The 144,179-nt window shown below is 42.4% G+C and overlaps 4 protein-coding genes and 1 long non-coding RNA gene across 6 annotated transcripts; 3 read left to right on the top strand and 2 right to left on the bottom strand.

The window, feature by feature from the left end:
• Positions 1–23,551: 23,551 nt before the first annotated feature.
• LOC124256572 (pre-mRNA-processing factor 19-like) lies at positions 23,552–46,036 on the bottom strand. The gene is made up of 17 exons (XM_046690555.1): positions 45,985–46,036; positions 43,787–43,936; positions 42,427–42,503; positions 35,245–35,302; positions 34,411–34,494; positions 34,080–34,153; positions 32,996–33,082; positions 32,582–32,623; positions 31,855–31,929; positions 31,439–31,514; positions 30,071–30,180; positions 29,418–29,573; positions 29,235–29,304; positions 27,817–27,978; positions 26,768–26,868; positions 25,846–25,907; positions 23,552–25,371 (listed from the first exon to the last, which is right to left on the bottom strand). The coding sequence occupies exons 1-17, from the start codon at positions 46,001–46,003 to the stop codon at positions 25,227–25,229; spliced, it is 1,548 nt and encodes a 515-aa protein (XP_046546511.1). The 5' UTR covers positions 46,004–46,036; the 3' UTR covers positions 23,552–25,226.
• A 13,746-nt stretch (positions 46,037–59,782) lies between these two features.
• LOC124256549 lies at positions 59,783–84,438 on the bottom strand. Of its 2 annotated transcripts, XM_046690537.1 has the most exons (14): positions 84,259–84,438; positions 79,713–79,781; positions 79,077–79,176; positions 75,970–76,116; positions 74,525–74,632; positions 74,252–74,383; positions 73,390–73,484; positions 72,310–72,379; positions 69,931–69,955; positions 67,611–69,145; positions 62,557–62,634; positions 61,184–61,241; positions 60,530–60,638; positions 59,783–60,104 (listed from the first exon to the last, which is right to left on the bottom strand). In XM_046690537.1, exons 1-14 carry the CDS (start codon positions 84,273–84,275, stop codon positions 59,930–59,932), a joined length of 2,718 nt encoding a protein of 905 aa, XP_046546493.1. In that variant the 5' UTR covers positions 84,276–84,438; the 3' UTR covers positions 59,783–59,929. The 2 variants fall into 2 exon arrangements, with proteins under 2 accessions (XP_046546493.1, XP_046546499.1); XM_046690543.1 differs by lacking the exon at positions 79,713–79,781.
• On the top strand, positions 72,237–76,142 carry LOC124256565. Its single transcript, XR_006892961.1, has 3 exons — positions 72,237–72,320; positions 72,456–72,458; positions 76,131–76,142. It is a non-coding gene; the product is annotated as an uncharacterized LOC124256565 (long non-coding RNA).
• A 245-nt stretch (positions 84,439–84,683) lies between the features above and the next one.
• On the top strand, positions 84,684–114,342 carry LOC124256540 (GPN-loop GTPase 1-like). The gene is given in 13 exon segments (XM_046690529.1): positions 84,684–84,863; positions 88,530–88,623; positions 89,233–89,272; positions 90,678–90,744; positions 91,316–91,353; positions 91,848–91,926; positions 110,151–110,291; positions 110,847–110,970; positions 110,973–110,992; positions 111,570–111,652; positions 111,921–112,030; positions 113,025–113,132; positions 113,721–114,342. Coding segments are annotated over 13 exon segments (1,191 nt in total). The 5' UTR covers positions 84,684–84,689; the 3' UTR covers positions 113,834–114,342.
• A 7,745-nt stretch (positions 114,343–122,087) lies between these two features.
• LOC124256593 (sulfotransferase 1C4-like) lies at positions 122,088–140,697 on the top strand. The gene is made up of 6 exons (XM_046690575.1): positions 122,088–122,187; positions 124,120–124,319; positions 132,198–132,521; positions 137,110–137,213; positions 137,435–137,618; positions 140,377–140,697. Exons 3-6 carry the CDS (start codon positions 132,227–132,229, stop codon positions 140,490–140,492), a joined length of 699 nt encoding a protein of 232 aa, XP_046546531.1. The 5' UTR covers positions 122,088–122,187; positions 124,120–124,319; positions 132,198–132,226; the 3' UTR covers positions 140,493–140,697.
• Positions 140,698–144,179: the final 3,482 nt, after the last annotated feature.

Genomic DNA, 144,179 nt, shown 5'->3' with positions numbered 1-144,179 from the left:
TCAGCCTACCTCTTTACAATGAACAAGTAGTTATTACCAACCAATATTGTTCACCAATAACAAACCAGTTTGTAGAATATGGTTGATGTCTGTTTGTGTAACGTAATGGCCTGTGTGACCTCGGTTGAAGTGACCCCTTAGCAATGAGTAACTCGGACAGGACTGATTAAATTGTTGTACTGTGAATATCCCGGTTAGGCTTTGGGCCCGTTCTACAAAGCGATCTTAGCGGTTAGGTAATCATAACTCCCGTAACTTAACATGGACTTACGATCGTCTTAGCGCTAAGGTCGGTTTTTTTAACGGGGTTTAACAACACATACCTGTCATTACAGATCATTAACGTGATGAAGTGGTCATACTTTCGCTGTCTTGGTTGACGCATGTCAGCGGATCCCTATTGTGTAGATCGATGCCTATGTTTAAAATTCCAGATTCATTACATACTCGATTATCTACAGACAACTGGAGTATTTGTGAGTGCGGCGTTTACCAACAACCTAACCATTTAATTGGCATCATGTATAAAAGCCTGACACCTTGATACAAACATATTTAAAATGTTAACCAAATATTCTTTGCACTAATCAAAATGACACCAATGCTATTCGACATTTACAATGTATAAATTATTTGTAACTTCACTGCCCGTGCGCAAAAGGTTAAGTTACAACCAGTTGAATTAAATTTGTAAATTACTTTGCTAAATTGTCTGAAATCAAGGGCTTCCATAAAATTGTGTTAAGGCTAAAGTTAATGTTTCTTAATGTGAAACATTCTTGAAGACTTAACATGTTATATTTTGGATAACACTTAAATACATTTCGTTTCATAAAGGTGTTACCGCAGTTATAAGCCCTGATTGGTCAGCATCAGACACGTGACCTTAGATTCCGGGTATGGGTTCAACATCTTTGGACTTTATCACAACAGAATAGGCTGACAGGCCGATGTGTGACTGAAGTGCTGTTCACTGAAGCGTTAACCCAAACATAAATCACGCCATTGTAAAGGTAACACAGAATGTCAATACATCTGAGCAGCGGGGTCGAGGTGATCCGGTCATAAAAACGATGACAATAAACACACTGAATTGTGCATATACCCGCGTATATCCTCTTTATAGCAAGGGCGATCTCTCACTCCCTCCATCTCACTGTCAAAGGGGCCATGCAAGACGATAATCCTCTTAATCTCAGGAAGACGATAATAAACAACCACCCTGTCTCACTCCCTCCATCTCACTGTCAAAAGGGGCCATGAATCCTCTTAATAGCAAGGCGATAATAAACAACCACCCTGTCTCACTCCCTCCATCTCACTGTCAAAGGGGGCATGAATCCTCTTAATAGCAAGACGATAATAAACAACCACCCTGTCTCACTCCCTCCATCTCACTGTCAAAAGGGGCCATGAATCCTCTTAATAGCAAGGCGATAATAAACAACCACCCTGTCTCACTCCCTCCATCTCACTGTCAAAAGGGCCATGAATCCTCTTAATAGCAAGGCGATAATAAACAACCACCCTGTCTCACTCCCTCCATCTCACTGTCAAAAGATGCCATGAATCCTCTTAATAGCAAGGCGATAATAAACAACCACCCTGTCTCACTCCCTCCATCTCACTGTCAAAAGGGGCCATGAATCCTCTTAATAGCAAGGCGATAATAAACAACCACGTGCACCCTGTCTCCTCTTACTCCTCCATCTCACTGTCAAAAGGGGCCATGAATCCTCTTAATAGCAAGGCGATAATAAACAACCACCCTGTCTCACTCCCTCCATCTCACTGTCAAAAGGGGCCATGAATCCTCTTAATAGCAAGGCGATAATAAACAACCACGTGCACCCTGTCTCTCTCGCTCCATCTCACTGTCAAAGGGCCATGAATCCTCTTAATAGCAAGGCGATAATAAACAACCACCCTGTCTCACTCCCTCCATCTCACTGTCAAAAGATGCCATGAATCCTCTTAATAGCAAGACGATAATAAACAACCACCCTGTCTCACTCCCTCCATCTCACTGTCAAAAGATGCCATGAATCCTCTTAATAGCAAGACGATAATAAACAACCACCCTGTCTCACTCCCTCCATCTCACTGTCAAAAGATATCATGAATCCTCTTAATAGCAAGACGATAATAAACAACCACCCTGTCTCACTCCCTCCATCTCACTGTCAAAAGATGTCATGAATCCTCTTAATAGCAAGACGATAATAAACAACCACCCTGTCTCACTCCCTCCATCTCACTGTCAAAAGATGTCATGAATCCTCTTAATAGCAAGACGATAATAAACAACCACCCTGTCTCACTCCTCCATCTCACTGTCAAAAGATGCCATGAATCCTCTTAATAGCAAGACGATAATATAACAACCACCCTGTCTCACTCCCTCCATCTCACTGTCAAAAGGGGCCATGAATCCTCTTAATAGCAAGACGATAATAAACACAGCTCTCTGTCTCACTATCTGCATTTGCCATGAATTCTCTTTGTATCAAAACGATTAGATTCTCCTATTTACCTAACGTCTCTACCTCACTGTCAACAGTTGTCATTAATTTTCTATATTACATGATGATGATAAACAAACCTCTCCATATTCATCTAACCTATGACAGTCATCTCTATCTATGATAAGACAGTATTCTACCTTTTTCTTACCTGATTGTTAAAAAGACGCTTTGATCTTCTGTGAGTCAATATACAAAATATGTCTGACAACATTCAGATATATATCCCAACTGCACAAAGTCTCTGTTGCCATTGGCCATGTTCTGCCCCGTTATTTTCTGATTGGATCGTGATAACGTGATCGTCATGAAATCAAAGCTAACTGTCGCCATAAACAGCCTTGTTCAACATGGTCACACATGGGTCTGAGTGGCCACTGATCACGTGGTACGAGGCTCGCCGTTTGATTGGTGGACCGAATTTGTATCCAAGCGAGAAAACATGCATAATAATACTCTCATCAAAGTGGTTCTTGTTTGGGACAATAAACTACCATTTTTGTCACGACCTATGTTGTCTTGAAAACACACGACTTGTTTACCCCTTAGAGTATTTCCTATACACGTCATATCTTGTTGTACCCACACAAGTTTATTTCAGTGGCACCCCTTTCCTAAACAACGAGTCCTACACCAAAACACAAAGGTCATTGTGTGAGGAAACATGTTTACAAATAGACATTTATACATGTATATAAACTTATGCACGAAAATATTATTTCAGGTGTATAACTACACATGCCATCGTATATACTCTTCAAACAAAGTAAAACTTTGTTTTTAATTTACGATTGAAAAATTGCGAGATATATCGGATTAATCAATTTTGATATGATAATAATGAATGTTTTGAGAGTACATCAACACTTGCACTTCTTTATGATCAGATTTGTTTGTACAGTAATCGCTCTTGAAAAAGATGATTGCGTGAAATTTGCATGTGTACGATTTTCATTTCCAAACTAAAAAAAGTGCTAGACACCAACACTAACAACTGTGTGATGCATGATGATTGTTAAAATTAATGACCCACAGTGATTTATTGACCTTCTTGAAAACCGTCAAAATCAGGTATGGCACCCCATGCACGTGTATGGGGCTACTGCGATGAGCACGTGCATCCCATGTGTTTAGGGGTGCTGAAAAAGAGAAATGGTGGTGCGTTCATAAGATGTCTGTCTTTGAAAGGTTTGTTAACGCTCATACTTCCTCTCCAAATTGAAAGTTCAGGGACCCCTACTTTTGTTACAGTGTATTTTCTGAACCATCTTTAGAGGGAATATAACGATGTTAGGGTATATGTATTTCAATGAGTTTCTCGTTTCCAACCTCAGCCAGCGGACGAAAAAGGCTCGCGAGACAATTAAAGAAAACAGAAAATTAATACATAAAGAGGTTTCCACAAACTGTGTAACGGATTTTGTGAGATAATAAACTGTAGATCACTCGGTAATATCTGAAAAATTAATGCGGGATGCAGATAATCAAATCGCTTTGGTCCTGGAACATTCCTCTAAAACAATGAACATGAAGAAAGATTAGGAGTATGCAATATGATTTTTAGGAGTATGCAATATGATTTTTAGGAGTATGCAATGTGTTTTAGGAGTATGCAATGTGTTTTTTAGGAGTATGCAATATGATTTTTAGGAGTATGCAATGTGTTTTAGGAGTATGCAATGTGTTTTAGGAGTATGCAATGTGTTTTAGGAGTATGCAATGTGTTTTAGGAGTATGCAATGTGTTTTAGGAGTATGCAATATGTTTTTTAGGAGTATGCAATGTGTTTTAGGAGTATGCAATGTGGTTTTAGGAGTATGCAATGTGTTTTAGGAGTATGCAGTGTGTTTTTAGGAGTTTAGGAGTACCAAATGTGTGTTTTAGGAGTATGCAATGTGTTTTAGGAGTATGCAATGTGGTTTTTAGGAGTATGCAATGTGTTTTAGGAGTATGCAATGTGTTTTAGGAGTATGCAATGTGTTTTAGGAGTATGAAATGTGGTTTTAGGAGTATGCAATGTGTTTTAGGAGTATCAAATGTGTTTTAGGAGTATGCAATGTGTTTTTAGGAGTATGCAATGTGTTTTAGGAGTATGCAGTGTGGTTTTTAGGAGTATGCAATGTGTTTTAGGAGTATGCAATGTGTTTTAGGAGTATGCAATGTGTTTTAGGAGTATGCAATGTGTTTTTAGGAGTATGCAATGTGTTTTAGGAGTATGCAATGTGTTTTTAGGAGTATGCAATGTGTTTTAGGAGTTTGCAAAGTGGTTTTAGTGAAAAAAATTAATGCATGATGCAGATAATCAAATCGCTTTGGTCACAGAACATTCCTCTAAAACAATGAACATGAAGAAAGATTAGGAGTATGCAATGTGTTTTAGGAGTATGCAATGTGTTTTAGGAGTATGCAATGTGTTTTAGGAGTATGCAATATGATTTTTTAGGAGTATGCAATATGATTTTTAGGAGTATGCAATGTGTTTTAGGAGTATGCAATGTGTTTTTTAGGAGTATGCAATGTGTTTTAGGAGTATGAAATGTGGTTTTAGGAGTATGCAATGTGTTTTAGGAGTATCAAATGTGTTTTAGGAGTATGCAATATGTTTTTAGGAGTATGCAATGTGTTTTAGGAATATGCAATGTGGTTTTAGGAGTATGCAATGTGTTTTAGGAGTATGCAATGTGTTTTAGGAGTATGCAATGTGTTTTAGGAGTATGCAATGTGTTTTAGGAGTATCAAATGTGTTTTAGGAGTATGCAATGTGTTTTAGGAGTATGCAATGTGTTTTAGGAGTATGCAATGTGGTTTTAGTGAAAAATTAATGCGTGATGCAGATAATCAAATCGCTTTGTCCTGGAACATTCCTCTAAAACAATGAACATGAAGAAAGATTAGGAGTATGCAATGTGTTTTAGGAGTATGCAATATGATTTTTAGGAGTATGCAATGTGTTTTAGGAGTATGCAATATGATTTTTAGGAGTATGCAATGTGTTTTAGGAGTATGCAATGTGTTTTAGGAGTATGCAATGTGTTTTAGGAGTAGGCAATGTGTTTTAGGAGTATGCAATGTGTTTTAGGAGTATCAAATGTGTTTTAGGAGTATGCAATATGTTTTTAGGAGTATGCAATGTGTTTTAGGAGTATGCAATGTGTTTTAGGAGTATGCAATGTGTTTTAGGAGTATGCAATGTGTTTTAGGAGTATGCAATGTGTTTTTAGGAGTATGCAATGTGTTTTAGGAGTATGCAGTGTGGTTTTTAGGAGTATGCAATGTGTTTTAGGAGTATGCAATGTGTTTTAGGAGTTATGCAATGTGTTTTAGGACTATGCGGTGTGGTTTTTAAGAGTATGCAATGTGTTTTAGGAGTATGCAGTGTGGTTTTAGGAGTATGCAATGTGGTTTTAGGAGTATGAAATGTGTTTTAGGAGTATGCAATGTGTTTTAGGAGTATGCAGTGTGTTTTAGGAGTATGCAATGTGGTTTAGGAGTATGCAATATGTTTTAGGAGTATGCAATGTGGTTTTTATTATAATAGGATATTTATATAGCGCACATATCCAGGCAACTAGTGCATGCTCAAGGCGCTGGTATTTGCTCCCTCGATCATTGGATGTCAATCTCAACGGCACATCGTATTATCAATCTCAACTCCCTGGGGAGTATACAACTATTGCAGCCACTAGGCGCACCGAGTTATTGTGGCTTCCTCATCCTAACGAGGTACCCATTCACAGCTGGGTGGACTGGGACACATAGTCACAGTACTTTGTCCATGTTCACTGCACGTTGCTGTACCCGCAACTAGGTGTTTGCACGTATTCATGTGGCCACCATCTGGTCATATACCAACGGATTCGTGGGTTCTTTTAAGTGCACAGGGTTGTGTACTGTACACTAGGGGTTGTGACAACACTGAAAGAGTCTGCACACAAAGTTGACTCCAAGGTTTTTACACCAGGTCACAGGTGGGCTCGATCTCGACACCTCAACCTCGCTGGATCACTAGCCTGGCGCCTTAGCCAGCTCGCCCACCGCGAGGAGTATGCAATGTGTTTTAGGAGTACGCAGTGTGGTTTTTAGGAGTATGCAATATGGTTTTAGGAGTTTGCAAAGTGGTTTTAGTGAAAAAATTAATGCATGATGCAGATAATCAAATCGCTTTGGTCATAGAACATTCCTCTAAAACAATGAACATGAAGAAAGATTAGGAGTATGCAATGTGTTTTTAGGAGTATGCAATATGATTTTTAGGAGTATGCAATGTGTTTTAGGAGTATGCAATATGATTTTAGGAGTATGCAATGTGTTTTAGGAGTATGCAATGTGTTTTAGGAGTATGCAATGTGTTTTAGGAGTATGCAATGTGTTTTAGGAGTTTGAAATGTGGTTTTAGGCGTATGCAATGTGTTTTAGGAGTATCAAATGTGTTTTAGGAGTATGCAATATGTTTTTTTTAGGAGTATGCAATGTGTTTTAGGAGTATGCAATGTGGTTTTAGGAGTATGCAATGTGTTTTAGGAGTATGCAATGTGTTTTAGGAGTATGCAATGTGTTTTAGGAGTATGCAATGTGTTTTAGGAGTATCAAATGTGTTTTAGGAGTATGCAATGTGTTTTAGGAGTATGCAATGTGTTTTTAGGAGTATGCAAAGTGGTTTTAGTGAAAAATTAATGCGTGATGCAGATAATCAAATCGCTTTGGTCCTGGAACATTCCTCTAAAACAATGAACATGAAGAAAGATTAGGAGTATGCAATGTGTTTTAGGAGTATGCAATATGATTTTTAGGAGTATGCAATGTGTTTTAGGAGTATGCAATATGATTTTTAGGAGTATGCAATATGATTTTTAGGAGTATGCAATGTGTTTTAGGAGTATGCAATGTGTTTTAGGAGTATGCAATGTGTTTTAGGAGTATGCAATGTGTTTTAGGAGTATCAAATGTGTTTTAGGAGTATGCAATATGTTTTTAGGAGTATGCAATGTGTTTTAGGAGTATGAAATGTGTTTTAGGAGTATGCAATGTGTTTTAGGAGTATGCAATGTGTTTTAGGAGTATGCAATGTGTTTTAGGAGTATGCAATGTGTTTTAGGACTATGCAGGTGTGGTTTTTTTAGGAGTATGCAATGTGTTTTAGGACTATGCAGTGTGGTTTTAGGAGTATGCAATGTGTTTTAGGACTATGCGGTGTGGTTTTAAGAGTATGCAATGTGTTTTAGGAGTATGCAGTGTGGTTTTAGGAGTATGCAATGTGGTTTTAGGAGTTTGAAATGTGTTTTAGGAGTATGCAATGTGTTTTAGGAGTATGCAGTGTGTTTTTAGGAGTACGCAATGTGGGTTTAGGAGTATGAAATGTGTTTTAGGAGTATGTAATGTGGTTTTATTATAATAGGATATTTATATAGCGCACATATCCAGGCAGCTGGTGCATGCTCAAGGCGCTGGTATTTGCTCCCTCGATCATTGGATGTCAATCCCAACGTCACATCGCATTATCAATCTCAACTCCTGGGGAGTATACAACTAACTGCAGCCACTAGGGCGCACCGAGTTATTGTGGCTTCCCTCATCCTAACGAGGTACCCATTCACAGCTGGGTGGACTGGGACACATAGTCACAGTACTTTGTCCATGTTCACTGCACGTTGCTGTACCCGCAACCAGGTGTTTGCACGTATTCATGTAGGCCACCATCTGGTCATATACCAACGGATTCGTGGGTTCTTTTACGTGCACAGGGTTGTGTACTGTACACTGGGGGTTGTGAGAACACTGAAAGAGTCTGCACACAAAGTTGACTCCAAGGTTTTACACCCAGGTCACAGGTGGGCTCGATCTCGACACCTCAACCTCGCTGGATCACTAGCCTGGCGCTTTAGCCAGCCTCGCCCACCGCGAGGAGTATGCAATGTGTTTTAGGAGTATGCAGTGTGGTTTTAGGGTATGCAATGTGTTTTAGGAGTATGTAATGTGTTTTAGGAGTATGTAATGTGTTTTAGGCGTATGAAGTGTGGTTTTAGGAGTATGCAATGTGTTTTAGAAGTATGCAGTGTGGTTTTAGGAGTATGCAATGTGTTTTAGGAGTATGCAATGTGTTTTAGAAGTATGCAATGTGTTTTAGGAGTATGCAATGTGTTTTAGGAGTATGCAATGTGTTTTAGGAGTATGCAATGTGTTTTAGGAGTATGCAATGTGTTTTAGGAGTATGCAGTGTGGTTTTAGGAGTATGCAATGTGTTTTAGGAGTATGCAGTGTGGTTTTAGGAGTATGCAATGTGTTTTAGGAGTATGCAATGTGTTTTAGGAGTATGTAATGTGTTTTAGGCGTATGAAGTGTGGTTTTAGGGTATGCAATGTGTTTTAGAAGTATGCAATGTGGTTTTAAGAGTATGCAATGTGTTTTAGGAGTATGCAATGTGTTTTAGGAGTATGCAATGTGTTTTAGGAGTATGCAATGTGTTTTAGGAGTATGCAATGTGTTTTAGGAGTATGCAATGTGTTTTTAGGAGTATGTAATGTGTTTTAGGAGTATGAAGTGTGGTTTTAGGAGTATGCAATGTGTTTTAGGAGTTATGCAATGTGTTTTGGAGTATGCAATGTGTTTTAGGAGTATGTAATGTGTTTTAGGAGTATGTAATGTGTTTTAGGAGTATGCAATGTGTTTTAGGAGTATGCAGTGTGGTTTTAAGAGTATGCAATGTGTTTTAGGAGTATGCAATGTGTTTTAGGAGTATGCAATGTGTTTTAGGAGTATGTAATGTGTTTTAGGAGTATGCAATGTGTTTTAGGAGTATGCAATGTGTTTTAGGCGTATGCAATGTGTTTTAGGAGTATGCAATGTGGTTTTAGGAGTATGCAATGTGTTTTAGGAGTATGCAGTGTGGTTTTAGGAGTATGCAATGTGTTTTAGGAGTATGCAATGTGTTTTAGGGTATGCAATGTGTTTTAGGAGTATGCAATGTGTTTTAGGAGTATGAAGTGTGGTTTTAGGAGTATGCAATATGGTTTTAGGAGTTTGCAAGGGTAAAAGTATATTTTGTTTATTTTTGCTTTGTTTGAGTATGAATGTCAACAGTGTCGGTGGAATTGAGATGAGAACGTGTTGTTGTATTTGCATGAAGATTCAGGGTGGGAAATGGGATATCAGAGACAAACGGACTCCATCATATTATAATTATTGTAAGGACACCAACGCTGCGGACCGTTAATTCGAAGTTCGCTTCTATTATAACCCATGGCATGTCCGTTAATTCGAAGTTCGCTTCTTATATAATCCTTGGCATGTCCATTAATTCGAATTTCGCTCCTATCGGCAGCATGGACATAACACGCAGACAGTAAAACTGCCCACTTACTGAAACGTAAGACAATGAGATGTTATTCCAATTTTTGCTTAGAAATCTCAAATGAACTGTAAGGGCCTGTATGGATTTGACAATTTTCATACATGATTTGAGAGCCTTTAGTGGGCTGTTGAAATTAATAATCATATGGATGATACTCAATAAGTGAATTTAAAATAAAATATTCCACCACCAATGACTTCGAATAAGACTGTTTCGACCCCTCTATACTCTGCTTTCCTATGGTTAAAATATTTGTATATACTGCAAGCTACTGACTCGACGTATTTCGAGGGAGTGAATGAGCAAGTTAGCAACGTTACAAATGTTATATTTGGGATGATACTTTCACAGTGTAAAAGCACCGTTATAGCCATAACAAAAGCTTGACCACCTTACTGGGAAGCAAGGGATTTACAGTACCCCTGCTCTTTGCGTGATTCCCAGGAGGATTAGAATACAGGAATATGAACAATAACCTAGGAAACGTTGAAGACACATACATGTACTTTCGTCTCTCAAATGTTCGTCATAAAAAATGTGTCTTAAATTAAATTCTAATAGTGTCAACCATTCTTAAAGATGCAACACTACACATATATATTGCACAGACAGAAGGGGCGGTGGGGTAGCCTAGTGGTTAAAGCGTTCGCTCGTCACGCCGAAGGCCCGGGTTCGATTCCCCACATGGGTACAATGTGTGAAGCCCATTTCTGGTGTCCCCCGCCGTGATATTGCTGGAATATTGCTAAAAACGGCGTAAACCATACTCAGTCAGTCAGACAGACAGAACGGTGAGTGAGTGAGTTTAGTTATACGCCGCTCTCACAATATTCCAGCTATATGTGCGGCGGTCTGTAAATATTCGTGTCTGGACCAGACAATCCAGTGATCAACATCATAAGCATCGATCTATGCAATTGGGATACGTCGGCGAGCCTGACCACCCGATCCCATTAGTCGCCTCTAACGACAAACATGGGTTACTGCATATCAAATCTAACCCGGTTCTTCGCGGTAAGACAGAACGGTATCACCTAAGTCGATATACAAGTGCAATAAACGCGATATTATTGTAAATATTGTTGCCAGTGTAGATGAGTATGAATTGGCTCATTAGTGAAACATTATCCTACATCGATCTGATATAACATACAGCCAAACATGTCTCGTGGCGATTACAAATTATTACTTTTCAGTAAATCATACATTAAAATGTTATCTGATACAGTAGTATTAATAAGTAGGGTTCTGAAATTAATAATAAAGCTAGTCTCTTGTATACACCGTAGGCTGTATCTGATAGGCGATCACATATACGACTTATCAGATCCTGACAGCCACGTCCAATATCGCGATGGTGATCCCAGTGAGCATGCTCATGTCGTGTACAGCTCGTCTCATTACAGACAGAGCCAACTGGAATAATATATGATATAGTAGTAATATATAAGACGTGCATCACCTTTCTGTACTTACGTTATTTCAGTGTTTGTTTTGTTTATTCGACTCTGATTTTTCTTATTTTAGTATTGGTTTACAGTTTAGTACGTTCTTAAAAAATAGTATTGGTTTATATTGCAGTGTTTCTTTTACATTCCAGTTGAATTTTATTTATTTTCTTGTATTGGTTTATATTTCAGTTTTGGGCTTTTATTTCTGTGTTGGTTCAAATTTTGTTGTTAATTTACATTTCAGTGTGTTTTTGTTTCAGGACTGGTTTATATTCTGGTGTTTGTTTATTTTTTTTAAAGTTTCTTTATAGGTATATATTTCAGTGAGTTGTTTTTTCTTCAATTTCATGGCTGGTATATATTTGATTGTTGGTTTATATTTCAGTTTTGGTTAATATTTTAGCTTTTTGTATGACGTATCAGCTTAAAGAATGAAGCAATCCTACATGGTTGCAAGTATTAGACAAACCACGGGTCAAATCAGGACTAACTACAATAATCTCTAGCATCATGGTGACTGAGTCGACAATGCCCCTTCCGATAACACAGAGGTGTGCGATATACAGAGGACATACAACCGATTTAATATAATACGCTGGAATATCGTGAATGGGATGATACTGGAAAATGAAATTTAGACATCTTTGACAGGAAGGTTTCGCCTTAGGTTATAATTCTGATATATTGTATTATCATGATGATTCAATGAAATACGCTCATATAAAACGTGTGATTATATTAATAAACTAGTTTTGCGACGAGTCATTTGCACTTTCAACTTCTTTGTTGCAATGAGTGCCACTAGTAGGAACTAACACCGTTATCAAGCAAGTGATAAAGAAGCTGACAATCAATAGAACTTTTCCTTCATCTTTACAACTTCTAAAATGCCTCTCAAAGAAGTCATTTGCATATTGTTAAGCACATCTCAGGTGTTAACGTGAGCTATTTCAAATACAGACATAAAATGGCAGTTTGGGTAACATAAGAAGACACATGTAAATTATATAATAAATTTGGTATGTGACAGACAGATTCAAACTGTGACGCTAGTGTATTTCTTGTATACGTATCTATCATCTCTTATATTGACGTGTGAAGTCGGAATACATCCAATCACATTTCAACAACAAAGTGAAAACAAATCAATTAAAAGATACATTTTGTCTGGGTTTTCATGCTTCACTGCGGCATGATTTGTAACTTCATTGACACAACGATAACCCTTTCTTGTACTGGGTAGCCTAGCACGAGTTAGGTGTTGGTCCACATCATATTGACGTGTGAAGTCAGAATACATCCAATCGAGATCAGGGTTCGACTCTTTAACTCAAACGTGACGTACGTTCTTGGTATCCTTCGACCAATATCCGCTGCAATATGACAACAGTGTATCACTCACTCACTCACGCCGTATATTTACCTTGTAATCTTGTGACACTCGTGACTGAACTCTGTACCCTGCGTACGTGACTGAAACCACGATTAAACAGAGATGTCTGACATCCACCAATAGTACCCCGACCTGACCCAGGTCACTTGTAAACAATAAGGCGTATACGACAAGTCCTACTGGTAAATACGTGCTTTGACAACATCAGTGACAGCAGGGGAGACGATAAAACATCAATATCTACAAACGTGAAAATTTCACGTCTGACTGAATCGCCGTCACTGTAAGGATACTTTCCTCAGGAAGTACAATACTTTGAATACACCGATAACCACGATGACGATGAAGCAAGCTCGGACAGGAACCGGCATTATTTCTTGTGACTTGAACCAGCGGCCATCACGCATGAACAGTTGTTGTTGTGATTCTATTTCCCTTGAAACTAATGACCAATGTCAATATCGGTCGAGTAAACATAGCTGGACAATGTTTAGGTGGGGTGGCGGTCGGGGTGGGGGCACGTTATGTACATGGGTACTGGGCATTTTCATCTTGCCGGCAGGTATTGTTCTCAGAGCACAGACAGACTTCATCGCTTTTTACAATACTTAGGGATTAGACGCTAGTTCCAGACTGTAGTGAAAACTGCTGCATGTATAGACAGATTTTAACATAATAAATATATTTAAGTGTTTAGTTTATTCAGTTTAAGCAAGGAATGTTTCGGTTTCAAATTCGCAATAAGTTTACACTGAAAAAACATCATCGTTATCATCACACCAGGAGCGGTGGGGTAGCCTAATGGTTAAAGCGTCCAGGCGTGTATCAAGCCAATTTGTTTGTGTAAGCCCGATAGATTGCAAAGCTTAATGTCCAAATAGTATTGAGTGCTTGCCCAACTTTTTTAGCAAAAATCTTTTTTTATAATGGTAGCTTCGCCCCTGGCGTCCGCTCGTCACGCTGAAGACCCGGGCTCGATTCCCCACATGGGTACAATGTGTGAAGCCCATTCCTGTTGTTCCCGTCATGCTGTTGCTGGAATATTGCTAAATGCGGCGTAAACCTAAACTCACTTTCCCATCATCATCATCATCATCATCATCGTGCTATCTTCCTGCAGCGAGGAAAAGAGAAGTGTTCAAATAACTGGCAATAATGGCAAAATAATCGAAGCAATAAGAAAGATCTAGAAATGTCAAGTTTCTGAAAAGATCCGAAATACAAGTAAATAATTGAAGTAACGAGAACATAAGCACCTAAATTTCGATATTAAAGACACACTTAATGTAATAACGGTTTGTTTTTTTGTGAAACGAGAAAACAATTTGAAGCCATTAAGCTTTCATACGAATGTATCTCAATAGTAATTAAACACAAATACCAAATATAGCCCATGCAGAACAATCATTTACCATCACCCACCAGTTATCTCCCCTTGCGGATATTTCCAAAATTGGAAATGTTTGGAAACATCATCTTTCCAAAATTGGAAATGTCTTGGAAACATCATCTATCCAAAATTGGAAATGTCTTGGAAACATTATCTTTCCAAGACATTTCCAAGCTTGTAAATGTGGATTTTTTTCCAGTGAAAGGTTGGGGCTGCTGGAATATTGCCGAACAGAAAGTGAATGTTGACTGTCGGAAAGATGAGGTCATTCTTCTTGTCTTACAGTTTTTCAAACTTGAACCTCGCTTGATCATATTTTGACACGACATTTTATATTTAGGGTCGTTCTAATCTGGTGAAAATATCTGTAATGAAAAAAGCCGTTTCTCTGTGTAACTACTATTACTTGTAAGTAAATTAAATAGCATCGGTAGATATAAGTTGCTATCAACCAAACCTTGTCCCCAACATGATGTACCAAGGGTAGCACTGGTATGAAGAGAGAACAAAGAATTATACTGTAATAGTTGGAGGCAGTTTCAAAATCCATTGTGTGGAACAAGCAGGGTACAAATAGATTATCATATCATCATCGTTATCATAACCATTATCATCATAATTACCATGAGATGAGAAACTCACGTTCAGTAGTTAAAACCAAACACTGAACTGGGAGTGTTTATGTAGCAGCCATACTGTTTTAAGGTGGAATTGTCCTATATATATGTTCACGCAATTGGATTCCTTGGGGGCATTTACATTACGCCGACCTGTTGACCAGAAGAATTTCTCACTGACAAACACAGACGTACGATAAGGTATGTTGACATAGGGGATCTAAAGCTATTGCGTTTGAACTAGTTGATGTCACTGCTCAACGTGTAAACAGTACATTTTCGAAATACATTATATCAGGTCGAAATTAAATGGTCATGGCTTGGCGTGAATTCAGTCTTGTGAAACTTTTGAATGGTATTAGCGCGTGTAAAGGTGTTGACATGAGACATTTAAGCTACGCTTTAAATTATTGCACTCTAAATCCGTACCTCAGCTGGTCATCGTCCTGGAAACCAACCGAACAATTGACCTTGACTCCAGGCATGTCACCGCTGTTCGAAAGTGGACATTATTTGTGTTTCGATTTAAGCCGTACATTGATATGTGAATCTACTACAACAGCACATCAGTGCCTGTCAACCACTCAACACAAAGAGGACCGTTACTGTTACCATGTTGGATTAACCGTATGCGTCACCCAGGAGTGCCAAGGAACCATATCTCAGACCGTCACTTGAGAAACCTGGAGTGAGGTGAAATGGGGTTTAGGTGAAATGGGGTTTAACGATTATTTCGCTCATATGACGACGTTGGAGAAACCAAGAGTAGTAAGAAAGAGTTTCCTGGAGCCCAATGTACATGTAACAAACGAAAGATAAATAACTTCATTATATTCAATACGTGGTTTTGTCGACTGTTTGTCAGTGCGATTTAGCATGACGCTAGTGACGACGGAAGCGCGGATTATGATTCTGTTTATGGAGCTGATTGACTGAAAATATTCAAAACTAACATGAAAATAGGTCTGATAGTTGTAAGGTGATATAGACTACGTTATAGGCAGTGAGTTCGTGATCATCATTGAAAGACTAATCCCGAAATAATCCAGCGTAAGTTGACATTAAAGCTGAACGTCAATTTCATGACTCATCTGCCGTACATGCTCGCTCATTTCGAACAATGTAGCTTTTATACCTTGTATCAGACCCGATTTGTTTACAAACAACATCATACAGCTGTAATACTGCTGCAACAAATATCTGTTCATGATATAGTCACAATTTCTACAACCGACTCTACTTGAATTCTTATGAATGTGGAAAGGGTTTTGTGTCAGGCTCAGAACACTAGGACTATTCTAGCCTAGTCGAGTAGAAGTTAGTATATTTTGATGCTTTGGGAGACAAGTGTAATCTGGAATGTTCTGGAACAGCTGTAGGGGGTGAGTGTGAGAGAGCAATATCACGACGGGGGACACAGATATGGGTTTCACACACTGTACCCGTGTGGGGAATCAAACCCGGTCCTTCAGCATGACGAGCGGACTCTTTAACCATTAGGCTACCCGCCTCCCCAGAACAGCTATAGACAAGGTACCGTTGTACAAAGCGATCCTAGCGCTAAGGTGACCGTAAGAGTGAGGTTTTACTCTGCTTTTAGCAATATTCCAGCCATATCACGGTGGGAGGCACGTGAAATGGGCTTAATCCATTATACCCATGTGTGGATATCGAACCCGGGTCTTCTGCATGACGGGCGGACGCTTAAACCACAGGGCTACCCCACCACCCCTTCCGAATCAAAGGACACACTGTTCCTTAGTAGCATGACGTGCCCAAGATAACAATGCCATTTTCCCGCACTGTTAAAGACTGAACTGTTTCACAGTGCTGTGGTACTAAATCAGTCTCCAGAGACACCGTCCAATCCAGTGAATCAGGCTGGTCAAGCTGAGTGACTTGGCTGATTGCACATCCCAGTAGTCGGACCATCCTTTGTATCAACGACTGCAAGCCTCCTGTGTGTGACGTCCATCAATACTTCTTGAACTGTTCGATCTTTGAAGAAGCTCTGATGAAATTCTCAAAACAACAAAGTACAAAATGAAATTATCATGATTTATTCTGTTAAAATTGACATTTACTGTCACAGAAAAAGCTGTTGAAGTTTTTCAGGGCACATTTCCAGTTCTCTTGCCCACTCTCCTGTCTCAGGGTCGCAGAAATATCTACTAGACATGATTATGGAACCAATTTACAGATGGAATATATGAACACGTGGAGCAAACTGCAAGATGGAATGAATCCCCCTTACATCTGGACATGGACCAAAGAGGCAGAATGAGTTACCACTAGCTGGACAACCAACCTTGGTTTATGTACGATGATCAAGAAATGTAAATCTTGAAATGAACTGCAAAGTGGGAAGCAAAATTTAATATTGAAAATTTTAACTATAAATTGTATATTTATATACTTATCCTATCTCACGACTTGCACCTCTCTCTTCTTCATTCGACCATGAGTGGAAACGAATTAAAACTTTGCTCCAAGGCCTGCCTTCTGTCAGTCGTGCTCACTAGTCCATGACAGCACGAGGCATGCGCAGTCCTCACCCACGTGATCACTTCACATACTCATTCTCGATCTTGGAGCCATAAAAGGACAAAACCGGAACGGTGGTAATCTATGTAGTGGGGAGGTAGGGAGGGACTTTATCGCGTGAGATAGGATAAGTATATAAATATACAATTATAGATAAAATCCTCAGAATTTAAACTTATCCTATCTCACGACTTGCACTTATCCCACGGTAGGAAGGTGGGTCATAGATTACCCGAAATTCAAGCGATAACAGCTAAGTGTTATGCCCAAACAACCGTAGGAAGCAACTACAAGGTAGGCCAATAACTACCAAGTTACTACGTGCGAGGGTTAGTTCGAACCCATTGACTTACTAAGCACAATTGCTCCCAGGGACCGGGATTCCCGAGCAATGTGGTGTTCAGTCACTACCTTCACAAAGTGAAAGGACGTAGCTTAACGAGTGTAATCAGTCGCATCGCCACGATTTCCAAGGTACCCCCGTAATAAAAGTCTAACGACTAGTATCGGGCCAGCCCTGCTTCGAAACAACCCCACAGACACCGTCCCGAGGAGGGGTGAAAGAGAATTGAATCGGTAAAACTCACAATTTTAACGTTCAGTACCACAACATCATCTTATGACTTCCATTACTTACCACAATAAGATCACATAGATGTGTATAGGCACTTAGGAGCATGAGGCAGCTCACGAAGTGTAACGCTTCGGAAGGACTCACTTCACTGACTTAATTACTCCGTGGAGCAGAGGACAGTAAGTGAGGTGGCGACTCTCTGTAGTCTCAAACAAATGAGAGGAGAAATCTAAATCCCGAAGACGTAAATCAGAAAAAAGTATTTCAGATTTATTCAGACTGTACACAAGCAGAAACGATCGCGACTTGGGATCAACTGCACAGTGGGATCCATATAGCATCGGAGCACAAGGAAGTTCATTATCTGCGATGTTGTGCAGCTGATAACTGCTGGGCAGGGACGAATGGTCCAAACTGATGAAGGCCTTGAATATCCGTCACCGACACATCTCTGAGGTAATGAGACGAAAATACTGTGTCAGATCGCCCAAAACAACCCTCCATTATGGCGGTTAACGAGGCAGTTGCTATGCAGCGCCATAGTAGAAGCCAATGCCCTGGTTTCATGAGGGTTGACTGCCGTAGGTGGTGGCAAACCGGCAAAGTGTAGGCTCGTAGTATTGTAGCTCGTAGCCAATATGAGGAGTGTTGTGCGAGAGACTTCCGCCTTGGAAGCAGTAGACAAGGGTATAAACAGTCTCTTCGCGCTGAACGGCGGCGCTCTTGCGATGCTTTAAGGTAGCGCTACGAAGTGTAACACTTCGGGGAATGACTCACTTTACTGGCGTAATAAATCCGTGGAGCAGAGGACAGTAAGTGAGGTGGCGACCCTCCAGCGTCTCAAAGCGAGACCTGCAATGGTCAGTTCGAACCCATTGACTTACTAAACACAAGTGCTCCAGGGACCCGGGATTCCCGAGCAATGTGGTGTTCAGTCACTACCTTCATGAAAGTGAAAGGACGCAGCTTAGCGAGTGTAAACAGTCGCATTACCACGATTTCCAGGTCTGGCGACCAGTGTCGGGCCAGCCCTGCTTCGACACAACCCCACAGACACCGTCCCGTGGAGAGTGAAAGGGTAATTGAATCGGAAACTCACAAGTCCCAGAAGAATCAAAGACACAAATCAGAAACAAATTCAGAATTTTATTCAGATTGTACACAAAGCAGAAACGATCGCAACTGGTGATCATCTGCGCTGAAGCTGATGGTTGTCCCAGAGTGCCGAACAGGCGATAATGACAATGCTGAATGCCAATTGCCGTTGTGATGAAGGGGCCCTTTCTCCTGATGACCACTGCTAGGCCACTTGATGGAGAAAGTGAAGCCCCAGCTTGCAAGATGTGCCAGCGAATAGGTGTTGAGAATCGGTATGAAGGGCACCCTAGAGACTCCAACACAAACATTCCACTTGTTGAGCCACCAACGAAAGACTGAATGTAGTTGTGCGGGAAGACGAATCAACTCCCTGGGGTTGTCGTCCCCGATGTGTGGGCACAGAACCATCTGAAGAGGGGCAAGCTGCAGCTGGCCCCTGTCAGTCAGCACTTGTGCCGACGCCAACCACCCTAGTAACTTCTGCCACTGGCGAAAAGGTGTGGGTTGGACCAACACTAGTGGTGCGTTGTACTGAATCTTGTCCCACCTCTCCTAGGGCACAAACATCATGACCTGGCGTGTTGAATATTGTCCCAATAAGAAGAAACAGCGGGTCGGTGTTACCCCTGATTGCTCGAATTTGGCAGCCATCCTAATTGCGTGAGCAACTTGATGATGAACTGTCTGTGGAAAGGAAGGACGACTGGATCCTGCTGGGCTTGAACACAGTCGTCGATATTGTTGTCAATTGTCACGCTTCGACAATGCAGGTAGCTGGTTAACAGAATGGCTATCTGAGTAAAACCCACGGGGCTGCATATGCCTATACAGCAGGATCCTCCATTGGTATCAAGGACGCCCCATAAAAGTAAATCGAAGATACTTCCAATAGTCTGGATGTATCGGATGTGAAGGTAGGCGTCTCACAGGTCGAGGGACTGACTGACTGACTGAGTTTAGTTTTACACGCCTTTAGCAATAATCCAGCAAAATCACGGAGGGGCACCAGAAATGGGCTGAACACATTGTGCCCATGTGGGGATCGAACCGGGGGTCTTGGGCGTGACGAGTCAGCGCTTTAACCACTAGGCTACCCCACCGGCCATCGCAGGTCGAGGGAAATGAGAGAGGTCTAACCACTCTTGCCTCTGACAAAAGATATCTCCTGATGTAAGAACGTTCAATAAGTCGAACAACTACGTCAGTTCTGGCGGAGTGCTCAATGTAGTATGTTAGGCGCATGGAGATTGTCAGTCAATCTACAGGAACGTTCACATTATAAACAAATTGTAGAAATTAAGTAGGATCGGTGACCTCCAGGAACGTTTCTTTTGGGCGAACAAATAATTGTGCGCCAGGTGGAGTGATATAGGTAGTAGATCGGCTGCCTGGTGACAATCCTTGCATAATGCAGTGACCTCTGAACTCGGTGCTTGACTAGGCAAACCGTTCACGGGTGTTTCTGTCCGTCACCCTCAATAAGCAGTCTCTCTCGACTGGCTGTCAAAATCCCGACACAGTCACTCTTATCGGGAATGGCAGCGTTCGTTGTTACTTGCATTTATAGGCTGGACTTGGTATCCGATTCGTGGGACCAAAGAGAATTCTGCAAAGGGCACTTCATAGTCACTCTAATCATCAAAATTCCGGTAAAACAAACAGTAGTCCACCATTTGCAAACGTTACACACGAGTGACAAAAATCACGGACAACCTGGTCTTTGGTTAACCGGGCGAGTCGCAACCCATAAATTCGGGCTGAGCTATGCTGGCTATTTGACAAAACAGTGCGGTACCATGCGCCAGAACTTCATCCATTTGTGATCTGTCCAGAAACTTGCTTAACATGTAAAACAAAGGGCTGAAGATGACGAGCCGTCTGCAACAATTGCACCAAGGGATACACAAACGCTTGCTACGAAAGGTAGTCTGTAGTAACAAGACTCATCGGGCCGTCGTAGAGTATTCCTGGCTCGCAAGCGATATCTAGTTATGCCATATCGGTGGTTGCAGAACTGATATCTACACGAAGGGTAGAATCGTTGAACCGAATCATTCATCAAAGTGAAGATCGGATGGTAGATTAAATCTGGAATGAGATGAGCTCGGTCCACGGAGGACTCTTGAGAACTGGGATCGCCAGGCCGTCAAGTGCCGAGCGTGATATCTCTAGATGACTGCGCTACACATGTAAATAAAATCGGCATGGTGAAGCACATGGCTACTACCTCTGTACATTGATCTTGAACAGCCAGGTGAACTGGTTCGACGATAGGAGCTTTCGACCTGGTGAAACGATCTGAGCCGGCTGGTAAATCAGTTCAGGGTGGTGGTGAGCGGAAAGTTGGCGTTGATCTGAATCAGTCCGATGTGATCTGAATCGTGACTGATCTGGATCGATTCGGTAATCGAACCCGGTTAAATGATCTCAGCTGATGGAGAGATCTAGAGCGCTCAGATGAACCAGTGAGGCGAGGTGAAATGTTCCGGCCGAGGTGAATCGTTTCGTTGCTGTGAATTGAATCGATGATGTGAACTGTTTTCGCGATAAAGAAACAGTCTTAATATTATGGCAAACTGAGTCAATGTCGTATTCACATACGCGTGGCGTGAAAAACGGTTCGATCTGGTGAATCCATTAGGTGTATGGCGAACCCGATTGATTGTGGCGGAATCGGTTCGGTCTGGTGAATCCATTTGGTATGGCCAGAACCGATTCGGCGTGGTGAACCCGGTTTGGCAATTTGATGGTACGGTCTGGTGAAACCATTCGGTATGGCGAGCCCGATTGGGTGTGGTGAATCCATTCGGTATGGCTGAACCGATTGGGTGTGGTGAATCCGCCGGTATGGCGAACCGATTGGGTTATGGTGAATCCATTCGGTATGGCTAAACCGCAATTAGGTCTGGTGAATCCATTCGGGTATATGGCGATTTGTGAAGTAGATCCGGATGTGTGAGTCAACTGGCAACACAGAAGCGTTTTGATGGCGGAACCAGAAGACATCTAATGATAAGCCCATAAAATTATCACCGTTCGACATGCATTAGAAACTGCGGATCTAGACGAGCAGTTAATACCGGTCGTTAAAAACGAGGGGTTTGTCGGGTGATCAACTGTTGAAGTGTAGCGAGCTCTGTCTGCCAGCCATCGGGGAGCAAGTATGTCTACATGCTCTAAAAGCGTCCTTAATAAGGGAGCACATTCCGACAACGTTTGCTCCAGGAACATGACGATTGGGGATCCGAGAAGTAAATATTGTTACAGTGTCGCGCAAAATTACGCTACTGAGTCTGGACTGACAAGGCGGGATATCCTGATTCACCTAAAGTGAATGAGACCGACTTCGAGAATCACTCTGGCGAAAACACACCTTACGGCTAGGTGAACCGGATCGAAATGGCCAACCACCTCGACCAGAAGCGAGACTGAGCGACTCTGAGGAATCAAAACGCTGATGGTGTGTCGAACTGAAACCTATGTTGAGGTGAACTGAGTCGGGAATGTGAACCCGTTCGTCCTGGTGAACCCCTTCGAGTACGTGAATCAGTTCGGTCAGGTGAACCCATTTGATTACGTGAATCAGTTCGGTCAGGTGAACCCATTCGAAGATGTACTGGTGAGCCGCCTCGGGCGTGTGAGCCGGCTTCGGCGATGTGAGTCGATTCGGCAGGGTGAGCGGTTCGGTAAGGTGAGCCGGTTACGGCTATGTGAGTCGGCTTCGGCTGTGTGAGCCGGTTCGGCAGGCTCGGCGGGGTGAGCCGGCTCGGGAAAGTGAACGAGACCTAGAACGACTCTTGCCAGCCGTGGAAGAACGCATTCGAACCTTCGCACCAGATGGTGATTCAACTCGTGTGGGTGAATTGTTCCGGTTAGATGAAACCGTGGAATTAGGAGAGCGAATTACGATCATACCAGCGCCGATCCCGCTTTGGCGATGAATGCTTAGAAGTTCTCGAGAGTCTGTGATACGTTCGAAGAAACAGACCTACGGGAGATAATGTAGATCGCAGGTCTGGCGTAGAAGAAATATCGGTCATTACCACCCTGGTGCGCTCCTGAGAACGTAAACTGGGTGAGGGAACCTCCTAAAAGCCGTCTCCACGTTCTCAGATAAATAGGAATCTGACGGTTACGTCCATAAAATCTTCGTCCAGAAGCGAGGCGGCCGATTGAGAGCGGTGAGCAGTGAGGGTGGGGTGATCTAAGCATTGTTTCTTAGCGGGAGATGGACCAGACCCGCCAGAAATAGTCCTAGCCCTATCTGCCAAACGTCTGGCACAAGCACGTTTGTAAGATTTAAGCGCCTCATTAGACAGACCTGAAAATTTAACAATGGAATATATAGGCATGGAATACTAGTCATCATCATCAGGGTATAAAATCTCCATTCTGGTACCATAAATACCCTGACCTTATCCTCCATTTGAAGAAACAATAACATAGTCACAGTCCACTTTTACACAGCATAGCTTCACGTGCAATATATGCTTAAAGGGCTAATGATTACCCAATCAATGGATTAGTGAGAAGTTGATTTTCTTTCTCATCTCCCAGAGAAGTACACACTATCAACGTCTCTACACTTGCACAGAGCTTATTTGACTGGATTCCTATTTTTGCATCATGCTAAAGGATTCTGTTCAAGCGGTGGTTGCAAAAAGGGTAAAGAGTATTTTTCAAAGTAAACTTTGTTGAAATGCACAGGATAACCTGGGATGGGTTTAATGTTTCACACTGAAACTATGAGTGGACACAAACAACAGTCTTTAGTTTCTAACCACGATGCTATGCCTCTTCCCTATGATGTCAACATCAATGTGTGGTGGTGATGATGAGTACTTTCAGTATGTTTAATCAGATGCACGATGAATTATCCAAACGTTGACTGCACAAGTCCACCCACACCAGTGATGCTACAGATTGTAGGTTAAGTACAAAACAGATGATAAATCACCTTCATTGATCATCACTCCTCATCTCGCTGACAGGAGGGGCTGACATGTCACAATGCTCGTTATCGTTGTGGATTAATCTACTTCACATTACATGTGGAACAGAATTCCGGTCTCCGTGTCAGGGAACCAACATTTCACATGTGAACATTCATTGAAAATGACACATTCTTTGTTAAAACAGTAAAAGGTTGCACACATAATGCATTAATGGCGATCATCCGAAGTAAGCCAGAACTTGCCTTTAACCAACTGATAAACTGAAATACCTTAACAAAAAACAGGCTATACTTGTAAGTGAATACATGGTCACATCAAGTGTAGGCTCAACTCGATTCAGATGATTACACAAGAGACCTGTTAAAAAGGATAACACAGACCCAATTTTAAGCAGACTCAAATGTCATCACAGCCTGAGCCCATTCCACAAAGCAATCTTAGACTATTATATGGACACACTGGTAGTACTAAAATGACTTTGAGTAACAGCAATATGTCTATCCAACAGTACAGCCCTAGAATACATTGTTCAAAATTATGGAGTTCTTCGTGACCTTGAAGTCTGCTGCTGAAGCTGGTGAGTGTATGACACATTATTTAGCACTGATAATAACGTGTACAGATAAGTAATATAATGATGGGACCTGGCAAAAGAAATGTATGTCAAGGTGGCACCTTTTGCAAAAAACATTTGAGGGCTGTATGAGCACTTAGGGTTCAGTGGCCGGAGGTCAGATGCCAAGGGTCAGATTATGTGGAGTTTGGAAGGACGGCTCATGCAGCTTGCAAATCCTGGCAAACCTCATGAATACATACAATGGTTAATGGTAATCTCACCATCAATAAGTCATTATTACACTTGCATCAACGACAGCCTTGTGAATAGACATCACTAGCATTATGTTGCCATCATCTCAATAGTATGTAACACTTCACAGTATAAACACAAGCCACGAATCCATATTTAAACTTATTCAGGAAACCTTTTTTTTTCTGGCACAATTAAAACATGTAAATAACTTACAATGTGAAAATGATGTCCAAATGTACTGTTTGCATGAGAAAAAGCTGCCTCAAAATAAAACCATGAAGCAGGTTGTAATGCTACTTCACTTTAACCAAGAATGTGAACTTATCAACGTGACTTTTTTAAAAATGGATTAACTGACAGATTTAGCTCAGGTCAGGGCAGCTCAAAGTCACATTGAGAAGTTGGCACTAAACTTATTTTGGTCCTAAAAGATAACTGGATAGGTAATATTCACAAGACTGTTAGCACAGATAAAACAAGTTTTCTCAAGTTCTGTACAAGTAAACACACAGGATCTCCCAACTCAAGGCATGCCAAAGAACTTGAGGGATCTGTCCATGCTGCAGGACGCCATGAACGTTGCATTGTCCCCAAATCTGATGCCGGTCGCTGCCGCTGTGTGGTCATTGAACACAGCCAGTTCACTCCACTGCTTGCACAGGTACGCTCTGGAACAAACAAACAAGAATTGCTACTGGCTACCTATTCTGCTCCAAAAATAGATTGAGTGAGAGAGGTTTTACGCTGCTTTTAGCAATATTCTAGCAATATCACGGCCAGGGACATCAGAAATGGGCTTCATCCAAAACTAGAGACAAGCCTTGGGTACAAGAGATTAAATCTAATCCCCACAGGCAGACAAACCTACAGCAGTAAGGATTAAATCTGCCCAGGAGGCCCAAAGGGAGATAAGCCAAGAATCCAACGAGAAGATAGGCCCAGGGTACTGATGATTAAATCTGCTTGGGATCCCCACACAATCACAAGTCAATGTAACCTCCTCAGTGTGGGAATCCCCATCAGCTGTCATGACAACAGATACATAACTGTACTTCTAGAGCTTTGATCATCCCTGGCACATGATGAAGCTAAACAAGCTCCTCTTTGACTTGGTACTACCGCCCATCAATACCCCAACCTACCTGACATCTGATCCGGCCACAGCTAGGTAGGTACCGCTCTGGTCAAACGTCAGACTCTTCACCTGCAGAAGGACAAGAGAGATGCAGTCACAAGGCCTCTATATACACCAAACCATGAAGACAGTTCTGTATTGTATGACATGTCATTGTACATCAAAGGTAATCCGACATTACCACATACCATGATATACACCACTGAATAAACTCTACTTCTTTATTACATGAAATATATCCAGCTACTTTTATCATGTGTGTAAGTTCAATTTACTGACTTAAGGGTTTGGGAGATCATCTAACATGTCTACCATCTTCTATATATACCATGTTTGCCATGTTTTATATCTACCAAGTTCTATATCTACCACCTCTATATCTACCACCTTATATATCTACCATGTTCTATATCTACCACCTTATATATCTACCATGTTCTATATCTACCAAGTTCTATATCTACCACCTTATATATCTACCATGTTCTATATCTACCACCTTATATATCTACCATGTTCTATATCTACCACCTTTTCTATATCTACCATGTTCTATATCTACCATATCTACTGTCTATATCTACCACCTTCTATATCTACCATGTTCTATATCTACTGTTCTATATCTACCACCTTATATATCTACCATGTTCTATATCTACCACGTCTATCATCTTTTCTAAGATGCTTCGGTGAAAGATCAAAGGTGCCGACAGTACTTTATCAGACAATAATGTGCAATTTTTGCATTATGTCACAATGTAATGCCATTCTAGTCTGCCCCTAGTAATCGAACAATTTGCATTATGCGACAATGTAAGCGACGTCACGAGGCATGTCAGTTGCCATCGCCTCGTACAGCCTCCTACAGTAAACTACCATGTCTACCTAACCATATAACACAATCTGACACTGCATCTCTCACTCACCTCATAACTATCATCAAGCTGGATTGTCTTGAAGTTCTTCAGTTTCCTCAAATCCCAGAGTTTGACGACAGAGTCTTCAGCCGAGGTGGCCAGATAGTAACCTTGGGAACAGGAAGTGAGTAAACACTAGAACAAATTCCACTGTCCAACTTTCGGTCGTCACAATCAGTTAATAGTATGGTAAGCTATATCAGTCAGCATGCAAGACCAAACACACAAGATTTGAACTTCGAGCAACAACAGGACTCAAATGAGAGCACGATCCCATCAGTCTCTTGGACGACATATTACCAGGCTTCAGTGTTATATTTTGAGCACTGACTGACTGACTTTGGTTTTAAGCCGCTTTTAGCAATATTCCAGCAACATCACGGCGGGGGACACCAGAAATGGGCTTCACACATTGGACCCATGTGGGGATTCGAACCCGGGTCTTCAGCGTGACAAGCCAACGCTTTAACCACTAGGCTACCCCACTGCCCCTTTTGAGCACTGAAACTGGGTCTCCAGCATCAAGTGTGACACTGAATCAACTGGGCCACCGAGCAATTATCATTAAATAAGTTTAAAAGAACAAAAGTTGCCATGGTTACAAAATTCCAAGCACAAATGTATGTGTTGCAATACATTTTTTGCCAAAACTGGACAAGACAGAAATCAACTTATGTTTCACGGACAGCAGAGAGAATGAGATTTTGGTACAGTTGTAGACATCTTTAATGTCATACAATTTACGCCACAATGAGTGGTGTGACGTCATAATTGTGCTATGTAGGAGAACATCTTGAAAGGCTTGCTTAATTTTCATGAAGTAGAAATGTAACATTTAATTTAATTTATTGTTGTTAAAACTACAGAAAACTTATCACACCACTGAAAACAGTATGTTTATCTCTCAGTCAGGTTAACTGCTGACATGTAAGACATGTCAGCAGTTATCCACATTCCTGTGAACATCTTCTGTATTTGTACCACTGAATACAATGCAGTACACAACACCTCCTGCCTTCTGTCAAGTTGAATATTACAACTGAAATATTTCGGTTTACCGTTTTCAGAGAATGCGATGCTGGTGATAGGTCCTTGGTGTCCGGGGAAGTTGGCCACGTTGGTTCTCTCCTTCAGATCCCAAATCTTGATGACAGAGTCCTCAGTGCCAGTGCCGAAGATGAGACCGTCAGGATGGAACTGGGCACAGGTCAGCGCTGGCGCTGCCAACACACAATACAGAACTCATGTCTGGGAGGGAAGGAGGGATAGAGACACAATAAGTACATGGTTCTATAAATTCCAGGGACACCACGAATTTGATTGAAATACAACAATTACCAGGGTGCTATTAGGCAGAGCTCCAGATAAGATTTAGCTCATGTGGGTACTGTACCCACTGTATTTTGTTGGAGTGGGTATTATGAATGTTGAGTGGGTATTTCATTTTTGTTACCCACTGCTTTCAAATATGTACGTATTTCAGTCATTTTACTCACCTAAGTATTATGTCATTGAGTAAGTTTACTAAGCAGGTATGTCCTGCCTTATGTCATACTTAATCAAAACCAACTTAAATATAATGGAAATGATTTCATAAAAAAATCACTCATCCTATACTGACAGTACAACACTAGTCTTATACTAACAGTACAACTTGATAGCAATCGATGTCTTTTTCATTACGCAAGCGATTTTTATCAATATATTCCGTACGCATTTGTTTTAAACTTTTTGCGTATCGAACAATTTAAATGCGTAATTGGTATGCAACAATTATTTTTCAATGCATAATTGGAAATTTTCTATGCGTATTTTACCCGGATACGCAGCTTATCTGGGCCTCTGCATTAGGGCACACAGACCTCAGAAGCTGTAGACCCTGACAGAGCCTTTGAAACCTTTCATGAAATCTACCAGACAACTTTTGTCCTTTACCGTAGACACTACCACGATGAGTTACTGTATATTCAGTTCTAATTTGCTTTTGCTAGGCATTGTCTTATATGCAGGGATTAAGATTACCGTGTATTTGTCTCGTATACAGAGCTGGAAATAGCAATCAGCTGTGCACACGTTCCCCCGCGACCTACCGGTGATTTAGTTGGTCTGAGTTGGTCGCGATTGGGACCCCAACAGAAGTAAGGGAGATGTTTATTCAACGGACTGTTCTTTTAGTAAGCTAAGCCCAGATTACAAAGCATTGTTCTCATAGCAAGTTGATTTTTGGGACTGTTATTTTAGTCCATAGTCAGCCCAGATTACAAAGCATTGTTCTCATAGCAAGTTGATTTTTGGGACTGTTATGTCAGTCCATAGTCCGTCATGGAGAGAGTCCAGATTATAAGCAAGCTTTAATGATAAAATTAAGAAAAAAAATTGCCGGGACTCAGAGAGTAGTCCGGATTATGGAGAAAACCGGATTACACAGAGTCTGGATTTGACAGATTCCACTGTATATGGTAAAGTGAGAACTGACCAGATCCTGATGATGTGTCACAGACTTTGGTGAGAACACGGCCAGTGCGGATGTCGGAGAAAGCCCAGTGCTGGAACACAATAACAATTCAATTACATTTACTTAGTTTCATCTGACAGTTTCAGAGAAACAACTTCTGTCAGAAGAATAGCAAATAGGAATTACTAAACTGAATCAGCGTACCATGTCCTGTGAGCAGCTGAGCAGGAAGTCTCCCGTAGCGTGTAGACTGATGCCGGTGACGGGGGAGTCGTGGGCACGGATGATCTGGGCACACTGAGCGGTGGTGATGCCCCAAACTCGGATTGTACAGTCGGGGGATGCCGAGAACACAAGCTCCTGGAAAACATGGTAAACATGGATGATACAACTTGATCACATTATTATACTGACGTTCTCCCTACAACTGATCATCTCATTTACTGGAGAGTGACACATTATTTCAAAGCAAGGATTGATGTAAAACTTCAATGTAACTGGAGTTAATATGAGTATAACTTAATTATATAAACTTCGACATGATGTGATTGTGATACAATCAGGCTAAATTAGCTCCATTATCCAATTTATCACACAGATCACAGTTGAAGGAGGAACAATAGAAATGAGTGAGTTTGAGTTCTCAACTATCCAACAATTTTAATGTGGGGCATGTGAATTTAAGTTTAAATCAAAACAAAATTTAATCATAGAAATGGAGCTGAGGGACTATAAATAATTGACTCTGTTCCTGGATTTGAACCTATGACGAGCTGGTCACAACAACTAAGGGAAGCAACTCTGAAAGACACTGATGATACTGCTCAGGACTAGGGAGGATTGAGATGTTGATTTACCTCTTCTGGGTGGTAGATGACGCTGGTGACCTTCTTGGTGTGACCCTTGAGGATGGCCATGACCTGCTCCGTGTCCTTGTTGAACACTACAGCGTTCTTGTCATTGCCCCCTGGAACACATGGCATCTACATAACAAGGGGTGTCGCAACATGTCGACTTCAGCATGCTCAGATACCGGTAGCTATTGTGATACTTATTGTGTCATGGCTAACAACCAGTTCGTGTTGAGTGAGTGTTGAGCCGCACTCAGCAATATTCCAGCTACATGGCGGTGGTCTGTAAATAATCGAGTCTTGACCAGACAATCCAGTGATCAAAAGCATGAGCATTGATCTATGCAACTGGGATACGATGATATGTGTCAACCAAGCCAGAGAGCCTGAACTCCGATCTCGTATAGTCGCCTTTTACGACAAGCATGGGTTACTGAAGATCAATTCTGACCCAGATCTTCACGGAGTCGAATGTTGGTTTGTTCTAATCGTGCTAAGATATCATGCAACCAGATATATAACGGTTTCAAGACAGACAACACGTAATGTTATCCCCAGTAGTTACCAGGCCAAACCATTTAAAACTTTTATCTTTTGAAAATTGACACATTAATCAACCTGAATTGATCCATGGAAATGCATATGTGGTATTGTCATAACAGGTGTAAATTTGTACTACTTCAATACACAGGTTAATCTCTATTGAAACTATATGAGTTGCTTCTACTTCAAGGTAAGAACTAGTTTAGAATTCCTCAGCAACAGTAGAGCAAGACGGTCATCTGGAACATTTAGTGCTAGGATACACGACATACCCTGAAAACTACAGTACCTTTATAACATTAGGTAAAGGAAAGCGTGTTCAATTTAAACAAGTGTTTGCCACTAACATGGCAATATACCCTGTCACAAATAAGGTCAAGGTCACCCTGAAATGACTGGCATCTGCGTAATCACCCAATGTAGGCTGTAGACATAATTGAAGACATTGGGTGCAATGTTTTATGAGATATCGTGTTTACATAAGTTTGAAGAGTGGTCAAAGAGTCATGGTGACCTTGAAGATAAGGTCAAGGTCACCCAAAATCGACTGGTATCTGCGTAATCCCCCAATGTAGACTGTCACCAAATTTGAAGACATTGGGTACAGTGCATGAGAGATGAAGTGCATGAGATATCGCGTTAACAAGAATTAGGTCGTACAGACAGACACTGCTGAATGCATAGTGCGCCGTTCCGGAGGGGACAAAAAGAGCAGAGATTCATTCCCTTAAAGTATTTTGCAGACTTACTAGTGCAAAGAGTTTATGGATAGAAACTGGTTACTAATTCAGATGCTTACTACAGATACAATGAAACACCTGTATGTCTTACCTGTAACGATCCTGGAAGTGTCCCGGAGACACAGGTCCATGGAGAGGATACCAGGAACGCTGGCACTGTGAAGACCCTGCAGTGTCAGAGACAGTGTTGTAGAGCAACAATCAATCAAGTAAATACAACAGTCTGAAGGCATTTCTAACACACTGAATCAATCTTCCTGAAGTCACTTTATTCTTTGGTACAGTTATAAGAACAGGAAAGATCTGAAATCCTTATACTTACACTACACTATACAAAACAAGTTGAGGGCCATGATTCTTTCATAGCACTGTAGTCATGTCATTCCAGTATTATAAGCACTTAGCAAATCTTCCCCAAAGTACATACTGCGCATCTAAAAGCTGAAAAGAACCAAATGTTATCAACACAAGTGCAGACTATTTTGATTTGATAACAAATCTCCTTACAGTGTGTGAAGCGAGCTGTCTGTATTGACGGATGTCTTCTGTGGTGGCCAAACCCTCAGGAACTGTCTTGCCTCTCTGTAAACGAAACACAATAAAGTTCAATAATGGACTGGCTGAGTTTGGTTTTACGCCCGCTTTTAGCAATATTCCAGCAACATCACGGCGGGGGATACCAGAAATGGGCTTCACACATTGTACCCATGTGGGGATTCAAACCCGGGTCTTCGGTGTGACGAGCCAACGCTTCAACCATTAGGCTACCCCACCGCCCCTTCAATAATGGAAGACAGTAATGGGCTTAAGTAAGTTCTTAACAGAAATTAATTCGTAAATTTTAACATCAGCCTGACTGAGTGAATAAGCAGGAACTCTGTAAGATTGTAATCCAGTATTTAGCACCCAAGGGTTCTCAAAGGCTTGAGTGGCATGGTTGAACATTCGCTCGTCATGCCATAGACTAGGGTTCAGTTCCCCACCAGGGTACACTACGGTGAATATTGCTAAAAGCAGCAGAAGACCTTACTTACGCACATGTTAACAGTATGTTCCAGCATTTCACTTGTAACATGAATAGAGGATAAAAGAGTTAGTTCATTAGGTCTTGAGAAACCTTCATACCATTAACGGAACTGAGAGACAATTAAGTTCCATTCTCACCTACAGATATAGTCTATGTTTCCCACTTACAAGCTAATTATACTGCGAACTATGCCACTGACAAACGTACCTTCTTACGCTCCGCTGTAAGCAGTGTGGCTCGGTCGGACAGCTGTGAGGAATAAATAACATGTTAATATAAATTCTGGTACCACGAACTAACATAAAACATGATGCTGTTCGGCAGACATTAGCTTCTCAAATGACAAAAACAATTATAGTTGTAAAAAGTACAGGAATAAACTGTAAAAAAGACCAAATCCATTATATAGTTACAAAACTTAAAATATCATTTACAACAACAAAAGGGAATCTAACACAGTTGGGTCAAATTTGTAAATTCCACTTAATTGTATTAGCAGAATAAAAATATCTGATAAAATATTGAATGAATTCCAACCAAATCGTACAGATTATCATTACCAGAGAAGTCATGAAACAAGCTCTGTCTTGAGGAATATGTGTGTTGTCCTTCGGTACTGACCTTCTGAATGACCTCCTCTGACATGCCGACCTCCTCCATCTGACTGTCTGGCTGGATCCCCTCCGGACCAACTTCTGCAGGGTATGCCTGAAGATATGAACATCCAAAATAGTGGGTGAGTGAGTTTAGTTTTACCAGTGTATGAAATAAGCCAAAAACCCAGCCAGACATCAGGGCTGGTAACTTCAAAATGTTACCAGCCCAAAATGGATTTACTCAGAGCAGACACTAAGATATAGTGAATTTACTCAGATGTATGGGACATCTAAAACTGTTACCAGATCATCGAGCTGGCTTGTTGTAAATTTAGACCGTCTGTCAGAAATCTATGCCCGTCTCGGGCGGTCGGACGGGCCTTATTTCATACGCTGGTTTTACGTCGCACTCATCAATATTCCAGCTATATGGTGGCGTACATAAAAAATAAGACAGACGTACAAATTAAGTATTCACTGTGCAGGCGTTTATGATGAGACTTCAGCAAGAGTCTGACTTTATTTATTGTTTAAGGCTGCCCTCAGCAATATGAGATTTATCACAGCGTAAATAATCAGCCATGTCAGTGAACATGTCCAACCAATCCACTTGGACAACTTTCATATCCAGCATATTTTCCTGGAGCCTATTCTAACGCAGAATCCTCATGAGGTTAGGAGTACATAAAAACAGCCAACATGACTGCAGCCCATCAAACAGTGGTTGATGGAAAAAGGACATCTAACACATCCAAAACACAGCAAAGCTTGTCGATATCGTAACCTTCCCAGTGAAATGATCAAGGTTAACAAATTTCAGGATTTATGAATCCAGGTGGTATTACTCCATCAGCTATTTATAGACATTCCAAACCATAACTGCCTATGGTTTCCATGTTACCATGCAACCATGGTTACCATGTCAACAGTTTCCTGAATCAGCACAGTTGTATCCAAGTGCTGTCTTGTGAACCCAGGCTACTACACCGTTTTGCTTTCAGCCTGAGTTGTTCCGAAGATAAAATCCCATTTACAATACATTACATCTACTAGTAACGGCCAACATCAGAGAATGGCTGTACGTGTTAGAAGTGTCAGTTTCAACTCACCGGTGCTTGTGCTGGCTGTGGGTAGCCTCCAGGCCCTGCCGTCAAACCAGCCTGGGGTTTCAGTGTGGCCAAGGCTGAAACACAACAACACTGATCCATGAGACAGGTCAGCATGTAAAATTTCAGCATGATAAGACACAGTGACACTGGCAGTAGACTGATTGAGTGTGGCCTACTCCCTATACTGTATTTGCTTTACATGAACAGTGAGTGAGTACTACTGGGTGATCGAATTGCTTCATAATTATTTTACGCAAACAATCAAAATTATTTGGGTTAGGGTAATTTAGTTTGTGCATTTTACACAAACTTATCAGAAACTGTGACATACCTTCTCTGGCAGCTGTAACTTCCTTTGTGAGACGAGCGATCACACGACAGGCGGCGTCATGCTGGTACAGGGCGTGGGACAACTCTGAAAAATGACGACCCTACTCATTATTACACATCCATTATGTAATGATGGTGAGTGGGACAAGTTTGGTCAACGCTGCTTTGAAAAATATTCCACTTCTCACAATGTGTCAGTGAAAAGAATATACTAACATCTGTAATTTGGTTAATATTTTTCAATTTACACCGAGTACAGTGATAGCAATCACAATCACTCGTACTAAACCACGAGTGTTATCTTCAAGACCAAAGGTTATTGATGGGGGATGTCTTCAAGGGAGGTAACTCAGTGCTGCAGATCATGACTTCCAGTTACTTGCCTTCTTTGACAATACAGAGGCAACTTACATTTCTTTAACAGTGCAGGAATGTCTGCAGGATTGTCTGCTGAGGAGTCATTAGAAACACTGACATCTGCATATTTCTGATCAAGTGTTATGGTGCATGTGCTGTGTATTGGGTGTGATTTTGGTTACATGCATTCAAGAAATTCCAAGAACATTTATACTGATGTCACATGATTGTTTCTGTCCAGCAGAATATACCTATAACTCACCTTGTTTGACTGTGCCCAAGAGCATGTAAATATATCACCTTGTCTGTCTGCAGCTGTATATGTGCATAGCTCACCTTATCTGTGTCCAGTTGTATATGCATACAGCTCACCTTGTCTGGCTGCCTGTATTTATGTATAGCTCACCTTGTCTGTATATATTAGCTAAAGTTGTCTGCATCTGTTTACACAGAAAGTTCACCATATTTGTTAGCTCACCTTGTCTGGCTGTCTGCAGCTGTTGTCTCAGTGTGAAGCTGTGTAACATGACTGCATCCTGAAACAAGGACTCACATGTAGTTAAACAGAACAAGCTTACAGAACTGTTACAACTGCAGGAGTGATGAGTGAGGCGATTTTATCCAGCTTAAATGAGTGAGCGAGTAAGGTCATTGGCGAGTGAGCGAGTCATGACAGGCAAACGCTTTAAACTTTTACAAACCTGGAGAGGTTATGAATTCTTTGAAGAAAAGTCCTCCTTGGGGTACATATAAGCATTAAAATGTCCATTTTAAAAGCCTACGACAGTTGTAACAATATTTCAATAAAATATTTTACCAAACAAAAATCTCGTTATGTGTGGTGAGACCACCCCTACAGGGCCCCGTAGAGGGCCCCCTACAGCCAAGAGCAGGTAACTCTGGCTGTGTACCTCGTACCTCACTTTTCATGCTGAACGTGTCAGACAGAATGAGGGAGGTGGTGAGCGTCAGATTACCCAAGGAGGACTTTTCTTCAAAGAATTCATAACCTCTCCAGGTTTGTAAAATTCTTTTTCAGAAGAAGTCCTCCTTGGGGTACATATAAGCATAAGACAGACTCCCAACGATGTTGAGTCGGGAGCGGTATTCTGTCTGCCTAACATACCCCCTAGTTCAGTCGAAGGCACAGCCGAAGCCGCGACAGAGAGAGAAAGTACACTCACCTAGTCACCTGACCGCTGACGTCAATCAGGCGGGGGCGTGGCAAGGCGGGGGAAAAGGAGCCTAGCCGATAGGCTATTGGTGGAATTTATAAAGGCGGACGCAAGTCCCACCCCCAGACCATCAAAATGGGAGGGAAAGAATGGGCGAGTCCAATATATATCCCTCAGCAACCCAAACCAGCGAAGCTTGGTGCAGGGATGAACACAGTGACTGTAGCGAGTGATAATCGCTACATACGGTAAAAACCACCACCAATGTGTTACCACCACCGATAAAAATTGAGGAATTTATTAACACCTACACCATGAGAAAAGCAAACGTGATTTCTAAGGCTCATTCGGCTAGAGAATCACGACACTGCCCACTGGTGAGAACTGTCTGGCCAAACCGAGCACGCTCCCGTGAGTGTTTGTCCAGCTGATAGTGGCGGATGAACGTATTCGGTCGGCTCCAGATAGCCGCTGAGCAGATCTCCTCAATCGGCAGTGCCGCCGCGGTATGCTTTTGATGTCGCCACTGCCCTAATCGAATGAGCCTTTAAACCCTGAGGGATGGTTAATCCTTTGTAAGAGTAACTTCGAACAAATGGCAGAGACAAGCCACCTAGATATGGTCTGCTTGTTCGCGGAAGACCAGCCTTGCCACCGCCATAACAACAGAACAGCTGCTTATCTTTCCTGATAGCAGCCGTTCGTTTGATATAAGCCTTGAGAGTCTTACGGACATCTAAGGCGGAGAGCACGCCCGAGAGAGGTACCGGACGATGGAGGCTGAGTGAAAGCTGGCAGTTCGATAGGGCCCAAGTTATATGAAAGGCCTGCGACCTTAGGGCGGTAGGAGTCTGGCAACCGAATACTGACTCTGTCTTTGTGAAAGACAGTCAGAGCAGGATCCGCTGACATCGCATGGATATCACCTACCCGCCTGCCAGACGTTACCGCCACAAGAAAGGCAGCCTTCCAACTTAACAGCTGGAGTGAAAGAGACGACAGATCGTGAAAGAGAGGACCGGACATCCAATCAAGAACGATTGACAAGTCCCATGGGGGACTAATCCGCCGGACAGTCGGACGGATTCTGTCCACGCCTGCTAAAAAGCGCTGTACGAGAGGGTGCTGCCCCAAGAGAGCACCGTCGGCAGGGATATGGAAGGCAGAGATTGCCGTGGAGTAGCCCCGGATAGTAGACGCGGCTAAACCGGCTTCTAACCGAGACTGCAAGAACTCCAGTACTTCAATTACAGTTGAAGAAAAGGGATCAAGAATCCCTCTGCCGACACACCAGCGCGCATAACAGGCCCATCTATCCTCATACTGAACGTTTGTCGAATCCCTCCGCGAAGCCAGAATTGTGTCTGCAACTGGTGCAGGAATTCCGCACGCGTAGAGGCGATTCCGGACAGAGGCCAGGCCACCCACTGAATCCTGGGATTCAGGTCGCGGCGCTCCGTTCTGGATAGTAAGTCCGGTTGAAAGGGTAATAGTACAGGAGGCTGAGCCAGAAACCTGAGTAGTACCGGAAACCAGCTTTGAGCCGACCAAAGGGGTGCAAGGAGCACAAGAAGTCGAGCTGGTTGGGTGGCAAGCTGCAAGAGGACTTTGGGAATCAGGGTAGTGGCGGGGCACGCCCACAGAACCCTGTCCGTCCAATCGAGCTGGAAAGCGTCTTGGGCGATGGCTCTCGGATCCGGTATCCGAGAGCAAAACACCGGAATCTGGTTCGTCCCCCCAGATGCAAACAGATCCACCTGGAACGACCCGAACAACTGGGAGATAGCCCCGAATATCCCCCGATGGAGCATCCACTCGTGTGGGGCCAGGATACGACGAGAGAGTGCATCTGCTCGAACGTTGTCCGCCCCAGGGAGATAAACAGGCATTACCCGTATGTCGAACTGGTCGCACCAGAGCAGAAACTGCCATGCCTCCTGCAGAAGAGACGGGGAAACCGTACCGCCCTGCTTCAGGATGTAGGTCATTGCCGTCTGGTTGTCCATCTCGAGACGGACCACACGGCCTTGAACCTGCTCCCGAAGTCGTTTGAACACCAACCTGACTGCTCTCAATTCTAGCACATTGATGTGCAGTTGCGCCCTCACTCTGTGACCACAGGCCTGAGACCGACAGGGAGGGCCCAGCACGCCACCCTGTGAGGGAAGCGTCCGTCTGAATTGAGAGATCTGGCGATGGGATGTCCAAAGGGAGCCCTTGGATAAATTCCCTGCCAGTGTCCACCACCGTAAATGAGGAATTAGCCACCCTGGAGTGTGGAGAATCAACTTCGTAACCCTGGGTGTGGACCCACATTCGAGCTAGAGCCTGCTGAATGGGTCGCATCCTCAACCCGCTCGCCAACGATGTCCACCGTTGCCGCCATGTTGCCTAGCAACTGGAGCCAAGTCCCAGCTGAGGCCCTGGGGAACTTCGAGAAATTGTAACACAACTCTGGACTTTGGTGACGCGGTCGGGAGACAGGGAGACTATCCCTCGGCTGTCTCGAATCTCGCTCCCAAGAACACCAGATCCTGGGTGGGGAACCAGTTCTGATTTCTTGAGGTTGATAATCCAGCCCAACTTGGTGAGAATACTCATCACAGCAAGTGTCGCAACTCGACTCAAGTGAGTGGCAAGCGCCATCGAAGGAGCCAATCGTCTAGGTGCGGGTGACAGCACCTGCCCTGTGACCTGGCTACCTGAGCTGGAATTAGCATGAGTTTGGTGAACACCCTTGGCTGTGGAAATGCGAAGGGAGTACCGAAACTGATAGCACCTCCCGTCGAAGGAAAACCTTAGGTATTTCCGAACTTCGGGGTGCATAGGGACATGGAAGTGCAGCGTCTTTGAGGTCGATTGGCGTGAGCCAATCTCCCTTCTCCACAGACGAAATCACCCGAGCGCGGTGTTTCCATCTTGAAGGGCGGTACCTCTAACATGTCGTTCAGACCTTTGAGGGTTTAGAATAGGTCTGAACCCTCCGTCCTTTTTGATGACAAGGAAATAAGTTGAGTAAAACCCAACATTTCTTGTCCCACAGGAACCACCTCTATGGCTGCCTTGTCCAGCAACGACTGGACCTCGACGGAGCACTTCCGCCTTCTCTAGGGCAGCCCGGCACTGGAGTGCAACGGATCCCGGAGAAGGGGGGTGGGTCTCGCTTCAACTGTGGCATGTGGCCTTCCCTGAGTGTGGACAGGACCCAGGGATTGGACATGACTTTTCCCATTCCGACAGGAAGAGGGAAAGTCGACCACCCACAGGGATATGTGGCATGAGACATTGCATACCTGACCTCGGCAGTACTCCGACTGCTTGGTCTGGTACCAACAAGGGCTCCGGAGGAATTATAGCTGGGAAGCCGGGGCTGACTTCCCCTTCCTCTGAAAAGGCTGGTGGGGCGCCGTGCCTTGCCCTTGCCCCTGCCTCTGCCCTTACCCCTCCAGCGACTGCAAGGGGCTGAGCCCATTTAACAGATTCCTTCGCCCGGCAGAAGGATATCGCGGAGGAGACAACCGGGGGCATGGCGAGGCGTGTGAGGCTGTTCCAGCAAGGGCTTAGAGTCCTTGAAGGTTGAGACAGCCTCCGCGCCTCCCCGGACTACTGTAGCTGCCCGGGGAACAGGGTAGAACCCATCCGGAATGGCAGCCAGCAGAGCCTGTTAGCGTGGCAGGCGAATACCTGCGCATGCGAAAAGCCACAGGCGGACGGAGGCCCATCACCGCCGACATCATTTGGCAAGCCGGCGACCTGATAGAATCGCAGCCGCCAGATGTGACTGTACCTCCGTTAATTGCTTAGCCAAGGTGGAGGGAGACGAATCTTCCTCCACCCACCCACATCCAGTAGTTGCCTCTGCAACACCGAGATGTAAGCGGAATGGATCGTCACTTTGAGGCATTGAACTGCATTGCGGTATTGCTCTTCAAAGGATCGATGAGGCGGATTTAAGCTGTAAGCGTTAGTCGTGAACGGCGGAAGCCGGCGACCTTGCTTGGCTGAAGCCATAGAATTACCAGCGAACCCCAAAGAGGCGGCCGGATGCGTAAACACAATGTCGTCAACCACTGGAGGATTGTAAGGCAAGCCTCCCCATGAGGTACCCGACGGTCAAGTTCTGGCAAATCGAACCTGGACCTGGTACCACAGAGGAGGGGTTGATTACCTCAGACAAGACTGAGGGTAATATCGCGCAGCCTTGTGTCCCCACCTTGGTGGGAGCAAAAGCCTCCCTGGGAGGCTTAAACTCCTGAGGGTCGGGGTGCGCCAGTACTGACCACTACCTGGGGCAGGACAGAAGCAATGCGCTCCCGTACCTGCCTCAGGGGCGCGCAGCCGAAACCAAAGGCGTGCCCTACTCCTCCCGACCCTCATCCTCCTCCATAGCCTCCTCGAATCGATCCTCAATGAGTGAGGTCTCTGTATCCAGAGAGAGCTCTGAGGGATCATCCGAGGGTCTCTACAGAGAGAGGGACAAAGGCTCGAGCAGAGCGGGTTGCCCGGCACACCTGACCCAAGACTTCGATACTGAGTCGGCGGTGCGTGGCGAGGAAGAGCCGTGCTGGGATTCCTCAATGGTAGACAAAATGATCCAGACACCGAATGGCCCGGCCAAGCCGGGCGCGCGGTGGGACCAGTTCTTGCAGTAGCGGCAACTACAGGCACTGAGCCTGCCAAACTACTAACTACTGGACCAGACCCGAGCCAAGGCTCTGGCCGGTAGTAGTTACTACAGCGGAGGGTGGCCAGCAACCGAGAGGCGAAACTTCGGAGCCGACACACCCCGACAGAAACCCCACACCAGAGCCTAAGCTGAGGTTGGGAGCACTGCCCGCCATAGACCGGCACACACACCCGCACCTGGCGGACACCAATCTCCTGACGGAGGCCAGCCATCGCGTCAGCCACGAGAGTGTGGACCCGAATCCATCTGCTTCTGCAATATATCAGAAAGTAAATCAATTGTTAGCTGGTTAGAAACAGGGACAGGAGGGGAAGGTGCCTGTGATGTTGAGGGGATGGCAGGTGAAAGAGCCGGAGGCCCGCACCCTTCGCCCGTTTAGGAGCACCCCGAAAGAGAGAAGCGAAGCCTTCTTTTCTTTGCTTTTTATCTTTGTCTTTAGGCTCTCCTGACCCCAAATGTCCCCGCCTGAAGTAGGGCGACGTAGAACATGTAATCAGCACGTCTGGACTTGATGGTGAGGGGAGAAAGCCTGACACATAGAACAACCTTGTTGCGTCATGGGCTTCCTCTGCTAAACAACGTAAGCAAACCAGGTGGCGATCCTGAGGCGACAAACTGCGCTACAGGTGACACACCCCTTTGGGCTGCAAAAACAGAACCAGCTATGACAATAGCAAGGACTGTACGATATACATAATATAATATGCACGCAACAAAACAGAACAAAATACAACGCCGGGCGATATTTTAACTGTTACAGCAAAGCTATTAAATACTAGCGCAAAGCCATAATAGCGGGCGTAATTCGCGTCATACATAGGTGACAAAGAGCAACATGTGTGGCGACCGTAAACGCGGCGTCCGCGAAAACACTCAAGCAAAACTTACCTAAAGCCTGGAAAAAGAGGAATTTAGGCAAGTATAATCTACAAAATGAAATATCAGCCCCTTCTACGACCGACTACAAGGCTTTTTCTAAAGCCAGGAGAAGGAAAACAAGCGGGACCCAGCGGTCCGCCATCTTGCCTGCCACGTGGCTGGAGACAGCGAACACGCCGGTAAAGTTACAACAAATCATGAATGAAAAAAGTCATACAACGATTCCAGCTAAGCCTCGAGCGAAAAAAAGGAACCATACATACAGGATTTGACTCTATCTCACTCATCGCTCTCTTATTCGTAGCTTCTTGGACCATGCAATCGACCTACGCGGCCGACGACAGCATGAAAAGTGAGGTACGAGGTACACAGCCAGAGTTACCTGCTCTTGGCTGTAGGGGGCCCTCTACGGGGCCCTGTAGGGGTGGTCTCACCACACATAACGAGTTTTTTGTTTGGTAAAATATTTTATTGAAATATTGTTACAACTGTCGTAGGCTTTTAAAATGGACATTTTAATGCTTATATGTACCCCAAGGAGGACTTCTTCTGAAAAAGAACCTAGGCTATGCCATCCCCCTTTTAAGAAATAAAGCAATTGGTCATAAGACTCGTATAGATGACCATAGAAAAGTGGTGATAAACAAGGGCCACAATCAGGACAAATATTCCATTTAAACCAATCAATCAGCAAATTCTGGCATGTAAGGGAAGCAACTCAGTCTCACTATATCCCACCGTGCCACCAGTGTTGTAGATTTCTGGAAGAATCATACTTACCCAATACATTGTGTTCAGATATACACTACTGGGAACATATAGCGAACAGCAGCAAACACATTGTTGTGGGTATATTTGTATTATGGCCATGGCTATGAGGTGAACAAATGCAGAGATAGACATCTTAAAAAATTATTACCCATTCATCTTGAAGCGCTTTCAGAATGGCTGGGATACTTGTTGCTGATGGGGGTCTGGGCTTCACAAGTGGAGATGCTGAAATAGATAACATCATACATGGTGTGACAATTGGACCAGTAAGATGCAAACAAGGCATCTAAAGATCACCACCTTCAATTCCTTTCCGAAGAAACTTCATGTTTTCTGCTAATTACAAGAACTACTACCTTTCACATGGTACCAGGAACATTTACCCATACATACACCTGGCTGTTAGACATTCATTGTTTCAGATTGGTTCATTTTCTGGGACACACCCTCATATCCAGTATGGTATACAATATTGTTCAAGTAGGGTCCCAGATAGCATTCAGACGTTGGCCCAACGCTGCAAAGGTTTTGCCAACATTGCCAACGTTGGGCCAACGTCCGAATGCTATCTGGGGTGGTGGTAAACACATGATACATGAGTGAGTGAGTTAGTATGGTTTTACACTGCTTTTAGCAATATTCCAGTCATATATCCACACAAATTCCTGAAATGGCATTAAAGTATTATTCTATTATATTCTAATATCATGGCAGGGAACACCAGAAATGGGCTTCACACATATACCCATGTGGGGCTTCGAACCCGGGTCTCCGGCATGACGAGCAAACGCGTTAACCACAAGGCTACCCCAAAGCAAAACATGATAGATAAATGCCATATATGTTATATGTCTTGTCAATATTTTATGAAATAACCAAACTGTAATACTAGCAAAATCAGATACTTATAAATACTGTAAAGAGTATACAGTGTTTCCACTGGCATTTTTTCCAGCTGGACATTGTGACTGGCTAGCATTTCAAATACCGGCCATTTGTAAATATTACCTGTCAAGTGATCACGCTTTTCATTGTGCGCGCGACACTGCACGCTAACAACCAATCAGTAAGGTAGAGGGCTTCGCAATGCGTCAATGCCACTATTTTTAGCACAGGGTTTTCCAAAACTGCTAATTTTGATTTGACAACACCTTGATGTCATTGTGAAAACATAATCCTTTTTTGAGGAGAAATAAAATTGACAGGGGTAGTCAGAAAATTGATTTTAAGATTTGCCGGACACTATGACTGACAGCCTTTGAAATTACCGGACATTCTAACTTTGTACCGGTCAAAGGCCGGTATACACCAGATAACGGAAACACTGCAGCCACACAAATAAAGGTTGGAAGTAAATATATTCATGCCTGGTACAATGAATTTTTAAACTAATCTCACAAATACCTGACATTTTACTCTCTCTATCAAGATGACACCTGACTGTTACTATTTACTTTATGGGTAACTTTTATGAGTGACCGTCATTTTTACTTCAGTTGTGAACTCACTTTTGATGTCAACCAGCAGATCCACTGCCAACTGTTCTCCATTCATGGGGTCCGTGCCATGATCTTGGATGTATTTCTCCACCAGGCGGCGCTCAAACACATGGCCGGAAACTGGTGAGAGCACTGGATGCTCGGGTACCTCGTTACTAACTGCAACAAGATGTCACTGATGATCAGACTACAATGACTACTGTATGTCAACGTAATGTGAATCATGTTAAGAGATACAACTGAAGATCATCGTCCAACTCAGTGTCAAGATAATTCATCTCCGAGACAAATCACTCTTCATCATATTCATGCTGTTACTGTTAGCAATATATCATCATGATATATTTGGTGGCAAGCTATTTGTACAGTTTATGTGCGTGATTGAGTATGGTTTTACACCTTATTTAGCAATATTCCAGCAATATCACGGCAGGGGACACCAGAAATGGACTTCACACATTATAACCATGTGGGGAATCGAACCCGGGTCTTCACTACCCCACCGCCCACACAGTTTTTGTGCTTGAGTACAAACTACATGGTCAAAAGAAAGGTAGGTATAATTTGTTTTTATTACTGTAGTCATTCATAAACATGACAAATATAACAAATAGTCAGAATTCAAATATGGTGTAATGTTTAACTTGATGCATTACACATAGAAAAAATGAACATGTTGAAGCGCAGGATAAACGACAGACATATTGTGTCGGATCGCATTAGAGTTGAATTCTCCAGTGAAAACATTGACATGTTGCAGTCAAATTACATTCTGTGGCTCAAATTACAAAATTCTGTCAAATTCTGCTGTACCAACTAACTAGTTCCCTGAGATTCCAGGAACTGTCATTCAAAATGGTTATCCTTGGATGCAAATTATGCAAATAAATATGTATAGTATCACAGATATCCATGGTTAGATGTGAACAGAGTTTTCTGTGCCTCTGCAATTGCAATTTACTCTGCATAACTCCAAACTTGATAAAAACGTAAGAGATCTGTAGCCTATCTCAAAAGTAATCCGGAAAGAGTTCCTTCCGTTCTCCCAACCCTAAACCAAACTCTAAACCTAATCCTTACTTAAATTTTGGACTTTTCGTCATTTTGTGAGTTCTTTAGTAATTGTTGTGTTAAGTTTTGTTAATAATTTTAGCAGGGCTCCAGATAATTTTTCAACATCAGGAGTACGTACTCCTTATTTGTTCAATATTGAGTACTGGAAAACCTAAGTGTACATTTAGAGTACAGAATGGAAGCTAATGGACTATCAGTAATCTTGTGTTTCGTTTCATATATGCACCACAACATTGCCACTCTTGTGTAAACAGGTCAATAAACAATAAAACAATATTTTTTTCAGATAAATACATCTGTAAATGATTCTAAGACTGTACACCATTGCTGTGGTGCGTATCTGCTACGTTTGTAAATTATTTCCTACCGTATTGTTCATATTTTTTATCCGTACATACGCCGATACGGCCCTTATCTGGGGCCCTGATCTTAGTATATTTATACATATTATATGGGATGGGGGAACGGGAGGAACTCTTACCAGTAATTCTCACGACCGCAAAAATGGTGTTTGATAGGCAAGTGCTCAACCCAGTGAATCATGAAGTGGTGTTTGATCAGAAAGTGGTTTGTAACTTTAACGATGGCAAGGCATGTTTGATTAGAAAGGGATCCTTGGGTTTCACAATTGTGGTAAGCTGCTCATAGTAACCTGCAGACTTGAAATTAGGACGATAATCTTGACAGCTTACTTCATGTACACACGTGTATGAAAACACGCAAAAGTCAAGTGACCGAAAACCGAACACTAACGAAAATATGTGATTATATTCTGAATATTTCCGAAAGACTACTTAGTGAATAGTCAGCCCATAGAAAGTGATACTATTTACATAATAAGTTCATATACATTCTGTTTTGTATTATACGAAAATTTCAGCTGCACAACATTGCTGACTAGATCTAGTGATTGAAGATTTGCCATGTTTTGTTTGAAAATTAAACTCATGCAGCATGGCTAACCGGCAAAGCAACATCGATTAGTCTTGAGCAGAACAAAGGAATACATTCACTATATTTATCACGCCACATCAAAATGTGTGCTATTTTGAAATATAGAACTGATCAACACACACATTAATTCTGTGACCATAAATCACGTAAATATAACGCGAAAAGATATGAACACTTACTTGCACAGCACAGCGCCATGTTGGATATGTCACGTGACTATAATGTTTTGCTAAAACGAAACGAAATAAATGAAAAAAGGGAGACAACCGCGAAAGTATTATGTCTGAACCAAAGGGAGAGAACCTTTACCGAAATCGGCAATGATGTGATCCGTTGACACTCGTTTCTCTGATATCACGCTCGTTTACACCCACGCGACTCTGGTCTCCTGTCATATTGGATCTGTTAAACGTAATAAATATTGATGCCATTAATATATTTATTAATTAGCATGTAACTTGTTGTACACGGAAAGACAAGATCCTAGACTTGTGTTATGGTAATGTAGCAGTGACATTTCACTTTGTATTATATATTTTGTTTTATTTAAAATGTCAATAAAAAAATCATATAAAAACATTTCTTGGTGGTGTTATACAGTTTTGTGGCCAACAGTATTATTAGTGCTCGTCCTGTGTAGGCCAGGTTAATGAATATGCATTTCACGTGCATTTCATGTTTATGGGAATCTTTGTTATAACACGGATGATTTTGATTGGTTGATTGGATCGTCTGCTTCAACATGATTATACCTCGTGGTGTCTTGTGATTTTCATTGCATTCTGAGAGCTGATAATGTGAGGTCGAGTTAGAGGAGTCACCAGGTTAGTTATGTTGGGTTGTAGAATGGTTTCTAAAGTTTTAGGTTATAACAGCTCAGTAATGCATATAAAATAAGTTCTAGACTACAAACGTCTATTAATATTAAATAACGTTGGCAGTTTGGATATGTAAATATGTTGTGCTAATCCGTAAAGTTTTTAATGCTTCAATTGGATTGCAATTATACATATTTTTACATAATGTTTCTTGGATGGTTGTTGTGCATGTAGTCTGAGCGCGCTGTGGTGGTGACTGTTGAGAATATGATGTTCCTTTCTGTGTGGGTTCATTGTGATTCATATTAACATTGTTTTCACTTTATTGTACGTACTAGGCATCGAGCAGATGTCTAGGAGTAGCTTCGTCTTATAGACGGGTGAGCAAATTTTTAATATAATGTAAACGTGTAAATATTTCATTTTCCTCTGGAAAGTGTAACCAATATGCATAAATTCCTATTGCACACTTAGTATGGTCATATTTGTGAACTGATTGAAAAGGAAAAATATTTGTTATCAATGTATTTATTTCGTTCAATGTGATGTGCATATCGCTCAATGTGACCATGATTTATAAGTGCTTCAGTTGTCTCTCTTTTCTGTTAATCAACTGTTACAAATGAATCTGTGCTAATACCCTTGTGATAAAATACAAACCAAAACATTGTGATATTAATAATAGGCACATAAAGAAACAGTGCATACAAAAATTGAAAATCTAAATTTATCAAACGTGTAGACACATAAGGATTTAAACTCGGAGATTAGTGACATGTACCCAACATGCATGCACGTGACACGTTCCGTGACGTCAGTGGGTTCATCCTTGAGACGTGCAATACGTTGTTGCACGTGCATTCCGGGAAAGAGAAACAGAGCAAATGAATGCCACACAATACTGTCACTTTGGAAAGCTCAACCCCTGCCCTTGCGATCGTTCAGAAAAGTGAACGGCTATTGAAACCCATAGCATGCCAAGGCTCACGTCTGCACAACGTAATGAGGCCATTGAGATGGTGCGTGGGGGAATGTCTAAAGGACAAGTGGCTGCACATTTCCACTGCCACCGGAACACCATTTCTGCACTGGTGAGACACTACCTGAACACAAATGACGTCATAGATCGGCCACGTTCTGGACGTCCACGTGTAACAACGCCAAGACAGGACAGATGGATAAGGGTGACCCATCTTCGCCACAGGTTTCAGACTGCAGTGATGACTGCCCGAACCATCCCAGGACTTCGCCGTATCCACCCCAACACAGTTCGACAACGTTTACGTCATCACGGATCAGACCACGACGTCCCGCCATACGGCCTATCCTGACACAACGTCATCGACAAGCTCGTCGAATGTGGTGCCGAAATCATGTCCGCAGACTCTTTTTTGGTGGAGAAATGTTGTTTTTACAGATGAGTCCAGGTTTAACATTTCCCATAGTGATGGACGTCAACGTGTCTGTAGACGCGTGGGAGAACGTTATGCACAGGCCTGTGTCTTTGAGAGGAATGGCTTTGGTGGTGGTTCCGTGACGATTTGGGGTGGAATAACAGCACGCCAAAGTACTCCTTTGGTGATTGTTCAGGGCAACTTAACTGGTGTGGGCTACAGGGATCAGATTCTTAGACCTGTGGCAATTCCTTTTCTGCAACGTCATGGCCCTGGGTTAACATTCCAACAGGACAATGCCGCCCTCATACGACAAGGGTTGCTATGGATTTCTTGCAACACCACAACGTTGACTTGCTGCCTTGGCCTGCAAATTCACCGGATCTCTCCCCGATAGAGCTTGTTTGGGACGAGATGGATCGACGTCTACGCCGTCTTCCTCATCCGCTAGATAACGTCCTTGACCTTGCAACAGAACTTGAGAGAATCTGGCGTGACATCCCACAAGTCTTCCTTGCACGTTTGATAGGCTCTATGCGTCGTCGATGCACTAATCTCGATGCACAATGCCGATGGTGGACATACCCTTTATTGAGCTAGAGACATGGTCGTTTGACCCCTGTCCCGCTTGTGGACTCGTGACGTCATTGTGATTGACTTTTCAATTGAATTTCTCCCGACTTGTTATGGTCTCATGATCCCTCCATTAAAGTTTATATGTACCTTTGACATTGTTATCGTACTTATCAACTGGGATAATCTTTTGACAAAGCACAGTTTCTTTATGTGGCTAGTATATATATAAATGAAAAGTGTACAGGGTATTCTTCTGCTACTTCTTCCTGTGATCTAAAGAATAAATGGATTCGCACCCTACAGCAAGTCGTTGTGTTTTCTCGGCGTGATAGCTGTGACAGTAACATCAAGAACGCCTACAAATCATATAGTAAACCACCCCTGGAGCTTCGGACCATAATTCTCTGTATTTGCTGCCCACATATCGTCAAAAGTTTAAAAACAGAGAAGGCTATTGTTAAGACTGTCAAATCATGGAACAAAGAATCTATTGATACCCTACAAGGATGTATTGCGTGTACAGATTGGGACATGTTCTATGATGCCGAACAAACATTTGAAGGAATGTGTGACGTCATTACTGATTATATATATTTTTGTGTCAACATAATATACTGAGTCAAAAAGGAAACTTCACAAAATGTAATTTGAAAAATAATGAATAATATTTCTCTGATGATACATCTATGTATCCGAAATGGGATCCCTATCTTTCGACTCTTAAAAAAACGTTAGCAAAACCCACTCAAACCCATCCATTCGTCCTGCAAATGACGTTAGTGCCAAATCAGGTTTTGCACGTGCAGTCGATCACGTAATCTTCGCATCGAAGTTTTCTTCATATGCACGTGTTTGCATTGGCCTCAAGAATTGAAAAAACACTTTTAAACCACAGTTCTAACGGTACTTGAAATGCCACGATTGTCAAATGTGCAACGTGAACGTGCCGTTGGCATGTTGCAAGCGGGAAGATAAGTTATTGACGTCGCAAGAGCAATGGGATTAAGCCGTCGTACTGTGTATGACTTGCGAGGTCGTCTACAACAAACTGGCACCACTTCTGATCGCCCAAGGTCGGGTCGTCCACGTGTGACGTCACGAGCAGAAGACCGTCAAATCGTTCTACGTCACCTACGTGACAGATTTCTGACGGCTACACGAACCAGGGCTGAGATGTTTAGAGGTCGACTGTCCTCACAGACCATTCGAAATCGGTTGCGGGCTGCCAATCTCCATTCTCGACGTCCATATCGTGGGCCAATATTGACGCCGTTTCATCAACGTCAACGTCTGCTGTGGGCCCAACGTCACCTCCGATGGACCCAGAGAGACTGGAATCGAGTCGTCTTTAGCGATGCATCCAGGTTTACCCTCAGATTCGCGGACGGCAGGCATAGTCTGGAGACGACGTCGTGAACGGTATGACCAATGTTGTGTACAGGAAGTCGACAGATTCGGGGGCGGAAGTTGCATGGTGTGGGGTGCTTTCTGTGGGAACAACTTGTGGTCATCCGTGGAAACCTCACAGCTGCTGCTTACCGCGACCAGGTGCTCACCCCTGAACTCGTTCCTTTCATGGCGGCTCATGGCCCAGGTCTACAGTTCCAGCATGATAATGTTCGGCCGCATACCGCGATGTTGACACGAAATTTCCTTCAAAACGCTGGAATCAACGTCATGGACTGGCCATCGAGGTCCCCTGACCTTAATCCAATAGAGCACGTTTGGGATGCACTTGGGAGAAGGTTTCGTGGTTTTGGGAACCAACCTCAGAATTTGCAGGAACTTGGCGCTGCCTTGCAAGAGCAATGGCGCAGAATCCCCAACCACGTGTTCACAAGCATCAGGTAGTCGATGAGGAGACGGTGTTTGGCAGTGGTGAATGCGCGGGGCGGCCATACACGATATTGAACTGAGAAATTTCGCATTTTTACTCTTGTGACTTTACATTCTGTATACCCATGTTTTGGAACGGCGGTGTAGCCTAATGGAACTGATTATGGCACTGTCAGTGTATCGAGTACATCACACAGATCTCAGCAATGAAATAATAACAATTTAACCATCTTACCATCTCTTGTTCTTTTATAGTGCCCTGAAGAAAGAATGTGAAGTTTCTTTTTTTGACTCAGTATATATACCAGAAAAAGAAATCAGAATTTTCCCGAACAACAAGCCCTGGATTACAAAGAAATGAAATCTTTATTAAACGAAAAGAAACGAGCGTACATGAAGGAAGATAGAATAAAACTCAAATGCAAAGAATGACATTAATCTGAAAGCTGGTGAGTGTAAACAAAGAGAAAGTTGAGAGACTAAGCCCTTTGCTGAGGACCTCAACACTTTCTACAGCCGCTTTGATTGTCATGATTTTACCAATGAAAGAGTTCAAGTTAGTGAAGACGTACAGGATAGTGAAAGTCGTATCCATATATCAGAAGCTGACGTCATTCAAAGCTTCTCCAGAATTAACATCATAAGAGCAAAAGGACCTGACAACCTTGGCGGCATTGTGTTGAAGGAGTGCAGACTTCAACTGTGTACAGTTTTCACGAGATTGTTTCAATTCTCAGTGAATACACACGTTATTCCTTCGGTCTGGAAAACATCAAAAATTGTACCAGTTCCTCAAAAGACACAAACTAAAGAACTCAACGACTACAGGCCAGTTGCTCTCACATCTATAGCAATGAAGTCGCTGGAACGCATCTTGTTGAGACATCTCCGACAGGAAGTTGCCGACATACTGGACCCGCTTCAGTTCACCTACAGGTCAAGGAGAGGAGTTGTTAATTGATGCCACACTGTCACTCCTTAATAATGTCTATAAACATCTTGAGACACCTAAGTCATACATCAGGATCCTCTTCGTTGACTTTTTATCTGCGTTCAACACCACCCAGCCACATATCATGATACAGAAACTGTTAGACATGGGCGTTAACTCATACCTCATCAAGTGGATCGAAAACTTTCTTGTGGACAGACATCAGTAGATGAAAGTTAACGGAACTGTATCGAGAAAACGGTCCACTAACACTGGTGCACCACAAGGCTGTGTAATATCTCCTGTTCTTTTCACCCTCTACACTAATGCTTGTGCAAGCTCGAATTCAACCTGTTCAGTTGTAAAGTTCACAGATGATGCAACAATTGTCGGCAAGCTGAACAATGATTCAGAAGAACTGTATAAAGAGGACATTAATCATTTCACGACTTGGTGTGCAGAAAACCACTTACTCTTAAATGTCACAAAACAAAGGAACTGATAATTGACTTTCGGAGTAAGCCCACAGAAATGCCTCCAGTGGTAATCAGCGGTGAATGTGTTGAGACAGTGTCTGAGTAAAAGTATCTGGGAACCTTCGTTGACTCTAAGCTGAACTGGAACTCTAACACTGAAGCCCTATACAAAAATATGTCAACAACGTTTTCATCTCATGCGTAAACATATCTTTTAATGTTAACCCATCTGTGATGTCATCTTTTTATGCTTCATTTATTCCGAGTATTTTAACATTTTCCTTCCATTGTTGGTACGGGTCTCTCTCAGTTCACCTCAAATCTAAAACAGACGAAATTGTTAACACTGCAAGTAAAATCGCTGGAGTCAGATTTGAATGTTTACCATCAATATATGAGCGGCAAATCGTGAATAAAGCTGTCAAAATTATATCTGACCATACTCACTACTTAAATTCGGAATACAACCCCCTCCCTTCAGGCGGACGCTACCAAGTTCCAATTTGTGAAAACTAAGAGAGCCCGTACATCCTTTATTCCAAGTACCATATCTCTCTTAAACAAATGTGAAGATACCTAAATCAATGAATTTATGTAAATATGTTTTGTATCTCTGATGATGTGTCAGTAGCTCTGTTGATATAACACAAATTCCTGAAAAGGCATTAAAGTATTATTCTATAATCACGAATGGTATCTTAAATGCAGATATAATGACTTGATTTAGTGTTATAAGTTGTTATAATGATATCAATTTGTAATTTCATACTATCGATAACGCGTAGAGTACTAATGATATCAATAATTCATTTCCCAGTATCAGTAATTCATATACTATAGGACAGGGTAATTTATAAACAATATTGCACTTGAGTTAAATTGTCTCTGTTAAGGTTCAGGCGATGTTCAGAATGTGTTTTAACAGTAATTAATTGATTGCAATACTTTCAAATGTGAGCAGTGTTGTGGAAATAACTATATTTATTGTTCTATCAGCATTCTAGAAGTTGCTGAGTCAATAACAAGTCTATCTTAGCTTGATGACGCTGTAAGAATCTACACCGAAACGTCGCTCTATGCAATAAACAAGAAGTTGTTATCGATAAAGTCGTATGCTTCATGAGTGATATCAGGGATAATCTACGTCGATATATTTAGATGCTTATGGTGTCTCACCATTACACAAATGAGTGAATGAGTATGGTTTTACTCCGCTTTTAGCAATGTTCCTGCAATATTACGGCTGGGGTCACCAGATTGGCCTACAGCTTCTGTAAAACAGACTTATTTAAAATTAACACCAACGTTTTGAATCTTGCAACCATATATTCTGTATAAATCGTCTGAAACGTAGCTTCCCCTACCCTCTCTCCAGAATATCAGATGAGAAATAGAGCCTTAACATTACAGTACAAAAACATTTTTATGTTTTCATTTAACTACTTAAATCAGAAAGTTCCATTTCTCAGCCCCGAAACACATGTGCTACCCAATGTCGTAGATCTATTAAATAGCTCCGCGATCAAAACCAATCTGGATTGACCATGATGCAGTGTAAAACTATGACGTTTTAGCATGAAGTGTGAGTTACTCTCAATAATTTATATTTATACTGTATGAATACGTAAACCAAATTAGGCTATTGTTCCACAGTGGAAGATGCGGTGGCTGAGCAGTTAGGCGGCTGACTTTGTGTGCGTAGATGCCTGACGCTGAGGGTGTAGGTTCGAATCCCGGATGGGACTCAACCAAACAAAAGTTCTAGAATCTGTACTTTACTGAGAAAGTGTAATCGCAAATAGAATATGTTACATTTGATCTTTCGAAATGGCATTGTGCAATCACAGTACGTGATGTAGACTACCAGACTTCCAATTTTGTGGAAGGTGCGCTGGCTGAGTGGGTTAGATGGTTAACTTAGGGTTTAGATGCCTGACTCTGAGAGCGTGGGTTCGAATCCGAGAGGGCGCATTCGCAGACATAGAGGTTGGCATTGTGCTCTCTCAGAACCGGCCCATCAATCCGTCTTCAAGATAAACGATGCAAGGTCACTGGTCGCACTGGCAATGTAGCTGCTCCTGGAAGTGAGTAGATGTGGGATGTCAGCCAGATATGTGATGAATTCTTCTGTTTAAACGCTCCATTTTCAGGCGCATAGCATGCCAGTTTTTTTCGTGTAAGCCCGATAGGTTACAAAGCTTTATGTAGTATTGAGGACTTGCCCAACCATTTTAGCAACAATCGTGTGTAAGCCCGGGCTTTTTTTTGTAATGGTAGCTGCGCACCTGATTTGTTTCAGGGATGCAGTTGTTTCTCAATTAAATATTATCATGAACCAACATTTCCTTTAATTTATACTTGAAGTAGACGTAATGTTAAAATATCTGAATGAATTCAAATTTTGTAGGAAATATTTGTCAAATGTATGTCGCTCGCAGTTTATATGTTAGCAAACATTTAGTTATCGACATAAGTTATGGCGGCGCATAACAGTACCGTGAAAAATTAAATATTGTGAAATATTTGCATAATCCTCAGTGTCCCAAACATAATATACATGACATTGTATGTGTGTTTTGCTGTTACAACAGGGTACCTACAACGATATTCATATTTGAAGCAATTAGATAAACATTCGAAGAAAAAATAACAGGTAAACATATTTATCCTTGTTTAGAGCCGTGTATTTATAATTATAGCATGTATTGACAACGCGCAAGCGATTGGAGATACTAGTTCAGGGCCCTGCGAAATTGTGAAGAGCCCCGCACCATGCAATGTCTAAATTTCAGCACTTGACGGATATTGGTGCACGTGTAACAGCAACTAGAGAACGTATTCCACGTGCTTCACGCAAGGGAGGGTTAGTGTAATATATGACACCAAGAGTTACAGTTTATTTTTCAAATATGTTCCGTAACAGAAAGTTTTGTCTCAGTAAAAAGTAGGATTGTGTTTCAATTATGGGCATCCTCTTGGCTCCATTTGGTGCCATCAAAGAATGGTCATACCCAGTTTACTAATTGAAATATCCCCGTTACACATAGATGACTATAGATATTGAATAAAATTAAATGAAGAAAATACTAAACAAATGGCGAGATGTATTTACATGTATTGTATTCTTTTTCATATGTATCGTTAAACGTTCATATGGCATATGATGTTTAATTCTGTTCTCCAAGAACCAATCTGGCCCCAGGTTTTCGAAGCTCTCTTAGACTTAAGATAGTCGTAAGTGCCATACTTTGACATTAACTTACGACTATGTTAGCTCTAAGAGAGCTTCGAAAATCTAGGCCCTGGACCGTGAAGATCCCGGGTTAGAATTGGTCTGCAGTAGCCCATCCTTGTCGTAAGAGGCGACTAATGGGGTGGGATGGTCATCGTATCCCATTTGCCTAGATCGATGCTCATACTGCTGATCACTGGATTGCCTTATCCAGACTCGTTTTTTACAGCACATGGCTGGAATACTTGTATAATCATATGGCCCTTGCCCCTGGACCTCTCACAATACAGCTGGTTGTGTCCAAAATATGGAACCGCTGTTCTTTGTTTTTGACAGAGCATACCGGAATAAAAGAAGTTGTATATCCATAATAATTGTCATTATTCTTCAGAGTATACAGACTTGATATGTTCTTGAATCAAACTGTTGTTCCACTGTCATGTGACAACAATGATATCTGCTGATGTCTTATGTGAAAGCAGAAATGCATAAAAAGGAAAATTCACTTATACATTTTTTAAACAGAAGCACAAAATATTTGATATATGTACAACACATACACATTGAAGTACAAGCAATAAGCATTATCTTAATAGAGACATATGTGCACATATATAAACTGTATCACCACAAAACAAGTGATATATGGTATTAATGCCAAGAATATAAACCCTGATAGTTATAAACAATTTTTATGCCGCTGAGGACCATGCCCTTATCAAGAAACTCATTCCCCATTAAAGATTGGTTGTTTTAGATGGTAGATGGCTAGTGTTATTCATCTGTGAGGCAGTGAATGTGTTTGGTTTAATGCTGTTTTGAACAGCATTTCTGTTGTAAGGTATCCCAGGGACAGATCCAGAGGGGTGGGGGTGGGGTGTGTGTGCAGGGGGTGCTCCTTGAGCATTACCCCCTAACCTTTGGAACATGGTGGCCAGTCCCCATGATAAGAGTCTCTGACTTAAAGAATATCTTCGTGACTGAAACAGGCTTCGGCAATCCTCCCTCAACCATTTGCATTTTCCTAATATCTACATTTGGTAGGTCGATAATATGTAAATGAAACTCAATTGAGACTGTGAATGTATTCAAAGGTAAGTGTAGGTCTACCACAGTGTGAGTATACCATGACTTGCCAGCCAGTTGTGGGAGGTGTCTCTACCACCATGACACACGGCATGGGTATTACACCAACAGACCAATGATTATAGTCAGGACTTGAATCATTATTGAACAAACCTTATGGATAACAACATCTATATTTCGTGAGTGCGATGTTTCCATACAGATTCTTGTACCGTTGTCAAGCAGGAATGTGAGTTATCCATAAAGTTTGTTCAATATTGTAGTCCCAACTTCTAATAGGGCAGCATTTTTGTTTGTGTGTGTGTGTGTGTGTGTTTTTCTCATCACCCGACCGACCCTTCTAATTTTATTACCGACCCCTTAAAATGTTTTTTTTTGTCATTCCAACACTGCCGACTCGAATCTAAAACGTACCACCTCGTCATATAAAATGTTTATCTATCTAAAATGTTTTTATCAGTCGCTGCCACAAGTCCAAAGAACGCGAGAAATGGTAATAAGAATTACAATAAATGAGAATCAAGAACATTATTCGGATAATTATGTCTTCATCAAAAAATTTGTTTTAGATTTTTTTCTCCTGACCGACCCATGTTCAGAATTTGGTGGCTACGTGAAACACATAAAATTACAAATGGTGCCCAAATGCCATTCAAATAAGGATTTGAATCCATGACCATAGGATCCTGGTATGCTCAAGGGATACAACTCAGTCTGCTTCCCCCCCCATTACAAGAAAATCTAGTCAATATTAACAGGATACTCATTTGTAAGTGACAATAAAGAGATCAAATCACAAGTCACTTGTATTATATTCATAATCTTGGACTCAAACATCAACGTCTCATGTCCATAACAAATTACAAAGGGAGCTGTAATAAATACATTAGCTATGCACCTTATTAGATATTGTTTTACTAGTGCATGAGTGAGTTTTGTTTGACGCCACTTTTAGCAATACTCCAGCAATATCACAGCTTGGGACACCAGAAATGGGCTTCACATATTGCACCCATGTAGGGAATCGAACCTGGATCTTCGGTGTGACGTGTGTGAACGCTTTAACCACTAGGCTACCCCACCTGCCTACTGTTGTAGTACATATGTATTGAACATTAAATGCCCAAAAGCATGCCAAGCAGAAAACAATATCTACTGCAGGTAGGTAGTGATGTCTACATATTGACTGAGTAAATACCAAAGATAAATGAGACATACAGAAATTGGCATGGAAATATTCTCATACACTGATTTGAGAAAACAATATATTTAGGTTCTGTAGGTTTTAGAAGCTAATGATCTCCAGGACCAACACCAGAATGATTGCCAACTTTAGACACAACTGCAAATAACATAATATTCTGTGAAGTACATGGATTTATCATCCAAAACTGTGTTCCAAACTGTGTTCTGGACCAGACAATCCAGTGATCAACAGCATGGGCTTTGATCTACGCAATTGGGATATGATGACATGTGTCAACCAAGTCAGCGAGCCTGATCACCCGATCCCGTCAGTCGCCTCTTAAGGCACAAAGCCTAGGGGTGTAGGGCAGATGGATAAGGTATCCTTTAACATACATGTATACCCATCTGTAGGTTTAAACAATATATTCTTATGAAGGCTGGATCTTCTTGAATTTAATATATATACAGTATGTGTAGTAGTAAGTGTCCTGCTCTGGTAAACTTAATAACCATCATTCTGGGTCAATCTGTAAGTAATCCTTCGAAGGAGCTGGAGAAAACACTAAGTGATAATACATGCTTTTCCTGATTTGTTTACAGCTGTTTAGAAAGGGCATATAAATGCATGCTTCTATTACTACAACCATATCCTTATATACATTTGAACTACTTGTTTTTAGGCAACAGGCATTAATTGTGTAAGATTTTAATAAAAGGCTACCATTGCAAATATTCAACGCAACTTGGTTGCTGCACACGCTTGCATACTGATCTAGATGGAAAAAATGTCTTTAACAAAAATATAATAACAAAATGTAACAAGTGAGCTTAACATGCAGGGTAATTTGATATGCATTCCCACAAATTCTATGACAGTCCTCACAACACAAGTACAGGAAAGACAGGTAGCAGTAACTGATGACAAGATGAGCAGTTTCTATAGCACCGTTGAAGCAACAATTCATTTAATATTCTAACAATGAAATGCGGGTACAGAAGAGTATCACTCATTCTGCTCTTCTACTAGTCAAAATGCCATTCAAACATCCACTATTTATAGTCTTGCTGCCTAGGAGACATATATTGAACAGAATCCTGTGTAAAAAGCATTAAATGCATCTTCTAATCACAGTTTTTTAGCAGATTATGTCTTTGTTCAATTACTTGGCATGGTACACTGTGAAAAGCATATGCAAGTGTTGCATTGTTAAGCTGAAACAAGCTGTGAAACCCATATATATTGTGTTATCATGCTGTGAAATCCATATATTGTGTTGTACAGCTATTACATGCTGTGAAACCCATATATTGTGTTATCATGCTGTCATTTGCTGTGAAATCCATATATTGTGCTGTAAACCTATTATGTCCTGTGAAATCTTTACATTCTTTATTAAGGCTGGTGTATGCTGTGAAACCCGCTACATTTTGTATTGGGTTGTCTGTCATGTTTTAACCGTATACCCATATATTGTGTTGTCTGTCTCTTGTATGCTGTGAAACTCATACATTGTGTTGCCTGTCTGTTGTATGCTGGGAAACCCATATACTGTGTTGTCTGTCTGTTGTATGCTGTGAAACCCACATATTGTGTTATCTGTCTCTTGTATGCTGTGAAACCCATATATTGTGTTGTCTGTCTGTTGTATGCTGTGAAACCCATATATTGTGTTGCCTGTCTCTTGTATGCTGTGAAACCCATATATTGTGTTGTCTGCTGTGAAACCCATATATTGTGTTGTTTGGTTGTTGTTGTATGCTGTGAAACCCATATATTGTGTTGCCTGTCTGTTGTATGCTGTGAAACCCATATATTGTGTTGTCCTGTCTCTTGTATGCTGTGCAACTCATATATTGTGTTGTCTGCTGTGAAACCCATATATTGTGTTGTTTGGTTGCTGTATGCTGTGAAACCCATATATTGTGTTGTCTGTCTGTTGTGGGATATAAAACTCATACATTGTGTTGCCTCTCTGTTGTATGCTGTGAAACCCATATATTGTGTTGTCTGTCTCTTGCATGCTGTGAAACCCATATATTGTGTTGTTGTATGCTGTGAAACCCATATATTGTGTTATCCTGCTGTCATATGCTGTGAAATCCATATATTGTGCTGTAAACCTATTATGTGCTGTGAAATCTTTACATTCTTTATTAAGGCTGGTGTATGCTGTGAAACCCGTTACATTTTGTATTGGGTTGTCTGATGTGAAACCCATATATTGTGTTGTCTGTCTCTTGCATGCTGTGAAACCCATATATTGTGTTGCCTGTCTCTTGTATGCTGTGAAACCCATATACTGTGTTGTCTGTCTGTTGTATGCTGTGAAACCCACATATTGTGTTGTCTGTGTCTCATATATTGTGTTGTCTGCTGTGAAACCCATATATTGTGTTGTCTGCTGTGAAACCCATATATTGTGTTGTCTGCTGTGAAACCCATATATTGTGTTGTCTGCTGTGAAACCCATATATTGTGTTGTCTGCTGTGAAACCCATATATTGTGTTGTCTGCTGTGAAATCCATATATGGTTTTGTTTGGCTTCTAAATGATGTCTTTAGGGTGTAATCCCTGGGTGTCAGCAGCTACAGAAGCGTGAAATCGTGGTCAGTCTGTAGCTTCTGTGCTGCCACTTGGTCCAGAGTGAACACTATGTCTTTAGGCTGTGGATAGCCCCCTGTGTGGCGCTGTGGGGCGTTCATCTGGAAGAAGGTTTCATGGCTCACTGACCGATGGCCGTACACACTGGCGGTGTGAGATCTGGAATGTCAAACATGTTGGATAGTGAGTAAACTGACAGTAGTGCTTACAAACTGTCCATTGCCTAGCTACCGACTTTACACACACTGTCTACTCTCCACTCACAGCACTATGTCTACAATTCATATACAGACTCTGTCTACCCATGAAGATCAAGCTTAGAATTTGTCTTCAGTAACCCGTGCTTGTAAGAGGCGACTAACGGGATCGGGTGGTCAGGCTGGCCTACTTGGTTAACACATGTCATCATACCTCACTGAGTCACTGTAGATCTATGCTCATGCTGTTGACCACTGGATTGTCAGGTCCAGACTCATTTATTTACAGAATGCCACCATATAGCTGGAATAATGCCGACCAACCAAACAACAACAACAAAAGGCGGAGTCTGTCTGCAGTCCACGCACAGCCCTATGTCTACGAACCTAAGCAAGATGTCTGCCATGGTGGGGTTCTGTTGAAAGTAGTGATGTATCTTGGTTGACGTCCCCACAAACTCGTGTGCTGCCCCCGTCACCGACTCCATCACGTTCCCTGCAGACAATATCAGGACAGTGATCATACTATGACTAAAGCTATGGAAACAAGCTCTACTGCTGCTTTGAACCTCAAACCAATTGCTGACATGAAATCCAAGAAAAACATAAATATCCAAATTTGCCAGCTATCTGTGAAATATTTAATGCTCTTTGAGTTCTGCTAGAGAAAACCAACTTGACATGAGGTATTTATTCATATATCCCCCTTCCTCTATAGTTTATCCCCCACCTTCTTCAAACCAGGATGAACTTAAATCACTTCACTGATGTACCCACCATATCATGAGTACCAAAAGCTTATGTGACAGAAATACATTAAATACATTTGAATGTGTTACTGTGGCTTTGCACAGTCAATTTTCAGTGCATTGCAGTATTGCTATGGTGCCTTCACCATTTTCCCGAATCTGTCCACTTCTTTGAAACATATCGGTTATGTCTGTACTTGAAAGAACTATCACGTCTATATGTGTCATATTGTGACATGCATGCTGGACATCGAACTGGACATGGACGGCCAGGGCACCGAGACATACTTACCTGAGACATTCCTCGTGAAGCTGTCGTATCGGAGAAAGCTGTAGCTGCCAACGCCACGCTATGGAGTAATAACACACTGACATGTTGAATCATGGGAATTACAGCCGGAGATTGGATGACATGAATTAAAGGTTACCCTTTGTCTTGACACACAAATATCATGTGAAAATTTGAAAACCTGGCATCTTCTATGGTAAATTCATGAGTAATATCTATGAGATGATCTTTCATTAAGTGACCGCTTCCGTGGTGTAGTGGTTAGAGCGTCCGCCCGGAGTGCGGAAGGTCGCGGGTTCGATCCCTGACCGCGTCATACCAAAAGACGTTAAAATATGGTACTTGTTGGTCCCTGCCTGGCGCTCGGCATTAATGGGTACAAGAAGGACTGGTCGGCTCGGAGTCAGTATAATGTGTCTGAGTGGGGTATTCATGCTTCACTGCGGCATGGTATCTCAGTGGGATAGCACTATAAAATCAGCTTCAGTCTGGGCTAGTACAAGCAGCCGCACATACACATTCACACGCATGCACGTCGTCATATGAGCGAAATATTCTCAAGCACAACGTTAAACCCAATTCCACCACCACCTCTTTCATTAAGTTCATATTTCTCTATATTTTGACCATGAAAACTATCGTGAAAATGTTACTGTTAAAATAAAAAATCACTTTTGTATTTGTGCCATTTTGTAGTTAGGATGGAAAGCATCACTTTTGAACAAGTTTTGAGTTAAACAGTACAAATACTGATGAAACATGTCATTCTAACTTTTGCACACAATATACTGGAGTAAGTGAGTGAGTTTAGCTTTACGCTGCTTTTAGCAATCTTAGAGCAATGTACGGCAAGGGACACTAATAATGGCTTCACACATTGTACCCATGTAGGGAATCCAACCCGGACCACTAGGCTACACCACTTACCCCAATATTATACAACACAGACTAATTACTGCAAGATCTGTCATTTAATAGGTGTATTGCTGTGTTATTGTACAAGAACTGGCTATTGATATAGTTCATGGAGATTGATAATTTGTAACTAAATATCGATCGATTATTGATAAATATCGGAGACATAACTTAATCTATTGTGAGAAAGTGAAAACATTTTTCTATCACAAAAGTTAATGTATGACATTATTGATAACACAGTTTTCATATCAATAATCATTAATAATTCTTCCTATTGACGATATTTCCGTTTATCAATCATTGTAGCCAGCCCCAACTTTTATACAAAAACAGAGTGCCATGGAAGAATACTGATAACTTTTTGTACAACCTGTACAGTTTGAATATCTCTTGAATGGAAGTTTCACACATTCTGTTTGAGTTATTCTGCTCATGAGAGACAGGAAGAAATGATTCACCTCCTCTGCGTTGTGTGACTCGAGGCTTTCCTTCACTTCAAAGTCCAGTTCAGCAAGAAGGGGCAGAGAACCACGCCACTGTTTAAAATAATGAAAGGCAATTAACCTGGACAATAAACAGGCCTACCAAATAAAACTTTCCCACTGTGCAGAAAATGCAGAAAAGCTCACATTAATCGTGGAAATAGCAACATAAACATAATACCTCGTTACTGAAACAGTAAAAAGGCAACTTTAAATCGCTTACACTGCATCATAAAACAAGGAGCCCGCAACTTCGATTTTGCGCATGCGCACATGGAAGAGTAAGTCTCGACCGCATGTTGACATTTTCCAGCTTGGACAAAAGTTACAAAATCCTTTTTAAGTATTTCTGTTGTTATTTGGCATTTATCATCATGATACTTGTGTGCACACTTGTTTAGTTTACTTTCCATTCGTATGAAACGATTGACAGCAATTATTTCGACATATTTGATACTTTTTCTACTCGATGCTATTCACGGTTGCTCGGAAATTGGAAAGAAGCACGGATCGTAATGTGCATGCGCAGTAAAGTCAAAATTCGCTGATATAAAAATGTTGCAGTTTCATAGTTTTTCGTTGCAGTTTTTACTGTTTCAGTAGCGAGGTAATGTGTTAATGTTGCCATTTCCACGATTAATGTGGGCTTTTCTGCGTTTTTCTGCACAGTGGGAAAGTTTTCTTTGGTAGGCCTGATAAAGAGACAGTAATGGTCTGCTTGCCATCAGTCTTCACCATCAAGTTATGCTGACATGAATCACGTCATGTTTATAACCAAATAAAATTACATGAAAAGTAGCTGTTGGGTATACAGCTTTTTCCTCATTTCAAAGGAAATCATTTGTAATACTAATGATCACATTAAGACGAGATGTATCACTCAATACAACTTCAAATACAAGTTTAGCTAGATGTTAGCGAAGAGAGATGTCATCTCAGAGTAAAAGATCTCATTTTAATGGGACTGCTTCCCCAGATGAAGGTTTCATGATGGCAGTCTACACTGAAATATGCTTGAAATAGTCATGTGTGGCTGTTATTGGGCAGCATAATCCTAAAGTCAGTCAGTCAATATATACTCCTCACAAAAAATTAAGCAACAAGTGTATTTTTGGTCAGTACATATGCCTTTACTCATGATCATTACAACTGAATCAAACATAACAAAGATAAAGCATATCCACACACTTTTCCAACAAAGAAATCAAAATTCATTGAACAATAACTGACTTGCAAATCATCAAAAACAGTGTCACTGAAAAAGCCGTGCAAAATGTGTTGCATCAGGGTATGAAAATGTCTGAAAACACTTTTACTGTCAGTTTTGAGCACTGATCCAAAGTTTAATAACGTGTATGGCCACCATTGACCTGAATAAGTCTGTTGTGGAATGTTCTGCCATTCTCTCCGCAATGCCTGTTCAAGCTGATCCAGAGTCTGAGGGAGACGACGTGGAGGCCGTTCACACGCCTTCCGAGGATGTCCCAAGCATGTTCAATAGGATTCAGGTCAGGAGACCTTGCAGGCCAGTCCATATGGGTGATGTTGTTGGTCTGAAGAACATCAGTGACAACTCTTGCTCGATGTGGACGGGCATTGTCATCCATGAAGATGAAGTTAGGACCTGCTTGCTGAGCCCACGGAATGATCACAGGTGTGACAATTTAGATCGCGGTACCCCCACACCTGTCATGGTACCTCGTCCTGATGACCACAAGATCAGTTCGTCGTCCAACTTGGATTCCTGCCCAGATCATCAAACTCCACCTCCATACTGATCATGTTCAGCAATCGTACGGTTGGCGTATCGTTAATTCACGGTTTCTCCACCGAGCCCTACCATCATTGAAGTCCAGACAGAATCTTGACTCATCTGTGAAGAGAACATTACGCCAGCGTGACTGACTCTCCGAGTCTACGTCGTTGGTTAGCTAATTCAGTCTCTGTTGACGATGGTGTGCAGGCAGTGGGATCACGTTGCACTGGTCTTCGGACCTGAGACCTTCAGCAAGGAGTCTGTTCCTCACTGTCTGTGTGGAGATTCTGTTCCCAGCAACTCTCTGGAGGTCATTCTGGAGAGATCTGGCTGTGGTGAACCTGTTCCGCCCGGGCTAGGGTGGCCAAGTATCGGTCCTCTCCGGAGTTGTCACCCTTGGGCGACCTGGCGTGGTCTCTCAGTCATCAATCGGTCTGTTGGTGACAGTGATGCGCTCTGGAGATGGCAACCGATGAACATTGAAATGGTTGGCAACAGCACTCTGGGTCTGACCCCTGCACCATTCCAACAATTTGAGCAACTTCAATTGGTGTCAAGTGGCGCTTCTAGCCATTTCTCAAATGTTACTGTCAACAATTTGTCGTTGCTGGCAGTTTTAGCATAATCAGAACGCATGTGCGGCGTGTATAGCACATGTTTTCCATGCATTTTGCATGTGAGTTTTGAGGGTGGTTTGCGTTCGGCGGTGCTAACAATGTTATCAGAAAAACAATATGGGAAATGCTTTAAGTTCATCAATCGTAAAGGGTTCTCCTGCATGGCTTATATGCCAAGTAATAACTTCATATTGAAGAAAATATGTGGAAAAAATACTTGTTGCTTAACTTGTATCAGTATAATTGACTGACTCATAAAACTATAAAACTATAGACCGAAATCATGTACATTTCAAGATCAAGCATTTCATTAACATTTACTCTTGCAGGACATCTAGCCTGGACATATAAAAAAGTTCAAAATTTTTGTGGTAAAACCGGAGACAAAATAGTATGTTCAAGATAATTGTACACCCCCACCAGCAACCCCTGTCTGTCTTCCCCTTTCAAGATCCAGGTTAACACTGGTCTCCAGCAACCCATGCTTATCTCCCCTTGAAAATTCAATATAAAACTGGTTTTTAGCAACCCATGCTTATCTCCCCTTGAAAATCCAATGTAAATCTGGTCTTCAGCAAATCATGCTTATCTCCCGTCTCTCCCCAACAATGGAAAATCCAGGTTAAAGCTGGTCATATGTCTATCTTAGGCTGGTCACATGTCCTGACTTAAAGGGACACTGATCCAGAGCGATTTATGTTTCTCGCCAACAGTCTAATTACGAAGCCAAGCTGCAGACAGGTCAGTACCTGCTCCCTCGACCCTGACGGACACAGGAACTGGGCTGCTGAGCACCTTGGCAGAATAGCTTCAATCAAAACAGTGGGACATTAGGAAGGGTGGATGTCCGTTATTTGAAAATATCCGTAAATAATGACTGATCCAATCTGATCCTATTTCTGTGTTTTTTACCTTGATATTCAATCATGTCCTGTAAAAATATGATGCTTATTTATGCTATGATATTAAAAACACACATTTGATGTATTTGAATCCGTAAACTAAACAACCCCACTTTGCCATTGCTAGAAAAGTCTGAAAATTTACTTACCGGTAGGTAAATAGAGGTATATACAGTTTTTAGCTTAAGTACACAGCAAATGCTTATATGCATTTCTTATGCAACAATGAAGTTCCGTTCGTATCCTCAAAACTGTCAGCCCATAGTTTTTTTTCATGTTATTCATGTTAGCCCATGTTATTTGTCATCATTCACTTGATGGTCAGTTAATGAATTTATAACTGTTATAATTAGTGGTAACACCACTCAGAGGTTCCCATTTGGCATTTCTAGTGTCTGGAGTAAATACTCAACATTATAAATTAAGGTCTGATGTGGCAATGTATTACATCTTATCTAATATGCGCATGGAAGTGCAGCAAGAGGAATTATCAGCTGCGTTATAAAAACAAACATCGATCAAAGGATCAACCGATAACACGCTGATTGATTAATTACATTTATCTTGCACAGTGAATTTGTCAAAAGGTAGTGTTTATGTATGTAGATTTACTAATCTACACTGAATACACCCTGTCGTTAAGTGCCTGTGTAAAAACGTCCTCCCTTCAAAGGATTAACCGCCAATACATTGATTGATTGCTCATTATTGGCTAACTAAATTACTTTTTTAAAGAATGATGGACACCATGCAATTAGGTGCCAGGTGTGCTATCTTGGGTGACCAATGAGACTATACACTAATGTGAAATACCTGAAACAATATACCACTGTTTCCAATTTGACTGTTGAAAGACACATGGCATGGAGCAGGATTCTTTGTCAGCTGCAGATGAATGGCATATCGTTCCTTTATGTGGATATTGATGGATACATTCCATAGCCTGACACTTGTTGCTATTACTTTAGTCTGTTATAATTTGAATATTTGCATTTTGTTTTTATTCCTTTGTTGTAGCATATTACAGAATCATGTTTTTTTGCCGTAAAGTGAAATGAGACAGACAACATACACTAGGTTGCATTTAGGGCGTGTGTGTGAAATAATATATAATCGTAGTTGGCAAACTATAATATGTCTAGATATTAATTACAGTCATGTTATAAATTCACAATAAGTATAAGCAGATCGTGTGCATTTTATTAAGTTTCAAAATGCATACAAATATGATAAAAACTAATTTGGATCATAAGACAAAACATATAGACGTACATTGACTTCGTTATTTTTCAGTCCAAACATTTTCTACCACTAGCAGATGGTTAAACTTCAAAATGTTTTCATTTGTTATCAAAATAATGAAGATGGAAATATTAAAGAGTAAAAAAGATTTCCTCTTTGTTGAACAGTCTATACTATCAATTACGCATACGGGTCGCGCAGCACAGGTGACGAACCAGTCAAGAATTCTGGGATATCATCCGGGTACTCACGGGAGGAAAACAATAACAAAAGCAACAACCAGTCCATGGAAATTGCTCTGGATCAGTGCCCCTTTAACAGTTGTGTCGGACTCGCTGACTAGGACAAAGCATCCTATCCTAATTGTGCATAGCAATTCCTGTAATGTTAATTACTGGATTGTCTGGTCCAGACTATTATTCTGAGGATCCTGTCATATAACTGGAATAATGCTGAACACGCTGTTAAATAACAAACAAACAGACTGATCATTCAACCATAGGTTCCACCTACCAGCTCGGTAACCAGAGGCTTATCACACTTGACCCCATTCTCCAGCAGCAACAGCAGCAACATTTCTGAATGACCTTGAACATAGAGGGTAAGGTCGACCAGTCCATCACTCTCCGCCATCCAGCTCCCGCTGGTATCGCCTTCACTCTGGGAGTAAGACGAGGACACGTAACTCTCCGAACTGGGAACAAAGTCAATATTTTTGGACTCTGTAGTTGGCGATTTCCATGGCCACCCTGTATTTTGGTCTGTTGTCGTGGAAACAGTATGGTCATCTGTGAACTCTAAAGTTTCCTTGTGTGAGGACATACAATCATCTGACACGGAAGAAACAGTCCCACCGCTTCGTCCAAATGGTTTATCATCACACGATTGGGGAGTAACTGCATCGTTCTCAGAATCTGTCACTCCTGCCGGTTCAGACTGGTTCAGACTAGTTCTTGTCACATGACCTCCATCCTCCGCTATGTACTCATCACTTGTGCCTCTAAGGGCTGAGTGTGAAACACTGCTTATTTCTGGTGAGCTTGTCGACCCTGAAAAGTTTTGAACTTCTGACTCGATTTTTAAATCTCCATCTAATCCTGTATGAGCTGAGATTTCTGACTCATTTTGTCTATCACTTGAATGGTGTCCCAAATCTAATTCATTTATTGATTCAGTTTCAGATTTTGCAGCAGTTTTTGAACTGTCATTTACAAAATCAACATTACTAGAGCCAGTTTCAGCTTTACTTTTGTCATCTCCACTTTTGGATACATCTAGTTTTGGACCTGCAGAAGATTCACAAACATCAGATGTAAGGCTGGTATCTTCATTAACACTGCTAGAAGTTCCTTTTTGATTATCACAGTCTTGCTCATCACTAGGTGTAAGGGAAGTAGCATCTTCCCTATGATAAGGTCTGTCACTACTTACAACACTGTTTCCCAAACTGGCAGAATCTACCACGACCAGTCCATCTTCATTTGATTTACTGTCATCCATATCTTTCTTTGCACAACTTCCATCCTCAGACAAAGACTTACTGACTCCATCAAATCTCCTGATGTCAATATCTTTTTCTGTCTTAAAACCTGAATCCGAACCACTTTCAAACTGTGTGTGCTTTTCAGGTACTTTGTTATCTTTGTGAATTATCTCCCTTGTTTCTCCAGATTTAGGCAGATATGTTTCCCCTTCAAATTTCACAGAAGACCTTTCCTGAGATTTAATATTTGTCTGTATCACTTTGTTTGTTTGTAGAGATTCTGGTTCATTGTCAAAATCTGGATTTCCCCCACTCAAGATCCTCTGCACTATATCTTTCAGCGGAGGGGGGAGTTCTGGTGAAACGGCACTGTCACAGTCCAGAGTAGGAACTGATGCAAGATCTGCAGGCATCTGAGCATTTGTGTCAAACAGCAGGAATTGTCTGTTGCTGGACGGTCTGGGTTTGGACTTGAGTGAGGTCTGTCTGCGCCCACTCATCCTGCAGTATTCCTGTGAAGGCAGGAAGACTCTCAGGAGCCGCAGACCACCTGGCAACTCAAAGTCTGAAACGTGAGTGAGTGAGTTAGTTTTATGCTGCTTTTAGCAATATTCCAGCAATATCATGGTGGGGGACACCAGAAATGGGCTTCACACATTGTACCCATTGGGGAATAAAACCCAGGTCTTGAGCGTGACGAGCGGACGCCTTAACCACTCGGCTACCCTACTGTTCAAAATCTGAAAAGAATATTACTAATACACTATTGAAGCGAGATTTGAGGCTAGAGTGAGTGAGTTTTACGCCGCACTCAGCAATATTCCAGCTATATGACAGCAGTCTGTAAATAATATCTGGGCCAGACAATCCAGTGATCAACAGCATGAGTATCGATCTACACAATTGGGATATGATGACATGTGTCAACCAAGTGAGTGAGTCTGACCACCTGACCCGGTTAGTCGCCCCTTACAACAAGCATGGGCTATTGAAGATCAATTCTAACCCAGATCTTCACGGGTCATTTGAGGCTAGAATTGGTCCAAGCAACCTATAACTAGTCAAAAGAGGTGACCATTTAGACGTGTTCAACTCCACACTCAGCTATATTCCACCTAATTGGAACTGCAGGCACACGTACAGTATTGTCAATATCTCTTTGTTACTATCGACCAAAAAAACCTAGTATACCTGTGCAATCTATAACAAACCCACTTCCATTGATATTAAATTCACTAAACCTTCAAGAAGCTGACATATAAAGTGTCAAATGAATTTACCATTGTGACTGTTGAAAGTTATATAGATGGCTGGGTGTATCGAGATGTTCTCTAATTTAACATATCTTACCTGGTTTTATTTCTTGACATGGCAGCTGCAAAAGAAAGGGGAAAAACCAACAGTTTATAACAGGGCATGTACAAACAATCAACCCTCAATTTGAAATCCTTTTTAGAGCCTTTTCAGGCACAATCATGAGCCCAATCAAGGCCATATAACAAAAACATCGCTGTGCTGGGAAAGTTTTGCTTCCTGATGCCATTGCAAGGTTGTTTTTGTGTATTAGTTTCTTATAAAATCATAACCTACTAAGAATTTTTGTCTAAATTGAAGCTTTTCCCATGCAAATGACAGGTAATTAAGGCCTTTTCAAGGCTAAAATGCATTTAGGGCAAAACATTTAAATTTGAGGCTTCTTCAAGCGAGTGTGAACCCTGTACAATATTGAAATGATGAAATTACACAACAAATTTCAGATCTTATGAAACAACGCCGGACAACATTCATAAAAAGGAGATTTCTGGACGTCAACTTCTGTGATGTGATACAGACTGAGTTGGATCTGTCCTGACAGTGAGCTACAGAGGTTCATGATCCCAGTACATACAGGATTCTGTTGATACAGACTGAGTTGAATCTGTCCTGACAGTGGCTACAGAGGTTCATGATCCCAGTAGATACAGGATTCTGTTGATACAGACTGGGTTGAATCTGTCCTGACAGTGGCTACAGAGGTTCATGATCCCAGTACATACATGATTCTGTTGATACAGACTGAATTGAATCTGTCCTGACAGTGGCTACAGAGGTTCATGATCCCAGTACATACATGATTCTGCTGATACAGACTGAGTTGAATCTGTCCTGACAGTGGCTACAGAGGTTCATGATCCCAGCACATACATGATTCTGCTGAGTTGAATCTGTCCTGACAGTGGCTACAGATACAGACTGTTGAGAGTTGAATCTGTCCTGACAGTGGCTACAGAGGTTCATGATCCCAGTAGATACAGGATTCTGTTGATACAGACTGAGTTGAATCTGTCCTGACAGTGGCTACAGAGGTTCATGATCCCAGCACATACATGATTCTGTTGATACAGACTGAGTTGAATCTGTCCTGACAGTGGCTACAGAGGTTCATGATCCCAGCACATACATGATTCTGTTGATACAGACTGAGTTGAATCTGTCCTGACAGTGGCTACAGAGGTTCATGATCCCAGTAGATACAGGATTGAGTTGAATCTGTTGACAGTGGCTACAGAGGTTCATGATCCCAGACATACATTTCTGATATCTGTCTGTCCTGACAGTGGCTACAGAGGTTCATGATCCCAGTACATACATGATTCTGTTGATACAGACTGAGTTGAATCTGTCCTGACAGTGAGCTACAGAGGTTCATGATCCCAGTACATACAGGATTCTGTTGATACAGACTGAGTTGAATCTGTCCTGACAGTGAGCTACAGAGGTTCATGATCCCAGTACAAACAGGATTCTGCTGATACAGACTGGGTTGAATCTGTCCTGACAGTGAGCTACAGAGGTTCATGATCCCAGTACATACAGGATTCTGTTGATACAGACCGAGTTGAATCTGTCCTGACAGTGAGCTACAGAGGTTCATGATCCCAGTACATACAGGATTCTGTTGATACAGACCGAGTTGAATCTGTCCTGACAGTGAGCTACAGAGGTTCATGATTCCAGTACATACAGGATTCTGTTGATACAAACCGAGTTGAATCTGTCCTGACAGTGGCTACAGAGGTTCATGATCCCAGTACATACATGATTCTGTTGATACAGACTGAGTTGAATCTGTCCTGACAGTGAGCTACAGAGGTCCATGATCCCAGTACATACATGATTCTGTTGATACAGACTGAGTTGAATCTGTCCTGACAGTGAGCTACAGCCAGACATGGGTTTAGTGAGTGAGTGAGTGAGTTAAGATTTAAGGTCACATAGGCAATATTTCATCCATATCGTGACGAGAACATACTTGACATTGAAATGGAATATAGGTATATTATAAAAACCTGTCGACGAAGGACAGCAAAACAACTAGAATATCACAATTACAACTAAAACTAGTGTGCAAAGTTAAAACTGATAGCACTATTTGGACAGTACAAAATAAAAACTGAAGTTAGATCACCATACTAGGGCCCATCGGGACTTACAGTACCTTTGCTACCTGCATGGACCTTAGTTGGATTTACACCATCACTTCAGACGCTGGTGATTGTAGGATGAGTTTAGCCAACAGTTGAAAATAACAAAAATACTGCGTTTAAAAATCTGGTAAGTTTAAATTTAACATTCAAAGTTTTTGGACTTACGTATCCTCTCAGGAGGACAATAATTTTACGATACTTCAATCCCCTTTGAGGATACAGCTACTAACAACAGCCATAGGTTTAGGATCACAGTACATACATGATTCTGCTGTGGCTTGAGGAGGAGCAGTCTCTTTGTGACATCGGGGGACAGTTGTGAAGACAATACCCTGAAACAACGACAGGAGGGGACTTTATTTCAAATAAACGCAGAGTTAAGACATCTGAAATTTTAAACAGATTCAGGATGTCATTCAGTTTATTCAGATTTCATAAAGTGGTTGCCTACGAACAGTACATGATGTTTATCAAAACTTAATCTGAGATTAAAACATATACCGTGTAAAAACTGACCCACAGTGCATTACATTCATCTGAAATGTTATAAATGATTAAAACGTATAACATGATTTCAGGCTGGCCAACAACAAGAGAATGACTGTGGTGCCCTGTGAACCTAAGATAATTGGAAGGAAACAATATGCCAGGTGACATCACATGATGATGATGATGATAGGATATTTATATAGCTCACATATCCAGGCAACTAGTGCATGCTCAAGGCGCTGGTATTTTTCCCTCGATCATTGGATGTCAATCTCATCGGACACATAGTCACAGTACTTTGTCCAAGTTCACTGCACGCTGCTGTACCCGAAACTAGGTGTTTGCACATATTCATGTGGCCACCATCTGGTCATATACCAACGGATTCGAGGGTTATTTTAAGTGCACAGGGTTGTGTACTGTACACTAGGGGTTGTGACAACACTGAAAGAGTCTGCACACATAGTTGACTTCAGGGTTTTTACACCCGGTCACAGGTGGGCTCGATCCCAGCACCTCAACCTCGCCGGATCACTAGCCTGGCGTCTTAGCCAGCTTGCCCACCGCGCCCCCACATTACATCACAACAATTACCCTCTAACAGCTTCTGGTTATGAACTACTTGTAAGTTTAACAACACTGCCCAGACGTCATCTTCTAAACCAATCCTTGCCCAACGCTGGACAACCATGGACTTTTCCTGATGATGTGAGTGTGGGGTATTTCTTGTTTAATGCTGCCCTCAGCAATATTTCAGCTGTATGACAATGGCTGCCAAAACCATCGAGCGTGGTATACCATACAATCTAGTGATTGATATTATGAACAAGGATGATGATTATCATCAACATACTTGCTCTTGTAGAGCAGAACTCCCCCGATGACTCCGTCCTGTCGGTGACAGCGCTGCAGGATGTGTGAGGAATGGAGGAACGTCTTGGAGCTACTCTGTACAAGCAAAGGAAAAGCACATGACAATGTGATATAATTAATTCTTCTTAAGTATTCCTAGAATTACTATTGTAGATTTCTGACTGGTAGTATTGTGTGTTGTTTTAGCAGGTGTGTTTCTTTCTAGAAGACATCACATACTGACTGAGTTTGGTTTTACGCCGCTTTTAGCAATATTCAAGCCAACATCACGACGGGGGACACCTGAAATGGGCTTCACGCATTGTACCCATGTGGGGATTCGAACCCGGGTCTTCGGCGTGCCGAGCCAACACTTCAACCACTACACTACCCCACCACCCACATCACATACACTACTCAAAAGAGGTAAAGAACAAGTTAGGATGTTGAGACTATCAGGCATTTAACCATCTGCAACATTGAGATCATGCTGATGGAACTTGCACACATGAATATACACAGTAACACTTGCTATCTGAAACCCATAGTGTATATCTCCCAAAAGTCTCGAACAGGCTTGTTCCTGCCTTACATCCATGATTATTTCTTTGATGGGCATTTTAGAAGTTGAGTTGATGAAGAATGATATAATTTTTATGGATATACTATTTCTTTTATTCTGTGAAAGGCAACATTTCGACATAGATTCTAACGTCACTTGCTTGACAATGACATTAGAATCTATGTCGAAACATTGCTTTTCACAGAATAAAAGAAGTTGTATATCCATAAAAATTGTAATCATTCTTCATCCATGATTATTCTTAGATGAAAGTAGTGGCACAGAATCAGCGCTCAAGTACCTTGGAGAGTTGAACATCGGGCAGTATCTGGAACGCCTGTGACATCAGATCTCCATAGAACTGACAGAAAGGCAGGTACATATCCCAGACCTTCGCCAGATCACTTGGAAAACTTTTATGATTTTTACATCGCTGAAAACAGAAGAAAATGTTGTTTCAAACAGAAGTTAAAACAGGCAAATTAAAACTGTGCTTTATGACCTTTTTTGTCTTCAATATGAAACAAATCCGTGAACATCAATGTCCAGCTTGTGATAATCTTGGACAACTAACCTGCCTCACAGCCTCCAAACTGCCCTGGAAGAACACGAACACTTTCCACACAAACTCAAAATGATGAGTGATGAACTCATCTGGGATGAACAAGTCACAACCAAGGGCCTGCTCAAACAAATGATAACAGTTATTCAAACATTATAGAGTGTGACAGACAATATTTAATATTTTCTATGAGAATTCCTAAATGTCTTCTCAACAAGGACTAATTGCTTGTATGGTTCTTTACTTCTTATATCCAATACAATACCATATATTTCAACCAATCAAATGAAACATTGTGATTGTGAATGAGTTAACACTGCTCTGAAAACCTTTCCAACTGTGATTAAGTTTCTATCATCAAGCAGAATGTCAGAAGTGTAATGAGGCAGTGAGACCACAAGAGGATATGTATTCCAACAGTATGGGTTGGCTGGTTGTTTAGTATGATCAGTATTCCAGCTATATCGTGGCAGTCTGTAAATAAATGACTGGACCAGACAATCCAGTGATCAACATCATGGGCATCGATCTATGCAATTGGGATACAATGACACGTGTCAACCAAGTCAGTGAGTCTGACCACATGATGCTGATAGTTGCTTCTTACAAGCATGGGACCAATTCTAACCCGGATCTTCACGGGTGTGACAATATGGGTGTGATATGATTCCTGATACATGTACAATACCCTTATTTAATAATAATAATAATAATAAGGACATTTGTAGTGTGCTGAATTATGCACCATGAAAGGGCACACTCAAGTGCTACAATCTGATTATTATTACCCTGGATAACCCAAGCTGCCTGTGGTTAATAGTCACATGACTTATCCCACCGGGTACCCATTTTCTGCTGGGTGAACAGAGGCAAGTTTGAATAAACTCACTTGCCTAAGGTGAGACCACATGTATCACATGTGCTTTGTTGTGGGGCAGGACTGAAGTCCTAGAAACTCTGAGGAGTCAAACTGCCAAACATGGCCACCCATCCAAGGACTCTCTCTGCCCATCGTTGCTCAACTTAACTGATTTGTGACCTGAGCTCAAAGGTTCCTGTTCTCACTCCCTTTGCAGGTAAATTGTTTCTTTTCAAATTTCAGATACGATATTGTATTGGAGAAACATACAAGCTTTGGTGCACTGTGCACTGTGCAGATTCTGCCATTTACAGTCCTGTTCTCACTCCCTTTGCAGGTAAATTGTTTCTTTTCAAATTTCAAATTTCAGATAGGATATTGTACTGGAGAAACATACAAGCTTTGGTGCACTGTGCACTGTGCAGATTCTGCCATTTACAGTCCACCAGAAAATACTACAGAATCTGCATAAACTGTGTTTTTAAAGTTTCTGTTATTATCCACGTTTTTACATCAATATAACTTGTAATGATATGAATGTACTGCAACAGAGTTGTAAATCAATGTATTGTATCATGAGCCTTGTATTGATACTTACAACTGTGAAATCACCATGACGTTGTGTAGCAAACTTTTCTGATAGAAGTTTGATGACTCTGGGGGTGGATTGTGGCAGACAATGAAAGAAGAAGTCTGATATCCCAATCAGTTTACCCACCAGGGCACACTGGTTGTCAACACTCACCTGTGGGGAGAGAGACAGAATGAGGGAGTGAGAGAGGGAAGGACACACAGAGGGAGAGATCACATTTTCCTGTTCACTAGGACAGTCTATATATATAGATCACTGAGATCGATAATCGATAATATTGCAGACATAACCTTAAGCTAAATTGCCAAAAATGTCTGAAAGAAAAATGAATATATTCATAGGCGGATCCAGAGGGAGATTGCAGGGGTGCGCACCCAACCCTTTTGTCCTGAAAGTTCATTAAATGACCATTGAAAACGGGTGAAAATGAACTGTGCACCCCTCCACCTCCCTTTATCAAAGAGCTGTATCCGACCCTTATATTTCACATCATCATGATAATAATAATAGTGAATATATATAGCGCATTAATCCATGCTCAATGCATGCTCTAAGCACACAAATGTGTGGGTATTGAGAGTCATTCTAGAAGGGCAGTTTTAAATAAGTAGATTTTTAGCTGAGATTGGAAGGAGGCAAGAGTTGAAGACTGTCTAAGAAGATTGAGCGGGAGATTGTTCCATTCCTTTGCTGCATTGAATGCAAAGGAATGTTGTCCATAGTTACAGTTAACAGATAACAGCTGGAGACTATCCGAGCAGCTGTATTCTGGATGTGCTGGAGCTTGTTGGTAACAGACTTGGGTGCACCAGCAAGGAGGCTGTTACAGTAATCAATCCTAAATGTTACCAGGGTGAGAATCAGGATGATAAGAGATTCTTTGGTCAGGTACTTTCTGATGTTGCTGACATTCCTCAACTGGAAAGAGCACACTCAGTGAAGGGTCTGGGAATACTCTTAGACACCTGCCTATCTATGGAAGCCCACATAAATAACCTGTGCCAAACATGCTACTCTCATCTTAGAGTGATTGGCAGTATCCGTGCTCTCATCATCACAGAATCAGCTCATTCCCTTGTCCGTGCTCTCATTCTCAGCAGACTAGATTACTGCAACAGTCTCTATAATGGCCTCCCTGACACCCCTACTTGACAGACTACAAAAAGTCCAAAATACAGCCGCCCACATTGTCAGCCGCACTTCTCAACACAGCCACATTATCCCAGTTCTAAAGCAGCTCCACTGGTTACCTGTGAGAGCCAGGGTTCAATTCAAGACACTCTGCCTCACATACAAGTCCCTTCACGGCCAGACTCCACCTGACATTGTAGACCTGGCCCCGATTTCTTGAAACAAACTTAAGTCTGAGTTTTCACTCAAATTTGAGAAAACTCAATTGAGTCAAAATCTCAAACTCAGTTTGTACTTTGAGTAAAAACTTAAGTTTGTTTCGAGAAATCGGGGCCTGATCAACCCCTTCAGTCCAGACCGTGTACTTTGCTCACAGCTGCAAAATCTTCTCACAGTGTCTAACTACAAACTTAAAACCTTTGGCTACAGAACTTTCTCCTACTCTTCCCCTGTCTTGTGGAACTCGTTCCCTGTTGACCTCAAACACTCTGAAACTCTGGATTCTTATAAATCAAATCTCAAAACTTACCTCTTTGCTCAATATTATCATCAATAGCCTTAATTGTATATGCATTATGCACCTATTCATTGTAGTTTTCTGAACTCTGTATATATTATGTATGTATTTTGATGAAGCGCCAAGAGCATGCTTAAGAGCGTGGATATGTGCGCGTTACATATATATACACTATTATTATTATTATTACAAAATACACCTATCATACATATCTTACAAAACTGCTGAAAAATGCAACCTTTGGCTGTACTTAATCATTGCAAAATCAGTTGCAAGCTCAAAATCATGTCATGTGACTCGTATTGTAATCCACTGTTGGTGAGGTATTTCGAGTCTCACCAATTTCTGTTGTGCTTTCTTTGTGAGTTAAAACTGCAGGCATAGATCCTTGTATGGATAATGAATATGTCAAGAGAAACTCTATCTATTTTGCCTTTTGACTGGAAGTAGCACCAGACCTAAAATTCTGCATATGATAATTCTCTAATAGCCTTAATTTATATTCTACAACAGTTTAAATTGAAGCTGCATATATGTCATGATTTCAGCATTAAACCAGTAGCTGTCTCTCTTGATGAATATAAGTTATCAAGTCAGTACAGGTTGATTTTATCCATCAGACTGTAAAATGGGATACGCAGACAGCAATTTATGTGGTTATTGTAATAATCAAAGCGAAACAGTTGATCATCTATTCTGGTATTGCAAACACGTGAGTTCCATCTTGACACAATTTGAAAAATGGGTCAATCAGAAAGCCGATTTATCCATTAAACTAAACAAGAAAGATATACTTCTTGGCTTGCTGCTACCAAATTTTGGACCAATAAATCTTTTAATAATTGTATGCAAACAATTTATCTTCAAAAATAAAACATATAAAAAAAACAATTAATTTTGAAATGATCCAGGAAGAACTCACATGCTTTTATTTCTTTATGAAATACACAGAAAATATGTACGGACATCTTAACCAATTTACTAAGTTCTGGTCATCTTGTCACCTATTGTTTATATAGACAATTATATTCATGTGCAACTATGTACAAATGCAACAGACCGCCTCCATGGTGTAGTGGTTAGAGCGTCCACCCGGAGAGCGGAAGGTCGCGGGGTCAATCCCCGACCGCGTCATACCAAAAGACGTTAACATATGGTACTTGTTGGTCCCTGCCTGGCGCTCGGCATTAATGGGTACAACAAGGACTGGTCGGCTCGGAGTCAGTATAATGTGTCTGAGTGGGGTATTCCTGCTTCACTGCGGCATGGTATTTCAGTGGGCTAGCACTATAAAACCAGCTTAATACACATACACACGCATGCACGTCGTCATATGAGCGAAATATTCTCAAGCACGACGTAAAACCCAATTTCACCTCACCTCACCTCACAAATGCAACAAAAATAAAGAAATTATAAAAAATTAATCAAGTCAGTACAGGTTGATTTTATCCATCAGACTTACTGTGTTGGGGTAGAAGTAGACAATGGCATCCTTCAAGTCATCCTCTTCACGTTTCAGCACATTGTGGTCATATATGAAGAAACTGCAGATCTCATTTCCTCTGTTAAATATCACAAACATGGTAAGTTTAAGCAGATATACCTCAGTGACAGATCTCTTTCTGATTTATGCTTTTAAATACCCACATCTTTGTAAAGAATTTTGTTAATCAAATCATATGCTAAATGTGACATATTAGGAAAAGAAAATATGTTTGTATTAAAACATGACATATGATGTAATATGTCTCAATTCCGCAGATTGATGCTTATGAATATGATTAGTGCTGGTCATGGCTCACAATATGCAGATCAATAATTGGAGCTCAACAATAATAATAAACCCCATAACAAAACTCATGTGGGCAATAACCGGACACAATAATAACATTGTGCAAACGAAACACTCAGACACCATACAAGCTAAAGTTCAATTTGATTTTTCATTTGTATGAATATTGATTAGTCTTCCAAACCCACTGATGACAGAAGCCAGATTATCTGAGACCATGTAAGCTCCTCACAAAGAAAATACCTCTAGTTAAGTGACTGAAAAAGAGTGATGCTTATAAGTTTTAATAAATAATTACTCAAATACCTCACTATTTTGTGTTTGTTGTGTCCTTCCATATTTGTCTTCCAGTTCTTCCAACTTTTGTAACCTTTTCTAAAAGCAATCAACATGTCACAAGTATTTGTGTTTGTTGAACCTGTGAGTTTGATTAAATTTTACAAAAATATATTTGTATTATTTTCCCTTCCCACCAACTGTTACTTTGATGCTATAGTCCACTATGACGTCTTAATTTGCCACAGTTAAAGGAATCTGCCATTCAATGGAATACGTAGTTGTAGTCTTATGAAAACATGTGTTTTTGTTTTATTAACCATGTACTGGCTGCCAAACAGTTATCGCCGCGTAACAGTTATCGTCAATACATCAGTATCACACGTGTGCAGTTCTGGTCAGTTACAATTCCGGTATTTTTATTACAGTATTTGACAACAATAAAGGACACAAAAGAAAATTCTTCACAGTAAGTAACATAAGAGAAAAATAAAAGATAAACTATGAACCCCATAAATTTTTTAGACTTACTTAGTCGGGGGGATACGGAAGCGCTGAAGGGACCTGATGAAATGTAATTTATCTTGAGCGCACAAGTTAGTATATTGAGCGCACAAGTTAACATCTTGAGCGCACAAGTTAATATCTTGAGCGCACAAGTTAATATATTGAGCGCACAAGTTAGTATCTTAAGCGCAGACGTTAGTATGTTGAGCGCTCAACTTGGTATCTTGAGATACACTGCTCCATAAGCAGTTCATGGGGAAGCAAGGAGGAGTGGAAACGCGATCTGATTCATGCTTATTTCAGTCTTGGGTTCCAATACAAACACATAACACATCTTCTTGTCAAAAATCATGGTATAGTATAGTACGCCATTCGAAGCGTATTCTGAGGTGTATGTCCCTCTTTCGCACCAGATTTGTTGATGTTACAGTGAGTGAGTGAGTACGGTTTACACCGCTTTTAGCAATATTCCAGCAATATCACGGTGGGGAACACGAGAAATGGGCTGCACACATTGTACCCATGTGGGGAATGGAACCCAGGCGTGGACGAAGTGGACGCTTTAACCACAAGGCTAACACCCACCCACCCACCCCACCCAGCTGATGTTACAGACTTTATAGCGGACAACTTCGACGATCTGAACAAAGACATGATTATCATTGATGCATCAAAAATGTATCCAATGCGGTTTAATCGTGAAACAGGATACTGTACGGTCGTTGTTGGACCCGGATGGTGTTGAATTTCGCTCAGGACACTGTCGACGTGTTTATTCTTCAACTTCCTGTATTGTTAAAACATGTTAAATAAACTACAACACACATATGTATACATAAGGGATTGATACGGAAGAAGTGAAACGGGGAACACAGTAAGTCGGTATATATGCTATACGTGCACATACTAATGGATCAAATAAATCAGGCGGGTTTTATATGATATTGTACAGAGTTAAACTGCCATTGTACCCACATTAGGAAACATTACTGATACATGCAAACCAAGACTACAGACTATAGTTCCCAGAAAGTGGTCGACTTTACTTCCAATACATCAGACATTAGTTTTATAATTAAGATAATTAAGTATAACGCTCTATGTTTACATTTTTCATGGTCATGTAATACTATATATACATTATAAAGCCGTAGCACAAAACAAGTTTTCCAAGCTTTACGCTAGTGTTCATAATACTATGTACCAATATAAGAAGTAAGTAAAACCACTATTCATCCCTGCAATAAACTCCTACTCATGTTTATGTTTTAATGCTTATTATGACATTACACATACCTAGGCCTGCTTTATGTAATAAAGCAAAAAGTGGTAAAATCAGATACAAAGAATAGTATTGACAAGCATAAAGACGATGAACGTTTACATGATAAACATTATCAATGTTCATGATACATTTGCATACTTTTACATAGTCTCATCATAAACACCTATAGTTAACCCTGACTTTGCATCGTTTGAAATCTTCCAAAAAGGATATAAGTTTGTACATTTTAGCCAGCAGTCAAGCAAATGTGCGTTCCATTAATGCCATTAGATGCAAAACACAAAGTTGAGCACTCAAGATATTAACTTGTGCGCACAAGATACTAACTTGTGCACTCAAGATGTTAACTTGTGCGCTCAACATACTAACTTGTACGCTCAAGATATTAACTTGTGCACACAAGATGTTAACTTGTGCGCTCAAGATAACTACCGTATATTACCGTCTATAAGACGACCCCATGGATAAGACAACCCCCAAACTTGACCCTTTAATTCAGTGTCAAAATGGTATGTTTCGTGCATAAGTCGATCCCCCGAGATGGGGTCCTAATCGCAGCAAACACAGACAACTGGCAGTTACCAATAATTATAACTTTGGTCCACATTATTCAAAGAATTCACAATCATATATATTGCGGATCGAAACGAAGTGTAGTTGACAGAAAATGCATAATATATTTTGTTCTCTAAATATCATATTTATTGTAGCAACAAACTGGCTTGCATATTTTTACCCCATTCAACAATCACTGAACTGATTACTTTGTTTTCCATTGACTGCTAGTTTACAGTAACATCGGTAAAAATGTGTGAATTTAAATGGCTTCCGTATTTTACCCCATTCCATGTGCGTACAACTTCTGCTTACCACGTTCATGAGGGTCCGTATAACCTTAGTGTTGATTATATATATTTTACATAAAAACTGTAATTAAAATTACACAATGCTAGGTTATATTTCTTTGGGTTAAATAATAGTACTCTGTATTATATTTTATTGAGGACTGCGTCAGAATTCGTCCCGTGATATTATTGTGCATGTTTGAACTTGTTCGCTGCTGATTGCTATTTCTGGCTCAAATACACATGTTAATTTTAATTTTAATTAATTTATAGAGCAAAACCTGTAATTAAAATTACACAATGCTAGGACATATTTCTTTGGGTTAAATAATAGTACTCTGTATTATATTTTACTGATGACTGCGTCAGAATTCGTCCCGTTATATTATTGTGCATGTTTGAACTTGATCGCTTGGGAAACATGCACAGCTTATTGCTATTTCCGGCTCAGATACACACGGTAATCTTAATCCCTGCAAATAATACAATGCCCAGCAAAAACAACTTAGAACTTAAAAGGTAAATTATCTTGTCTAGTGATGTTTAATTGCAAATTTGACGTCTCTACTGACAAAGTCGTCTTCTGTTGTTTGTTAATGCGAAGTGATAACATGTTGTTTTCTTACCCCTCGAAAAAAGTTTGACGAAAGCGTAACCCATGGATAAGACGACCCCCTTCTACAGACTGCTTTTTTTGGTCCTCAAAATTCGGCTTATAGATGGTCATATACGGTAACTTGAACGCTCAATATATTAAATTGTGCGCTCAAGAAAACTACATTGAGCGCTCAATATATTAACTTGTGCACTCAATATACTAACTCGTGCACTCAAGATATTAACTTGTGCGATCAACATACTAACTTGTGCGCTCAAGATGTTAACCTGTTCGCTCAAGAAAACTAACTTGTGCGCTGAATATATTAACTTGTGCACTCAATATACTAACTCGTGCGCTCAAGATACATTTTATTTCATCAGGTCCCTTCAGCGCTTCCGTAGGGGGATGTCAGTGCCACGATCTATATAATAGCAAGTTCAAGTTCACAATTGTTCCATTCCATATAAATCTACTGTTAAAAAACAATAAAGTAGTCACACAATCAATTCTTCAAGGTTACTTTATGATGTAAATATATATCTTATTTCACGAATGACATGAGGAATTCTGAAATGGCGATAACTGTTACAGTTGGTTGTTAGAAAACTGCTATTTCTACTGCCGTGTTTTCCTTCTGCCGCGTTATATAAAAAACACGACCAGGGGCATCAAACAGGATGGACACACTGGTGAATAGCTAATGAAGTATCATAATTCTGTTTCATTAATTTAACGAACGGCAGAGTAAAACATGGGGATAACCGTTCGGCAGCCAGTAGTGCTAATAATGTGTCCCATCTCCCAGACACTGGGCTTCCTTTTGCGATGGGGTAGCCTAGCTAGTGGTAAAAGTGTTCGCTTGTCATGCTGAAGGCCCGGGTTCGATTCCCCACATGGGTACATTGTGTGCAGCCCCTTCCTGGTGTCCCCAGCCGTAATATTACTGGAATATTGCTAAAAGCGGCGTAAAACTAAAGTCACTCACTCATTTTCTCTATATACAGCTATCTGATTTCTCACAAAATTATAGATTTTTAGAGACTAAGCGTTAGTCTGAATAACATTCTCACAGTTAATTTCTCCTTTGGGTCAAACACTATATATTACTTCAATGGAACTTCTATATATTCCACAATGATTCAAATATCTTAGAGCACCTGACCGCTGAAAAGTCACGTTTTTGACCCCGCGTGGCACTGTCAGCAGCATCTGTTTGTTTTACTTTCACCAGAACAACAGACATATCTTAGAAGGCAAGCTGCAACAGAGGGTCAGAAACGCCTTAATCAGCGCAGGGCAAAACATGACACATTCTGACATCGGTAAGTTTGGACACACCTGTTTAGGTCGGCCATTTCTCCTCGTCACATGATTTATGTCACGTGATGTAAATAATATCCATTTCACACGTGAATGACCCATATACAATTTCTGCTAGGTTGATAGAAAATATTGGAGATGATAATATGGCATTGGCGACATCAAGAGATTATGTGATTATAACAAATGGCCTGCAGGTACATGTTTAATAGAATATGCTTGTTTCGTTTTTAATGCCCGTTTTGTTGTTTAATTGATTAAGGTTTCGTATAAAAAACCCGTTTCTTTTCATGTCCCAATGGAAAATACATGGATAAATATTATGATTGGAAATATTATATTTATGTAACATCATATAAATATATGATACCTATTATCTACATATCTTACCAGTTTCATATCATACGAAACCCCAGTGTATACATTATAGCTTTGCCTAAAACATCAACATGGCCGAAGCTGCGCCATGCGTTATTTCTGGTGAATGCAAAGAACAAGATGTGTTGAGTTCTGACGAGATCTCAAGTGACAGGATGTCAGGGAAGAAAAATGCAGACAGTCAAAAGCCAATATGTGTAATTGTCCTTGGTATGGCTGGCTCCGGAAAGAGCACGTTTGTCCAGGTAAATCCGTCGCTGCGCGGCGTTAGTTACAAAAATCTTAACAGTTTCGGCACTTAGAATGGGGAGAAGTGAACTTAATCTGGTGTTATCATACTTTAATTAGAGTCGGTTAGAACTTAGAGAACTCGCATTGCCAACTTGAAGCTAAGCCAGATCAAAGAGTCAACACCCTCCTACAGGGCCACTGGAGCTATGATACGTCTCCTCGCATTAGTGATCTTTTATCAATATTTAAAGTCATTAAGCAGTTGATCAAATTTATACCTTTCTAATATGAACATAGGCAATGACAGGTGCGATTATCGGAAACTCGGCCCCTGATATTTGAACCAAACCGGCCCCGAGAAGTATATATTTCTACATTGACATATGAATTGAAGTTCCTTTAACATAAATGACGAAAACACATTTCTCATATGTCTTTACATGTAATATCGATTTTTGAAAATATATTAGCGAATATTAGCGTCGATGAGAGGCAAGTGAACATACAAGTGCTGCTGATCACGGAGATCCCGTGGTAGAGGACATTTTATGTAATTTTGTTAAGAATCTAAAAGATCAGTTGCAAAACAATACTAAAGTAAAACGGGTTCAGGCTAAAACGGAACCACAGCAAAACGGCACCTGGCGAAAACGGCACCATTTGGACATAACGGAACATCGACTTGGCGAAAACGGCTACAAATCTTATGGCGAAAACGGCACCAACTAAAATCTTATGGGGAAAACTAGTTTGTTATAAGATAATCGGATTGCAGATAGTAAATACATCTACTATTATGTCGGAACTATCAAAATTTAAGAACAAGGACGTATTTTTTATATTCAAAGATACGATGTGAAAACTACTTTATACTGTAACGGCGCATTGAATAACTCAACTATTAGTGATATTCTGAACTCATTACGTTCATTTCTAAAAGTAACAGCTTACAGTAATTATCAAATCTACGTATATATTCAATGTAAGGCAAGTTTTATATATTTGATTTTCTGCGGCTGCTCATTTCGTTGCTAGGCATATCCAACACTATACCGAACATATTTATTATTCAATCATTTATCTGTTATTTTGTCACAGTATTTTTATTTTGTTGTCAAATTATTTCAATTATGTATCCAGCTATTGGAACAATGTAATGGAGTTGCGTCTGTATAAGCCACTAGGCTTGTTCGCCTATCCAGGTTTCTTTGACGAAATAAAAATGTGCTTAAACCAAATATATCTTCTGTGTCGACATTGATTGGAAATGGGCATCCCATAGCCGATAATCGGATTGCAGAATGTGTAGATAGTAAATACATCTACTGTGCCGACAGTGATTGGAAAGGGCATCCCAATTTAGCGTGAAAACATCGCAACCTTTGATGTTTTAAGTACATTTACTCAACTGAAATCGCCCAGTGTCAAACTCGGTGTCAAAATGAAATTGTATTTAAAATGCACAAATGTACCCATTGTTTACCGTCGCCGAAATACCTTAGTTGTGCGTGCGACGTTAAATAAAGCAAATAACAACAACCCATTGTTTGTTAGTTTTTTGGTTTTATGGGGATTTTTTTTCTTTTTTGGGTATACATAACATAATAATTTTTCTGAATATCCATAACATATATTATGCAAGCTTAATGATGTTTCATTTTTCATATTTTACCATTTTTATTAGACATTTCCTGAAATTGTGTCACTGCCGTTACGAAATTTGTAACATCATTTTTAAAAGAAAAAATCCAAAGATAATGTTTATTTCATGTACATATATATGTACATATATTAAAATATCTAGTTTTACAATATAACATGGAGTTTTGAAATTGAATATTTATTGCTTATGAAAAAGACAAAAAAATTCAAATGCCACATCTGTGACATCAGCCACTTGAGTTGTGACACATGAACACTGAGTAAAATTGGGTGGTGTAAAGTAAATATAAAAATATAGTTTCCCTAATTTTGTTACTGTAAAGTGTAGAAAAATATTGTGATAAGTTAGTTACCATAATTTTTTTGGTTTGATTTTGACTTAAGTTTGTCGGATACAAACATCTGACATAAATATGCACGGATTTTGAGAATGACTCATATGTTGATATAATCTTGCTAATGTTATAATGAAATGAAATAAAACATGAGTCAACATCATACTTTGTTTTATATATGGTGCCGTTTTAGCCCAGAAATCAGTAGCCGTTTTCGCCAATATGGTGCCGTTTTTGCCACACAAATTTGGTGCCGTTCTGCTGTGGTGCCGTTTTAGCTATAACCCAAGTAAAACGTGTACTTACATTTCGTTGTATCCACAGAATTGACACATTAATATAATACAAGAATAGCACATAAATCCAATATAATGAATTCACGTTTCACCTTTGTTATGCCCAAGTTTCCAGTAACGAAAAATAATGTCGTCCTTCATCTTTTCGCATGTTTCCATGTGTGGAACATTTGTCAAGATTTTCAACACACATTAACCGCCTTTCACAGAGTGAATTCTGCTAACATTATGAAAACGGGGGCCGGTTTGGGTTAAATATCCAGGGGCAGGTTTGGGTTAAATATCCAGGGGCCGGTTCGGTTTGGGGCCGGTTCGGTTTGGTGTATTATCCAAACAATGAATAGTTCTATAAGAACTAGATATATTTCCCTAAATTATTTTAGTATCGCTTGCTGAATTCTTGTGCCTCCTCGATCCCTAGGCTATCGTTAGTTTTGTCAGGGTAGGTTATGCACAATCCTTTGCCCTTGGATCTTTGATAAAAAATGTTTGTGAACATATTCTATAATGTCTCCCAGTAACTACCTTCTTTGCAATAACTCAAAGCTTGATATAAATTGTAGATCTTACCTCATATTACATATGATTAATTAGTTAAGCAAGGTAACCATGGTAACTAACCCAAGCTCCACCTCACAACTAACCCAGTACATCCAAAATACTGCTTGATGATCAATTATAGCTCAGCCTTAGGGTCGGAAAAGGGTACTTCTAAACCTAAGGTTCATGATCATAAAGGGGATCTTAGATTAAGAGTTTAGTTGGGGGTAACCTACCGTAACGTGACTAACCCGAAGAATTGACAAAGCGCGGGAAATAAGTAAAGTTAGAACTATAGCTTATGTCAGTTTGAATGATTGTAACTGTAAGCTGGACCTGGAAATATGTATGTTTACCCTTGATTGCATCAACAAATGCATTAGGTAAAGTTAATCCTGTATCTGTTTGAGTTCAGCAGTTGTACACAATAAAATAAACTAGCATTGAAACTGATTACTAGTAACCTGAAACTGCTCTACAGTCAACAGAAAAAAATATAAATCAGTCAATACAAAATATACACTGTTTCAATAGAGGGCAAAGACATGATTAGAAATGTTGACTCAATCTCATGTTCAGTTATTTCTGTCAACTGTGGAAAAAAATGCGCTTTTAATGCCCGTGCTCTAAGTGCCATGCACAAAATCTGATTCCCCACATGGGTACAATGTGTGAAGCCCATTTCTCGTGTCCCTCATTGTGATATTGCTGAAATATTGCTAAAGGTGACATAAAACCAAACTCACTCACTCAGTGCTCAAAATGTTACAGGGTTAAATTCTTGAATCACCTGACTGGTGCCATGCAAAATCCTCCTCATGATGATCATCCGCCCTTTCACTTCCAGAGATTAACTGCACATCTTCATGCCAAGCAGACACCGCCTTACACAATCAACCTTGATCCTGCCATAAGAGAAGTGAGCTTCCCAGCCAACATAGGTAGGTAACTGTACTATTCACACTTTGCTAAGGATCAAATCATAGATTCAACAGAAAACTATTATGTGGGGTCAAATTGGATTTAAATATCTAAGCTTATTGTAAGCATGGATCCTAGGTTTCACTTTCAGTGTGTCATTTCAGCTTGTGGATCCCATACCTGCTATTGACAGATGTTGTGTACTTGTCAATGACTCGTTCCATGGTTCACAAAATGGTTGATTAGTGCCATGAAAACCATATTTTTATGGTTACTCATTTATCAAGTGCACAAGGTTAGATTAAAGTGACTGTTTGCCTAAAAATTGGTTACCATATTATTATTTATCCAGTTTTAAATGGATACAATATCAAATTATGAAAAATTTAAGTAAAGTTGTGAATTTTTGTGATCCTTAGCAAAGTGTGAGTTCTACTAATGATATTAGTGATGTCTGATATTATTTTGATAAATCATATTGATAAAATTAACTCATTTATTTAAAAGCATTTGGTCTTTATTATGTGACTGGTGTAAACTGTGTGGTATACTCATTGCTTAGTCTTGATTTATGTTCCAGTGATGATATGTTTCAAACAAATAGTTATACATTACTGTTGTTTTTGCAGATATCCGTGACACTGTGAACTACAAGGAGGTGATGAAACAGTATCCTTTGGCATGTTTTGTCTTGATAGTTGCTGATACATGATAACTAGTTAATGTAGGAATTATACATGTAAACAGAGCTTTAAAGACATGTATTTGTGCATCAAACAGGACATCCTCCTAATGCAAGGGAGCTAACTCACTATAAATGTTTCAGTCCTTGCCAAACTGGTTTGGAATTTTGAGAAGGAATTGTAAAACCACCAGTGTCAGGTGTGGATTATTTTCTGTTAACCAATCAATTTCCATTTCTCTTATATCACTCAAATAAGGGTTGGGTGGGGTTGTGTGCGAGCTGGCTAAGGAGCCAGGCTAGTGATCCAGCGAGCATGAGGTGCCGGGATTGAGTCGACCTGTGACTGGGAGTGAAAACCTTGGAGTCAACTTTGTGTGCAGACTCTTTCAGTGTTGTCCCAAGTGTACAGTACACAACCCTGTGCACTTAAAAGAACCCACGAATCTGTTGGTATTTGACCAGATGGTGGCCACATGAATGCGTGCTAACACCTAAACCGTAAACTTGGACAAAGTACTGTGACTATGTGTCCCAGTCCACCAAGCTGTGAATGGGTACCTCATAAGGATGGGAAAGTCGCGATAACCCGGTGTGCCTTGTGGCAGCAAGAGTTGTATACTCCCCAGGGAGTTGAGATTGATAATAAGATGTGCCATTGAGATTGACATCCAATGATCAAGGGAAAAAATTACCAGCGCCTTGAGCATGCACTAGTGCATTGATATGTGCGCTATATAAATATCCAATGATGAAATTTACTTCAAGCAAAATGGTGACTCACAGTCAAGACAATCTGATCAAGTTAATCAAAGAAAAGTTTCACATTCTCAGTTTCAGACACCCAGTGCACATGGATTTTAGCACAACACTGAAGCATGTTGATCAAGTATATGAAAATATTTAGAAAATATTTCTTAAGGCCCAGTTTTAAAGGTACAACAGCTTAAGTCTCAACTGAAGTCTGACAAACTGTGGCCTTGTTGTTTGTGAACACGATGTCAATTGTTATATGTTTTTCATTTGACTAAGCATAGACTCCATCGCCCAGCCAAAATGTGTCTCCAAATCTCAAAAATAGGTAGGCCATGGTGGAAACTGGACTTTCAAAGCCAGCTAACTCCTTACCTTAGCAAATACTAAATAGGAAGGCTAGTGATCAAACTATGTTAGGTATGATAAGGAATCCTGTTGTTCTGAAGGCATGGAGAATGGTAAGGGGAGGGAGGATAAGGATTCTTCTTGGAGAGTTTAAGGTGTCATGTTTTAAAGTTGTGACAAACTTTGAAAATTTGAAAAGAAAATTATCTGACATGTTGAAATAGCTTGAAATATTTATGTGGATCCGTTTGTTGTTGTTAGTAAGAATTATCTCCCTTAACAGTTTCCTATATACTCACTTGGTCCAAATGGCGGCATTGTGACATCACTGAATCTGTTTGCAACAAGATTTGATCAGGTTTGTGTTGTGTAAGCTGTAGGGAACTAAAGGAAAACCCATTGTTCTCCAGCTGTAAAAACATTCCAGCATGTTCATGATGTAATTTTTAAAAGAAACATGGTAATCAATCTGTGATGATGATGATAGTGATGATGATCGTGACGATGATGATGATAGTGATGATGATAGTGATGATGATGATGATAGTGATGATGATAGTGATAGTGATGATGATAGTGATAGTGATGATGATAGTGATGATGATAGTGATGTCAGATGATGATGACAGTGATGATGATGATAGTGATAGTGATGATGATGATGATGATGATGATGATGATGATGATGATAGTGATGATGATGAAAGTGATGATGATATCAGATGATGATGATGATGATGATGATGATGATCACCAAAATTTGTTAACCAGGTTGTTTGTCTTTGATGTTCTCATTCATAATTATTTTCTTTTCGCAGAAACATTCTTGAACTATAATTATATTGACTGGGTGATTATTTTTTTTCTGAGAGTTAGCTCTGTCAAGTTCACATGGTAAATTTCTTTGTTAAATATGTTGATTCTTTTAGGTCATGGGCTTTATTGAGAAGAGGTCTGCAGAATGTCGGTAAGCACAGAGCATGAATATTTTTGTTATGGTATGTTAAAAGCTTGCACGATCAACAAGGACAAAGAGCTCAGAGTGTTGACTACTTAGGTCATATGTACACAGACAGCTCCCAGTGATGCTGGAATACCAAATTGGGACATAGCGATGGGGTAGCCTAGTGGTTAAAGCATTGACTCGTAATGCTGAAGATCCCGGTTTGATTCCCTACATATGTACAATGTGTGAAGCCCATTCCTGGTCGTGATATTGCTGTAATACTGCTCAAAGCAGCATAAAACTAAACACACTCACTGGGACATAAGGTTTTGTTACTGGAGGTATTTGGTTGATTGTTCTGGGTGCATCTGAAATAGAGATTCTGTTGAGGGATGCTGTGGAGTAATCTGTGTCTACATTTACTCGTAACTAGACACATAGACGAGTAATAATGGAGGGCATTCTAAATGCCAACTTTGCAGGAGACATTGTGTACATAGTGTGATGTGTTTCAGGCATGTGATCATCGACACTCCTGGGCAGATAGAAGTGTTCACCTGGTCAGCTTCTGGCAGTATCATCACAGAGGCCCTGGTGAGTGAGTTAACCTGGACACTGCTAGTGCTGGAGCTGGCACTCTTTGTCAAAGTGTTATACAGAACTAGTGTTTATGATTCTATGATTTTGTTCCGTGGGTTGGAGGGGCAGTCTTTTGGTTAAATCATTCGCTATTGATACTGAAGTCCCATGCATGCTGTGTGCGAAATTTGGGTCCTGTGGTCGCTGGCTAGTAAAAATTCATCAGGACCACTAAATTAGTTTGCAGTGGTCCTGGTGGCCAGTGATTCTTTTTTATATATTCCTCCTTGGGGTACTTATAAGCATTTAAATGTCCATTTAAATTCCCTACGACAGTTGTAACAATATTTGAATAAAATATTTACAAAACAAAAACTACGTTTTGTCTTGTGAGACCACCCTTACAGGGCCTTCCGGCCCCCTACAGCCAAGAGCAGGTAACTCTAGACCGTAACCTCGTACCTCACTTTCCATGCTGTCGTTGTACCGACAAGACGTGGGTCCATACCAGAAGGTTTTTCCTTGCGACTAAGAGAGTTATGAGTGTTTCAGAAACTGCAACTGTATGTATGGTTCTCTTTTTTCCCTGCATGGGCGAATTGGAGGTTTTTTCTGAATTTTTTCATTCATAATTTCTCGTTGTAACTTGGTACCTGTCAGCGTCGGCTCGCTAGTGCGTGTCAAGATGGCGGACAGGTCCCTTCGCTAGCCTTCCTGTTCATTGGTTTCCCATGTGGTTTTCAATGTTACAGGTGGTTTTAGTGGTTTTTATTTGTATCTTTGTAACGTGTAGGGTATGTCTACTGCTCGCATTTTCTATATTACGCTAAAAAAGCGTGAATTGTTAGTTATGCTGCAGTGTGTACTAGGTTGTCAACTGCATGCCACGTTGTCGCGATTAGTTGTGTCGCCCATGCCTCTTTTTACATGTATTTGTATGTGGGTATAGGGTAGATTGCTGCACAGGTTTTTACTTGTTGCAGTTTAAACCCTGTACTTCGTGCCTTGCTGCAATTCCCCGCATGGGATACCCACGAGGTTCGCTTACGCTGTTTAGTGCAGAAGGAACATGAGGAAGAGGGGTGCGGCATGTGCCATGTTCTCGCCCCAAACCATTCGGCGAGGCGGATAGACACGCTGTTTTACAGCAACCTGCTTCGGTGGGGTGATCTCTGGGCACAGGATCCCCGTCCCAAGCTCCCCCATAGTAAAAAGGGGTCCACGGGGCCGCTTCCCACGCCGAGCCGGCTCCCAAGAAAGCTAAAAGCGCGACCAAGCGGCTTCGCCTTCACGCACTCATGCCCCTTCTGCATCTCCTACTGCTTCCGTCTCTGTACCCCACCCCCTCTTGATTCAGCACCTGTAAAAGTGTTCCTGTTGATTCGCTAACCGCTTTTTTCCAGGAGCAGATGTCGCCAGTCAAGTCCCTGATTGATACGGGCGTTAAGCGAGGGTTCCGTAAGGAGCTCAGCGCCCGGGTCGCCGGGGCGGGCTGACATCTGGGGGTTATTCGCGGCCCGAAGCCGGCTCGGAGAACGCCTCCCGGGCGGCTTAATCCTGGCTTCGCCCTGGTGATGGCATGCCCTCGGCGCCTGGTGGCGATCTGGCTTTATGCTGGTCTGTCACAGGTGCCTGGTGCCGGCGATACAGGTTTGCCCCTGTCATTGCCTGGTGTCCCGACTGGCGGTCGCCATAGGCGCCCGACCAGTTCGGGATACCTCGGTGCCTGGCAGCCAGTCTGGGTTGCCGGGAAGCCTGTTGCGCAGGTTCCTCTCGGCGACTTCGGCGACCTGGCGCTGGTTCCTCCCGCAGGGCGATGTTTTTCCCCTGGCTCCTCTTGACCTTATGAGTTTTTCTGGTCCTGCCTCTGGCGTCTCCTCGGCGTTCTCTCAGGAGTCTGAGATTATGGCGGCCGAGGATTCTGCCGAGGTCGATATGGAGGAGGAGGAAGGGACGGTGGAATCGGAGGCGGGAGTGCCGTACTCCTTTGCCTCGTCACTGGCAGGTTCGGGATAAGATCGCCGGTCCTGCCGCGAGGTGGCTGTTCCCGCCCCGGCACCCGACCCAGCGAGTTTTGGCTCCCGGGGGAGGCGTTCGCACCTAACCGGGTCGCAGAGGCACGCCTACGCATTCTCCCATCACTGGTCAGTGAGGTGGTGAATCCGCTCCTGGCTGGTACTCGCTCGCGTTTTGATTTGCCTGACGTCGGCAGGCGGTACCAGTTAGGTGAGGAGACGCTCTTCGAACCACCAGTGGTGGACGAGTGCGTCTTTGCCTCAGTCACGTTAGGAGGGTCGTCTTCGTCCTCCCTGGCCTCGGCCAGGCAGGGCAGGCGCCTCCCCCCTTTTCCGGCTAGTACGTCACTGCCGCTGAAGTCTGCCTACCGGTCATTCGAAGAATGTTACCGGTGCGCGGCCCAGCAACTTAAAGTAGCCATCCATTCAGCCTACCTGTCTGCGTTGCAGGGACAGCTGGTGGCCCACAGGGCTTGCGGTGCCGATTCATCGGAGTCGGTGCTCGCTCGGCAGTTAACGGATCGATACACTGCATCTGGCTCGACAGCATTCGGTGCTGTGCCAGCCAGATGATGGGTGCCGCCATGGGCTTGCGCCGCCTGTGGCTGTCTGTGGCGCTGGTATTCGCCGGCCACACAGCAAGCTCTACTGTCATTGCCCTATACCATGGGATCTTCCCTATTCCCTGGGGCCTTGCAGGTGGTAAGGGAGGCCGCGGAGGCTGTCTCTACCTTTAAGGACTCAAAGCCTTTGTTGGAGCAGCCCTCCGCTCCACGCCATCCGTCCTCCCCGCTAGTGCGTCCGCTTACCCTTCTGCCTCGGCGAAGGATGTTGTTAAGTGGGCTGCCCCTTTGCAGTCCAAGCGGAGCAGGCGCACGAGAGGCAGGGGCAAGCCTGCTCCAGCGCAGCAGTCTTTTCGGGGCAAGGGGAAGCCAGCCCCGGCTTCCCACTGATTCATTCCCCAGAGCCCTTGTTGCCCCCCACTCACGCAAGCGGAGACTTGCCGACGGTGGGGGTGCACTGCCTCTTGCCACACGTCCCTGTCGGCGGCCGGCTGTCCCTATTCCTCCGGGAGTGGGAGGCAGCCACCTCAAATCCCTGGGTCCTGCATGCCACAGCCCTCCGTGCCGGGGTTCGGCACGCCTGTGCGACAAAGCGGATGTCCTCCGTGCCGAGGTTCAGTCTTTACTGACCAAGGCGGCCATCGAGGTGGTTCCTGTGAGTCAGCGAGAAGAGGGGTTTTATTCCACCTACTTCCTTGTGACCAAAAAGGATGGAGGGTTCAGACCCATTCTGAATCTCAGAGGGCTGAACAAATTACTGGAGGTGCCGTCTTTCAGGATGGAGACACTCAGGTCAGTGATCTCCTCCGTCGAGACAGGGGATTGGCTTACGTCAATCGATCTCAAAGACGCATACCTCCATGTTCCAATGCACCCAATTCAAGAAGTACCTCCGGTTCTCCTTCGGCGGGGCGTGCTACCAGTTTCGCGTGCTCTCCCTTCGGCATCTCCACGGCGCAAGGGTGTTCACCAAACTTATGCTAATCCCAGCTCAGTTAGCCAGGTCTCAGGGCAGGTGTTGTCACCCGTACCTGGACGATTGGCTTCTACGGGCCTTAGGGCCTCAGTTAAGCAGAGCCTCCACACTGTGCGTGCTGGATACTCTGGTGTCACTGGGCTGGATTATCAATCTCAAGAAATCAGACCTCGTTCCGACGCAGGATCTGATATTCTTGGGAGCCAGGTTCAACACGGCGCTTAGGGATTGTTTCCCTTGCTCCGACCGCATCGCCAAAGTCCGAAGGACTGTGTTACAGTTCCTCCAGTCCCGCGTTCGTCGGCCCGAACATGGCTTTCGGTTTACACGGCAACATGGCGGCGACAGTGGGCGTGGTTTGGCGTCTTGGCGCTTGAGGATGCGCACCAATTCAGCAAGCATTAGCTCAGCTGTGGTCCCACTCGCAGGGCTACGAGATTATGCTCATAACGCCAGAGTGGTTAATCCCTCACTTGCGATGGGTGGGCGGACGCCGGGAATTTGTCCAGGGGATCCCCTCGACACCCGACACCCTCCCTCTCAGTTCAGACGGACGCCCCCTCACAGGTTGGGGTGGTCCTGGGCTGAGCACTCAGCCTCCGCCTCTGGTCGGAGCGGAGGTCAGCCTACACATCAATGTGTTAGAACTGAGAGCAGTCCGCCAAGGTGTTCGAGTGCTTCCGGGTGTTGGTGCAGGGCCGCGTGTGGTTCGATCTAGAAATGGACAATCAAACAGCCATGTCTTACATTCTCAAGCAAGGCGGCACAGTGTCTCCGTCGCTCCTTCAGGAGGCGTGGCAGTTTCTACTGTGGTGCGATCAGTTCAACATTCGGGTTTTGCCTGTTTATCTCCCGGGGGTAGACAACGTCCGTGCAGATGCTCTCTCACGCGCGTGATACTAGCCCCACACGAGTGGATGCTCGACCGGGGAGATATTCGGGATTATCTCCCTAGTTGTTCGGTCGTTCCAGGTGGATCTGTTTGCGTCTGGGGTGACGAACCAGATTCCTGTGTTTTGCTCCCGATTCGGATCCGGGTGCGTTAGCCAACGGCTTTCAGCTAGATTGGACGGACAGGGTACTGTATGCGTTCCCCGATACCACTGATTTCCAGGGTCCTGTCGCAGCTGACCGCGACAACCAGCTCGGCTACTTGTGCTTCTGGCACCCCTTTGGTCGGCACAAAGCTGGTTTCGGTAATTCTCAGGTTTCTGGCTCAGCCTCCTGTTCTATTACCTTTTCGACCGGACCTCCTATCCCAGAACGGGCATACCCGAATCCCAGGATTCAGTGGGTGGCTTGGCAGCTATCAGGGATCGCCTCCATGCGAAGCGAATTCCTGCACCAGTTGCAGACACAATTCTGGCTTCGCGGAGGGATTCGACAAACGTTCAATATGAGGATAGATGGGCCTGTTATTCGCGCTGGTGTGTCAACAGGGGGATTCTTGATCCCTTTTCTACAGATTTAGTCTGTGTGTTAGAATTCCTCCAGTCTCGGTTGGAAGCCGGTCTAGCGGCTTCCACCGTTCGGGGATATTCTGCCGTATACGGCTATTTCTGCGTTTCATATTGCTGTTGACGGTGCTCTCTTGGGGCAGCACCCTCTTGTACAGCGCTTTTTAGCAGGTGTGGACAGAATCCGTCCGGTTGTCCGACAGATTAGTCCCCCGTGGGACTTGTCAATCGTTCTTGATTGGCTGTCCGGTCCACTGTTTCACAATCTGTCGGCTCTTTCCCCTCCAGCTGTTGGCGTGGAAGACGGCGCTTCTTGTGGCGGTGACTTCTGGCAGGCGGGTTGGCGATATTCACGCAATGTCGGCCGATCCCGCTTACTGTTTTTCACAAAGACAGAGTTAGCATTAGATCTGCCTGAGACTTACCGTCCTAAGAAGGATAGTCCCTTCCATGTGACGGCGCTTCCTATTGAGCTCCCAGCTTTCACTCAGCCTTCCTGTCCGGTACCTCTCTACGTGTGCTCCGTCTTAGATGTCCGTAAAGACACTTCAGGCTTATATCAAGCGAACAAGGGTACCCGTAGGGGTAACCAATTGTTTTGTTGTTATGGCGGGGTTCAGGCTGGTCTTCCGGCGACCAAGCAGACCATTTCTCGGTGGCTTGTCTCTGCCATACATATGAGTTATACTCAAACAGGGCGTATCCCGCCTGTTGGGTTGAAAGCTCATTCGGTTAGGGCAGTAGCTACATCGACAGCTTACGCTGCAGCCCTGCCCATTGAGGAGATCTGCTCGCTGCTATTTGGAGCCGTCCGAGTACGCTCATCCGTCATTACCAACTTGACAGACTCTCCAGTGAGCGTGCTTTCGGTTCGGTCAGTCAGTTCTCTCCAGTGGGCATGGTTCCACCTCTCTAGCCGATTGAGCTTTGAGGTTTTTATTGTGTGAACCATTATCTGCCAATTTTAACACTGGTGTTGGGTTTTACAAATCTTGTTACATTTTTCCCTTGGTGATGGGTTTTATGTGGTGATGGTTTTATTCCCATGTCTCTTGCTTTCTACCCAGAAGCTCTAGACTAAACTGCCCTTGGAAACTTTGCTGTTCATATTCCGGCATTTCGTTTCTGGGTTTATTATGGGACCCTTATCTTCACTTCCTCGGTAGATTACGGAAGGAGGGAGGGTGTGTCTCGTTCGCTGCATTAGCGAGGGTTAAGTTGGACAAATTTGCATCGTTTAACCCTGACCCTGGCTCATGCCCCGCCTGATTGGCTTTGGTGGACACGTGACCGGGTAAGTGTGCCTTTTCTGCTATAATTAGCTTGGGAAATTCCACTTCTTGTCGGGGTGTTTAAGCAGACAGAATGCCGCTCCTGAGATCCGTCTTTAGGAGTCTGTCTTATGCTTATAAGTACCCCAAGGAGGAATATATAAAAAAGAATCAAACTAACCTGTAGAGGTTTAAGATTCTTTGAATATATTCCTCCTTGGGGTACGCCCGCCCACCTCCCCGCATTCTGTCTGACTTCGTTCAGCATGGAAAGTGAGGTACGAGGTTACGGTCTAGAGTTACCTGCTCTTGGCTGTAGGGGGCCGGAAGGCCCTGTAAGGGTGGTCTCACAAGACAAAACGTAGTTTTTGTTTTGTAAATATTTTATTCAAATATTGTTACAACTGCCAAGGGTGTTCACCAAACTTATGCTAATCCCAGCTCAGTTAGCCAGGTCTCAGGGCAGGTGTTGTCACCCGTACCTGGACGATTGGCTTCTACGGGCCTTAGGGCCTCAGTTAAGCAGAGCCTCCACACTGTGCGTGCTGGATACTCTGGTGTCACTGGGCTGGATTATCAATCTCAAGAAATCAGACCTCGTTCCGACGCAGGATCTGATATTCTTGGGAGCCAGGTTCAACACGGCGCTAGGGATTGTTTCCCTTGCTCCGGACCGCATCGTCAAAGTCCGAAGGACTGTGTTACAGTTCCTCCAGTCCCCGTTCGTCCGGCCCGAACATGGCTTCGGTTTGCATGGCAACATGGCGGCGACAGTGGGCGATGGTTTGGCGTCTTGGCGTTTGAGGATCGCGACCAATTCAGCAAGCATTAGCTCAGCTGTGGTCCCCTTTCGCCAGGGCTAATGAGATTATGCTCCATAACGCCAGAGTGGTTAATCCTCACTTGCGATGGTGGGCCGGGCGTCGGGAATTTGTCCAGGGGGATCCCCTCGACACCCGACACCCTCCCTCTCAGTTCAGGCGGGCGCTCCCTCACAGGTTGGGGTCCTGGCGAGCACTCAGCCTCGACCGCCTCTGGTCGGAGCGGGAGGTCAGCCTACACATCAATGTGTTAGAACTGAGAGCAGTCCGCAAGGTGTTCGAGTGCTTCCGGTGTTGGTGCAGGGCCGTGTGGTTCGATCTAGAAATGGACAATCAAACAGCCATGTCTTACATTCTCAAGCAAAGGCGGCACAGTGTCTCCGCCTCCTTCAGGGGCGTGGCAGTTTCTACTGTGGTGCGATCAGTTCAACATTCGGGTTTTGCCTGTTTATCTCCCGGGGTGAACAACGTCCGTGCAGATGCTCTCTCGGGCGTATACTAGCCCCATACAGTGGATGCTTTCGACGGAGATATTCGGGATTATCTCCTAGTTGTTGGTCGTTCCAGGTGGATCTGTTTCGTGCTGGGGTGGCGAACCAGATTCCTGTGTTTTGCTCCTCGTTCGGATCGAGATGCGTTAATAACGGCGCCTTTCAGCTAGATTGGACGGACAGGGTACTGTGGGCGTTCCCCGATACCACTGATTTCCAGGGGTCCTGTCGCTGACCGCGACAACCAGCTCGGCTACTTGTGCTTCTGGCACCCTTTGGTCGGCACAAAGCTGGTTTCCGGTAATTCTCAGGTTTCTGGCTCAGCCTCCTGTTCTATTACCTTTTCGACCGGACCTCCTATCCCAGAGCGGGCCCACCCGAATCCCAGGATTCAGTGGGTGGCTTGGCGCTATCAGGGATCGCCTCCATCGAAGCGAATTCCTGCACCAGTTGCAGACACAATTCTGGCTTCGCGGAGGATTCGACAAACGTTCAATATGAGGATAGATGGGCCTGTTATTCGCTGGTGTGTCAACAGGGGATTCTTGATCCCTTTTCTACAGATTTAGTCTGTGTGTTAGAATTCCTCCAGTCTCGGTTGGAAGCCGGTCTAGCGGCTTCCACCGTTCGAGATATTCTGCCGTATCTGCGGCTATTTCTGCGTTCATATTGCTGTTGGCGGTGCTCTCTTTGGGGCAGCACCTCTTGTACAGCTTTTAGCAGGTGTGGACAGAATCCGTCGGTTGTCCGACAGATTAGTCCCCGTGGGGACTTGTCAATCGTTCTTGATTGGCTGTCCGGTCCACTGTTTCACAATCTGTCGGCTCTTTCCCTCCAGCTGTTGGCGTGGAAGGCGGCGTTTCTTGTGGCGGTGACTTCTGGCAGGCGGGTTGGCGATATTCACGCAATGTCGGCCCATCCCGCTTACTGTTTTCACAAAGACAGAGTTAGCATTCGTCTGCCTGAGACTTACCGTCCTAAGAAGGATAGTCCCTTCCATGTGGCGAGCGCCTATTGAGCTCCCAGCTTTCACTCAGCCTTCCCTGTCCGGTACCTCTCTCACGTCGTGCTCCGTCTTAGATGTCCGTAAGACACTTCAGGCTTATATCAAACGAACAAGGGGTACCCGTAAGGGTAACCAATTGTTTTGTTGTTATGGCGGGGTTCAGGCTGGTCTTCCGGCGACCAAGCAGACCATTTCTCGGTGGCTTGTCTCTGCCATACATATGAGTTATACTCAAACAGAAGTATCCGCCTGTTGGGTTGAAAGCTCATTCGGTTAGGGCAGTAGCTACATCGACAGCTGCGCTGCAGCCCTGCCCATTGAGGAGATCTGCTCAGCGGCTGTTTGGAGCCGTCGAATGCGTTCATCCGTCATTACCAACTTGACAGACTCTCCAGTGAGCGTGCTCGGTTCGGTCAGTCAGTTCTCTCCAGTGGGCATGGTTCCACCTCTCTAGCCGATTGAGCTTTCGAGGTTTTTTATTGTGTGAACCATTATCTGCCAATTTTTAACACTGGTGTTGGGTTTTACAAATCTTGTTACATTTTTCCCTTGGTGATGGGTTTTATGTGGTGATGGTTTTTTATTCCCATGTCTCTTGCTTTCTAACCGAGAAGCTCTAGACTAAACTGCCCTTGGAAACTTTGCTGTTCATATTCCGGCATTTCGTTTCTGGGTTTTATTCGCGGGACCCTTATCTTCACTTCGGTAGATTACGGGAAGGAGGGAGGGTGTGTCTCGTTCGTTGCATTAGCGAGGTTTTCGTTGGACAAATTTGCATCACGTTTAACCCTGACCCTGGCTCATGCCCCGCCTGATTGGCTTTGGTGGACACGTGACGGGTAAGTGTGCCTTTTCTGCTATAATTAGCTTGGGAAATTCCACTTCTTGTCGGGGTGTTGGCAGACAGAATGCAGCTCCTGAGATCCGTCTTTAGGAGTCTGTCTTATGCTTATAAGTACCCCAAGGAGGAATATATAAAAAGAATCAAACTAACCTGTAGAGGTTTAAGATTCTTTGAATATATTCCTCATTGGGGTACGCCCGCCCACCTCCCCGCATTCTGTCTGACTTCGTTCAGCATGGAAAGTGAGGTACGAGGTTACGGTCTAGAGTTACCTGCTCTTGGCTGTAGGGGGCCGGAAGGCCCTGTAAGGGTGGTCTCACAAGACAAAACGTAGTTTTTGTTTTGTAAATATTTTATTCAAATATTGTTACAACTGCCAAGGGTGTTCACCAAACTTATGCTAATCCCAGCTCAGTTAGCCAGGTCTCAGGGCAGGTGTTGTCACCCGTACCTGGACGATTGGCTTCTACGGGCCTTAGGGCCTCAGTTAAGCAGAGCCTCCACACTGTGCGTGCTGGATACTCTGGTGTCACTGGGCTGGATTATCAATCTCAAGAAATCAGACCTCGTTCCGACGCAGGATCTGATATTCTTGGGAGCCAGGTTCAACACGGCTCTAGGGATTGTTTCCCTTGCTCCGGACCGCATCGTCAAAGTCCGAAGGACTGTGTTACAGTTCCTCCAGTCCCCCGTTGCGTCGGCCCGAACATGGCTTCGGTTGCATGGCAACATGGCGGCGACAGTGGACGGGTTTTGGCGTCGCCGCTTGAGGATGCGACCAATTCAGCAAGCATTAGCTCAGCTGTGGTCCCACTCGCAGGGCTACGAGATTATGCTCATAACGCCAGAGTGGTTAATCCCTCACTTGCGATGGTGGACGGACGCCGGGAATTTGTCCAGGGGATCCCCTCGACACCCGACACCCTCCCTCTCAGTTCAGGACGGACGCCTCCCTCACAGGTTGGGGGTCCTGGCGAAACACTCAGCCTCCGGCCTCTGGTCGGGCGCGGAGGTCAGCCTACACATCAATGTGTTAGAACTGAGAGCAGTCCGCAAGGTGTTCGAAAGTGCTTCCGGTGTTGGTGCAGGGCCGTGTGGTTCGTCTAGAAATGGACAATCAAACAGCCATGTCTTACATTCTCAAGCAAGGCGGCACAGTGTCTCCGTCGCGCTCCTTCAGGAGGCGTGGCAGTTTCTACTGTGGTGCGATCAGTTCAACATTCGGTTTTGCCTGTTTATCTCCCGGGTAGACAACGTCCGTGCAGATGCTCTCTCACGGCGTATACTAGCCCCACACGCAGTGGATGCTCGACCGGGAGATATTCGATTATCTCCTAGTTGTTCGGTCGTTCCAGGTGGATCTGTTTGGCGTCTGGGGTGACGAACCAGATTCCTGTGTTTTGCTCCCGGATTCGGATCCGTGCGTTAGCCAACGCACTTTCAGCTAGATTGGACGGACAGGGTACTGTGGGCGTTCCCCGATACCACTGATTTCCAGGGTCCTGTCGAGCTGACCGCACAACCAGCTCGGCTACTTGTGCTTCTGGCACCCCTTTGGTCGGCACAAAGCTGGTTTCCGTAATTCTCAGGTTTCTGGCTCAGCCTCCTGTTCTATTACCTTTTCGACCGGACCTCCTATCCCAGAACGGAGCTACTTCCCACGAATCCCAGGATTCAGTGGATGGCTTGGCAGCTATCAGGGATCGCCTCCATGCGAAGCGGAATTCCTGCACCAGTTGCAGACACAATTCTGGCTTCGGAGGGATTCGACAAACGTTCAATATGAGGATAGATGGGCCTGTTATTCAGCGCTGGTGTGTCAACAGGGGATTCTTGATCCCTTTCTACAGATTTAGTCTGTTGTGTTAGAATTCCTCCAGTCCTCGCTGGAAGCCGGTCTAGCGGCTTCCACCGTTCGTGGATATTCTACGGCTATTTCTGCGTTTCATATTGCTGTTGACGGTGCTCTCTTGGGGCAGCACCCTCTTGTACAGCACTTTTTAGCAGGTGTGGACAGAATCCGTCCGGTTGTCCGACAGATTAGTCCCCCGTGGGACTTGTCAATCGTTCTTGATTGGCTGTCCGGTCCACTGTTTCACAATCTGTCGGCTCTTTCCCTCCAGCTGTTGACGTGGAAGACGGCGTTTCTTGTGGCGGTGACTTCTGGCAGGCGTGTTGGCGATATTCACGCAATGTCGGCCGATCCCGCGCTTACTGTTTTTCACAAAGACAGAGTTAGCATTCGTCTGCCTGAGACTTACCGTCCTAAGAAGGATAGTCCCTTCCATGTGGCGGCTATATTGAGCTCCCCAGCTTTCACTCAGCCTTCCTGTCCGGATCCCCTGTTGGGTTGAAAGCTCATTCGTTAGGGCAGTAGCTCATCGACAGCTTACGATGCAGCCCTGCCCATAAGATCTGCTCAGCGGCTATTTGGAGGCTTATATCATCCGGCAACCAACTTGACAGGGTACTCCGTGAGCGTCAGTCAGTCAGTTCTCTCCAGTGGGCATGGTTCCACCTCTCTAGCCGATTGAGCTTTCGAGGTTTTTTATTGTGTGAACCATTATCTGCCAATTTTTAACACTGGTGTTGGGTTTTACAAATCTTGTTACATTTTTCCCTTGGTGATGGGTTTTATGTGGTGCTGGTTTTATTCCCATGTCTCTTGCTTTCTAACCGAGAAGCTCTAGACTAAACTGCCCTTGGAAACTTTGCTGTTCATATTCCGCATTTTGTTTCTGGGTTTATTATGGGACCCTTATCTTCACTCCGGTAGATTACGGGAAGGAGGGAGGGTGTGTTCTGGCTCGCTTGCATTAGCTGAGGTTTAGTTGGACAAATTTGCATACGTTTAACCCTGACCCTGGCTCATGCCCCGCCTGATTGGCTTTGGTGGACACGCGACCGGGTAAGTGTGCCTTTTCTGCTATAATTAGCTTGGGAAATTCCACTTCTTGTCGGGGTGTTTAAGCAGACAGAATGCCGCTCCTGAGATCCGCCTTTAGGAGTCTGTCTTATGCTTATAAGTACCCCAAGGAGGAATATATAAAAAGAATCAAACTAACCTGTAGAGGTTTAAGATTCTTTGAATATATTCCTCCTTGGGGTATCTCTCACCTCCCCTCAAGCATTCTGTCTGACTTCGTTCAGCATGGAAAGTGAGGTACGAGGTTACGGTCTAGAGTTACCTGCTCTTGGCTGTAGGGGGCCGGAAGGCCCTGTAAGGGTGGTCTCACAAGACAAAACGTAGTTTTTGTTTTGTAAATATTTTATTCAAATATTGTTACAACTGTCGTAGGGAATTTAAATGGACATTTAAATGCTTATAAGTACCCCAAGGAGGAATATATTCAAAGAATCTTAAACCTCTACAGGTTAGTTCGAATTTTGTATATGATAGTTCAGTAAATCGACGAATGTTATTTTGGACCTGTGAAGTACAGACTGGACCACTAATTATTGTCCACGCACTGGTCCTGTGGTCTGGTGGGAAATTTTGAAGGGTTTCTATCCCTGATGCTGCATGATTCCCAACATGGGTGGACCGAAGCCTATGGTGTTGTTCCTCATCCTGACTGGCTGACGTTGCTGGTCTTAATTGAGAGCGGCATAAAACCACTCACTGTCTTCAGTGTTCATGAATTGTGTTTCAAAGTAACAGTACTTTCGGTCCTGTAAGTTTCAGATGTCTGTCTGACCCATTGAAAATTCACAGGACCCATAGAATAAAATTAAACACACATTTCAGATTTAATATTTCTTATATTGGCATTGAAATTATTAACAAACATAAAATTTATATTCAGCAAACAAGTGTCACATGTCACATATAACAACTTCAGTCAAAGTCATTGTGAAATATACAGTCAGAAACTGGGGCCGGCGGGTTGTAGATTTCTATCGGACCGTTGTCTAATCTGCCGGATTTGTCAGAGGGTCAGACGCTATTCGTGAACACTGTGTCTTCCCTGTATATTCAGTACGACCAGGTTGTCTAGTGGTTAAATCGTTCGCTTGTCATGCCGAAGACCTGGGTTGTACACCCACATGGGTACACTGTGTGAAGCCGTTATTGCATTGCCCATCTTGATATTGCTGGAATATTGCTGAAATTGGTGCATAACCATGCCCATTCTCTCTATGTACATTCAAGAAAGCTACAAAAGCAGCAGCTTTGGCCATTATACATGCCTGATAATCATAAAGATTTCAGCTGGGACACATTAATTAACATGGAAGAACCCATAGATTATTTCAGATAATTGAAAAATAAACATGAAAATTTGGATACCAAATTAACACAGCTTTCTATACTTACTAAGAAGGTGTGATTCCTGTAATAGTAGATGTCAGTAAAAAGCTGTTGCAATATTGGTAACTGTAGTGTTTGTGCTTATTGTCCGGTATGGTCCGGTTTACGTTATATTCTCCGGCTATTAAAGAGAACGGAAATGTATCTGCGCATGAGCAGCCTGAATGGGCAGACAAGTAAAGTGCGGGAGCTGTGAACACGTGTTGTTGTTTTGTGTTGAACATATTAAACGGACTTAAATGGGAGCGCACTAAGTGGCAACACCACATGAATGGTGACGAGGATAGTTATAGTTCTAGCTATCATGACGACAGTTAAATTTGGTGACATTGGACACCTTCACAGTTTCGACTGTAGTGAAACATCAAGTCTGGGACCACGTTGGCGAAGATGGCTGCGTTCTTTCGAGTTTGACTGATGTAGAAAAACGCTACTCACAAACTGAGAAAGAGGCTTTAGCCTTGGTATGGGCATGTGAACGATTCCATGCTTACCTGTATGGAGCCCATTTTGAAATTCTAACAGATCACAAACCACTGCAGTTCATACACGCTATCCATTCAAGGCCATGTCCTAGAATTGAACGCTGGGTGTTGCGGATGCAAGCCTATGATTACAGTGTTAAGTACATTAAAGGAGAGAACAATATTGCTGACTGTCTTTCTAGACTACTGAGGTAAAATCAACAAACTGCGATGACAAGGAATTCAAGTGAAGCCGACGAGTATGTTCGATTCGTCGCATCCGAATCAACGCCAGCAGCCTTGACAACTAGTGATGTTGAAAATGCATCTGAATCGGACAGTGAACTGAAAGTAATCAGGGAGGGCTTATTATCAGGCAGATGGCATATGATGACAAATGTGAAATATGTTCCTGTGAGACATGAACTCTCAGCGATTGGAAAGGTTGTTCTTCGGGGAACTAGATTAGTTATTCCTATGTGCCTCAGGGACAAGGTGTTGTGTTTGGCTCATGAAGGTCACCCAGGGGTGGTGAAAATGAAACAGAGACTGAGAACCAAAGTATGGTGGCCAGGTATTGATGCACAAGCTGAAGCACACTGCAAGTCATGTCATGGATGTCAAGTTGTATCAAGTCCAAATCTTCCCCTACCATTGTTTCGAACAACTTTACCATCACTACCGTGGCAACATTTGGCAGCTGATCTCCTCGGACCGTTGCCCTCGGGAGATAACATTCTAGTGGTAGTGGACTACTACAGTAGATTTTTTATCCCACCGGCATATAATGCGGTGGGATATAGTCGTCGCCTCTCCGTCTGTCCGTCCGTCCGTCCGTCCGTCCGTCCGTCCGTCCGTAATCATTTTGTTTCCGGACCATAACTCAAAGACCATTCGATATTTTTTAACCAAAATTGGTAGATATGTCAAAAATAACCTAAGGTGGTGCCTTTTGCTATTTACAGATAATTGTCATTTTTATTTTTCTCGGTTTCCATGGAAACGTTTTGGACTTAGTCTTAAAGAAAGGTGGGCTTCGTTTCCGGAGCATAACTCAAGAACCGTTCAATATTTTTCAACAAAACTTGGTAGATATATCAAACAGATCCTAAAGTGGTGCCTTTTGCATTTCACAGATTTTTGTCATTTTATTTTTCCCGGTTTCCATGGAAACGATTCGGACTTAGTCCCAAAAGTGAGGGTGGGCTTCGTTTCGAGCATAACTCAAGAACCGTTCAATATTTTCAACAAAACTTGGTAGATGTATGAAACAGATCCTAAAGTTGTGCCTTTTGCTATTTGCCGATTTTTGGCATTTTATTTTTCCCGGTTTCCATGGAAACATTTTGAACTTAGTCTCAAAAAGTAAGGATTGCTTTCGTTTCCGGAGCATAACTCAAGAACCATTCAATATTTTTCAACAAGACTTGGTAGATATATCAAACAGAACCTTAAGTGGTGCCTTTTGCTATTTGCAGATTTTTGGCATTTTTATTTTTCCGGGTTTCCATGGAAACGATTCGGACTTAGTCCCAAAAGTGAGGGGTGGGCTTCGTTTCCAGAGCATAACTCAAGAACCGTTCAATATTTTTCAACAAGACTTGGTAGATATATCAAACAGAACCTTAAGTGGTGCCTTTTGCTATTTGCAGATTTTTGGCATTTTAATTTTTCCCGGTTTCCATGGAAACGATTCGGACTTAGTCCCAAAAGTGAGGGGTGGGCTTCGTTTCCAGAGCATAACTCAAGAACCGTTCAATATTTTTCAACAAGACTTGGTAGATATATCAAACAGAACCTTAAGTGGTGCCTTTTGCTATTTGCAGATTTTTGGCATTTTTTTTTCCCGGTTTCCATGGAAACGATTCGGACTTAGTCCCAAAAGTGAGGGGTGGGCTTCGTTTCCAGAGCACAACTCAAGAACCGTTAATATTTTTCAACAAAACTTGATAGATATATCAAACAGATCCTAAAGTTGTGCCTTTTGCTATTTGCAGATTTTTGGCATTTTTATTTTTCCCGGTTTCCATGGAAACAATTCGGACTTAATCCCAAAAGTGAGGGGTGGGCTTCGTTTCCGGAGCACAACTCAAAAACCTCTCTACATCTTTCAGCAAAACTTGGCAGATATGTGAGGCAGATATTGAAGTGATGCCTTTTGCTATTTGCAGATATTTGTGATTTATTATTTTCTCGGTTTCCATGGAAATGATTCGAACTTAGTCTCAAAAGGAAGGGATGGGTTTTGTTTCCGGAGCACAACGCGAAAACTTCTTAATATCTTTCAGCAAAACTTGGCAGATATGTGAGGCAGATCCCAAAGTGGTGCCTTTTGCTATTTGCAGATTTTTGTCATTTATTTTTTTGATGATTTCCATGGAAACGATTTGCACTTAGTCTAAAATCAAGCTGGACTTTAAGTAACTGTCAGATGATTTGTTCTTTCAAAGATGTGGGGTCCGGGGGGATATGTCATCTTCTGATGACTCTTGTTGAACTTTACATTCTGAAGAAAATTTCAGCGGATGCCATCATTGGCTGTTTGAAAAAGGCTTTTCTTACACATGGTTTGCCTTATACACTGAAGACAGACAATGGTCCACAGTTCATCAGTGACAGTTTTGAGGACTTTATGAAACAAGAGGGAATAATCCACAACACATCCACACCTTATTGGCCCCAGGCAAATGGAGAGGTCGAGAGACAGAACAAGTCACTGCTGAAGATATTGAGGATTTCTCAGGTGGAAGAGAAAAATTGGAATCAGGAATTGCAACATTTCCTCATGATGTACAGAAGTACGCCGCATTCATCTACTGGAAAAGCACCAGCTGAGATGCTCTTTGGTAGAAAAATTAGGACAAAATTGCCAGAATTGGTTGACTTTGGTATTGACGACGATGTCCGAGACTTCGACTCTGTACAAAAGATGAAAGGGAAGGATTATGCTGATCTGAAGCGATATGCTCAACATTCTCCAATACAGACAGGGGATAAAGTGCTTGTTAGACAACATCGTGAGAACAAGTTAAGCAGTAATTTCCATCCTCAACCTTGTACAGTAGTGAACAGGTATGGGAATGCAGTTGATCTGGAATCTAGTACAGGTGGCATGTATAGACGACATGTTACTCATGTTAAAAAGTATGTGTCAAAACCAGATGGTGATGTGAAGAACACTAACAGTCATGTTTCTAGTCAACATCGTGGTGCGTTGTCTGAGACAGCAGAGGTACGAGATACAAGTGTTTCTAAAGTAACAGACAGTGACAGTACACCGGGTGCAGCAAAACAGGAAGTAACTCAGAGACCTACAAGAATAAGAGAGCCTCCGAAAAGATTTGGAGACTTTGTGCTGGGTTATGTAAACTCATAAGTGACAATTCAAGGAACAATTGTTTCAAGGAACAATTCAGACAAATGGAAGTGAAAATGTAAACTTGAGAATATATTTAAATTTAATTTATATCAGAAGGTATGCATATTTTATGTAGACCTACAGAAATTGTGGAATTTGTTTTGTTACAGTATTGCTTTATCATATATTGGGTACGGTAATTTCTGGATAAGACTTTGAAGTATAGGTTTAAGTAGATTTCCTTCCAAGATTGGTTTTACGATTTCTCGAACATGTTGAAGTCAAGTGGTATTGAAATAATGGAGGTTGTAAATTTAATTTGGCATTATTAACATGTGAATGTTAATCTTTAATTTTATTATCTAAGTGTTATGATAGTAATCATTCATTTCTTGAAAAAAAAGGAGGGATGTAGTGTTTGTGCTTATTGTCCGGTATGGTCTGGTTTACATTATATTCTCCGGCTATTAAAGAGAACGGAAATGTATCTGCGCATGAGCAGCCTGAATGGGCAGACAAGTAAAGTGCGGGAGCTGTGAACACGTGTTGTTGTTTTGTGTTGAACATATTAAACAGACTTAAATGGGAGCGCACTAAGTGGCAACACCACAGTAACTTCCAGTATCTGTACGTACTTATTGACTGTTGTGATTGTATCCAGGCATCGACGTTCCCAACGGTTGTGGTGTATGTGATGGACACGTCTCGCAGCGTGTCGCCCGTCACCTTCATGTCCAACATGCTGTATGCCTGCAGCATCCTCTACAAGACCAAGCTCCCCTTCATCATCGCTATGAACAAGGTATTGTTCCTATATCACCCGCAAATCTCACAACACATATGTACATTTGTAGAATGTTGTCACATTTCGTTTTGTTTAGTATTGTGTAATGAGTAGGGCTGTAACGATGCAGGAACAGCCAGGTGTACGAGAAGCAAGTGCACAAGTGCCGACAAAGTTCTTGATTCATTTACCTGTGCTGTACCGTCTCCATCCTTCCTCGCACACCTGGCTGTTCTTCTCTTCGCACTCCTCCCTCGTAACAAATAGTGAACTGTGTCAAAATTTTGATGATACTTTGTTTAACAACTTTTTATTTTTAGGACGTAAATTCTGCAAAAAAAAAAACCTCACTGAGTTAGTCTGAGGTTTTGATTATGATCAGCGTTTCATGGAGTATTATATGTTTATTAGTTTTCGAGTTAGATTGCAATTCATCGGTCCGCTTTTGAGCCAAATGGACTTTAGTAATAAGCAGACAAGGGTGCAACAGTAACAATTTTGTTTCCATGCATTCATCTGGAACAGCAGTTTTAGCTCTTGTGTAATCTGAAATATTTGAATATTTCTCTCCAGATTGACATTGTCAGTAACAGTTTTGCTGTGGAGTGGATGCAGGACTTCGAATCCTTCCATGATGCCTTGGAACACGAGACGTCCTACATCTCCAACCTCACCCGGTCCATGAGCCTTGTACTGGACGGTTCTACACCAATCTCAAGGTGAAGGTCAAGTGTAGTGGGGCCTTGTCCCTGAAACTGTTTAATAAAGGTCATGTTCACCATACATTGATGTGAGCTCGAATCCAAATTATTATTTTATTAAACTGATTTTACTTTATCAGGTGCTAAGGAAGTTAATGAATATTGTTGAGATGATTCAGTATCTTAGAAAATCTTGACACATTGTTTGTCTTTGTCAAGTTCTTGTTGATCCAGAAAATAATTTGTGTCTTGATTGTACATCGCCACAGCATGCACTGGAGTTTGCTGTGGAGATCTGGGTTACAATTGATCTTCAGTAACCCATGCTTGTTGTAAGAGGCGACTAATGGGATCGGGTGGTCAGGCTCGCTGACTTGGTTGACACATGTCATCGGTTCCCAATTGCGTAGACTGATGCTCATGCTGTTGATCACTGGATGGTCTGGTCCAGACTTGATTATTTACAGACTACCACCATATAGCTGGAATATTGCTAAGGGCGGCGTAAAACTAAACTCACTCACTCACGCACCCATCCCAGCACATCCCCACTCCCACCCCACTCAATCACTCAATCACTCTGTTTTGGGTCCAGACTGTTGGTGTGTCTGCTGTCACAGGGGAGGGGTTGGACCAGTTCCTGGACAAAGTTGCAGAGGGCGCTGTTGAGTTTGACAAGTAGGTCACTTCTGTAATATTCACCTGAAACTTGTTTCAAACCTAGCTATGTAGAGACTTACACTGTGAAATGAAACTGTTTACAATCATGGTTTTGAAATGATTTTATTTGTCTTTGAGTATTCACATAGTTCTCTGAAACTTTATTGTAATTCTGTTGTTCTGACACGGAAATGTTCCCTAGTAAACACACAACAACTTGTAAAGGTTCTCAACGGACATTGTCCTGTTACACAGGAGCAGATTTATATGATGATTCATGTTTCAGAGAGTACCGTCCTCAGTATGAAAAGATGAAGAAAGAGAAAGAGGAAAAGGAGGAGAGAGAGAAGAAGAAACAAAAGGAGAGATTGAAGAAGGACATGGCAGAAGATACAGGTATCTTGGCGATAGATAAAGTTTGGGGCCTAGAGGCACTGCAGAGATTGTTCCATGGGCACTGAGAATTCGAATTACAGTTCACTATGTTTTCAGAATTGTGATGATGATACTGTGGGTTTCACCAAAACCTGTAAACGTATGCCACATATATATCTGGTGGCTAACATACTGGGATATAACTGTAATATTGTTAAAAGTGAAAACAAATACCCAACTTACAGGCACTGTTTTCACCAAGCATATGTGGTGAAACCATGGCAGTTTATTTGGATACAAAAATGACCTTAACTTTTGAGTTCTTGATCTGCTAAACCCAGACTGAATAATTATGATAAAGATAAAGCTTGGTCTAACAAGTTTGTTTGTTTGTTGTTTAAACAATCCAATTAGTCACCTATTTTGATGTGCATGGATCAGTATGGGATTTGGCCATTACCAGTGTTTGAAATAAGCCAAAAATCCATCCAGTCATCAGGCTTGCTAACTTCTAAATGTTTCCAACCCAAAATGGATTTAACCAGACCAGATATGGTGAATTTACTCAGATGTATGGAACATCTAAACTTTTTACCAGACCATCTGGCTGGCTAGATGTAAATTTAGACTGGCCGTCAGAAATCTAGCCCGGGCGGTCAGACGGGCTTTATTCATACACTGCCAATACATACTTTCTTTGCATTTTTTCCATGATTGTTGACATACGTTAGAAAATTGCTCAACAAGTCTTGGTAGTACAGAAATGTGTGACTGTGAAGTTTCAACTCTTTCTAGTTCATTACAGTCTAAAAATTTAATGTAGACACCATCAATATATATGTCAGCTGTAACTTAGGTACCCATGTGTCCAATGCCCAAGTGCAGTCAAATTCTCTTTAATCGAGTGAGCTCTGGGAAATAGTATTTGTGGTAACACAAAACGTTTCTGAAAAATATGTTGAGGCATATTCGGGTTACCAACTCTGAAATTGAAACTTTACATTGTATTTTATAGAGGAGTCTCTGCCGAAGAAGCTGAGTGGGCAAATGGTAATAACACCTGGAGTTGATGAAGAGGACAGTGACGAGGAATACATAGGGATGGACGAGGAACCAGAGATAGGTACAACTATACAACACAATGAAATACACAATGCCATTTAGAAAGTGGTCAAATGTAACACATACTACTTGGGATTACACTTTCTTAGTAAAGTACAGATTCTAGCAATTTTGTTGGCTGAGCGGGCTAGACGTCTGACCTAATCGCCAGCACACAAAGTCAGACGCCTACCCCGCTCAGCCAACAAAAGTACTAGAATCTGTACTTTACTAAGAAAGTGTAATCCCAAATATAAAATGTGTTATATAGAACATTAGTTTAAATGAATTAAGAAATGAAATTAATATTTAACCGCATCGACAGAGATGCTTGTACAGTTTCTAGAGTTTCTCCTTGGTTTTACACCAGACAACTACTGCAGTGATAAGCTGATAACAATGCAGTGCAGTGATGGTGTTGAGCTCTGGACTCAATACAGTGTTGGGAATTGCTTAAATGTCCAGATTTATTTGCTGTTTGTAAAAGCACTCCGACTCATGATTGGGTATGATTGAGATCAGTTTACATACGGGTTGTCTTATCTTCGCCACCTTCAGGAGGCTGGATGTTGGTCTTATGTGAATCACATGTCGGCATTGTTGTCTGCAGATGAGGAGGAGCTGAGGGAGCGTGAGTCATTCCAGCGGTTCCTGGCCAGCTACAAGCAGCGGGAGGCGGACAAACAGAAGAAAGCCAGCCAGGAGAGCGCACCTAATACGTGACGAAGCTCGTCAAACATCACGTGACATAATGTGATGTTAGTGTCAGGATGAAAGCAAGATGAACTGAGATTCAGATGGTGATTGAGATGCCTGCTTCAGCTAGCAGCCTACTTGAGTTCATCACATATTGTGAGACATTAGTGGGTCAAACGTGTATGGTGCAAAAATTCAGTGTGCAGAGTTGCAGTCTACAGGGGTGACAGAAACATCCATGTTACCCTGTTTTATGATTCTTTGAACAGACCTAACCATCCTTGAGGTTTTGTCCAGAGTGGTAAAAACCTGCATCACTTTGGTCTGTCCTCTAATATTAAGCTGAGATGCTCTTGTAAGTCTGAACTCTCTTATCATGGAGGGTTCACACATATGTGAACAGGCATTGGATTTGAAAGAGTATTTCAAGAGTAGAATTTTTGTAGTATGTATCATGTGAAGATATGTATATTATCAGTCAAAGGGATTTGTTATGTCTCAAGTCAGAATAATGATTTTGATTTATATCAGAGAAAGAGCTGATGGGGTTGGTTGTTGTTTTCTTGTTGACATTATGAGGTTGAAGAACAGGTCTTCCTGTCCAATTCCCAGTGACAGAGTGGGTAGCAAAAACAGCTGATCTGTGATATGTAGTCTGATCTCGAACATTTCATGACATTCTACAGTCCATTTAAGGTAATCAGCTAGCGTGTGTAGTGAAATTTCACATGTGCAACGCGCACACCTGGCAGTTCCACCAGCGAAGTGGTTCCCCCCGTAAAAAATAGCCAAAAGTGACAACAAAATAATGATCGTTTGTTAAAGAACTTTTTTATTCGGGTGTCCAAAATTATGAGACAAATCATCACAGTTGGTCTGTTGATTTCATATGACTCTGCAAAATTTGGTTTTGTTGCATTTATCTGATTTTGTGTTAGTGAGCAATTCATTGGTCTCAAATGAAATCAAATGGTCTGTATCTGGGGCAGCGAGGTAGCCTAGTGGTGAATCGTCACACTGAAGACCCGGTTCGATTCCCCAATGGGTACAATGTGTAAAGCCAATTTCTGGTGTCCCACTGCCGTGATATTGCTTGAATATTGCTAAAAGCGAGGTAAAACTAAACTCACTCACTCATTCTATCTGTTAGGTTTCTCAACAGATAGCAGCTCAACATTTCATCTGGTTCATTAGTAAATGTTGTTTTCCATAGCTGCTGTAATAAGTAATCTGAGTGCTGAGAACATTGACAAAATGGTCGGGTATGGTATTGAGTCCAGACACAACTTGTTTGGTAACATTGATCTGAGCATGTGAAAGCGTGACCACTTTTGGATTAAAACGAAAACTCAGTGTCTGCTGTCAAATTCACACACCTTCCACACAGCAGTATTGTCGTGAAATAAATGGTTCCTCTTATAAACCTTTTTGTTCTGTATGGGATGCTCAGGAAAACCTTTTCATCATTTTATAAGTGAAGTACAAAGTTTTGAAAATGAATATCTTGTATATATTATCGTAAAAAAACTGTTTCATGTGAAGTTGATGTAGATTTTACGTTTTTGAAAATGATGTAATATCTGGTTGGTTTTCTAATAAGTGTCTTACCGTAAGAATTTCATTGAATATACACCCAATTCGTGGTAACCGGTGACTGAGTGACATAGGCTTGTAGAGATATCATACGCTTGTAGAGATATGTAGTGGCAATTGGATCAACAAGGTCAGTAGAGCCTGTGGCGATGATTTGCGTTGATACAGGTAGGGCATGAATGGCGGTGTATTAAACGATTGAACCTGGGAATGTAGCTCCAAATGAACTGAATGAACGTTATTGTCTGTTTCTGGTCGTGTCCTAGACATCAATCATATCACTAACCTTGCTCTATGGACAAGAGGTCAGGAGAAAGAGGCAGCCGTATATTTACAGCATGCTATTCTGCCTCAAGAAAGTCTTACAAGATGTGCTACATGGGATGGTATATCCTGCTGCAAAGTGATATTACGTTCCCATATTTGCACAAAGGGTAGAATATGATCTCAAGCAACAGCATATGCTGTTCGAATAACAATTAACAACGATGACTTGTGTTCAGCCGTCAGTGTGAAGTGCCATCACACTTCCTCCCCTGTAACACCATGTTGAATAACGCAACCTAGCGCCACGAAAGGTTCCTCTGAAGACCTGTAAACCATCTGCTGACAACAGAAGCTGTCGGATAAAACCTGGACTCATCTGTGAACATCATACTGTCAGAGTCTGGTCTTCTGGCCTCAGATACTGGCGTTATTAAACTAAGTGCCAGCTGGTCACATGGGCATATCGCGGGATTTCGGGCAGGATGTCGCGCGGAATGTTGTGCTCCCTTAACTGGCTTCTTACGGTTCTGCCACGAACTGGTCTCAACCGAGTAGATTCCTTCATAAATATATATGTATTGGAAGCTGCATAATCCAATTTTAGAATAAATTCATTTTATTGACGTTAGATATGTTCAGTTACTTTTTGGTAGTATGTAAGCGAGGGTTTGCTGTTGGAAGACCTAACTAAGACCAATGGCCGTGATCACCGCCTCATAAGACGCTATTCTGTAACCCGGAAATGGAGAGTGGGAGTCCGACTGTCCAGCAGAACCATCAGAAGGAGGCTGTGGCCTGCTTGTTTGAGAAACGTGCCCCGATCAGATGTCCCTTCCTCCCAGATGGGCACAAGCAACAGCATCAGGTGTGGTGCAGACACTAACCAGTGACCATGATGGTCGACTGGCAAGACACAGTCCCATACCCGATGCCGATGCGCTGGCAAAGAGGAGCAGGAGTCCGACCCTCTACCACGACCACCTGAAGGAGACCGCGTTGTAGCGTATTCCGACGTGGTAACGTGGTATATAACCAGGGCCCAGATTTTTGAAGCTCTCTTAGCGCTAAAATAGTCGTAAGTTAATGTTAATGTATGGCACTTACGACTATCTTAGCGGTAAGAGAGCTTCGAAAATCTAGGCCCAGGACCTCATTCTATGAAGCGATCTTAGCGCTAAGTGATCCTGCACGCTCTGCTATTTCGTGTTTTGAAAAACCAGGCCGCAATACCCTCACTCGTAGAACTTTAACGCTGACTTTCTTCCATATGTTGGATATGGTTCTTACAGTAATGACTGGTTTTATATGTGGGAGTCGGCATAGACATTCAAGCTCTCTTGATTAAACTGATATATCAAGCTACTTTGAACTAAGAAAACAAGACTTATCAACGTCTTTATTGTGAATAACACGACGTTTCGGAGCGTATGCTTTCTGCTTTATCAGGTGTTTGACCCGACTTCAACATGGGGATGAAGCAGTAATACACCTGATGAAGGAGCAAGCATACACTCTGAAACGTCGTGTCATTCACAATAAAGAAGTTGACATCCATAAATCTTGCTTTTCTTATGTATTCCACTTCTAAATGCCCTTCAAAGATTTACTTTGAACTAAACAATATATCATGTTTCCTTGATTTAAACGACATATCAAGCCACCCCGATGTCAAAGACGTATCAAGCCACTTCGATCGAAACGCTGTATGAAGCTACTTTGATCTAAACGACAGACCAGGCTAATTTAATGTTTAGAACGAGGTATGAAACAAAACAGTTCTCCGAATCGACTTTCAGTTTTATCCGATACATTAACCCAGAAATATATACGCGAAAGACCACTGTTGGAACCAGCAAATGATAAAAAATGTTACACAATTAATAGTTGTAGAATGAATGTAACTAGGTGTATAAATAGATACAAATGCAAGCTTTCAAACAGGCCGAGGGGGTGGTGGGGTAGCCTTGTGGTTAAAGACCCGGGTTCGATTCCCCACATGGGTACAATGTGTGAAGCCCATTTCTGGTGTTCCTGATATTGCTGAAATATTGCTATAAGCGGGGTAAAACTAAACTCACTCACTCACTCCAGGGAGAAGAGAAAATCATCGCTAACTGCTGGCCTGGATGTAAAGAGATGACAGACGTACGCCTTTGTCCGTTCATAATACCCTAAATACCTTCCAGAAAGCTTCGGGGTGGTGGGGTAGCCTAGTGGTTAAAGCGTTGGCTCGTCACGCCGAAGACCCGGGTTCGAATCCCCACATGGGTACAATGTGTGAAGCCCATTTCTGGTGTCCCCCGCCATGATGTTGCTGGAATATTGCTAAAAGCGGCGTAAAACCAAACTCAGTCAGTCAGTCCAGAAAGCTTCATTTCATTTACTGTATAAATGATTTAATGATTACCAGATTACACAGATATCAAAATATAGTTTCGCCAATAACAGTGCTCACATTAAATGGTACTACATTCCGTACAACAAATTATTGATGAAACTACTGCATTTTATAAGATACATTTTCATATAAAACGATCTAATCACACTGTCATATAATACACGATCTGATGACACTGTCATATAACACACGATCTCATCACACTATCATAATTATAACAGGGCCTAACCACATTGTCATATAACACGATCTAATAAAACTTCCTTAGAACACATGATCTGAACATGTCACACTGCCTCTGCACCATGTGTCCGTCTACCCTGATCGAGCTGATATATCAATTGACGTTGCTTTGAACGATCTACTCGATAACGTCATTTGTTATATTTATTCATTGTCATCCGTGTTTGAAAGTTTTAGTTGAAATAATACCTTTAGTGGAAGTCGCGGTAGCTGAGCAGGTTAGGCGGCTGACTTTGTGTGCTGTCGATTAGGTGCCTGACTCTGAGGGTGTGAGTTCGAATCCCGGATGGGGCTCAACTCAAAAGTACTAGAATTTGTACTTTACTAAGAAAGTGTAATCACAAATATAACCTATGTTTAATCGAAGATTGGTCGCAGTGACCAAACGACCAAGCAATCGATCACATTTTCTCATAATCAAACACAAACGATTTTGAAACTGCTGTTTTAGTGTTGAAACACTTAACAATGGAACATATCTTCAAAGTTGTCAGGGCCTGAAAACTTGTTTAATTGTTAGAAAACTCACTTCACTAACTGAAAAGTCATGACTGAATATTTCTTGAAGACTCCAGAAAGTTTATGTTCATGATATATTAGTCATCACTTTAAAGTAGCAAGTTGCATCATGTTATACTTATCTAAAATAACAACCTTGATAAGAAAATCTGAAAAATGACGCTAACCAATTTTTTTCGATGATTGTTCGTTGGTAATGAAGCAATCATCAATTGTGAGATTTCAACCAATTCCCAACACTACTATATACGCACGGAGAATTTCCAAGGACGTTCTTAAAATGACAAAGGGTGCTGGTCAAACATGTCTCGCAGAACTAGGTCACAATGTGGGACAGCGCAAACTGCAAGTCATGTTCTACAACCACCGATCTGATTATTCAACTTTAACCTTTACGAATCAGCCAAGTTTTCTGCATGTGTTTTGAGAGTGGGGCAAATTAGGAGATTAAATATGTGAGGTGAGGTGAGGTGAAATTGGGTTTAACGTCGTGCTTGAGAATATTTCGCTCATATGACGACGTGCATGCTTGTGTATGGGTATGTGCGGCTGCTTGTACTAGCCCAGACTGAAGTTGGTTTTATAGTGCTAGCCCACTGAGATACCATGCCGCAGTGAAGCATAAATACCCCACTCAGACACATTATACTGACTCCGAGCCGACCAGTCCTTGTTGTACCCATTAATGCCGAGCGCCAGGCAGGGACCAACAAGTACCATATTTTAACGTCTTTTGGTATGACGCGGTCGGGGATCGAACCCGCGACCTTCCGCTCTCCGGTCAGACGCTCTAACCACTACACCACGGAGGCGGTCAGATTAAATATGTCTGTAATAGGGCGGAAATGGGCCAGTCTGTGTATGAATACAGTGGTAGTGAGTTGGAGTTTAACATTTCTCATACACGTGCTATCGGTTATATTTCTTTTAGGTTATCGCTGCATGTAATAAGTGACGCTTATTACGTCACTACTTTACCCGATGCGGGTATGTGAATGTCTTGCCGGGAAACGAGACAGCGTTAACTATGACCTGGCACAAGGCCGTTGGAAGGGAAAGAACAACCACAGGCAAAGTGCAGCGCAAATAGGGTTCCGCAACAGAGAGAAAAATGACCAGTCTTCCAATGTGCGTGCGAAGTGATTAAAGGTTGGCAACGTACTTCCTTCGCTTCACCACAGTCTGTTTAGCAGACGGGCCAATACCAGTCTGTCTCGCAAAGGGGCACCACAGTCTGTCTAGCAAAGGGGCACCACAGTTTGTCTTGCAATGGACCACCATCAGTCTGTCTCGCCAAGGGCCACCACAGTCTGCCTGTCAAAAGGGACACCACCAGGCTGTTTAGCAGATAATCCACCACCAGTCTGTTTAGCAGACGGGCCACTACCAGTCTGTCTCGCAAAGGAGAACCACCAGTCTGTCTCGCAAAGGAGAACCACCAGTCTGTCTCGCAAAGGGACACCACGGTCTGTCTGTCAAAGGGACACCACGGTCTGTCTGTCAAAGGGACACCACGGTCTGTCTGTCAAAGGGGCACCACCAGTCTGTCTGTCAAAAGGACACCACCAGTCTGTCTCGCAAAGGGACACCACGGTCTGTCTGTCAAAGGGACACCACGGTCTGTCTGTCAAAAGGGCACCACCAGTCTGTCTGTCAAAGGGACACCACCAGGCTGTCTCGCAAAGGGACACCACGGTCTGTCTGTCAAAGGGACACCACCAGGCTGTCTGTCAAAAGGGCACCACCAGTCTGTCTCGCAAAGGGACACCACCAGGCTGTCTGTCAAAGGGACACCACGGTCTGTCTGTCAACAGGGCACCACCAGTCTGTCTGTCAAAGGGACACCACCAGGCTGTCTGTCAAAAGGGCACCACCAGTCTGTCTCGCAAAGGGACACCACCAGGCTGTCTGTCAAAAGGACACCACGGTCTGTCTGTCAAAAGGGCACCACCAGTCTGTCTCGCAAAGGGACACCACGGTCTGTCTGTCAAAAGGGGCACCACCAGTCTGTCTCGCAAAGGGGCACCACCAGTCTGTCAAAGGGCACCACCAGTCTCTCTCGCAAAGGGACACCACCAGTCTGACCCTCAAAAGGGTCACCACCAGTCTGCCCGCAAAGGGACACCACAGTCTGTCTGTCAAAGGGGGCACCACCAGTCTGTCTCGCAAAGGGGCACCACCAGTCTGTCTCGCAGAAGGGCCACCACCAGTCTGTCTCGCAAATGGCCACCACCAGTCTGTCTCGCAAAGGGTCACCACCAGTCTGTCTCGCAAAGGGCCACCACCAGTCTGTCTGTCTCAGAAAATATGTTCTTCACACCGAAAATGCACTTAATGAATGAACGTTCTGTCAATAAATGGCATCAGTGAGCTTGACATATTTATGAATAATTTACGAACTTTCAGCCAGCTAAGGATTATTTAAGGTATGCCTGGTCGTTCTTATAATTTACACAAATGTACATATACCTATGTTGTTATAGTTTAGTATAGAACTGATTGCTCTTTTGCTCACATACTGCAACTTTCAGCATATCGAGGACTGGGCATTTCAGTCAAGAAAATCTGAAGACCCATTCGAAAGTCATGTGCCAAGTTTAGTGATTTGGCTTTGATTAAATGTTAATTAATCTGAAAAAACTGTGTTTGTGTGTCTACCGAAGTGGTTGCGACGTTTACCTTCAAAATCAGCCAATCGATCATATCCCAGAAGGACTGCAATAGTACACAGGAGACCCACTCCATAGCCATTAGACACCTCTACTTACAGCAGTATCGATGGTACAACTCCGACTATAGTATAAGCAAGTGCTTTTAACGGTGTAAGAATCTACATCGAAACGTTGCTCTATGCAATAAACAAGAAGCTGGCAGCCATAAAGTTGTATGCTTCATTTTTGACTCACGAACTTCTAGAATGCTTTATAGCAGAGCAAGGTTTCAGGAACACCATAACAAATGGAAACAATATGGACATGTTTTTCAGTAGCAAACACTGACAACATGAATTAATATATTTTTATATTATTATGGTATGGATGTGTGAGCGAATGTTGTATCTATGTGTAAAACAAGCAAGCAAACCCGTAAGTGTCTATTATTGTTTACATACACTGTATACACTTCTTATTCCGAGAATAAAATTCAAAAAAAAACAAAAAAAGCAAGCAACAAAACAATAAAACTTCTGCAATGCCGATTAAACAAGTTAGTCATGTTACATATAAATCACATGACATTAACTTTAAATGACATGCCGTTGTGCAGTTGTTCAACCTAGATTTGCGAATATCCTCCGACGTGCTGCACCGATACGAGTCGTCAACATGTCAACAGATAACAACGATGAAAAGTTCGTGATGTAAGTGTTTCCCTGATGCTATTGACCTATTTCTCAGTACTGTGTCTTCAGACACACTGTTTATTGACTCTGTATTTGCATTACCACATGTTTTTTGATGCAACGTAAATATCGGCAATATTTCGGGCCGTCCCAGCCTCTGGTTCAGTGTGATATGTTGGTTGTCTCTGGTGTCGGTTTCTAAGTTGAAACAATAAGCTAACTGAGAAATGTGCACGTAATAAGAACATGGTGAGAGACCAACAAACAACAACTATCCTGGATGGGCCTTTCATATTCCTTTGTTTGCTTTTTGTTGATAGCAGCACTGAGCAATATCAGCAATATTAAAGCTATATGATATTTGGTATTCAGTAGCAGAGAGTGAGTGAGTGAGTTTGCCCTCTAGCCATTTGTAACAGTATTTCAGTGACACAACGGCTCTCTGCTTGTTATGGTGGAAAGGTGGAACTGATGCCCCTCTTATGAGAAACATGTGAGTATTGGTACTTTACAAGCAGAAAACATTAGGACATTAGGATTGGAAGCAAATGTCTCTGAGTTCTTGCTCATGTTGGACTAGACAAACTTTTTTTTTATTTGTATGTATGTATGTAGCCGTTTATGTCAAGCACATGGGTTGCTGAAGACCTATTCTACCCCGGATCTTCACGGGTCTAACACAGGATAGATATGACTCAAGAACTATGGCATTTTTAAACAATAATACATGCATTTATTTGATAAGGATATCCTTTCACACCATGTTTGAATATACATATCTTTTAGTCTTGTCGTTAAGAATTGTATGAATAACGTAGGTGATTCGACATTGTGTATTCCATGTAATTCCAAAACCAATAGAATATAAATGTTTTTTTACATTGGTTGCCCAGTTTTTTGGTCCACTTTTATCATATAACAACATCATATTATAACACTTCTTGGGTAAGTGATTTGAAGGCATAATCAACAGTTTTAACCAGTTTAATGCTTTAATGCTTGTAAGAATGTGCATTGGGTACCTACCGCATTCACCATAAATCACTGCGTTAATAGTGTTAATTTTAACTCGAGGAAATTTTTGCATGCGTATAAATGGATTTTTTCAATTTCGTCCAATTTTGTTATTCCCCAAATTTCGGCCCCATATGATAAAATTGGACTGACTTTGGCATAAAATATTTTAAAGAATGAGGAGAAGTTAATATTACCATGTACACTCAACTGTTTCATAATTCCATTTAATGCTTTTTGTCCCTCTTTGTCCGTGTCTCATATTTTACATGCCTCGTCCATGACAGGCCACTGGTGAAATATAGTCCCAAATATTTATAAAAGCCAATACACTCCAGCTTCATACCTGTATATAACCAGTTTTCCCTTTTTGACAATTTGCCTCCATTTTTGAATACAACAATTTTCGTTGTTTCTCTATTTACAGTTAATTTCTATTTATCGCAGTAACTTTCAAGTTCATTAATTTGATTCTGTAAGCCATTAATCGTGCTTGAGAACAAAACAATGTCATCTGCAAATAGCAATAGGAAAATATGAACTATATCAGGGTGGAGTTGTTTCCCGTGTACACAATTAGTTTCGATTTGTCGTGATAACTCATTTATTAAAAAGGAAAATAGAAACGGGCTTAGTATACAGCCTTGTCTCACACCAAGATGTATGTATGTATGTATGTATGTATGTATGTATGTATGTATGTATGTATGTATGTATGTATGTATGTATGTATGTATGTATGTATGTATGTATGTATGTATGTATGTATGTATGTATGTGTATGTATGTATGTATGTATGTATGTATGTATGTATATGTATGAATGGTAGGTTGTGGAAGGTTTGTATGTATGTGTGTGTTTTTGTTTTTGCATGCGTGCGTGCTTGTTATCGAGAACAATACCAATATATCTCGACCATGAGCGGTATGTTCCAGAGATCTCGACCATGGGGAGATACCCGATCTGAGAAATTCGAAAGGCCACGGGTTTTACTGTTTCAAGCATGATGGGGTTTATTTCTACATACTGCCTCAGACTGTGCTGAAGGGAGCTCGTCCTGCAGACAAATTCAGAAGTATCAAAGAAGCCGAACTGAAAGACGATGACATCTTTATCTGTGCATATCCCAAATGTGGTAGGTACACGACATGTCCCAGAGTGTGATATTTGACGCCGCAGTCTGCAATATTCTAGGTACGTGACAGCAACACCAGGACATTGTCTGAAAACAGACTAAGCTGGGACTGAGAGAGCACTAAGATGGCCCACGTCATCGTGGTATGGTCCCAAAGCTTGCCCTGTCACGGTGGATTCAGTTGGGCGATCCCTAGAGAATGCTTAAATATTGCATAAGCAGCACCGCAGCTATATCACACAGTGTCTCTACTGTATCGCACAGTGTCTCCACTATATCACACAGTATCTCTACTGTATCGCACAGTGACTCCACTATATCACACAGTATCTCTACTGTATCGCACAGTGTCTCCACTATACCACACAGTATTTCCACTATATCACGCAGTATTTCCACTATATCACACAGTGTCTCCACTATATCACACAGTATTTCCACTATATCACACAGTATTTCCACTATATCACACAGTGACTCCACTATATCACACAGTGTCACACAGTATTTCCACTATATCACACAGTGTCTCCACTATATCACACAGTATTTCCACTATATCACACAGTGTCTCCACTATATCACACAGTATTTCCACTAAATCACGCAGTGTCTGAACTATATCACACAGTATTTCCACTATATCACACAGTGTTTCAGTTACATCACATAGTGTTTCCACTATATCACACAGTGTTTCCCTTATATCACACCGTGTCTCCACTATATCAGTCAATTACACTTGTACCACTTACAGGGGCGGTGGGGTAGCCTAGTGGTTAAAGCGTTCGCTCGTCACGCCGAAGGCCCAGGTTCGATTCCCCACATGGGTACAATTTGGTTGATTTCACTTTTATTGGTGTAAGTGGTACACTGACTGACTGAGTTTGGTTTTACGCCGCTTTTAGCAATATTCCAGCAATATCACGGCGGGGGACACCAGAAATGGGCTTCACTCATTGTACCCATGTGGGGATTTGAACCCGGGTCTTTGGCGTGACGAGCCAACGCTTTAACCACTAGACTACCCCACCGCCCCGCCCCCTGGTGGAAGTGTTGGAGGAGGATCTGAGCTGTCTACTGGATGGTTGATCCTGCTGAGTGGTGCGGTCCTGAGAATCCTGTGTGATGTCCTCCCTGGGCTGTTTCACAAGTTTGTTCCCTTTGTAATAAAATCTAGTGTTAGGATTCTCACCACGAAGCTTGTACAGTTCCTGTCTCTGGTGGTTTGTGAGGTCGTTTGCAGTGCCGACAGCTTTCTGCTTCAGTACGCTCCGTAGTTTCACCGAGTGCCATTTGTCCTCCTAATGGTGAGGTGAGGTGAAATTGGGTTTAACGTCGTGCTTGAGAATATTTCGCTCATATGACGACGTGCATGCGTGTGTATGGGTATGTGCGGCTGCTTGTACTAGCCCAGACTGAAGTTGGTTTTATAGTGTTAGCCCACTGAGATACCATGCCGCAGTGAAGCACAAATACCCCACTCAGACACATTATACTGACTCCGAGCCGACCAGTCCTTCTTGTACCCATTAATGCCGAACGCCAGGCAGGGACCAACAAGTACCATATTTTAACGTCTTTTGGTACGACGCGGTCGGGGATCGAACCCGCGACCTTCCGCTCTCCGGGCAGACGCTCTAACCACTACACCACGGAGGTGGTCTTCCTCCGGCAACGTGGATCACTGATGGAGAATCTGTCACACCGGGAACGGCGCCCGAATCGAGTGACTCCTGATTTCGCCATGTAAACAATGGTGACGTCACACTTGCAAAATGTTACACACATCTCCTTTAGCACACAAAGACGCTGGTGGAATCCAAGAATACTCTAAATCCTTCATAGAAGATCCCAAGAATGACCCAGCACACACCACAGGGACAGTTAGTGACCCATACAGTAGAATCCTGTATGCTGTATCCATGGCCGGTGTCCACTCACTAGTCGGATCGTAGGGAGGCACAGTTGCAATCTGTCTCACACCCTTAGAAGGCACAAATCTTCCAATCCTGGCTCTCCAAACGTCGACCGGAATGCCTATCGTGATGTGAAGCAACTTTAGTCAAAGTTGCAGTGATTTTCATGCAATAAAATTCGATTTTCTTAGGAGCGCGAGAAAAACCGAATATGCTATTCAAGGAAGATAATTGTGAGGGTTGTTGGGTTGTATGGTTGTAGGGTTGTATTTCACACAGTGTCTCAACTATATCACACAATGTTTCAGTTATATCACACCGTGTCTACACTATACCACACATGGTTTCTGTTATATTACGCCGTGTCTCCACTATGTCACACAGTGTTTCTGTTATACTACACCGTGTCTCCACTATATCACACATGGTTTCTGATATACTACACCGCTTCTACACTATGTCACACAGTGTTTCTGTTATACTACACCGTGTCTCCACTATGTCACACAGTGTTTCTGTTATACTACACCGTGTCTCCACTATATCACACAGTGTTTCTGTTATTTTACGCCGTGTCTCCTCTATATCACACAGTGTTTCTGTTATATTACGCCGTGTCTCCACGATGTCACACAGTGTTTCTGTTATATTACGCCGTGTCTACACTATGTCACACAGTGTTTCTGTTATACTACACCGTGTCTCCACTATATCACACATGGTTTCTGTTATACTACACCGTGTCTCCACTATGTCACACATGGTTTCTGTTATATTACGTCGTGTCTCCACTATATCACACATGGTTTCTGTTATACTACACCATGTCTCCACTATATCACACAGTGTTTCTGTTATACTACACCGTGTCTCCACTATATCACACATGGTTTCTGTTATATTACGCTGTGTCTCCACTATATCACACATGGTTTCTGTTATATTACGCAGTGTCTCCACTATATCACACAGTGTTTCTGTTATACTACACCGTGTCTCCACTATGTCACACAGTGTTTCTGTTATACTACACCGTGTCTCCACTATACGACACAGTCTCCACTATATCACACATGGTTTCTGTATACTACACTGTGTCTCCACTATGTCACACAGTGTTTCTGTTATACTACACCTTGTCTCCACTATGTCACACATGGTTTCTGTTATATTACGCCGTGTCTCCACTTTATCACACAGTGTTTCTGTTATACTACACCGTGTCTCCACTATGTCACACAGTGTTTCTGTTATACTACACCGTGTCTCCACTATATCACACATGGTTTCTGTTATACTACACCGTGTCTCCACTATGTCACACAGTGTTTCTGTTATACTACACTGTGTCTCCACTATATCACACAGCGTTTCTGTTATATTACGCCGTGTCTCCACTACATCACACAGTGTTTCTGTTATACTACACCGTGTCTCCACTATGTCACACAGTGTTTCTGTTATACTACACCGTGTCTCCACTATATCACACATGGTTTGTGTTATATTACGCTGTGTCTCCACTATATCACACAGTGTTTCTGTTATACTCACACCGTTTCTCTCTCCACATATATCACACAGTGTTTCTGTTATACTCACACCGTGTCTCCACCTATACCACACATGGTTTCTGTTATATTACGCCGTGTCTCCACTATATCACACATGGTTTCTGTTATACTACACCGTGTCTCCACTATGTCACACAGTGTTTCTCTGTTATACTACACCGTGTCTCCACTATATCACACATGGTTTCTGTTATATTACGCCGTGTCTCCACTATATCACACATGGTTTGTGTTATATTACGCAGTGTCTCCACTATATCACACAGTGTTTCTGTTATACTACACCGTGTCTCCACTATGTCACACAGTGTTTCTGTTATACTACACCGTGTCTCCACTATACGACACAGTCTCCACTATATCACACATGGTTTCATACTCACACTGTGTCTCCACTATGTCACACAGTGTTTCTGTTATACTACACCTTGTCTCCACTATGTCACACATGGTTTCTGTTATATTACGCCGTGTCTCCACTTTATCACACAGTGTTTCTGTTATACTACACCGTGTCTCCACTATGTCACACAGTGTTTCTGTTATACTACACCGTGTCTCCACTATATCACACATGGTTTCTGTTATACTACACTGTGTCTCCACTATATCACACAGCGTTTCTGTTATATTACGCCATGTCTCCACTACATCACACAGTGTTTCTGTTATACTACACCGTGTCTCCACTATGTCACACAGTGTTTCTGTTATACACACCGTGTCTCCACTATATCACACATGGTTTGTGTTATATTACGCTGTGTTCCACCATTATATCAATACAGTGTTTCTGTTATACTACACCATTTCTCCACTATATCACACAGTGTTTCTGTTATACTCACACCGTGTTCCACTATACCACACATGGTTTCTGTTATATTACGCCGTGTCTCCACTATATCACACATGGTTTCTGTTATATTACACCGTGTCTCCACTATGTCACACAGTGTTTCTGTTATACTACACCGTGTCTCCACTATATCACACATGGTTTCTGTTATATTACGCTGTGTCTCCACTATATCACACATGGTTTCTGTTATATTACGCAGTGTCTCCACTATATCACACAGTGTTTCTGTTATACTCACACCGTGTCTCCACTATGTCACACAGTGTTTCTGTTATACTACACCGTGTCTCCACTATACGACACAGTCTCCACTATATCACACATGGTTTCTGTATACTACACTTTGTCTCCACTATGTCACACAGTGTTTCTGTTATACTACACCTTGTCTCCACTATGTCACACATGGTTTCTGTTATATTACGCCGTGTCTCCACTTTATCACACAGTGTTTCTGTTATACTACACCGTGTCTCCACTATGTCACACAGTGTTTCTGTTATACTACACCGTGTCTCCACTATGTCACACATGGTTTCTGTAATACTACACCGTGTCTCCACTATATCACACATGGTTTCTGTTATACTACACCGTGTCTCCACTATGTCACACAGTGTTTCTGATATACTACACCGTTTCTCCACTATATCACACAGTGTTTTAGTTATACCACACCGTGTCTCCACTACATCACACTGTGTTTTGGTTATATTACGCCGTTTCTCCACTATATCACACAGTGTTTTGGTTATATTACGCCGTGTCTCCACGATGTGACACAGTGTTTCTGTTATATTACGCCGTGTCTCCACTATATCACACGTTGTTTCTGTTATGTTCCGCCGTGTCTCCACTATGTCACACAGTGTTTCTGTTATATTACGCCGTGTCCCCACTATATCACACAGTGTTTCTGTTATACTACACCGTGTCTCCACTATATCACACATGGTTTCTGTTATATTACGCCGTGTCTCCACTTTATCACACAGTGTTTCTGTTATACTACACCGTGTCTCCACTATGTCACACAGTGTTTCTGTTATACTACACCGTGTCTCCACTATATCACACATGGTTTCTGTTATACTACACCGTGTCTCCACTATGTCACACAGTGTTTCTGTTATACTACACTGTGTCTCCACTATATCACACAGCGTTTCTGTTATATTACGCCGTGTCTCCACTACATCACACAGTGTTTCTGTTATACTACACCGTGTCTCCACTATGTCACACAGTGTTTCTGTTATACTACACCGTGTCTCCACTATATCACACATGGTTTGTGTTATATTACGCTGTGTCTCCACTATATCACACAGTGTTTCTGTTATACTACACCGTTTCTCCACTATATCACACAGTGTTTCTGTTATACTACACCGTGTCTCCACTATACCACACATGGTTTCTGTTATATTACGCCGTGTCTCCACTATATCACACATGGTTTCTGTTATACTACACCGTGTCTCCACTATGTCACACAGTGTTTCTGTTATACTACACCGTGTCTCCACTATATCACACATGGTTTCTGTTATATTACGCTGTGTCTCCACTATATCACACATGGTTTGTGTTATATTACGCAGTGTCTCCACTATATCACACAGTGTTTCTGTTATACTACACCGTGTCTCCACTATGTCACACAGTGTTTCTGTTATACTACACCGTGTCTCCACTATACGACACAGTCTCCACTATATCACACATGGTTTCTGTATACTACACTGTGTCTCCACTATGTCACACAGTGTTTCTGTTATACTACACCTTGTCTCCACTATGTCACACATGGTTTCTGTTATATTACGCCGTGTCTCCACTTTATCACACAGTGTTTCTGTTATACTACACCGTGTCTCCACTATGTCACACAGTGTTTCTGTTATACTACACCGTGTCTCCACTATGTCACACATGGTTTCTGTAATACTACACCGTGTCTCCACTATATCACACATGGTTTCTGTTATACTACACCGTGTCTCCACTATGTCACACAGTGTTTCTGATATACTACACCGTTTCTCCACTATATCACACAGTGTTTTAGTTATACCACACCGTGTCTCCACTACATCACACTGTGTTTTGGTTATATTACGCCGTTTCTCCACTATATCACACAGTGTTTTGGTTATATTACGCCGTGTCTCCACGATGTGACACAGTGTTTCTGTTATATTACGCCGTGTCTCCACTATATCACACGTTGTTTCTGTTATGTTCCGCCGTGTCTCCACTATGTCACACAGTGTTTCTGTTATATTACGCCGTGTCCCCACTATATCACACAGTGTTTCTGTTATACTACACCGTGTCTCCACTATATCACACATGGTTTCTGTTATATTTCGCCGTGTCTCCACTATGTTACACAGTGTTTCTGATATACTACACCGTTTCTCCGCTATATCACACAGTGTTTTAGTTATACCACACCGTGTCTCCACTATATCACACAGTGTTTTGGTTATATTACGCCGTTTCTCCACTATATCACTCAGTGTTTCTGTTATACTACACCATGTCTCCACTATATCACACAGTGTTTCTGTTATATTACGCCGTGTCTCCACGATGTCACACAGTGTTTCTGTTATATTACGCTGTGTCTCCACTATATCCCACAGTGTTTCTGTTATATTACGCCGTGTCTCCACTATATCACACAGTGTTTCTGTTATAGTATGCCGTGTCTTCACTATATCACACATGGTTTCTGTTATATTATGTTGTGTCTACACTATATCACACAGCGTTTCTGTTATATCACACGGTGTCTCCACTATATCACACAGCGTTTCCGTTATATCACACGGTGTCTCCACTATATCCCACAGTGTTTCTGTTATATTACGCCGTGTCTACACTATATCACACAGCGTTTCCGTTATATTACACGGTGTCTACACTATATCACTCAGTATTTCCGTTATATCACACCGTGTCTCCACTATATCACACACCGTTTCCGTTATATCACACCGTGTTTCCACTATATCACACAGCGTTTCTGTTATATCACACGGTGTCTACACTATATCATGCAGTGTTTCTGTTATATTACGCCGTCTCTACACTATGTCACACAGTGTTTCTGTTATACTACACCGTGTCTACACTATGTCACACAGTGTTTCTGTTATACTAAACCGTGTCTCCACTATGTCACACAGTGTTTCTGCTATATTACTTCATGTCTCCAGTATATCACGCTGTGTCTTCGCCGTACCGCACCATGTCTCACCTATATCACAGGGTGTCTCCGTTATATGACGTCGAGTCTCCGTTTTATCATGGCGTGTCTGTTTAGGCATTGGGGAGGGGATACCAACTTAGAGAGTCAAGGGAGGTAATAAATTGTGTATAATTAGTCCATCTAGCTCAATATTTCTCCACATGATGCATTTTATATAGCGCAGCATTCTTACTCTGATCCAACACTACTAATTTCAATTGCTATTTGATGCTACCCCTTGTGTTGAAAGTTTGTCTGTTGTAGGAACCCATTAGTTGTGGGAAGTCCTCGAGATGCTAAAGAGTGGTGCCATCAAATACCAAAAGGATGTGAAAGAGACCGGGATGGTGGAATTCCTCTCCAAAGATGGTATAGAAGCAGTGCCATCTCCACGTGTCTTCAACACCCACCTCCCTCTGCGCATGCTCCCTAAACAGGTCGTGGAGAAGAAGATCAAGTGTATCCAGATCATGCGGAACCCTAAAGACACCTGTGTGTCCTTCTTCAACCACTGCAGGGACATGATTCCGCCACTTGGTTATGATGGGGACTTTGTGGAGTTTACAGAGGCGTTCTTGTCAGAAAAAAGTAAGTACAGCGAGCAATTGGATCATAGTCAGAAATCCCGGTAATGTCAAGAAGACGTATACACATCAATGAGATTTTTATGGATACTTTCAGCAGTAATGGCTGGTTCAGTGGGGAAGTGACCGAGTGATCGTAACAACAGACGGTTAGAAAACAACAAAAGTTTTCTCGTTTAGCATCATCTGCAACATTTTTTCTGGCTTTGTAAACATCTGATTGGTTCCGTGGTCCTGGCTGTGTAGACATCTGATTGGTTTCTTGGTCCTGACTGTGTAGACATCTGATTGGTTTCTTGGTCCTGACTGTGTAGACATCTGATTGGTTTCTTGGTCCTGACTGTGTAGACATCTGATTGGTTCCGTTGTCCTCGCTGTGTAGACATCTGATTGGTTCTCTTGTCCTCGCTGTGTAGACATCTGATTGGCTCCGTTCTCTTGGCTGAGCAGACATCTGATTGATTCCGTTGACTTGGCTGAGTAGACATCTGATTGGTTCCATGGTCCTGGCTTTGTATACATCTGATTGGTTCCGTGGTCCTGGCTTTGTAGACATCTGATTGGTTCCGTTGTCCTGGCTTTGTAGACATCTGATTGGTTCCGTTGTCCTGGCCCTGTAGACATCTGATTGGTTCCGTTGTCCTGTCTGTGTAGACATCTGATTGGTTCCCTTGTCCTCGCTGTGTAGACATCTGATTGGTTCCGTTATCCTGACTGTGTAGACATCTGATTGGTTCCGTTGTTCTGTCTTTGTATGCATCTGATTGGTTCCGTTGACTTGGCTGAGTAGACATCTGATTGGTTCCATGGTCCTGGCTTTGTATACATCTGATTGGTTCCGTTGTCCTGGCTTTGTAGACATCTGATTGGTTCCGTTGTCCTGGCCCTGTAGACATCTGATTGGTTCCGTTGTCCTGTCTGTGTAGACATCTGATTGGTTCCCTTGTCCTCGCTGTGTAGACATCTGATTGGTTCCGTTATCCTGACTGTGTAGACATCTGATTGGTTCCGTTGTTCTGTCTTTGTATGCATCTGATTGGTTCCGTTGTTCTGACTTAGTAGACATCTGATTGGTTCCGTTGTTCTGTCTTTGTATGCATCTGATTGGTTCCGTTGTTCTGACTTTGTATGCATCTGATTGGTTCCGTTGTTCTGTCTTTGTATGCATCTGATTGGTTCCGTTGTTCTGACTTTGTAGACATCTGATTGGTTGCTTTGTTCTGTCTTTGTATGCATCTGATTGGTTCCGTTGTTCTGTCTTTGTATACGTCTGATTGGTTCCGTTGTTCTGGCTTTGTAGACATCTGATTGGTTCCGTGGTCCTGTCTGTGTAGACATCTGATTGGTTCCGTTATCCTGACTGTGTAGACATCTGATTGGTTCCGTTGTTCTGTCTTTGTATGCATCTGATTGGTTCCGTTGTTCTGACTTTGTAGACATCTGATTGGTTCCGTTGTTCTGTCTTTGTATGCATCTGATTGGTTCCGTTGACTTGGCTGAGTAAACATCTGATTGGTTCCATGGTCCTGGCTTTGTAGACATCTGATTGGTTCCGCTGTCCTGGCTTTGTAGACATCTGGTTGGTTCCGTTGTCCTCGCTGTGTAGACATCTGATTGGTTCCGTTATCCTGACTGTGTAGACATCTGATTGGTTCCGTTGTTCTGTCTTTGTATGCATCTGATTGGTTCCGTTGTTTTGACTTTGTAGACATCTGATTGGTTCCGTTGTTCTGTCTTTGTATGCATCTGATTGGTTCCGTTGACTTGGCTGAGTAGACATCTGATTGGTTCCATGGTCCTGGCTTTGTATACATCTGATTGGTTCCGTTGTCCTGGCTTTGTAGACATCTGATTGGTTCTGTTGTCCTGGCCTTGTAGACATCTGATTGGTTCCGTTGTCCTGTCTGTGTAGACATCTGATTGGTTCCCTTGTCCTCGCTGTGTAGACATCTGATTGGTTCCGTTATCCTGACTGTGTAGACATCTGATTGGTTCCGTTGTTCTGTCTTTGTATGCATCTGATTGGTTCCGTTGTTCTGACTTTGTAGACATCTGATTGGTTCCGTTGTTCTGTCTTTGTATGCATCTGATTGGTTCCGTTGTTCTGTTTTTGTATACATCTGATTAGTTCCGTTGTTCTCGCTTTGTATACATCTGATTGGTTCCGTTGTTCTGACTTTGTAGACATCTGATTGGTTCCGTTGTTCTGTCTTTGTATGCATCTGATTGGTTCCGTTGTTCTGTTTTTGTATACATCTGATTGGTTCCGTTGTTCTGGCCTTGTGGACATCTGATTGGTTCCGTGGTCCTGTCTGTGTAGACATCTGATTGGTTCCGTTATCCTGACTGTGTAGACATCTGATTGGTTCCGTTGTTCTGTCTTTGTATGCATCTGATTGGTTCCGTTGTCCTGGCCTTGTGGACATCTGATTGGTTCCGTTGTCCTGTCTGTGTAGACATCTGATTGGTTCCGTGGTCCTGTCTGTGTAGACATCTGATTGGTTCCGTTATCCTGACTGTGTAGACATCTGATTGGTTCCATGGTCCTGGCTTTATATACATCTGATTGGTTCCGCTGTCCTGGCTTTGTAGACATCTGATTGGTTCCGTTGTCCTCGCTGTGTAGACTTCTGATTGGTTCCGTTATCCTGACTGTGTAGACATCTGATTGGTTCCGTTGTTCTGTCTTTGTATGCATCTGATTGGTTCCGTTGTTCTGACTTTGTAGACATCTGATTTGTTCCGTTGACTTGGCTTTGTAGACATCTGATTGGTTCCATGGTCCTGGCTTTGTATACATCTGATTGGTTCCGTTGTCCTGGCTTTGTAGACATCTGATTGGTTCCGTTGTCTTGGTCTTGTAGACATCTGATTGGTTCCGTTGTCCTGTCTGTGTAGACATCTGATTGGTTCCGTTGTTCTGTCTTTGTATGCATCTGATTGGTTCCGTTGTTCTGACTTTGTAGACATCTGATTGGTTCCGTTGTCCTGTCTGTGTAGACATCTGATTGGTTCGCTTGTCGTCGCTGTGTAGACATCTGATTGGTTCCGTTATCCTGACTGTGTAGACATCTGATTGGTTCCGTTGTTCTGTCTTTGTATGCATCTGATTGGTTCCGTTGTTCTGACTTTGTAGACATCTGAATGGTTCCGTTGTTCTGTCTTTGTATGCATCTGATTGGTTCCGTTGTTCTGACTTTGTATGCATCTGATTGGTTCCGTTGTTCTGTCTTTGTATGCGTCTGATTGGTTCCGTTGTTCTGACTTTGTATGCATCTGATTGGTTCCGTTGTTCTGTCTTTGTATGCGTCTGATTGGTTCCGTTGTTCTGACTTTGTAGACATCTGATTGGTTCCGTTGTTCTGTCTTTGTATGCATCTGATTGGTTCCGTTGTTCTGACTTTGTATGCATCTGATTGGTTCCGTTGTTCTGTCTTTGTATGCGTCTGATTGGTTCCGTTGTTCTGACTTTGTAGACATCTGATTGGTTCCGTTGTTCTGTCTTTGTATACATCTGATTGCTTCCGTGGTCCTGTCTGTGTAGACATCTGATTGGTTCTCTTGTCCTCGCTGTGTAGACATCTGATTGGGTCCGTTATCCTGACTGTGTAGACATCTGATTGGTTCCGTTATCCTGGCCTTGTAGACATCTGATTGGTTCCATGGTCCTGGCTTTGTATACATCTGATTGGTTCCGTTGTCCTGGCTTTGTAGACATCTGATTGGTTCTCTTGTCCTCGCTGTGTAGACATCTGATTGGTTCCGTTATCCTGGCTTTGTATACATCTGATTGGTTCCGTGGTCCTGGCTGAGTAGACATCTGATTGGTTCCGTTGTTCTGACTTTGTAGACATCTGATTGGTTTCGTGGTCCTGGCTCTGTAGACATCTGATTGGTTCTCTTGTCCTCGCTGTGTAGACATCTGATTGGTTCCGTTATCCTGGCTTTGTATACATCTGATTGGTTCCGTGGTCCTGGCTGAGTACACATCTGATTGGTTCCGTTGTTCTGACTTTGTAGACATCTGATTGGTTCTCTTGTCCTGAGTTTTAAGACATCTGATTGGTTCCGTGGTCCTGGCTTTGTAGACATCAGATTGGTTCCGTGGTCCTGGCTTTGTATACATCTGATTGGTTCCGCGGTCCTGGCTGAGTAGACATCTGATTGGTTCCGTTGTTCTGGCTGTGTAGACATCTGATTGGTTCCGTGGTCCTGGCTGTGTAGACATCTGATTGGTTCCGTGGTCCTGGCTTTGTAGACATCTGATTGGTTAAGTTGTCTTGGCTGAGTAGACATCTGATTGGTTCTGTTGGCCTGAGGTTTTAGACATCTGTTTGGTTCCGTTGTCTTGACTGTGTAGACATGCGATTGGTTCCATTGTCCTGGCATTGTAGACATTTGGTTGGTTCCATTGTGATTGCATTGTAGACATCTGATTGATTTCGGGGTCCTGGCTTTGTATACATCTTATCCAGTGGATAAAGCACCTTCCTGAAAACAGATTTGTGGTATTGACCTTCTTCAAATAAAGTGTGATGGGATTAAGTTATATGCCTTTGCCTCAACTAGTCTTTATCTTCTTTGCTCTCTAGTGGTGTTTGGGTCCTACTCCACCTATCTGCTATCATGGAAAGCCGAAGTGGCAGCTGCACCAGAGTTACCTGTCCTAGATTTGTTCTATGAGGACATGAAATTTGTGAGTATTGATATCCATCAACATATGTTTTTTCTTGTGCCTCAAACAACCACAAATGATATTGTCCAACAAACACCTGGTCATTATTGAACTATAGAAGAACCAATAAATCAATAATCTATGTCAGTCAATAAACCAATCAACCGATCACTCAAGCAACCAAACAATATATTTGAACCTTGTCGAGGCATTGAAAGCCCCTCTCACACCACTACTTCCAGGATCCTGTCAAGACTGTGAAAGACATCGCCAGATTCCTAGGCCTGTCATCAACGGACCAGTTTTGTGAAGAGGTTGCGAATACTTGTTCCTTTAAGAAGATGAAAAAGGTTGACCAGGAAATGAAAGGTGACATTCCCATGACGATCTGGGCAGATGGCAAAGAAGGGACGTTCTACAGAAAAGGTATTACACGTTCTCACTATGGTCGTCGGAAAGAGATTGACTAGAATTACATTTGTCATATCCTGGAAGCTTGTGTGCAAGATCTTCAAGTCCAAGACATGACATGATGTAGAGAATTCTTATTGTGGAGTCGTAAACATTTTTCAATCCTTAGTTTTACTGTGGTGGTCGCACGTGGTCCTTCCTTTGGTCAGACCACCAATGAGTAAGTCAACGCTCACTGCTCTGAGTATCTTGAGTGATGACCGTTCTCTTGACCATGTATCCAGAAACATTGGCTATTAAAACTGTGGTGTCTTCATATGTGACGGCAGGGGCCTACCTGGTACCCAGGGACGGCACTTAATACATTGACACAGACAAGGACTGCACTAACGTTAGCGTTCGGCTTTAAAGAGAAAAAAATACCTGTCAAGCAAGCATTAGCTATATTATAAGAAGCGACGTTTTGGTGTAGATTCTAACACCCTTGTCAAGCAAGTGATGAACAGGGTTGTGTAAAGGCATATATACAGATTCGAAATACGGTAGTGGGTATAGGTGGTATTGGTGAGATTGGTAGTGGCGGTGAATAGTGGTGGTGGTTGAGGTCGGTATGGTGGTGAGTGTATTGGTGGTATGGTGGTATTGGTGTAGTAGTGGTGGTGGTGGTAGGTTGAGGTGGTTGTTGGTGGTAGGTAAGTTTGTGGTAGTGGTGGTTGGTGTGGTTGTGGTGGTGGTAGTGGTAGTGGTGGTGGTGGTGGTTGTGGTGGTTGAGGTGGTAGTGGTAGTGGTGTGGTGGTAGTGATTGGTGGTTGTGGTGGTGGTTGTGGTGGTAGTGGTGGTAGTGGTGGTAGTGGTGGTAGTGGTGGTTGTGGTGTAGTAGTAGTGGTGGTAGTGGTGTTGGTAGTGGTGGTTGTTGTGGTTAGTGGGGTGGTGGTGATGGTTGTGGGTGGTAGTGGTTGTGGTAAGTGGGTGGTTGTAGTGGTAGTGGTGGTGGTGGTGGTTGTGGTGGTAGTTTGGTGTTGGTATGTAGTGGTGGTAGTGGTGATTGTGGTAGTAGTGGTGGTAGTGGTGGTTGTTGGTAGTGGTGGTGGTGGTGGTAGTGAGTGGTTGGTGGTGGTTGGTATTTGTGGTATTGGTGGTGATTGGTGGTTATGGTGGTGGTGGTGGTTCTTGGTATTATGGTGAGGTGGTTGTGGTGGTTTATGGTGGTGGTGGTGGTAGTTGGTAGCAAGTGGTGGTAGTGGTGGTAGTGGTGGTGGTTTGTGGTGGTGGTGGTAGTGGTGGTGGTGGTTGTGGTGGTGGTGGTGGTTGAGGTGGTTGTGGTGTGGTAATTGGTGACATGGGTGTGGTAGTGGTGGTGGTGGTTGTATGGTGGTTGTGGTGGTGGTGGTTGTGGTAGTGTGGTGGTGAGTGGTGGTGTGGTTGTGAGTAGTGTGGTAGTAGTGAATTAAGTAGTAGTGGTTGTAGTGGCCAATTATGTGGTGGTTGAAGGTGGCTGTGGTAGTAGTGGTGGTGGTGGCACTAATGGTGGTACAGTGGTTGTGGTGGTGGTGGTGGTGGTAGTGGTGGTTGTGGTGTGGTGAGTAGTGGTGGTAGTGGTTGTGGTGGTTGTGGTGGTAGTGTGAATGGTTGTGGTGGTTGGTGGTGGTGGTGGTTTATGGTGGTTAGTGGTAGTGAGTGGTTGATGGTGGTGGTAAGAGTGGTGGGTTGTGAGGTAGTGGTAGTGATGCAGTGGTTCTATGGTTGAGTTGTAGTGGTGGTGGTTGTGGATGGTAGTGTGGTAAGTAGTGGCAGTGGTGGTGTGGTAGTTGTGGTGGTTGCGAGGTGGTAGTTGTTGGTTGTGAGTAGTTGTGGTGGTTGAGGTGGTAGTGGATGTGTAGTGAGTGGTGGTGGTGCATTTGTAGTGGTTGTTGGTTGTAGTGATGGTGAGTGGTAATTAATGAGTGGTAGGCTGTGGTGGTAGTGGTGGGTAGTGGTGGTTGTTGAGTGGTTGTGGTGGTAGTGGTGGTGGTGAAAGGTGGTAGTAGTGGTAGTTGTTGTAGTGGTTGGTGGTGGTGGTAGTGGTGTGGTAGTGTGGTGGTAGTGGTGGTGGTTGTGGTGGTAGTTGTGTAGTTGGTGGTGTTGTAGTGTAGTGAGGCAGTGGTGGTTAGTGGTGGTAGTGGTGGTGGTAGTGGTATTGTGGTGGTAGTGGTGGTAGTTGTTGTGGTGGTAGTGGTGGTGCAGTGGTGGTGTGGTGGTAGTGGTAGTTGTGGTGGTAGTGGTGGTAGTGGTGGTAGTGGTAGTGGTGGTTGTGGTGGTTGTGAGGTGGTAGTGGTGGTGAGTAGTGGTGGTGTGTGGTGGTGGTGGTAGTGGTGGTGGTGGTGGTGGTTGTGGTGGTGTGGTGGTAGTGGTGGTAGTGGTGGTTGTTGTGGTAGTGGTGGTTGTGGTGGCACTGGTGGTTGTGGTGGTTGTGGTAGTTGTGGTGGTGGTGGTGGTAGTGGTGATTGTGGTGGTGGTTGTGGTGGTTGTGGTGGTTGTGGTAGTAGTGGTGGCCGTGATGGTTTTGTTATCATTACAATCAAACTTCAGTGAGATGTTTCATGATTACAACAAAGTTACCATTTAGTGGTACTGGATATTTAGTGGTACTGGATATTCAATGTACGTTTGTGTTTCAGATGTGACTAAGTTACTGTATTTGTAGTTCAGGAATGTTTGTCCATCATATGGCTCGTTGATAAACATATGCCTATGTAACATACGCTGGCTTTGCTACATTCGTTTTCTGCTTCAGGTGAAATCGGGGACTGGAAAAATTGGTTCACTGTGGCAGAAAACGAGAGCTTTGATCAAATATGGAATGCCAAGATGAAGGATTCTGGGTTCAAGTTTACCTACACACCTGTGTGAGGTCATGTAGAGACACTGGTTCATGCTCACAGATACAGTGAAATTTGTGATACCCAAGAAGCTGAGTGTCCGTGAACTAATGCGACAATTTGCGACAATGTACTTTGGATGCATCTATGGCTCGGCCCGAAAGTTTTATTACCTATCTTTGCTGGCTCCGCATTCTCACAGTAACCAATCAGCTAAGCCACCGTTACATCCGAGCTTGCCAGTGTCAACAAAGATAGCGGTCACAGCCACGAAGGTTTGTTCGCAGTGCGACTCAGATTTTGCTTGAAATCATACAGACAAATTGACAGGTCTGAAACCTTAAAAAACATAGGCAAAAAGTCTTTATACCTCTTTCAGAGTACCTCTGCAACAATTATGTTGCCAAATGTAATCGGTTAGATAAAAGAAGCGAAAGTGAGTTGTGATTGGTACGCTCAGCTTCCAAACGTAGACACCTGATTTGAGAAAAAGCCAGCAAAGGGAGGTAAAAATATCATGGGGCCGTAGATGCATCCAGATTTATTGGAACGTATACCCTGGAGATTATCGAGGATGTAACATCTCATGAACGTACATTTTGTATATACAGTTGCTTATAAAACGTTTCATTTCATTGTATTGTTTTGGCCTCTGTCTATCAAAAACTAATTTTAACCTTAGTGTTCATAACTATTTGCCTTGACTGGAACGTTGGCTATGACAACTTGCGAAATACTGTTGCAGTGCCCTGGGCCAGTTAGAGCACGTAGGGTGGCAGTATACTGAATCTCTATTTTCTGATGGTGTTAATTGAACTTCAAATGATTAACCAGTTTGAAAAATGACACTGAAAACGTTTGTTTTGTTATGCGTTTTGACACATTTTCCCCTGCCTTTTGTAATACACTGATGATTGTTTGTGTGCTATGTTTTCTTGTTTAACTGATGTAAGAAAAACACAAGCAAAGTAAATACTGCTGAAAACCGCACCGACATGAATGGATCTGTATGTTTGTATGTAACGTTACATAGCTTGCAAAAAAGAATGACATTTGTTAGAGCTGGCTATGGGGAAAAGTTATTAATGACTATCGATATGGAAAGTGTGTTATCGATGACATCGTACATTAACGTTTGTGAACGAAAAGAGTATATTTTCTCATACAATATACAATTTTAGGACTTTATTCATGGTCTGGTTCTAAATTATGTCCAGTGCCCATTATACCCGTGAAGCTCCGGGCTAGAATTGGTCTTCAGCAATCCATGCTTGTCGTAAGGCGCGACTAACGGAATTGGGTGTTTAGACTCGCTGACTTGCTTGACACATGTCATCGTATCCCAATTGCGTAGATCAATGTTGTTGATCACTGGATTGTCTGGTCCAGACTTGATTATTTACAGACCGCATCCATATAGCTGGAATATTGCTGAGTGCGACTTTAAACGACAAAACAAACAAACACACCATGGCCAGATGACCAGTGGCTGTGGGAGGTGCTGGGCATGGTCGGGACTCATGAACCAGATGATTGACGTCGTTTACAGAGACGGCATACCAAGCCTGCTCTCCTCCCTCTGCGCATGCTCTCCACACAAGTCGTCATGTGCCTGAAGATGAGGAAATCCCCCAAAGATGTAGTCGTGTCTATGTACCACAACTTCAGATAATTCGTATTCTTGATATCTTTGAAGGAGTTTTCATTGAAGAATTTCTTTCAGGGAAATTGAGTAGTTTTGTAATCGCTGATCAACTATTCTAACATCCGTCGTGTCTTCACATTGTCAGTCCTGGCATTTGTGCCTTGCTTCATCACTTCGACCACTCCTTTTAAGAGTTTGGGAGGGCTCACTCCTTGCAAGTGTCCAGACTATAAGAACAGATTCTGTCTTGCTGTGTTATACCGGATGTAACATAATAAAGCCTGTATAAACAATAGCAATAAAAATGGATAAAATCTGTAAAAGTTATTTTAGTCTGTCTCGCATACGGACCACACCAGTCTGTCGCGCAAAAGGGCCACCACCAGTCTGTCTCGTGCGGGCCACCGCCAGTCTGTCCATTACCAAGGCGCAGACGGGCCACCGCCAGTCTGTCTGGCAAAGGGCCGCCACCAGTACCAGTCGCGCAAAGGGCCACCTCCAGTCTGTCTGGCAATGGGCCACACCCAGTCTGTCTCGAAGACGGGCCACCACCAGTCGGTCGCGCAAAGGGCCACCACCAGTCTGCCTGGCAATGGGCCACCCCCAGTCTGTCTCGAAGACAGGCCAGCACCAATCTGTCTTGCAGTCGGGCAACCACCAGTCTGTCACCAAAGGGCCACCACCAGTCTGTCTCGCAGTCGGGCCATTTGCAAAGGGCCACCACCAGTCTTTCTCGCACACGGACCATCACCAGTCTGCCTCAATATTTTCTTCACGCCGAAAATTAATTTAATGAATGAATGTTATGTCAACAAATGGCATCAGTGAGGTTGACATATTGATGAATGATTTACGATCTTTCAACCAGTTAAGGATTAATTAAAGTTTAGTTTAGTGATTTGGCTTTGATTAAATGTTAATTTAAAGCAATGTATAAATCCTTCATTTTACCTTCATTTGATTATTGCTGTCCTCTCTGGGACAATTGTTCAAATGAATAGTCCTTGTCTCTAGAACACTTTCACTGAGATGCCTTACGCACAATATGCGGTGCAGTCAGAGGTACGAGCCACGCGAAACTATATAATGAGGCAAACCAGACCTCCTTAGCGGAACGAAGAAAAACTTCCAAATTAACATTATTTTTAAAACTTTTAAACCATATGGTTCTTGTTTCAGAGAATGTGTCTGACAACAGTAATTACAATCTAAGGGACAATAAAAATCATCAGACTATATGATGCCAATCTACTATTTATTTCAATTCGTTGTTGCCCAACACAATTACATTGTGGAATAACCTACCCACAAATGCGACAACTGCTTCCTCTGGTGGACAGTTTAAGAACCTACTCACAACAATCTGATACCAATATCAGCGTTCGAAATACCCGCCTCCCCGACCACCTGGGACAGGTTATTTTCAACACGGACTGCCAGATTTTCAAATTCACCTGCCCGACGGTCGGGTTAAATTTATACATGCATATGAAGATATTCATCATTTTTCAGGATAATAAATCATTATTAATTCACTCGTCAAAATAAACGATGAATTCCAATTGGACAACGTCGCTTGTGAAAGTATTGTAAATTATTTGCGGGCAGGTAAGTTTTGGTCAGGGCTGGCAAGTTTGACATTAACCAGCCCTGTGGTCTGGCTGAGTTTCATACCCTGCCAGTACAATGTTCGAGCTAGCTTTTGGTAGTCGTTTCTGTCAAATAATACACTGTCGTCTTAGACTGGGATGCAATGACTAAAACAGTGATAAATATAATCGTATCATTTCTGATAATGCTTCTTGTTCCTGCTCACATAACTATGAGGATGCTTTCCACTACTTCTTCACGTGTCCTAAATATAATAGCATTCGATATGAATCATATTTTTATAAGAAAGGTTTCTCCCTGCTGGATGTGCTAAATTGTAATACCTCAGTATCATATCAGACGAATATGGACATTCTACAGTCAGTGCATCAATTCATTATTTCATCAAAACGATTTGATTCATTAAAGTGTTTTAGTTTCTATTATTTTCTTATTTGTATCAACTGGCCACGACACAAAACT

The sequence above is a fragment of the Haliotis rubra genome, unplaced genomic scaffold (genome assembly GCF_003918875.1).
Source record: "Haliotis rubra isolate DU_JTF1 unplaced genomic scaffold, ASM391887v1 Scf1163, whole genome shotgun sequence".
Classification (NCBI taxonomy): Eukaryota; Metazoa; Mollusca; class Gastropoda; order Lepetellida; family Haliotidae; genus Haliotis; species Haliotis rubra.
This window is presented reverse-complemented; position numbering and strand designations above follow the sequence as displayed.

Excerpts from the sequence above, each read along its gene's own strand:
- LOC124256572 (XM_046690555.1), bottom strand. Across the intron at positions 33,083-34,079 it reads CACAGCCAGCACAAGCACCG|GCATACCCTGCAGAAGTTGG; the intron begins GTGAGTTGAAAC and ends TCATATCTTCAG. Across the intron at positions 25,908-26,767 it reads AGCTTGATGATAGTTATGAG|GTGAAGAGTCTGACGTTTGA; the intron begins GTGAGTGAGAGA and ends GTCCTTCTGCAG.
- LOC124256549 (XM_046690537.1), bottom strand. Across the intron at positions 74,633-75,969 it reads GTCATGGTGATTTCACAGTT|GCCCTTGGTTGTGACTTGTT; the intron begins GTAAGTATCAAT and ends TTGTTTGAGCAG. Across the intron at positions 73,485-74,251 it reads CCGATGTTCAACTCTCCAAG|AGTAGCTCCAAGACGTTCCT; the intron begins GTACTTGAGCGC and ends TTGCTTGTACAG.
- LOC124256593 (XM_046690575.1), top strand. The coding sequence starts at position 132,227 with ATGCTAAAGAGTGGTGCCATCAAATACCAAAAGGATGTGAAAGAGACC. Across the intron at positions 137,214-137,434 it reads TCTATGAGGACATGAAATTT|GATCCTGTCAAGACTGTGAA; the intron begins GTGAGTATTGAT and ends CACTACTTCCAG. Across the intron at positions 137,619-140,376 it reads AGGGACGTTCTACAGAAAAG|GTGAAATCGGGGACTGGAAA; the intron begins GTATTACACGTT and ends TTTCTGCTTCAG.